The following is a 144,179-nucleotide window of genomic DNA, read 5'->3' as shown; positions in this document are numbered from 1 at the left end:
GAATTGGCTGAACATCAACCAATTCTTTTTGGTACAGTGACTCGTATATTTTTTCCATCTTCCTTTGATGTTTCCTGTGTTATTCAATATTTTGCCCATAGAGTCCTTCAATATTGCAACTTGAGACTTGATTTTTTTCTTCAGTTCTTTCAGCTTGAGGAATACTGAGTATATTCTTCTCTTTTGGTTTTCTGTCTCCATGGCTTTGCACATTTCATTATAATACTTTACTTTGTCTTCTCATGCCACCCTTTGAAATCTTCTGTTCGGCTCTTTTACTTCATCACTTCTTCCATTTGCTTTAGCTACTGGATGTTCAAGAGCAAGCTTCAGAGTCTCTTCTGACACCCATCTGTGGCAATAACCATTAGGGAGATGAAAATCAAAACCACAACGAGATACCACTTCTCTCTCACTAGGATGGCTATGATCGAATGGACAATAACACGTGTTGGTGCAGATGTGGGAAAACTGGAACTCTCATCCATTGCTGGTGGGAATAGAAAATGGTGCAGCCCCTATGAAAAACCATGTGGCGGTTCCTGAAAAAGTTAAACCGTATGACCCAGCAATCCCAATCGTAGATATACACTCAAAAGAGTTGAAAGTAGGAAGACAAACAGAAGCTGGTACAACAATGTTCACTGCAGCACTATTTACAATTGCCAAAAAGGGAAAACAACCCAGATGAATGAATAAACAAAATGTATCACATATACAACGGAATATAAATCAGCAATAAAGAGAAGTGCTGATATGCACTACAACATGAATAACCTTAAACACATTGTGCTGAGGAAAATAAGTCAGTCACAGAAGGACAAATACTGTATGATCTCACTTATATGCAATAGGCATATATAAAGAAATCAACCAGAACCGACTCTACAGCACCCAACAACAACAACAAAAAAACCCACAAAGTTTATTAGTGGTTACCAGGGGTAGGAAGAAGTGAAAAGGGGGAATCCTTGCTTAGAGGACACTGAGTTTCTGCTAAGAGTGGTGGAATAATCTGGAAAAGGACAGTCGTGATGGCTGCAAAACACGAAGAATGTAATCAATGTCACTAAATTGTACATGTAAAAATTCGAATTGACAATTTTTTTGTTCAAATTTTTTGTTATGGATAGTTTTACCCCAATTTAGAAAACTCTTTGGATCTTTCCCTTTCTGCTTCCATGAAGTTGGTCCCTCACCGCCTAATGTCTAGATCCCTGAAACAATGCTCAGGTGGGTTTCCTTGCCTAGGGCCTTTCCGGCTCTAGGCTGTCCTTCTTAAGTCAGGTTTGCTACAGGCAGCCCGAGATGGGATGTCTTTGTTCAAGTGACCCACAGACAGAGTGGTCAGAGGATAAGGGGGAAAGGGAGGCGGAACACAGCAGGGGCAAAATGCCAAAAAGATGGGGCCCCTGCCAGTGACTATCCTGAGCCTGACACCATGGGGAAGCTGTGTAGTGACAATGACAAGATATGCTTGGTTTCCTCTTGAGACAAAAGGAGCAGCCTTTGACAGTCAATAGGCCTGCGGGGGGGAGGTTTGACCTCCCAGAGGGCTCCACAGACCAAGGGCAACTATCAGGGGATGGGTGCACCTGTGGCGCAGTGGTTAAGAGCTCGGCTGCTAACTGAAAGGTCAGCAGTTCAAATTCACCTTGGAAACTGTATGGGGCAGTTCTACTCTGAGTCAGAACCCACTTGTCAGCAATGGGACTTTTTGGTTTGGTTGCACCTGTTGTGGAGGACATGGGGACAAGACACCAACAACACCTGTGTGGTTCTCAAAGCGGGTCCCCAGGCCAGCAGCATCTGCCTCACCTGGAAACTTCTTAGATACGTAAATTCTCAGGTTCCATCCACTTAAGACCTACAGAATCAGAAACATGTGGGGCAGGACCCAACAATCTACTGTAACAAGCCCCCCCGCCCCGCCAGATGATTTTGAGGCATCCCAAAGTTTGAGAACCACTGCCCTTCCCGTCCAACACAGAGCTCATGGATATTTCTTAAATCCCAGGTCAGTATCTCTCCCTTGGCCAAGAACCTGTTGTTAGGTGCCGTCAAGTGGGTTCTGACTCATAACCACCTTGTATACAACAGAACGAAACACTGCCTGGTCGTGTGCCATCCTCACAATCGTTGCTATTTGAGCCCACTGTTGCAGCCACTGGGTTAATTCTTTGAGGGTCTTCCTTTTTTTTTTGCTGACCCTCTACTTTGTCAAGTATGATGTCCTTCTCCAGCAACTGGTCCCTTCTGGCAACATGTCCAAAGTACAGGAGACAAGGTATCCCCATCCTCACTTTTAAGGAGCACTCTGGCTGTATTTCTTCCAAGACAGATTTGTTTGTTCTCTGGTAGTCCATGGTATATTCAATATTCCTTGCCAACACCGTAATTCAAGTGCATCAATTCAATTATACTGTTGTTTATTGAATCTAAGATGCTGTTGATTTTATGGTACATCACCATCGAGAAAGAATGAAATGTTACCAGTTATAATTCTAAGACAACATTAATTCCAAGATGTATCCCCATTTCAGAGGTGTCAAGAATGTGGAAAAATATGTCTTAGAATAGAGGAGACCAGAGATTTAAATGTTCACACAGGCAAATAATTAGAAGCTGCTTCTTATTTAATTACTGCCGCATCATGATTTTAGTCAGAAAACCAGAATCTGTGATCTGCTAAAAACAGCACATTCCACATTTGGTATTGCAAGATGTTGTTATAACTGGTGTAATGTGTTTTCTGTACTTGGTTCCCTGCAGTGCTCTTTTTCATGAGTAATCCATTTTGCTTGAGTATTGTCAGGGACCCTTAAAGCCAGAACAATGTTTGGGGATAATGTCCTGACTTTCCGCTCACTCAAGTGACGTCCAAGGAAGTGGTTCATTCCATCTAAGTTATCAATCTGGTGGTGTAGAGTTGTTCACAGTATACCTTTGAAACCCATTGCCGTTGAGTCAATTCTGACTCACAGTAACCACACAGGACAGGGTAGAACTGCCTCATAGGGTTTCCAAGGAGCAGCTGGTGGATTGAAACTGCTGACCTTTTGGTTAGCAGCCAGGCTCTTAAGCACTATGCCACCAGGGCTCCAGTACCTCTTTACTATCCTTTTTATGTCCATGGGATCAGTTGTAATGGTCTTTCTTCCATTTATAATATTGGTAATTTGTGTCCTCTCTCTTTTTTTCTTTGCCTGGCTAGAGGTTTATCAATTTTATTGCACTTTTCAAAGAACCAGCTTTTGGTGTCATTGATTTTCTCCATTAACTTCTTCTTTTCAATTTCATTGATTTTTACTCTAATAACTTATTATTGCCTATAATATCAAATCTAAACTCCTCAGGTTAATAATAAATACTTTCTATCAAATTAGACACTTTGTACTCCTCCAAAGACCCATCTCAGCAACTCTTTGTGGCTTTTAGTTATCATGGAATCATAGATTATTGGAAGTGAACTTAGAGATTAATCCAGCCCCTGCCTTGTTCAAATGAAACAAGAGAGGCCCCCAAATTGTCAGCATCTTAACCAAGATTACACAATGCAGACTTGGGTCTCTCTTACAAACTCTGCCAACCTTCCTCCAATCTAAGAAAGTTCTTTACACACTTAGTCACAACTTGACTGTTTCTACCTCTTCATATTAGCACTTGTTTTTGACCTCCAATGGACACACCTGCCCAAATTTTTCCCCACCTATTTCCATCACCTCCTCTAGGACACCTTTCCATGGCAGGTGTGGTATATTGATAGGTTCCATTGTGTTCTCAAAAAGATCTGCTGAATTCCTAACTCCTGTCCTTGTGAAATTGACCGTGCTTGGAAATAGGTTCTTTCTTTGAAGGGGTTATCAGTTAGTTAGGGAGGTCATGCCACAGCAGGAAGGATGCCAGCCCTTTCTGAGCGGTGTCTTATGGAAGAAGACAACTGACATGAAAACAGACTCAGGCCAGGTGAGAAACGACACGTGAAAGTGTGTCTCCAAACCGAGGAGCACAAGAGACTCCTGGGGCCATCAGAAGGGACAGAGCATGAGCCTGGCCCTGAGGATGCCCCAAATTCAGGCTCCCAACCTCAAGAACTGTAAGACATACGTTTCTGCTCCTTAAAGCAGCCACTTTGTGATGGTTTGCTGCAGCAGTCCCAGGACACTAAGATAGAGACCAACTCCGTGTATGCACCCATTTCTGTGACGACTCAAGCCCCTTCAAGGGAGGACCCATTTCAAATCTGTCTGCAACACCTCAAAGCCCCAGAGCAGTGACAAGCGTGTCAGAGGCGTTCAATGAACTTTTCCACCTTGAATAAGTGATGTTAAACTGATTGATCTCCGCAGGCTTGTTCTCGAGGACACAGTCCCCTAGCAGACCAGCCCCCAGCCCCATCTGCAGATGTTGCCCTTCATGGAGTGGCACACAGCCTGCTCAGCACCGCTGCCAAACAGAAGGCTGTCTTAGCAGAAGCAGTGGCCGCACTGTGCTCTGCAGGCCACGCATCAGAACCAGTTCCTCTGCTGAAAAAACGGCGTCTTGGAGCTGGCTTGCTGTCCTCCGTGGGCCTCCTGCCACCTGAGGGATGGTGTGGTGTCAGTACACCAGGCAGCAAACGTGCACACCAGGTGGGAACCCTCAGCACAGGATGGACTCTCCTTCATGGTGTCACCCCATCCAACTGTAGAGGCGCCACCATGTCATGCAAGGGCGGCACTGAAATGACCCCGGTGTTCAAATCCTGGAATCCGCTAATTACAGAGCTGCAGTCCGAAGGTGGGGTGAAGATGAGAAAGCACTGTGAGAAGACACTGTGCCTCCCTTTAAGGCCCTGGCTGTTGGCATCCATGGGGCCAGAGATGGAGGTTTTTCTTCCCAGGTGGAGCTCAGATTGAAGACAGGGCTTTAAAAATCCACTTGCTGTGGAGTTGACTCCCACTCCCACGTGTGTCAGAATAGAACTGTTTTTAGCAACTGATTTTTCAGAAGTAGATCTGAAAGGGTTTTCAGTGGCTGAGTTTTCAGAAATACATTGCCAGGCCTTTCTTCCAGGGCACCTCTGGGTGGACTCCAACCTCCAACCTTTCCCTTAGCAGCTCAGTGCGTTAACTCTCTGTGCCACCCAAGGGCTTCAAAACCTGTTGCCGTGGAGCTGACTCCTACTCCCAGAGGCCCCATCTGTGTCAGAGTAGAACTGAGCTCCATAAGGTTTTCAATGGCTAATTTTTCAGTAGATCACCAGGCCTTTCTTTCAAGGCTCCTCTGGGTGGACTTGAACCTCCCACCACCCAGAGTCTATCAGGCATGTCTTTAGGCAGCAGCTGAATGGCCCACGACCACCAACCAGGCAGCGGGATAAAAGACAATTCACACCTTCACACCACGGATAGATAAAGTTGAAAGTCTCCCCTTCTTGGCCAAGGCCTAGGAACTGGCTGGACAGCTGAGGTTCAGAGAGAAAGATAATACACTCAGCTCCCGCCTCACTAATAACTGGCCGCTGTCACACCAGACCTGGGCTGACTACCTCATTGATTCAGGGGATGGCTCGGCTGTCTGGTGCACGTGACGGCTAGACAGCACAGCCAGCGGCGTGGCGCGGGGGGGGGGGGGGGGGAGGGCAGCCATCGTGGCCTTTGACGTCTATTACATTTTTAAAAGCCTGCAAATGACAAAGGAATAATACCACTGACAACTCAGACACGCCTTAAACTGGCCTCTTTCCAGACGCTGAAGGCAAAGAGGAGGTGCATGGATACGCTCGGCAGTGGATCACAGGTAATGTCTGCTGGGATGTGGGTTTTGCTTTTTCTTTCTAACCCTCATGTACTCGTGCCTCACTGTGAACACACCAAGTGCAGCCTGAGCTCCAGCCACCGCGGTGCGGAGAGCGCCACACAGCGGCAGGACGTCGGGGAAGGTGTGCAGCCTGACTGAGCTCCAGCCACCGCTCCGCGGAACGCGCCACACAGCGGCAGGACGTCCGGGAAGGCGTGCAGCCTGACTGAGCTCCAGCCACCGCTCCGCGGAACGCGCCACACAGCGGCGGGACGTCGGGGAAGGCGTGCAGCCTGAACTCCAGCCACCGCTCCGCGGAACGCGCCACAGAGCGGAGGGACGTCGGGGAAGGCGTGCAGCCTGACTGAGCTCCAGCCACCGCTCCGCGGAACGCGCCACACAGCGGCGGGACGTCGGGGAAGGCGTGCAGCCTGAGGTCCAGCCACCGCTCTGCGGAACGCGCCACACAGCGGCGGGACGTCGGGGAAGGCGTGCAGCCTGACTGAGCTCCAGCCACGGCTCCGCGGAACGCGCCACACAGCGGCGGGACGTCGGGGAAGGTGTGCAGCCTGAACTCCAGCCACCGCTCTGCGGAACGCGCCACACAGCGGCGGAACGTCGGGGAAGGTGTGCAGCCTGAACTCCAGCCACCGCTCTGCGGAACGCGCCACACAGCGGCGGGACGTCGGGGAAGGTGTGCAGCCTGAACTCCAGCCACCGCTCCGCGGAACGCGCCACACAGCGGCGGGACGTCAGGGAAGGCGTGCAGCCTGACTGAGCTCCAGCCACCGCTCTGCGGAACGCGCCACACAGCGGCGGGACGTCGGGGAAGGCGTGCAGCCTGACTGAGCTCCAGCCACCGCTCTGCGGAACGCGCCACACAGCGGCGGGACGTCGGGGAAGGCGTGCAGCCTGACTGAGCTCCAGCCACCGCTCTGCGGAACGCGCCACACAGCGGCGGGACGTCGGGGAAGGCGTGCAGCCTGACTGAGCTCCAGCCACCGCTCTGCGGAACGCGCCACACAGCGGCGGGACGTCGGGGAAGGCGTGCAGCCTGACTGAGCTCCAGCCACCGCTCTGCGGAACGCGCCACACAGCGGCGGGACGTCGGGGAAGGCGTGCAGCCTGACTGAGCTCCAGCCACCGCTCTGCGGAACGCGCCACACAGCGGCGGGACGTCGGGGAAGGCGTGCAGCCTGACTGAGCTCCAGCCACCGCTCTGCGGAACGCGCCACACAGCGGCGGGACGTCGGGGAAGGCGTGCAGCCTGACTGAGCTCCAGCCACCGCTCCGCGGAACGCGCCACACAGCGGCGGGACGTCAGGGAAGGCGTGCAGCCTGACTGAGCTCCAGCCACCGCTCTGCGGAACGCGCCACACAGCGGCGGGACGTCGGGGAAGGTGTGCAGCCTGAACTCCAGCCACCGCTCCGCGGAACGCGCCACACAGCGGCGGGACGTCAGGGAAGGCGTGCAGCCTGACTGAGGTCCAGCCACCGCTCTGCGGAACGCGCCACACAGCGGCGGGACGTCGGGGAAGGTGTGCAGCCTGAACTCCAGCCACCGCTCTGCGGAACGCGCCACACAGCGGCGGAACGTCGGGGAAGGTGTGCAGCCTGAACTCCAGCCACCGCTCTGCGGAACGCGCCACACAGCGGCGGGACGTCGGGGAAGGTGTGCAGCCTGAACTCCAGCCACCGCTCCGCGGAACGCGCCACACAGCGGCGGGACGTCAGGGAAGGCGTGCAGCCTGACTGAGCTCCAGCCACCGCTCTGCGGAACGCGCCACACAGCGGCGGGACGTCGGGGAAGGCGTGCAGCCTGAGGTGCAGCCACCGCTCTGCGGAACGCGCCACACAGCGGCGGGACGTCGGGGAAGGCATGCAGCCTGACTGAGCTCCAGCCACCGCTCCGCGGAACGCGCCACACAGCGGCGGGACGTCGGGGAAGGTGTGCAGCCTGAACTCCAGCCACCGCTCCGCGGAACGTGCCACAGAGCGGTGGGACGTCGGGGAAGGTGTGCAGCCTGACTGAGCTCCAGCCACCGCTCCGCGGAACGCGCCACAGAGCGGTGGGACGTCGGGGAAGGCGTGCAGCCAGACTGAGCTCCAGCCACCGCTCCGCGGAATGCGCCACAGAGCGGTGGGACGTCGGGGAAGGCGTGCAGCCTGACTGAGCTCCAGCCACCGCTCCGCGGAACGCGCCACACAGCGGAGGGACGTCGGGGAAGGCGTGCAGCCTGAGCTCCAGCCACCGCTCCGCGGAACGCGCCACACAGCGGCGGGACGTCGGGGAAGGCGTGCAGCCTGACTGAGCTCCAGCCACCGCTCCGCGGAACGCGCCACACAGCGGCGGGACGTCGGGGAAGGCGTGCAGCCTGAACTCCAGCCACCGCTCCACGGAACGCGCCCCACAGCGGCGGGACGTCGGGGAAGGCGTGCAGCCTGACTGAGCTCCAGCCACCGCTCCGCGGAACGCGCCACACAGCGGCGGGACGTCGGGGAAGGCGTGCAGCCTGAACTCCAGCCACCGCTCCGTGGAACGCGCCACACAGCGGCGGGACGTCGGGGAAGGCGTGCAGCCTGACTGAGCTCCAGCCACCGCTCTGCGGAACGCGCCACACAGCGGCGGGACGTCGGGGAAGGCGTGCAGCCTGAGGTGCAGCCACCGCTCTGCGGAACGCGCCACACAGCGGCGGGACGTCGGGGAAGGCGTGCAGCCTGAACTCCAGCCACCGCTCCGCGGAACGCGCCACACAGCGGCGGGACGTCGGGGAAGGCGTGCAGCCTGACTGAGCTCCAGCCACCGCTCTGCAGAACGCGCCACACAGCGGCGGGACGTCGGGGAAGGCGTGCAGCCTGAGGTGCAGCCACCGCTCTGCGGAACGCGCCACACAGCGGCGGGACGTCGGGGAAGGCGTGCAGCCTGAACTCCAGCCACCGCTCTGCGGAACGCGCCACACAGCGGCGGGACGTCGGGGAAGGCGTGCAGCCTGAACTCCAGCCACCGCTCCGCGGAACGCGCCACACAGCGGCGGGACGTCGGGGAAGGCGTGCAGCCTGAGGTCCAGCCACCGCTCTGCGGAACGCGCCACACAGCGGCGGGACGTCGGGGAAGGCGTGCAGCCTGAACTCCAGCCACCGCTCCGCGGAACGCGCCACACAGCGGCGGGACGTCGGGGAAGGCGTGCAGCCTGAACTCCAGCCACCGCTCTGCGGAACGCGCCACACAGCGGCGGGACGTCGGGGAAGGCGTGCAGCCTGAACTCCAGCCACCGCTCTGCGGAACGCGCCACACAGCGGCGGGACGTCGGGGAAGGCGTGCAGCCTGAACTCCAGCCACCGCTCCGCGGAACGCGCCACACAGCGGCGGGACGTCGGGGAAGGCGTGCAGCCTGACTGAGGTCCAGCCACCGCTGTGCGGAACGCGCCACACAGCGGCGGGAGGTCAGGGAAGGCGTGCAGCCTGACTGAGGTCCAGCCACCGCTCTGCGGAACGCGCCACACAGCGGCGGGAGGTCAGGGAAGGCGTACAGCCTGACTGAGGTCCAGCCACCGCTCTGCGGAACCCGCCACACAGCGGCGGGACGCCGGGGAAGGCGTGCAGCCTGACTGAGCTCCAGCCACCGCTCCGCGGAACGCGCCACAGAGCGGTGGGACGTCGGGGAAGGCGTGCAGCCTGACTGAGCTCCAGCCACCGCTCCGTGGAATGCGCCACAGAGCGGCGGGACATCGGGGAAGGCGTGCAGCCTGACTGAGGTCCAGCCACCGCTCTGCGGAACGCGCCACACAGCGGCAGGACATCAGGTGGACGCATAATGGAGACAGATCACCCGGCAAAGTCCCTTTCCGGTGCCGGCAGGTGACGGGGTGATGGACTGACACAGACCAGAACTGAAGACGCTCCATCTCCGAAATGGCTACAAATGTACATTCGGGGCTGGGACACTTGGGAGCCGAGGGCCTCAGAGACCTGGAGCTCTGCGGTCCCAGTAGGGGTGCCGGTATTCCTCTCTGGCCAATTCCATCCCATCGGTTTATTGTTCCTCTTTTAAAGCCACTTCTTGTTTCCTGACAGCTCCAGACAGCGGCTCAGCTCGGGATTGAGTATCCATTGTGAACATGGCTCGGTGACACTGACAAAGAATTAGAGAAAAGAGAAGAAGCGTATATGCGTCTGCTGCAGGAGGGCTGTCTCCTGTGACAGCTGTGGATGTAAGGTGGATGGTGACAGACAGCCGTATGGCCCAGCACAGTTGTTCTGGAAACATCTTCTGCAAGGGAGAAGTAGGATGATTTTCAAGAATGGGTCAACCCCTATCCTCTGGGACAAGTTTTACATAAAAGCTTTTCAAGAAATTAGCATCTGATTTTACTCAACTCGTGGTTCTTGTTGTTAATTGCAGTCTAGTCAGCTCCAACTCCTGGTGACCCCAAGCACAACAGAATGAAACACTGCCCAGTCCTGTGCCATCTTCACGATCACTAGTATGTTTGAGTCCACTGTGGCAGCCACTGTGTATTTTGAGTGCTTTCCGACCTAAGGTGCTCATTTTCCAGCACTGTATCAGATAACGTTCTGTTGCGATTCATGAGGTTTTTGCTGGCTGATTTTCGGAAGCAGATTGCCAGGCCTTTCTTCCTAGTCTGTCTTAATCTGGAAGCTCTGCTGCTATTTGAAATACCAGTGGCACAGCTTTCAGCATCACAGCAACACACAAGAGACCACAGTACAACACACTAACAGATGGGCAGTGGTTTATTTACTTACATAAAAGCATTTTTAGAGCTTCAAAAGTTTCCAGGATCCACTGATTTTTCAGAGTTAGAACTAGTCCACGAGTTTGACCTCAGCATCCTTGGTCGACTTCACTGTAGATCATAAGTGTGTTCAGACTCATCCTGGCTGCCCAGGGTTTTTTGATTCTGTACTCTTTCTGGCAGGAAGTCACTGCGATGTTCACTTGTCGGGAAGTAGGATAAATGGCATCTCCCAGCATGCCGAGTCAAGGAAGCTGTAATTCGCTCCCGTTTCCCTTGAAGGTCACTAAATTTAATGCCTTAATTGAAATCCAGTGCCTTCCATAAATCTCTGAGGACTGTGATTCCCAAGAAGGCAGATAATTTGGAGGTGGGAGACGCTGACCCCTGCACACAGAGTTAGTATGTTAAACAATTATAAATTGTTTCCTTTCATCTGTCTCAGGAGTAATCTACAGCCAGACTCCGAAACATAAATCCTCCTTGCAATCAGACAGCAGGAAATGGCAACAAGGGCGGGTGGGTTCGTCCACCACTCTGATGCCCCTGAACAGCTCTGGCTGGTGAGAGGAGACTGATCTTCAGCCTCGGCTTGACTTGAATTGGTGGCCTCTATCTCTGGCGCTGGAAAAAAAAAAAGTCTCATTTATCCCCTTGGCATTACTTCTGTCCCTGAATGAGTGTGACGGATCCCACAGGCAGCCATCTCCAAGTTTTCTAGCTGAGCTGGTGTTAGAAAATGTGTGGGCATTGGAAATGCAGGAGAGTTCCTTCTTTGCTTTGTGCCCAGGAGGGAAGGTGGGGCCCAGGGACACAGCAGCCCCGCCTTCCCCTCTCCCAGTCCATGCCTTGTCTGAGATCTCAGGATGGAAAACTGGATTTAGCCCTGGACACACTGAGAAACACGGGTGTCTCTAGGTCCTCTGGAAGCAGATCGCCAGGCCTTTTTTTCACAGCCCCTCTGGGTGGATTCGAACCACCTGCCTTTCGGTTAGTAGCCAAGAGCAAACCATTGGCACCATCCAAGTCCACCTCCCTGCAATTTCTATCAGCCTGTGGGGTCGCCATGAGTTGGAATGGACTCGCAGGCAAAGGGTTTGGTCTGAAGTTGAAAAAGTTTTATTTTTAGTCACCCTCATTTCAGCCCTATTCTCACAATCTCCTAGCATGACGCTCCCGGGAGAGTCTGCACTCCCCTCAGCAAAAGGATCTGCCTCCCTGGCCAGAGCGGTAATGGGGGGCAGAGACTCACAGGAAACATGAGGCTCCAGATCTCAGAACACACACACCCTGCAGGAGCAGGAAAGAAGTTAGAGGCCCATCAGTGAAGAAGTAAGTCGGCGGACTGGAAAAAAAGTGTCAAAGCTAAGGTTACAGGATATCAGAAACCTGGGCTCAACATAAACATCCCAATAGGACCACCACCAGCTGCCATCAAGTCGACCCCAACTCATGGTGACCCTATGTGTGTCACAGTACAACTGTGCTCCACAGGGTTGTCAATGGCTGATTTTTCAGATCACCAGGCCTTTCATCCAAGGTACCTCCGGGTGGACTCCAACCTCCAACCTTTCACTTAGCAGCTAAGTGTGTTAACCATTTGCACCACCTAGGGAGTCCATCCAAAATGTAATAAAAGGTTAATAAATGAAGTCCAGCCTTGGTAGAGCAACTGTTAAGCCCTCAGCTGCTAACAAAACACTTAGTGGCTCGAACCCACTATTGGCTCCAGGAGAAAGACCTGGCAAGCTGCTCCTGTAAAGACTACAGCCTAGGAAACCTTCTGGGGCAGTTCTGCTCTGTCATATGGGGTCACTGAGTTGAAAATGGACTCAACAGCACCTAACAGCAACGGTCATACAAAGGAACAGTGCTCAGCCATCAAAACTGTAGTTTGGGACTAATGGACCACATCTACCATGGCCTCCACCAGACTGAGTTAGACTTAGATGGTGCCCGGCTACCACCACTGACTGCTCTGACAGGGATCACAATAGGGTCCCGGACAGAGCTGGAGAAAAATGTAGAACACAATTCTAACTACAAAGGAAAGACCAGACTTGCTGGCCTGACAGAGACTGGAGAAACCCTGAGAGTATGGCCCCCAGACACCCTTTCAGCTCAGTATTGAGGTCACTCCTGAGGCTCACCCTTCAGCCAAAGATTGAACAGGCCCATGGAAAACAAGGCTAAAGGGGTGCACCAGCCCTGGGGCAGGGACTGGAAGGCAGGAGGGAACAAGAAAGCTGGTAATAGAGAACCCCGGGTTGAGAAGTAAGAGTGTTGACATGTTGTACAATGTGTGTACTGTTTGATAAGAAACTAGTTTGTTCTGTAAACCGTCATCTAAAGTTCAATAAAAAATAAAAATAAAAAACTGTAGTTTGGGCAGATATTTTCCCACCCCGAGTGGCTATCCATGCTTTTGTGGAGGGATAGCCGGCTGATCTAACCGCTGAGAGCCCTGCATAAAGGACCCAAGTGGCTCTTAGTTTCCACAGACACCGACCCTCCATGGGGCAGCTCGAGGCTGGCTGGGCTGCTCAGCCCACAGGGAGGGCAGCGAATTCACAGTGGCCAGCAGATGCCTGCAGATGGCACGGCCTGGCTCCTGCAGATGCCTGATTAGAAGTGCTAAAAGGCATCGCATCTTCACATTCTGACTGCTATCAGAGACAACTTCTTTTTTTTTTTTTTCTTATAATTATTTTCTACTGCTTTGTTTGGCTTTACAGTGAGCATGCAAGAAGGAAAAAATTACACCTTTCAATGAGAAAGAACTGGATTTACATTGTATTTTTTAAAAAGAAGGCAGTGATTTCTGTTTCCAATAAACGAGTATAAGAACCAAACCTCCAGATGAAAACAACTAAAAATGCTGAATAAAGTATTAAAAATACCCCCTTAGGAGACTTCACAAGTAGACTGGATGGTAAAGAATAACCAAAGCAAAATCTACTGGAAGCTAAGACCCAGATGGGAGGGACAAGAAGCCCGAGCTGTCTGGGACCTGCCATCCACTTCCAGATGACTGTCATCTCCCTGAACAGAAGCCCAGGTGGTGGACATGGTGACAGCACACAGCTGCTAACCGAAAGACTGAAAGCTCCACTCCGCACAAAGGTGCCTCAGAGAAAGGCCTGGTGACCCGCTTCTGAAAAATCAGCCACTGCGAACCCTGTGGAGCACAGTTCTAGTCTGTACACACGGGGTCGTGAGTCAGAACTAACACCACAGCAACTGGTTTCTACAGAAACTCATACCCCTTAGGCAGCAAGGCCCCTTTCCTCTTCTCTCTCCCATCCCTAGTGGGCCCTAGCAAACATCTGTTTCTACGCACTTGCCTTTTCTAGATCTTTCACAGAAGTGGGATCACACAGAATTTGTCATCTGCTGTCTGACTTTACTCTGCTCAGCAGAAAGCTGTCAAGGTCCCTCCGTGCTGTCGCACGTATGAGGACTTCGTTTCTCTCTATGGCTGAGTAATACCCTAGTACGTGGATATGGCACATTCCGGCTACCATTTCACAGCCTCCCTCAGGCAGGACAAGGGGCAAAGGTCAGTGCCAGGCTCCCCCTGGAGTGGGGAACCTGACAGGAGACCCCACTCACAATGAGCTGGGGCAACAGGCACCACCACCTCAGGCAATGGTGATCTCTCCCCACACACCTACCAGGGCTGTGGAGGAAGTTGTCCTGGCCATTTGGAGAAGGAGAGAAAAGAAAGGAAAAAGTGTTCCTGAGACACCGTAGCCATGGGCCAACTTTTACAGCTTCAACTGGGAGGTCTGGGGACCCTCAAGTTATAAACATGACCATGCGGGTCCCAGACCAGAAATGCTTCCAGGGATTCAGCAGAGCAAATGCAAATCGTCTCTCTACATGTGCTTGTCAAATCTGACGAGGTGGATGTGGATGGAGCACCGCTCCCACTGCTGCAGGAGGACACGGATGGAGCACCGCTCACTGCTGCATGAGGATGTGGATGGAGCAACGCTCCCACTACTGCAGGAGAACGTGGATAGAGCACCGCTCCCACTGCTGCAGGAGGACATGGATGGAGCACCGCTCCCACTACTGGAGGACGTGGATGGAGCATCACTCACACTGATGCAGGAGGACGTAGATGGAGCACCGCTCACACTGATGCAGGAGGAGGTGGATGGTGCACCACTCCCACTACTGCAGGAGGACGTGGACGGAGCACCGCTCCCACTACTGAAGGAGGACGTGGATGGAGTACCGCTCCCACTACTGCAGGAGGACATAGATGGAGCACCGCTCACTGCTGCATGAGGATGTGGATGGAGCAACGCTCCCACTACTGCAGGAGAACGTGGATAGAGCACCGCTCTCACTACTGCAGGAGGACGTGGATGGAGCACCGCTCACACTACTGGAGGACGTGCATGGAGCATCACTCACACTGATGCAGGAGGACGTAGATGGAGCACCGCTCACACTACTGCAGGAGGACGTGGATGGAGCACCGCTCTCACTACTGCAGGAGGACGTGGATGGAGCACCGCTCCCACTACTGGAGGACGTGCATGGAGCATCACTCACACTGATGCAGGAGGACGTAGATGGAGCACCGCTCACACTGATGCAGGAGGAGGTGGATGGAGCACCACTCCCACTACTGAAGGAGGACGTGGATGGAGTACCGCTCCCACTACTGCAGGAGGACATAGATGGAGCACCGCTCACACTGATGCAGGAGAACGTGGATAGAGCACCGCTCTCACTACTGCAGGAGGACGTGGATGGAGCACCGCTCTCACTACTGCAGGAGGACGTGGATGGAGCACCGCTCCCACTACTGGAGGACGTGCATGGAGCATCACTCACACTGATGCAGGAGGACGTAGATGGAGCACCGCTCACACTGATGCAGGAGGAGGTGGATGGAGCACCACTCCCACTACTGAAGGAGGACGTGGATGGAGTACCGCTCCCACTACTGCAGGAGGACATAGATGGAGCACCGCTCACACTGATGCAGGAGGACGTGGACGGAGCACCGCTCTCACTACTGCAGGAGGACGTGGATGGAGCACCGCTCTCACTACTGCTGATGGATGTGGATGGAGCACCACTCCCACTACTGCTGATGGATGTGGATGGAGCACCACTCCCACTACTGAAGGAGGACGTGGACGGAGCACCGCTCTCACTACTGCAGGAGGACGTGGATGGAGCATCGCTCACACTGATGCAGGAGGACGTGGATGGAGCACGGCTCCCACTACTACAGGAGGACGTGGATGGAGCACCGGTCCCACTACTGCTGATGGATGTGGATGGAGCATCACTCCCACTACTGTAGGAGGATGTGGACGGAGCACCACTCCCACTACTGCAGGAGGGCGTGGACGGAGCACAGCTCCCACTACTGCAGGACATGCATGTTTTCCAACACAGGAACTCGCCTCCACGATTTGACTCTGCGTAAGTCTACAGACAAGCCTCGAGGGATTGCAAAGGACTGAAAGCAACCAGGGCATGTTTTCTGACCCAAAGAAGTTAAGATAAACATCAGTAACAATAAGATAACTAAGAAATTCCCCATTAAGCTTGAAAAACAAGAAGCAAGCTACTAAAGAACCCATAAGTCTAGAAATGTATAAAAGAGAACATTTATAAACAGTCTTAACTGAACAATGACAAAAATACATGACGGGGGTGGGGGATTGCTGCTGAAGTAGATCAGAGGAAAGCTTGCAACCTAGAATATAAATATTAGTAAAGAAGTTAGGTTAATCATAAACTAAGCATCTCTCTCAATAAAGTGAAAAAAAAAAAAAGAACAGTAAAATAAACCTCCAAATAAATGTAGATGGAAGGAAAACATGTAAGAGAACAGATATTAGTAAAATAGAAAACAACGATCAAAGTCAGAGACTTGTGTCCTCACGGAGGGGCCATTAAGAAGGTGAGAAAAGGCACATAGCCACAGGTCTGCAAGCAGAACAAAGAACAGCCCCAGGCAATAGCAAGACAAAAATCCAGTTTTAAAAAGCAGACAAAAGATTTGAGCACTTTCCCAAAGAAGATAGATAACTGGCCAGTAAGTACCTACGAGGTAGAAGAAGAGCCGGATTCCAAAGGAGTAAGGGAAGCTCATGGGATGACAAATTGTTATCATAACTCTGACGAGGGCCTCAATTAAAAAAAAAACTGCCGTTAAGTCAATTCTGACTCATAGTGACCTTACAGGACAGAGTAGAACTGTCTCATAGGTTTCCAAAGCTGAAATCTTTACAGAAGTAGACTGTCACATCTTTCTCCTGTGGAACAGCTGGTGAGTTTGAACAACCAACCTAACAGCCAAGCCCTTTGACCACTGCGCCACCAGGGCTCCTGAGGGTTGCATAAACCAAAACCAAACCTGTTGTTGTTTAGTCGATTATAACTCATAGCAACCCTATAGGACAGAGTAGAACTGTCCCATAGTGTTTCCAAGGAGCAGCTGGTGGATTCGAACTGCAGAACTTTTGGTTAGCAATCGAGCTTTTAAAACCAAAAAGCCAAACCAGTTGCCACTGGGTCAATTCTTACTCATGAACATACATATTGTATAACTGATCAAGTCGTACACTTTAAATCGTTGTTAGTAGTTGCAATCGAGTTAGCTCTGATTCATGGCAACCCTATGTATAACAGAACAAAACACTGCCCACTCCTGCAACATCTCATGGTCATTGGCATGTCTGAGTTCACTGCTGTGGCTATCGTATAATCCGCCTCACTGAGGGTTTCCCTAGTTTTTGATGACCCTCCACTTTACCAAACATGATGTCCTTTTCTAGCAATTGGTCTTTCTGATAACATGTCCAGAGTAAGCAGGTCGAAGACTTGCCATCCTCACTTCTAAGGAGCATTCTGATTGTATGCGTGCAGCTTATCATACTTCAATTATACCTCAAAAAAAAGTGTAAAATGTCAATTTCACACATTGTAATAGGTATCTTTTTCATATATACTTAATATCACAATAAATACAAAATAAAACTTCTAAGAATGATACCATTGATAATAACATCAAAAAATATAAAGTACTTAAGAATAAATATAACAAGAGACATACAAGATATTTTCCAAGAGAATCATAAAACTTTATTTAGAGACATCAGAAGACCTAAATGAATGAATTTACTGTGTTCATTGAATGAAGTGTTCAGTACTTTAAAGACTGTAAAGATGCCACTTCCTCAAACTGATGAGGACTGAGTGCAACCCCACTCCAAAGGCCGGCGGGTTAATATGTGTTTGCATTTGTGTGTCCGTGTGTGGAAATGGACATGCTGACTCTAAAATCTATATGAAAACACAAAGGTCCATGAGTTGCCAAGAAGAAGAACAAGGTGGGAAGGCTGAGAGGCTGGATGAACCCCTGAAACTGCTGCCCCGAGATAATCTTTAAATCTTAAACCAAAAATATCCCTGAAGTCTTCTTTAAAACAAACAGTAAGTTAGTATATCTAGTAAAGAATGTTTGCCTTCAACATCGTGCTCTTTTGAAGAACTATTTAGGTGGGGTCAAACTGACAACAGCAACTTGAAAGGTCAGATGGGAAGGTTGGGGGCAATGAGTTAATGGTGAAAAAATTGTTTGGCAAAGGAGGGTGACAATGGTCGTACAACTTGAAGAATGTAATCAATGTCACTGAATTGTACAAGTAGAGATTGTTGAATTAGTGTATGTTTTTCTGTTATACTTTCAACAACAACAATTAAAAAAAAGATTTATGATAAACCTAAGGTATTGAAGATGCACTGGTATCGGTGCAGAGACAGACATCTTGACAAATGGAACAGAAAAAAATCCCCCAAATATACATGTTTATATGGGTGTTAGATAAACGGCAGCAGTGCCACTGACGTGAGTGGGAAAAGATAGACTTTTCCATAAAGCATGCAGAAAAGAAAAAAGAAGCAATCAGATATTCACAGACACAAGATGAAATTGAACCGTTAACCCACACCACACAGAAATCAATTTCAGTTCTACTTAAATGCTAAATGCCAAAGCCAAAAGTATGAAATTTTAGACAATAGTGTATGAGAATATCTTCAACACCTTGGGGCAGAGAAGGATTTCTTCAACAGGATATAAAATATATCAATTGTAAAAAGATTGCTACATTTACTGATTTAAAATTAAGGACTTCTATTCATGATGATCTGATCTTGTAAAACAGCCTTGGAAACCCTACTGGGCAGTTCTACTCTGTCACATAGGGTCGCTATGTGTCACAATCAGTTCAATGGCACACAACAACATTCATGAAAAGAAACATAAAGGAAATAAAAAGGCAAACCAGAATAACTGAACATTTTTGCTGCATTTATAACAAAAGACTGCTATCCAAAATATATAAAGAACACCTACAAATCAATAAGAAAAAAAACCTAATTGAAGAAATCTGGGCAATAGATGCAAACAGGAACTTCAAAAAGGAAGAAAATCCAGCGTACCACAAACATATAAAAAGGTGCTCCACTTCCTTCGTAATCATATTACCTGCCCAAGTAGACAAAACTGAAAAGTCTTACAATACTAAGTGTTGATGAGGATGTGTGTGTAGCAAAGGGAATCTCACACCCTGCTGAAGGGCGTGTAAGTAGTACAAATACTTTCTAAAACGATTTGCACTATCGGAGGTGGAGGTGGAGGTGGAGGTGGAGGTGGAGGTGGAGGTGGAGGTGGAGGTGGAGGTGGAGGTGGAGGTGGAGGTGGAGGTGGAGGTGGAGGTGGAGGTGGAGGTGGAGGTGGAGGTGGAGGTGGAGGTGGAGGTGGAGGTGGAGGTGGAGGTGGAGGTGGAGGTGGAGGTGGAGGTGGAGGTGGAGGTGGAGGTGGAGGTGGAGGTGGAGGTGGAGGTGGAGGTGGAGGTGGAGGTGGAGATATACCCTGATACACAGAAACTTCTCCCTTGGACAGTGCGTTAGCTTCCTAGCGCTGCTGTAACAGATTTATTGGTCTTGCGGTTCTGGAGGCTGGGAGTCTGAGATCAGGCTGTCAGTGGTGCTGATTCCTTCTGAGGCTCTCAGGGAGAATCTGCTCCAGGCCTCTCTCCCACCTTCTGATGACAGCCGGTAATCCTTGGTGTTCTTTGGCTTGTAGGTGCATCACCACATGGCTGTCTTCCATCTGTCTTTCTCCTTGTGTCTCATTTTTTATTAGACAGCACTCATACAGGATTAGTACCCACCCTACTCTGACCTGACCTCATGTTAACCTAACCAGTAATACCTTCAAAGACCCTGTTAACAAAAAAAGTCAACTTCACATGCGTCAGGCGTTAGGACCTCAACATATCTTTTTGGGTGACACAATTCAAGCCATGTTGTTGTTGTTGTTCTGTTGTTCAGTGCCGTCTACTCAGTTCCAATTCATAGTGACCCTATCACAACAGAACAAAACACTGCCCAGTCCTGCACTATCCTTACAATTGTTGTTATACTTGACTTCATTGTCATAGCCACTGTGCCAATCAACCTCATTGAGGGTCTTCCTCTTTTCCGCTGACCCTGTCCTTTGCCAAGCATGATGTCCCTCTCCAAGGACTGATCCCTCCTGACAACACGTCCAAAGTATGTGAGACATAGTCTTGCCATCCTTGCTTCTAAGGAGCATTCTGGTTGTACTTCTTCCAAGACAGATTTGTTCTTTTTTTTTGCAGTCTATGGTGAATTCAATATTCAACAACACTACAATTTCCAAGGCATCAATTCTTCTTCAGGCTTCCTTATTCATCGTCCAGCTTTCACATACATATGAGGCGATTCAAAACACCCATGGCTTGGGTCAGGTGCACCTTAGTCTTCAAGGTGACATCTTTGCTTTCCAACACTTTAAAAAGGTCCTTTGCAGCAGATTTACCCAATGCAATGTGACTTTTGATTTCTTGACCGCTGCTTCAGTGGGTGTTGACTGTGGATCCAAGTAAAATGAAATAACTTGACAACTTCAATCTTTCCTCCGTTTATCATGATTTCGCTTATTGGTCCAGTTACGAAGATTTTTGTTTTCTTTATGTTGAGGTGCAATCCATATTGAAGGCTGTGGTCTTTGATCTTCATCAGTAAGTGCTTCAAGTCCTCTTCACTTTCAGCAACCAAGGTTGTGTCATCTGCATATTACGCGTTGTTAATGAGTCTCCTAAATCCTGATGCTCCCTTCTTCATATAGTCCAGCTGCTCGGATTATTTGCTCAGCATACAGATTGACTAGGTATGGTGAAAGGATACAACCCTGATGCACACCTTTCCTGACTTTAAACCAATCAGTATCCCCTTGTTCTATCTGAATAACTACCTCTTGATCTATGTAAAGGTTCCTCATGAGCACAATTAAGTGTTCTGGAATTCCCATTCTTCACAATGTTATCGGTCATTTGTTATGATCCACACAGTCGAATGTCTTTGCATAGTTAATAAAACACAGGTAAACATCCGTCTTGTATTCTCTGCTTTCAGCCAGGATCCATCTGACATCAGCAGTGATATCCCTGGTTCCACATCCTCTTCTGAAACCAGCCTGAATTTCTGGGATTTTGCTGTTGATATACTGCTACAGCCGTTTTTTAATGATCTTCACAAAATTTTTCTTGCATGTGATATTAATGATATTGTTCTATAATTTCCACATTCAGTTGGATCACCTTTCTTGGGAATGGACATAAATATGGATCTCTTCCAGTCAGTTGGCCAGGAAGCTGTCTTCCATATTTCTTGACATAGATGAGTGAGCACCTCCAGCGCTACATCCATTTGTTGAAACATCTCAGTTCATATTCTGTCAACTCCTGGGCCCTTGTTTTTCACCAATACCTTCAGAGCAGCTTGGACTTCTTCCTTTAGTACCATCGGTTCCTGATCATATGCTACCTCTTGAAATGGTTGAACATTGACTAATTCTTTTTGGTATAATGACTCTGTGTATTCCTTTCATCTTCTTTTGATGCTTCCTGGGTCGTTTAATATTTTCCCCATAGAATCCTTCACTATTGCAACTCGAGGCTTGAATTTTTTCCTCAGTTCTTTCAGCTTAAGAAACACCGAGCATGTTCTTCCCTTTTGGTTTTCTATCTCCAGGTCTTCGCACATGTCATTATAGTACTTTACTTTATCTTCTTGAGCCGCTCTTTGAAATCTTCTGTTCAGTTCTTTTACTTTATCATTTCTTCCTTTTGCTTTAGCTGCTTGACGTTCAAGAGCAAGTTTCAGAGTCTCCTCTGATATGCATCTTGGTCTTTTCTTTATTTCCTGTCTTTTCAATGACTTCTTGCTTTCTTTATGTATGATGTCCTTCCACAAATCATCTGGTCTTCGGTCACTAGTGTTCAATGTGTCGAATCTATTCTTGAGGTGGTCTCTAAATTCAAGTGGGATATACTCAAGGTCATACTTTGGTTCTCGTGGACTTGCTCTGATTTTCTTCAGTTTCAGCTTGAACTTGAATATTAGCAACTGATGGTCTGTTCCACAGTCGGCCCTTGGCCTTGTTCTGACTTATATTGAGCTTTTCCATCATCTCTTTCAACAGATGTAGTCAATTTGATTCCTATGTGTTCCATCTGGTGAAGTTCATGTGTATAATCATCATTTGTTAGTCAAAGAAGGTATTTGCAAAGAAGAAGTCGTTGGTCTTACAAAATTCCATCATTCGATCTCCAGCATTTTTTCTATCACCAAGGCCATATTTTCCAACTACTGATTCTTCTTCTTTGTTTCCAGCTTTCGCATTCCCATCACCAGTAATTATGAATGCATCCCAATTGCATGTTTGATCAATTTCAGACTTCAGCAGCTGATAAAAATCTTCTATTTCTTCATCTTTGGACTTAGTGGTTGGTGTGTAAATTTGAATAATAGTCGTATTAACTGGTCTTCCTTGTAGGCATATCATCCTATCACTGACAGCGTAGTACTTCAGGACAGATCTTGAAATGTTCTTTTTGACAATGAATGCAACACCATTCCTCTTCAAATTGTCATTCCCAGTATAGTAGACTACATGATTGTCTGATTGAAAATGGCCAAGACCAGTCCATTTCAGCTCACTAATGCTTAGGATATTGATGTTTATGCACTCCATTTCATTTTCAGCGATTCCCAATTTTTGTAGATTCATACTTCGTACATTCCAGATTCCGATTATTAATGGATGTTTGCAGCTGTTTCTTCTCATTTTGAGTTGTGCCACATCAGCAAATGAAGGTCCCGAAAGCTTTACTCCATCCATGTCATTAAGGTCGACTCTACTTTGAGGAGGCAGCTCTTCCCCAGTCATCTTTTGAGTGCCTTCCAACCTGGGGGGCTCATCCTCCAGCACTATATCAGACAGTGTTCTGTTGCTATTCATAAGTTTTTCACTGGCTAATTCTTTTCAGAAGCAGACTGCCAGGTCCTTCTTCCTAGTCTTAGTCTAGATGCTCAGCTGAAGCCTGTCCTCCACGGGTGACCCTGCTGGTATCTGAATACCAGTGGCATAGCTTCCAGCAACACAGCAACACACAAGCCTCACAGTATGACAAACTGACAGACAACCCATACAGGTATAAACCTAGAGAAATGTGTACCATGTACACAGCATACATATCCAAGGATCTTTTTAGCAGCCTGCTTCATGATTTCCCCAGTCTGGAAACAACCTAAATGTAGACTGGATAAGAAAATAGCAATACATTCATTTGATGGAATAGTAAATATGAAATTAAAATGCATGAATGACAGTTACACATAACATCTTTATGAAGTTTACACATGATGATATTAAGCAAAAGACTAGCCAGGCATAAAAAAATACTTTCAATATTATTCCATTTATGAGAAGTTCAAGTACAAGATAATCTATATAGTTTAGCAATGTGTTTATAGGTGGCAAAAATATAAAGAAAACCAAAGATATGATCACTAAAAATATGGGAGCAGGGGTTAGCTCCTGGGGAGCAAAAGATTTAAGGAAGAACCCGAGGAAGCATCCTGGGAGTCTGGTTAGGCTCTGTCTCCTGGCCTGTGGTTGTTCCAGGGGGTTGCATTACATATGTGTGCTCATTCAGAATCGACTCGATGGCAACAGGTTTATAGGTTGTTTGGAAACCCCGGTGGCATAATGGTTAAGTGTTAGGGCTGCTAACCAAAAGGTCAGCAGTTCGAATCCACAAGGCACTTCTCAGAAACTCAACGGGACGGTTCTACTCTGTCCTGTAGGGTTGCTATGAGTAGGAATCGATTTCAGGGCAATGGGTTTGGGTTTTGTTTTTTTTGTTTTTATAGGTGTTTGCACTTTTTGGTATGAGTCTTAGTTTCTTAGTGCTACTGTAACAGAAATATCACAGGTGGGTGGCCTCAAAAAACAGAAATTTAGTTTTTCACAAATTCAGATTTCCAGCTTTTCTCAAAACAAAACTCAGACAGCAACATGTCCTGGTGTTGGCTAAGGGGCAGCGTCCCCCTCAGAGGGACGTTCTATTTCCAGTTGGCCACAGTCCCCCGACTTTCTGCTTGCGTTGGCTCCGCCTCTCACTGCGACCCTGACTGCACTCTCGACTCCCTGTTTCTGTGTGTACGTCACCAAATCCATTGCCATTGAGTGGATTCTGACTCATGGCAACCCCACGTTACAGGGTAGAGCTGCTCCATAGGGCTTTCTTGGCTGTGACCTCTACGGAAGCAGATCACCAGGCCTTTCTTTTGCCGCACCACTGCGTGAGTTCGAACCAACAACCTTTAGGTTAGTAGCCAAGCACAGACCATTTGCATCACCCAGGGACCTCCGAAGCACAGAGAAGCTGCTAAATAAATACTTGTCCGATGAAATGGAGTGCACCATTGCAGAGAGGGGGAGGAAATAGCTTTGGTGGACAGTGGTGAAGAAAGAGCCCTTGTTTCAGAGTTTTGTCTGTGGCAGCCCTGCCCCCCCACCCACAACCTCAGGCAGAGCCGTGGAGGGCACGCGCTCTCAGAAGGGGGGGGCCGGCATGTGCACAGAATGAGACACGAGTGCATGTGCACACAGACACTAAACCCCGCTAGCCCTGCTCTCTGCAAGGCGGGACTCTCGCCCCTCTCCTACACTGAGGGTGAGAGGGCGGTGTGCACAGGGCCCCTCTCCTACACTGAGGGTGACACGGCGGTGTGCACAGGGCCCCTCTCCTACACTGAGGGTGACACGGCGGTGTGCACAGGGCCCCTCTCCTACACTGAGGGTGACACGGCGGTGTGCACAGGGCCCCTCTCCTACACTGAGGGTGACACGGCGGTGTGCACAGGGCCCCTCTCCTACACTGAGGGTGACACGGCGGTGTGCACAGGGCCCCTCTCCTACACTGAGGGTGACAGGGCGGTGTGCACAGGGCCCCTCTCCTACACTGAGGGTGACAGGGCGGTGTGCACAGGGCCCCTCTCCTACACTGAGGGTGACAGGGCGGTGTGCACAGGGCCCCTCTCCTACACTGAGGGTGACAGGGCGGTGTGCACAGGGCCCCTCTCCTACACTGAGGGTGAGAGGGCGGTGTGCACAGGGCCCCTCTCCTACACTGAGGGTGAGAGGGTGGTGTGCACAGGGAAGCTGCACTTTCCTCCACTCCCACATCACCCGGCCAGCAGCCTCAGGGGTACATCACTGGCCCCGTTCCAGGGCCGCGGGTGTGAGGGTCCTCGCCCCAGAGCTAACACACACCTAGGCGTCACGGCAAGAACCGAGCGCGTGATGATGTGACGGTGAAAATACACCCGGGCAAATGGAGCCAATCAAGTGGGAAGCCCGCCAGGGGCGTCCCCGTGGAGCCTCCAGCTCTGAATGACTACCAGATTTTAGGGGCGGCCTGGCACAGGACAGGACTGGGAGGAGCTAGCAAACCAGCAGGGGCAGAGGGCCTCCTTCCAGTCCATCCTACTTGTGAAAAACAAGCAAAGTAAAGTTAAAAATGAGGCAACGTTTCGTCTTCCTCCTCACCGTCTTACGTCTGCTGCATCCATTCACAGATAAAAGCATGGAAAAGGCTGGAGACCAAGCATTGCTGCTACTCAAAACGCGGTGGGCCCTGAGCTGACCCGAGGTGGGAGCTGCTGCCTTGAGCCTGTGGGGCCGTTGCTGTGGGGCCCCACCTCAGAAAAGCAGTCCTGGGTGCACAGGGGGTTACCAATGCTGGTGGAACCCTCCTGGGTACGAGACGACACAGGGTCCCCGCGTGATCTCACAGAGCGCCCCATTCCAGGCATGAGGACATTTACCAAGAATCCAGGGAGCTTAGCAGCATGATCCCACAGAGCGCCCCATTCCAGGCTTGAGGAGATCTACCGAGAATCCAGGGAGCTTAGCAGCATGATCTCACAGAGTGCCCCATTCCAGGCTTGAGGAGATTTACCGAGAATCCAGGGAGCTTAGCAGCATGATCTCACAGAGTGCCCCATTCCAGGCTTGAGGAGATTTACCGAGAATCCAGGGAGCTTAGCAGCATGATCTCACAGAGCGCCCCATTCCAGGCTTGAGGAGATTTACCGAGAATCCAGGGAGCTTAGCAGCATGATCTCACAGAGCGCCCCATTCCAGGCTTAAGGAGATTTACCTAGAATCCAGGGAGCTTAGCAGCGTGATCTCACAGAGCGCCCCATTCCAGGCATGAGGAGATCTACCGAGAATCCAGGGAGCTTAGCAGCATGATCTCACTGAGCGCCCCATTCCAGGCTTGAGGAGGTTTACCAAGAATCCAGGGAGCTTAGCAGTCTTGAACTTTGTCTTTTTCTTCAACTTGTTTTAAAACCATATCATCTTTTGATAAGCATGAAAACATTCATGCTCCCTGGTACAGACTGAATTGTGTCCCCAAAAAGGTATGTTGAGGTCTTCACCCCTGCACCTGTGACCATGACCTTGTTTGGAAACGGGGTCTTTGAAGATGTCATCGGTTAACACAAGGTCAGGCTGGCGTAGAAAACAGGAAGAAGGTTGCTGTGGTCTCAAGTCCAATTCATTGTGTGTCAAAGTAGAACTGTGCTCCACAGGGTATTCCTTCAGCAGCTGAGCTTTCAGAACTAGATCACCAGGCCTTTCTTCCAAAGAACCTCAAGATGCATTCAAACAGCCAAACTTCTGCTTAGCAACTGAGCGCATTAACTGTTTGCACCACCTAGACACTCCTACTGGCCTAGGGTGGTCCTAATCCCACTGAAGCGGTGTTCTTTTGAAAGATGAGAAGGAACAGGCACACACACAGAGGGAGAATGGCCACGTGAAAACGGAGGCAGAGTGATGCAGCCACATGCCAAGGGACGCCTGGGGCCACCAGAAGCTGGCAGGGGCAAGGAAGGATCCTTCCCCAGAGCCTTTGGAGGGAGAACGGCCTGCCGGCGTCTTGGTTTTGGACTTCCAGCCTCCAGAACTGTGAGAGAATCTATGTGTTGTCTTAAGCCCCCACCATGTGGCACTTTGTTTCGACTGCCCCAGGACCCTGGCGCACCCTCCTACAATCCCGCCGCAGCCCTGCTCTGTCCCACCCTCCTCAAGGCTCTTCTCACTGTGCATCCCAGCAGCCACACGCCATAGAGTGTGAAAACACAGAAGTTTTCCCCTAAATATAAAGATATTGCAACATGCAATGTGCCTTTTAGACCTAACACCACTCCCTGCTCCCCACACAAGGTCCTGAAGCAGTGTCACTGACCTGGCACCTCCTCTTGTCTTGTGCAGGAAGCAGGAAGCCCACAGAGCAGCACTGACCTGGCCCGCAGGGCCCCTTCCTCCTAGAGCTGGCATCTGAGCCCACCTCCCCTAGGGCTGTGCATGACAAACAGTGCTTCAAACATGGGTCAAGAACAAGAGCACACTGTAAATGCTTCTTGGAGGACATTTATTAGCCAGAAATCGTTTGTATGGCACCATGTTGATGTCATGTTGGGACTACAGGGCCAACATGTACACACTTGCCCTTCAGAAGCTCTGGCCGGTGGACTCCATGCTGGAAGGACACTTGAGTCTGCACTTAGCTACTGTCTGAGCTTGTTCCCTGCAACCTCCAGACAACGGGGATCAGAGAATGTGGCCTGGAGCAGGGACCAAATGGGGGTTTTCTATTCTGAAGCCTACTCCTCTGTCCCCCACAATGAAAGACAGTGGAGCCCACAGACTGAACTGCAACAAGAGGATGGAAACTTCCCCTGGGGGGTGGGAAGAGGAAAGCCTGTCCCGCTGTGACCTCAAGAGAATAAGAGGCATAAATGACCAGTACGTGAACACATACTTGGGGGCTGGGCAGTCAAGGAGCCTCTGCTGAGCCTGACAGTGAGTGGCTGATATGTGGGTAAAGCACAGTATTTCTTGCTCTTGCTGGTTGCCATCAAGCTGGCTCCAACTCATAGCGACCATATGTATAACAGAACAAAACATCCCCCGGTCCTGTGCCTTCTCCTTGACGGTATATATGAATCCACTGCTGTGGCTATCGTGTCAATCTGTCTCACTGAGGGTTTCTCCTCGTTTTGATGACCCTCTTCTGCTTTACCAACCATGATGTTCTTTTCTAGTTACTGGTCTTTCCTGATGAGTTGTCCAAAGTAAGCGAGTCAAAGTCTCACCATCCTCACTTCTAAGGAACATTCTAGTTCCATTTCTTCTAAGACTGATTTGTTTGTTCCTTTGGCAATCCACAATATTTCTGATATTCTTTGCCATTACCAGTTTGAACACATCAATTCTTCTGTCTTCCTTTTTCATTATCCAACTTCTGCATGCATATGAGGTGACTGAAAAGACCATGACTTAGGTCAGGTGTATCCTGGTCATCAAAGTGACATCTTTGCTTTTCACAACTTTAGAAAAGTCTTTTGCAGTGCTATGAATATCCACCAGTAAAAGGGACTCAGGGAGACACCTGAGACAATGGCATGTCTAAGGGAGAGAGCACACAGATGGGGTGTATTCATGCCCACTCTCCCACCCCAAAGGAAGAGGAGGCTTCAGCAGACATCACCAGTCTCTTTCTGGAAGATGAAGTAGCGTGCGCCACAGCCTCCACATCATCACTCAATTCTTGCACATCTAAAAATTAAAGCGTTAATGTAATGGTTGGATTACATGGAGAGGCTCATGCTTGCTGAACCAGAAACTGAGGAATCCCAGAAAGATGGAAGGTGGCAGAGTGCAGAGAAAAGAAGGAGACTTTATCCCAAGACACAGAGGAGGGCCCTAGAGCAAAGGAGAGAGGAGCAACAAATTGCCCCACATCCAGGGCACCATGATCACAAGGTACCCAGGGTTAGCCAGCAAGTGATGAGCTGTGGAGACTCAGCAGAGAGTGTCAGATGGCTGATCTCCACACACCGTACCCCTTCCTTGGGTCAGGGGAGCACTGCAGGAATGGCCACCTCCAGGTGAGTGAAGTTGGAGCACCAGTTGGATCAGAGAGAAGTGATGTGGAGACCCCAGTGATGTGAAGACTGTCAGAGGTGAAGAGCAGACTGTGTGTGTGGTGCAAATGGAAGCATGGAGGACAGTTAGGATGTGATTACTCTCCTCCAGGAGAGAGAGGATGGTGGCCTGGACAAGGATGTGGGTGGAGGAACGGTGAAAGGACACAGATTCAAGAGACATACAGGATGTAGAATCAACAAAGGGAAGTTGTGGATTGAATACGGTCATGCCCCACAATGCAGTGACCTGAGAATGCTTCAACTTCATTTACTCACCCTCCAAAGTCTGTGCTATTCTTCTTATGGTTTAATTATTTATATATATTAAATGTCTCGATGCACTGTTTTTGTTTTTACAGTAGACATTCTTCCTGTGTATCTAAATTTTTGTCCTTTCTGTTGAACTTCCTTCCAGCATTCCATGTTTTCATCTGGGATCAGATGTGATTCTGGAGAATTCTTAGTTTCTGTTTCTCTGAAAATGTTTTATTTCACCTTCATATGTGAAGAGTATTTTCCTGAGTAAAGATTTCTAGGTTTGCAGTTATTTTCTTTCATCACTTTGAGAAAACTACTCAATTGTATTGTGGCTCCCATTGTTTCCCATCAGAAGTCACTTGTCAGTCTTGCTGTTTCCTTTCAAGGTAATCTGACTTTTTTCAGCATCTCTCATTGCTTTTAAGATTTTCTTTTGTTTTTGGCATTCTGAAATTTTACAGTGACATGTCTAAGGCATAATTCTTTTGGGGCTCACAGTCTTTGATTTTGAGGCTTGATGTCTTTTTACTGTTTTGAAATATTCTTGGCCATCATTTCTTCAAATACTGCTTCTGCCCATTTTTTTCTCCTCTCTTTCTGGAACTACAATTACACCTGTGTCCAGTCTTTTCATTGTGTCCCGTGTATCTCTTACTTTCTTTCCTATGTATTTAGTCTTGTGGTCTCTCTGTGCACCAATCTGGATATATTCATATTCTACTGACTTGTTTCCAGTGCACTACTTCTCCCTACAGTACTCTAACAGAGTGTCATGCCCACTGAGATTGCAATTTCATGTATTTTAATTTTCCATTATAAGATGTCCATCTGATTCTTTTTTTTATAGTTTCTAGTTCTCTGCTTAAATTCTCTACCTTTTATTTCTTGAGCATACTAAATTATGGTACTTAACATCCATGTAGGGAGTCCTGGTGGCACAGTGGTTAAGAGCTCGGTTGCTAACCAAAAGGTCAGCAGTTCAAATCTACCAACTGCTTCTTAGAAACTCTATAGGGCAGTTCTACTCCATCCTATAGGTTGCTATGAGTCGGAATTCACTCCATGGCAATGGGTTAACATCCATGTAAAATAAGTCTGATTTTCTTATTGTCTATGGTTCTGTTCCTATTATTTTTTTACTATTTTGTGCCAAATCTTACCTTTTTCTCTGTTTTTTTTGTTTGTTTGTTTCATTTGTTTTTTATTGAATTGCCAAATGTTGAGTATAAAAGACTGTAGAGATAACTCAAGGCTCTGCATAAGGTAATCACCCTCCAGAACGGACTTAATTTTGCCATTGGCAGATTATCTTATTCTTGCCTAGGATGAAGCTGGTTGGAAGCTGGTTTTCAGTCTTTGTAAGGACTGTCATGTTTCCAGCTCACTCTTATTCTGGCGAAGTAGACCTTTAGAGTAGCAGCCAAAAATCTCAGGTAATTACAGGACTTTTCCCCCTTGGCAGGTCCTTCACTACCATTTTTTGACCTTCCAGCCTTGTGAGACTGCCAAAAACTGTTCAAAAGTTCAGTCTTTCTGGTGAGGCTTTTGTTTTCTGGTTGGGCATTTGCCTTGTGGGAAAAGCATCTGCAAAAGCCACGCACCTGTCTTTACTTCTCTCTCCCTCTTATTTTAGCCCCCAAATCCCCACTGCCTAGATAGCTCTATGAAGCCTTCAAACGTATGTGTGTTCCAGCTTTTCTCATTGTTCCCCGTGGATCCAAAACCAGCTAGATAGCCAAAAGCACAAAGTGGAAGAGGATGATGCTTTGTTTCTGACTTGCTTAATAGAATTGATGAAGTATCAGTCATCATTACAAAGAATTCTAGAAAAGAACCCTGTGTAGAGAAGAGTCAGCACAGCAAGGCCAAATTCTCCCTTTGAGAGTCCTGCTTACAATGTTGGCCTTGGCTGGTGCCTGGGAACTTGGATTCCCTGATCAAGAGTATCTCCGTGGCCCTAAGCTGTTTCTACAAACAACTGGTTTATGCTGTTCTCCTTCTGGACATCTGGGATTTGGGTACATGCCAGGTAGGGGGTGCCTACATGACCAGCCCCTAATAAAAGCCCTGGGCACTGAGTCTCTAATGAGCTTCCCTGGTAGAAAACATTTCACATATGTGGTCACAACTCACTGATTGGGAATTAAGTGTGTCCTGTGTGGCTCCACAAGGAGAAGACTCTGGAAGCTTGTGCCTGGTTTCCTCTGGACTTTGTCCCATGCACCCTTCTCTTTGCTGATTGTGTTTGGTATGCATCAGTGGTAATATTTTACAGTTGTGAGTACGACTATATGCTTAGTTCTGTGAGTTCTCCTAAGTAAATTACCAAAGCTCAGAGTGGTCTCAGGGACCTCCCAACACAGTCAAGTTGAGTTGGGAAAATAATGACTTCACATTTGGACAGATTAGGTTTGAGGTACTCTTTACCTTACTTGACCTGTTATTTATTCATTGTTTGACCATGTAATTGTTCAGTCCTCACCTGGCCTGTCAACAGCATTATCATTGTTCACCATCCATCCTGGGAACATCATTGGCTCTCCTTTTATAAAAAAGCTATGTCCCGGTTTACTTCTTACTTCTCTTCCTCTGACTGCCTTACAAAGCTCATGACTTTGGATTCCTGGGCCCTCTTCTCTTCTCACTCCATACTCTATATGTGGGCAGTTTCATCTACACCCACAGCTTAACATGTCTTCTCTGTGCAGAGGACTTAAATGTTTACAGCTTTGGTCCTTATCTCCCTCCTGGGCTCCAGAGTTGTATCTTCAACAACCTACTTTTCTCATGGATGTCTCAGAGTTACCCCAAATGCTGGGCCTCCCCAGCATTCTTATATAAGACAAAACTAGGAGCTGTGTCTCACAGAACCACCTCTCTCTATTTTTTTCTGGGCTCCCACGAACAGGCTTGCACCCTTGGCCTCATTAGTCTTCGCTGTTACATGGTATGTCCCTCCGTGTCCATGTGCTGTCACTTATCAGTTTCATGCAGAAGAGTTTATCGAGCATCTACTAGGAACACACTCTGCTAGGCACTAGGGATACAAAGATAATTAAGACATGGTCCCAGTCTTCAAGGGCTATAGAGTCTACTAAAGAATGGCAGACATGAAAATAAATATGAATAAGAAGGAATGGTAAATGTGATTACAGAATCAAAGGGCATCATACAAGCCTTACAAGGCGGAAGTGATCAGATCTCCCAGAAGATGGAAGAGAAGATGCTTCTTGAGCTGAATTTTGGGAGCTTGAGCTGAATTCTGTCCATAAAGATGGGGGGTTTGGAGGATGCTCACTGCAGGGAGAGGAAGGCATGTCGAAGCCACCATGCCTGTGGAATGCAACAACAGAAAATGTTACAGGAACATGCTGAGCAGATTTAAGATGCAGGGTTTTAATTTTCTTAAAACAGCCTTCATTTGAAAGCCTAAGGATCAGAAAAATCTAAGGGAATAAAAAAGAGAACATGTTTCCGGATTTTTGCCGAATGATGCAGGGTTTGAATCATTAAGGGAAAGTCTGTCTCCATCAGCTCTCACGAGAACAGCTGGTGTTACCTCCCTTTCAATAAAAGCATGAGACATGAGCCAAGTTCAATCTCTGAGACACAATAAGGGGAAGGACAGCAAAAAGGATTATCAGGGGAAATCTACAAAGAGGAGAGTATTGGGGAAAGGAAACCAATCAAAGATTCCAATAGAAGGGGTGAGGTCCCTCCCCCCAGATAATTCTTGCTGATCACAGGCAGGATGATGGATGTTACACCTGGGAGTGCCTCCATTTGACGGTGTCATTCAAAGGCTGGCCAGAGAAGAGCTGTCCTTCCAAAGCTTGGTTGGCTGCACTCACTTTGGCGTCATATTTTCCTGTAGTCAGTGCCACCATTACTACTCGCAGGAAGGTTTGGATGAAGAATCATTTTCTGGCAACACCCAAATCACGCCAGAAATCAGCCACAGCGTCCACCCTGCTGGTTCCAATCATCAGATCTTGATGCAGGTGTAAGTACCCAGCCTTGCTGGCCAAGCTGTTCCCCAGCACTCAGGCTTAGCTTAGGAGAGTGTGTTCATGCAGATTAACGGTAGCTAAAGGAGAAATTTTATCCCAGGATTTTTCTCTCTTGGCTTGTGTAAAGGCTCTACATGAAATGCTCCCCTCTGCCCAAAGACTGTCTGAACAAAGGAAGAAGAACCAATTGATAGCAGTCGTTCAGGTCAACAATTGTTGAGCACTCTCTGTAAATACGTCACTGCACAGGTTCCACTGGGCATTTTAATATTCACAAGCCGCGGCCCCTGCCTACAGCAGAGCACTGTTGTTGGTTGTCATCGAGTTGGCTCCAACTCATAGCGGTTTTATATATAACAGAACAATATGCTGCCCAGTCCTGCACCATTTTCATGATCATTGGTATGCTCCAGTCCATTGTTGGGGCAATTGTGTCAATCCATCTCACAGAGGGTTTCCCTCATTTTTGTTGACCTTCTCCTTTACGAAACATGATGTCCTTTTTAAGCAAGTGGTCTTTCCTGATGATGTGACCAAAGTAAGTGAGCAAAAGTCTTTCCATCCTCACTTCTAAGGAGCATTCTGGTTGTATTTTTTCTAAAACTGATTTGTTTGTTCTTCTGAGAGTCCAAAGCATATTCAATATTCTTCACCAACACCACACTTCAAATGCATTAATTCTTTTTCTGTCTTTCTTTTTCATTACCCACAGCAGAATACATCCTGAGAAATGGGCAATTCAGACAAAGAGTCAAAATTAGTCTACTGTTGGCAAACACAATGATCAAAGACTAAATCTCCAATATGGACGTACGCTCAAGGCAGAAAAAGAAAATCAACAGAAATAAAGTGATTACTAATAATCCTGACATATCCAAGCTGACTTCAAAAGTGCAGATTTTTATTAAATAACAAAGTTATATATATGTTCATGACTATACTAATACAATATGTAGTCTTCTTCTCCAGATCAACAAAAGCGACTTTATATGTATACATACTTTTGTTTCCAAGCTTATAAGCATTTTTTACAGTATTGTGGCCTTGAAAAAACAAGAAAAAATTTCCTGCAATTTTTCCCAAACGGTTTTTCTGAGCTCACACAGTACAGCAATAGGCCCGTTGACAGATCAATGCAATTCCCACCCAGCTGTTTAAATTTTTATTTCCTAGACTGTTACCATGAGCTGGATTGGAGGACAGAGTCCCCACAGCAATTCACGCCAACAAAGAGAGAATCATATCGTTGCCACAGGTTCTAATTCTCATCATCATTTTCCCCTTTGAGAAAGTCCATTGTTCAAGCTGGTGCAAAAATAATAATAATTTGAAAACTAAAACGTCTATTGTAATTTCTCTCTGCTTATCACTCTGGGTAGTAGAAGTGGCCTGGAATTAGACACCCAATTAGGTATTTCTAAGAGGTCCTCATGCTTTTTTCCTTCCACTGCCCTTACAATAACTTTGGGAGCTTCTATCTAAAATTGAAAGGTGGTACATGAATACAAATAAATACTGGAAAGTCCAGAAATTAAATGTCACCTGTGATTTTACCCTGGCCTCAGGCCACTACCCAAGATTAGTTAGGTAGATTAATTGAATAGTTTAATGCTGCCACAGGAGATAATCTGTTTAATTAAGACTCGGGGAATAAAACATGCAGACGGAAGATAATAATCAGACTGTCAGGTACAGCTCCATGGACTTGAAGAAACAGCGTTTCTAGTCCTAAAATTCACTGGTGCTTGTTATCATTAAGTCTTCCAATAACTCCATTCATCATTCATCTGTCAGGTAGGTTCCGGCCTGATAATTATGGCCACCATTACTACTTCCAGGAAGGTTTGGATGAAGAATCATTTTCTGGCAACACCCAAATCATGCCAGAAATCAGCCACAGCGTCCACCCTGCTGGTTCCAATCATCAGATCTTGATGCAGGTATAAGTACCCAGCCTTGCTGGCCAAGCTGTTCCCCACCACTCAGGCTTAGCTTAGGAGAGTATGTTCAAGCAGATTAATGGTAGCTAAAGGTGTGAGATGCCTCAGGGTTTAAATGGAGGTCCTGGAATCCACTAGGTACCACCTATGAGACCCAGGCCCCTACCTGCTGCATGGGCTGGCACTGCCCCCTGACAGAACTTCCTGGGCCCTGGAGCCTCTCCCCAATATCTCTCCTTCTCATGCCAGGCCATCAGGACTCCAGATGGACAATCTGGGATAGATGACACCCCTGACGCTCATGCAAGCCTGGTGTCTGGCCTGCCTTGTGGGGGGAAGTCAAGAGAAGCTGTTGGAGGAATGAGGATGTTGTTTTCTCTCTCACATTGCCCAGAACGTTCCAGATACTTCAAATACTATGAAAAATCCCATGTAAACCCAATTCTCCACAGTGACTGTGATAAAAATGAAGTACCACACGGCACAGGTAGTTGGGTAATCAAAAAACAAGGAAAACTTGTGGTCATGGAATGGCCTCCAACTCACGGCAACTCCATGTATGTCAGCGCAGAACTGTGCTCCATAGGGCTTTCGGTGACTGATTTTTCGGAAGTAGATGACCAGGCCTTTCTTCCAAGGAACCTCTGGATGATGCCAACCTTCAGCCTTTTGATTACCATGGATAACCTTGCTGGTATTTAAAATACTGGTGGCAGAGCTTCTGGCATTATAGCAACACACAAGCCACCACAGTATGACACACTGACAGACTGGTGTTGTTGTATGTTGTTGTTAGGTGCCATCGAGTCAATTCAGACTCATAATGACCCTACGTACAACAGGACAAAACACTGCACAGTCCCACACAATCCTCACGATTGTCATTATGCTTGAGCCCATGGTTGCTGCCGCTGTGTCAATCCATCTCACTGGAGGTCTTCCTCTTTTTCGCTGACCCTCTATCTTACCAAGCATGATGTCCTTCTCCAGGGACTGGTCCCTCCTGATAATATGTTCAAAGGACATGAGACGAAGTCTCACCATCCTCACTTCCAAGGAGCATTCTGGCTGTACCATCATCAAAGCAGAAATCTGCACCTGCCAATCTCCTGGCTACACCTGTAATTATGACTACTAAAGTCCATCGGTTTTTTTCTTCAGGAGTTTGGCTAGAAAATCCATCGTCTCAGAAGCTACGTGGAACGCTGCATCTATTCCCAAAAGCAGAATCTGCCTGAAGCTACAACGCCACCTCTCTCTCATTCTATTTGTAAACAGCATTGCCTTTGCCGCTGTTTTTTTTTTTTTTTTTTTTTTTTTTTATTATTAAAGAAAACCTTCCCAGATTTACCTTGCAGAAATATCTTTTATGGAAAACAGATGGAAGGAGCTAGCCTACAAATGCCAATCATAACACTGTAATGCCTTCTTAATTTTGAAAATTATGGGCTCGGCTTCCCAGGAGGGAGAACATGGTGACAACAGCTGGAGAAGACGCAGCAGAAGCAGGATATCACCCCATAGCCAAGGATGGCTGCAGAGGACCCTGAAGGACATTCCCCGTCTTGATATGCCGTGCACAGGGCTCTCACACACGTCCAATTCCAGCAGTACATTCAGGAAATGGAAGGGAGCACAGAAACCACCGATACCTGGGACACGGGTTCGCCCAACGTGTCTATGCAACCACAGGGAATGTGAAGCTTTGGAAACACCTATTTCCTTAACTTCCTCCACATTTTCCGCACGGCTCCTCAGACAACAGCCTAGAGCCACAGTCTGCAAAGGCTCCTGGTTCAAACATAATTACTCAGATATAAAACTCCCCCTGGAATGGGCATTAACACAGAGGTTTCTCTGGTATTCTCACAACTGGCCTCTCTCAAAATCCATCGTTCAAGAGGACTGAACATTTGAGCATTTTCTTATTTTTCAGAAACCAGTAGGGTTTCTCCTCAAATCCTGTTTCCTTGTCGATTGGCCCTGTTCACCTCCTCTTACTGGATATAGGAAAAGTTTTAGAAACACTTCCAACTTGCCAGCAAATTTCAAAATCGCCTGTGAATAAAACCCAATATATATGCAAAATATGCCTCTTTCTCCTATTCTTCATGCTTCTTTAATGGTGTCCTAGTCTGCTTGTGCTGCTGTGACACAACCATAATGGGCAGCTTTAAAGAACAGAATCTATTGTCTCACAGCTCTGGAGGCCAAAAGTCCAAACTGGGGTCTCGGGCGTGTCAATTCCTTCCTTGTCGGTAGTCCCGGGCACTCCTTGGCTCCTTGGCTTGTAGATGATCTCACACGGTGGCTGTCTCCTCGGTGTGTCTGTGTCTAATCTGCTCTTTCTGTAACTCAGAAGTGATCAGGTTTAGGACCCACCCCACACTGAATGGAAACCTTGGCAGTGCAGTAGTTAAGACCTACGGCTGCTAACCAAAAGGTCAGCAGTTCAAATCCACCAAGCGCTCCTTGGAAACCCTATGGGGCAGTTCTACGCTGTCTTATAGGGTCTCTATGAGTCGGAATTGACTCGAAGGCCATGGGATTTTTTTTCCTACACTGAGTGGCCTCATTACAATAACAAAAGAAAATGCCTATTTCCAAACAGAATCACAACCACAGGTACCAAACCCATTGCTGTGGAGTTAATTCCAACTCATAGCGACCCTATAGGACAGAGTATAACCACCCCATAGAGTTTCCAAAGAGCAGCTGGTGGATTCAAACTGCCTATCTTTTGGTTAGCCCCCAAGCTCTTAACTACTGCACCACCAGGGCTCCTCCACAGACACAAGGGCTGGGAATTCAACACACATTTTGGAGGACACAATTCCATCCATAACAAACAGCAAGTCACCACCGGTATTAAAACACATACATGCAATCTCCTGATCATTAAGAGGCAGATTCAAGACCTGACCTGTCCTGGTTGGCACTCTCTCTGACACACGCCCTTGATGGAGTGAGCGCTCTCCTCCTTGTGGGAGATGTAATCGCTGTCCTCGGGGGAATGGTGGGCCTCTGCTCTGAGATGCTCTCATCTCCATGAAGCCGACTTAAATGAAACAGCAGCAAGAATTTCCAAACTTCTGCCTGGAGACCTCTCAGGGTATGGGAACTCAGCATGGGTTTCCACTGAGACAGAAATGTAAACGTTGTGCTTTCTGCTTCCTCTTCTTTTCTTTAAAGGCATCTCCTTTCTCACCTCAAACAGAGCACCCACAGAAAATCAAGTCTTTCCAATTCTTATCATAGGTTTGAGAAAAGGCAGAGAAATTGATCAAAATCTTGCTGGGGAAGACACCAGAGGAGGAGGAGGACATGTAGCTGTGGCCAGCACTTCACACCACCAGAATTAGGTACGAATTAGGACCTTACAACCACCAATAAGGAAGAGCCAGGAGTGAAGCGTGTCCTTTGGACCCAGGATCCCTGTGGTGAGAACCTCCTAGACTGAGGAGATATATCTGTAACACTTGTGATGGCAAGACAGCGAGGAGCAGCGGCAGAGAAACGGTATCAGCAGAGACAGCAGAACCAGGAGGCGGTGCGGGGGGCTTCCCAGGGCACAGAGAGCAGAAATCCTTCGGGCAACAGGCTTCCTGGTGGAGAGGGGTGCCTCTGGGCACTTATTGGTGAAGCTCAAGAGCTTTGTAACACTTGCCTGAGCAGGACCAAGGCCAAGGGCCAGAGAGAGACCTGCCTGCAGACATAGCTGAGAAGTAGCTGTCCTGACCAAAGAGCTGTACCCTGCGGGTCCTGAACCTGAATCGTAACCTGTTACTTCCCTCATTGTGAGCATTGCCTGTGAGTTTTGTGTGGTCACTGCAACGAATTATCGAATCCAACAGAGAAGTAGAGTTCCGCGTGAAGGACGCAGGTGTTAGAATTGGTAAAAAAGATTGCAGAGTGGAGGCATAGCTTACCCTGCCTCATGGGAATCAGCCTGAGGCTGTTGATCTAGATTCTCCGTCCCCTGTGAAGTTAGAGGTCAGATTCTGCCCCCACACCGTTTTTACAGCTGGCATAATTAGGCTCTGCTGAAAGCCAGCTGGGGGGTCATTTTAGCCTCCATGTACAGGAACATGAGTCATTTGGGGGCTCTCTGTGAACTCATGGGTTCGGAAAACAAACACAGTGGCCTCAACATCATGTTGTTCAGCAGAGCGCAGAATGCAATGTTAAATGGTCCACCTTGAACTCCGTTCAGTGAGCTGGGTTCCTCACCATTTCTCCAGTTCACTGCAGTATTTCCTTTAGATACTCCAGCCCACACCCAGCACCGCCCCTGGGGACCAGTTCACAGAACCCATCCCAGGAGCCTCTATTGTGCTGGGGGGAATGCTTTTCCTGCAAGTGAATTTCCAGGAGCACCCCTCCTCTGCCCTCCCCAGGGGTCCGGGAAGCTTTGGCCACAAGGGACATTTTGCAGGAGAGTGAAAACAGCAGTGAGATGGCTGCCGTATCTTTTTACGACCGTAGGGCTTAAGGGGGCACCAATAAATTCAGGTATTAAGATCAAGAATACGTTAATGCCACATTTTTTTTTTTAAATAAAAAGTGCACGATTAACAAATTGTCACAATATCAAATAAAGACAGTTTGGTAGCAGTGCCAGCTGAGTCCCCTGGGAGCCTGCTGTTGGTGTTGGCTGCCATCAGGTCAGCCCCCGACGCATAGCAACCCCACTCACGACAGAGTGAACTGCTGCCTGCTCCCACACCATCCCCAGGACTGGCTGCAAACCAGATCACTGGGATCCACAGGGTTTTCATTGGCTGGTTTTCGGGAGATCACCAGGCCTTTCTTCCTGGCTCGTCTTAGTGCATGGGTGAGGAGTCGACCAGGAGCTCTTCTGGTCTGACGGTCAGTTGTGGTCAGGTGGGCAGCTCACCAGATCTTAGCGGGGCCTTCCTGGGGCTTAGGGTAAATACAACGGAATATGAGATTCAGTACCTTTTGGTCTTAACTTTCACAGTGTTAAGCAGAAATTACTATTATTTATTGAGAACAGTGGTGGTTCAGCGGTAGAATTCTCGCCTTCCATTCCAGAGACCCGAGTTCAGTTCCCAGCCACGCACCTCACGTACAACCACCACCCGTCTGTCAGAGGAGGCTCTCGTGATGCTGAACAGGTTTCAGCAGAGCTTCCAGACTAAGACAGACTAGGAAGAAGGCCTGTTGTTCTTCTTCTGAAAGCCAGTCAGTGAAAACCCTATGGATGGCAAGGGTCTGATCTGCAGCCAATCATGGGGGTGGCTCGGGGCTGGCAGATTCCGTTCCTTTATGTGTGGGGTCGCCATGAGTTGGGGCCAGCTAGAAGGCAGCTGACTACAACTGTGTACCAGGCAATGTCCTAGGTGCTGGCACAGGTTAACTCTTTCAATCTCCGTAACAACCACTTCTCACAGACAAGGAAAGTGAAGTACCAATGGGACACTTGGTTAACATGGGGGTTGGGAACCCCAGAAGAGTGGCACCAAAGTCCACATGTCTAACCAGTAGGCCCTAAGTTATAGATATTCCACGAGATTTTGATTTTTTTATAATCATTAAAAAGTCATGATTTCATCTTTAAAGGAAAGTTAAATATAAGTGCAGTCATTTGGTTGAAAATACAAGATTTGTGATCACTTAGAAATTCAAAGAGTGCTGACTTGGCTAACGAGAGAGAACATTAATTCCTTTCATTTGCTTCATGTAGAAATCACTGCAGGCGAAACACAAATTATTTAGTGTAACGGAGCCCCATCCCTAGCTATAATATGCCGTAGCTGTGTTTCTGCAACACTGCCCTGACCGACTCCGCTCAAACATTTTTCAGTTACATGACCTTAGATGTTTGAGGAAATTGAAGCAGAAATGGTCTAAATCGGGGAAAAAGAGGCTAAAAGATGAGGAGGTACAATGTCATCAAGAGTTCTGGACCAGCCTTCACTGAAAATGTAAGTTTACCCTTTATGAGAAGAATGAGTTGATTAAGAGAAAATTAATGAGGGAGAGAACGAGGGCTGTTGGATTAGGGAGGTTGAACAAAATGCATTTCAGCAAATTAACCTCTGAGGGAAGGGAAGCATGTGTGTGATAAAAGCATATAAAAATATAAAACACAGATTAAACTCTTTTTAACAAAACCATTTTAAACCTCATTTGCAAATAAATATGGAGAAGTATTCTGGGTAGGAGACATCAACAAAATTACTAGCACCATCAAATATCTGGTTTCTCATAGCGAAACAATACTATGAAAACAGAGAATGGTACAAATCTTGCTAACTTAAAGTCTCTATGATGATTTATATTTTTTTAATAAGCTCTTTTATCAGAGTTTAACATACATACAGTAAAGTTAAACATCTTATGTGTCACCCTCCTGGATTATCAAAATTAAGCCTCCTTGGAGCTATCTCCTAGGTCCTAGAGTTTCTCCTGCTCCCATAGTTTCCTAGGCTGTAATCTTCAGGGGAGTTAGATTGCTAGGTCTTTCTCCAGTGGAACGGCTGGTGGGTTCAAGCCGCCAACCTTTCGATTGGCAGCTGCGCACTTAACCACTGTGCTACCAAGGCTCTTTGCTCTCCACCATATGACTTTCAAACACGTCTCACACTTTAACTTGGAACAAATCTCATCCTCTTTCCCAGTCTCATCAGCCTCCGTGTCACCAAAAAATTTCAAATCCTTCCTCCCACTTCTTGCCACCTTAGCCCCACTGACCTTTCATTACCTACATGTAGCCTCCTTCATGACCCAACACGTGTCACAGGAGGCTTCTTCATCACCTGTGAATCAAATGTGTTCCCCCTCCCTGAGCACATCTTCTCAGTTGCCCCTCATAGCTCCCTTTGTTCTGATTGCAGCCATTTATGCAACATGTACTATATGAGTGTCACCAAGCTAACACCAGGAACAAGAGGTGACTAAGGCATGGACCCTGTCCTCCAGGAGCGTGCAATCCAGCAAGGAATAGAGACAGTAAATAATAAGTGCAATAAAGCACAACAATCATAACTATAGAAAAGCTCATGGATGTAGCACAGGGAAAAAAAAGAGAAGGCAGAAAAGACAATGGATGGAGTGTGGAGCGGAATCCTAAAGGTTATGAAGGAGGTTCCAGGAAAGGGGTGGGGAGCAGCAAGCAAGGCAAGGACCCAGGGGCAGAGGCTGGGGTGGAAACGGACCCAGAGCTGGATGGACAGGAAGTAGATCAGCAGGGCTGGGGCTCAGAAAGAGCTGGATGGACTAGGGAGAACCTGGCCGCTGAACCCCCACTCTCCATCCCTAGCCCACCATCTTCCCTGCTCAGATGCCCCTCTCTGCCTTCCAGCCTTCCCATGGGATCAAATCTCAGCTGAGCTCCCAAGAGGCTGCTGGATTATGAAATACACCCACCAAGTCTTCGCTTCTCCTCTTGCTCTAGTTCTGCGGAGAAAGGGTTAACAGTCACAAGGGGTGAATTTACACCAAAAACTACTTGGTCTTCTCTACATGTTCTCTTTTGAGTCACTTCTCAGAAGCCCAAGAGATGCTAAGTGCTCTGCTTGCTCTAAAGCTTCCCAAAATAGGAGAAGACGTCTACTGTCCTCGACCTTACAGTCTGCTGAATCGTTTAAAAATTCATCAGTTCATCATGTACTTATCAAGAACCTCATGCACAAGGCATGGAAATAGTGGGGAGAGCTGTTCACAGAAGTGACCTGGAAGGGAACCCAGTGGTGAGAGAGTAGAACACCTACCTCCCCCAAACTGGTCCCTACTTCATGAGCCCACCGTCCAATTCGTGGCATAGACATGCATCTGCGTTCCAGAAATGACCTTTGAGTTACAACCAGGACAAACGATACCATGGAAACCTCCAACGCTGATAGTGTATGATGGTGGCATGGCCTAGACGGGGTAAGGAGGGGTTTTCCCAGCCCCCCTCGAGGCAGAGCTGTTGTCAGTCACATGGTAGTGAGCTGGGACAAGAGGAATGGGGGAACACTCAGGCTGAGGGAAAGCATAAACCACACCAAGATGCTGAACGCACGATGGCAAGTTGGAGGTACTGAGCGTAGGTGAGTGTGGCCGAAATGAAGAGTTCAGAGAAGAGTATACAAAGGACAGGTTATGCAGAAGCTTGTCGGCCAGCCTGAGAATCGGAGTCTTAGGTCTTCATGTTCAGTAATGGTCAAGTACTCCCTATGGGCCAATTACCTCCTATGGACCAAGTCTCCCACCAATATTATGATGGTTAAGGTTGTGTGTCAACGTGGCTGGGGCATGATTCTCAGAGGTTTGGCAGATAGTGATGTAACTTGGCAGTTATGTAATGATGTAGTCATCCTCCATTTTGTGATCTGACATAATCATCCTTCACGATATGATCTAATGTGATCAGGCAATCAGTTGTAAGGGGATACTCCTCAGGGGTGTGGCCTGTATCCAATACACATATACGTGTGGACATTCTAGCAAAGCTCACTTGCTTGCTCTGGATCCTGCATCTGGCTTGTCATCATCTGACCTCCAGTTCTTAGGATTTGAGCCAGCAGCATACCACATTGCCTACCAATCTTGGGATTTGTTGGCCTGTACAGCTTGTGAGCCAGCAGCCTACTGTCTGACCTGCCAATCTTGGGATTCATCAGCCCCTGCAACTACATGAGTCAGGTGAAGCCTCCAGCCTGACCCACAGACTTGGGACTTCCCAGCCCCATGAGCCATTTCATTTAGGTAAACCTTTCTGTCTCTCTCCCTCTCCCTCTCTATATATGTGTGTGTGTGTGTGTATATATATATATATACGTATATACTATACGCACACACAGGTATACACACACGCTTCACCGGTTTTGGTTCTCTAGGGAACCCAGCCTAAGACAAATACCAACTGTGAACTTTGACCAGATATAACAAGCAACCACCTATGCCCCTGAGGAGATGCAACACCAGATACTGGGGCGGTCAATGGTCAGAGATGCAGCAGCCCTGGGTAGGCTCCTGGTTTTGCCTCTATTCGGAGGGAGGCTCGTCCATGCCAGGCAGCAGAGGCGAGGACTTCCACAGAAATGTGCCATCTCACTAGGAGACGGACCATGAGGGCACCAATCCCAGCAATGGGAGAGCAAGGGGGGTCTGGCAGGGGGAAGGAGAACCCCAAATACTGCAGGCAAACTCCGCCAGCTTTCTGGCTGACCCAGGACTGAGCACCCACGCCCCTGACATGGCAGAGAGAGCTGATCCAGGCTAAGCCATGCTTCACAGGGAAGTGGAGCTAGTATTTGGAGTTAAGGCATTGGGTTTACAGCTTGAATTAAATGACTACAGTGGGGTTTTGTCACTGTGTGCGTGTGTTAGGGAGAGTGGCAACCAGATTTTCATTCAAATGTCGTACTGCCTTTACTGAGTGAAGCAGATTTTGGGGGACAAGAGTGAGAGCAAGGGCCACTAAGAGACCACTAAAGTCCCCGTGGGAGCAGATGGCACCTTGGATGGGGCTGCAGGCAGGGGCACAGATCCTTGAGAGAGGGGACATGAGTCATCAGAATGAGGAAGTGATTAAACATGGGCTGAAGATGCCACAGGCACCGCTGAGGATGACTGTGAGGATTCTGACCAGAAATCTGCTGGCCCACTGCGATGTGGAGACGAAGAAGCCCAGGCTGGGGTGGCTCACATCCATGGTCAGACACACTGAGAGCCAATACATTTGAGATGCCCAAGCTGAAATGTCAAGTAGGCCCTTGAATAGCTAAGTCAGAGAAAAGGCTAGGGCCAAAGGTATAAATCTGTAAAACAAGTGGGTTTACGTGGAGTTGCGGGCATGGGTGATGCCTCCTAAGGATAGAATTCAGAGCAGGAGGAAAGAGGCACCCAGGACCCAGACTGCAGAAATCCCACAGCTTCGTGGCCAGGTGAGATGGAGATGCCTGCAGAGGTGATAGAGAAGGAAGGTAGAGAGAACCCAGGGGAATGCTCCCTCACAAGGGCAGTTTAACATCTTGGTCCACCATCCATCAGTTTGCCACACTGTGGGGGCTTGCCTGTTGCTGTAAATACCAGCAGGGTCACCCCTGGTGGAAAGGCTTCAGTAGAGTGTCTAGACTAAGACAGACTAGGAAAAAAGGGCTAGCGATCTACTTCCAAAAATCAGCCAATGAAAACTTTATGGATCACAACAGAATATTGCCCAACTCACTTGCTTTGGACATGTCAACTGGAAAGATCAATCAAGGGAGAAGGACATCGTGTTGATGACGTAGAGGGCCATCAAGGGTGAGGGAGACCCTCAGTGAGATAGATGGGCACAAAAGCCACAATGATGGACTCAGACATACCGGCAATCATGAGCATGACACAGGACCGTGCAATATTTCATTCTGTTGTACATAAGATCACTGTCTTAGTCATCTAGTGCTGTTATAAGAGAAATACCACAAGTGGACGGCTTTCACAAAGAGAAGTTTATTCTCTCACAGTCCAGAAGGCTAGAAGTCTGATTTCAGGGCACTGGCTCCAGGGGAAGGCTTTTTCTCTGTGTTGGCTCAGAGAAAGGTCCTTGTCATCCGTCTTCCCTGGGTTTCAGAGCATCTCAGGGCAGGAATCTCAGGTCCAAAGGACCCACTCTACTCCCAGGGCTGCTTTCTTGGTGGTATGAGGTCCCCATGTCTCTCTGATCATTTATCTCTTTTATATCTCAAGAGAAATTGGCTTAAGCCACTACTTAATCTTGTAGATCTCATCAGTATAATTGCCACTAATCCATCTTATTACATCATAGTGATAGGATTCACAACACATAGGGAAATCACATCATAAGATAAAATGGGAGAAAATCATACAAGGGAATCATGACCTAGTCAAGTTGATACACATATTTGGGGGAGACACAATTCAATCCATGACAATCACCATGAGTCAGAGTTAGCTCAATGGCAGCTATCTATCTAGCTATCTGACTGTCTATCATCTATCTATAGATCTAACATCATGCGACGAACACAAAACTCCTCATCTATGATAATCTCCAATTTAAATACTCACACCAGATACACACATAACTTTCCATCCCCTGTTCTAAGATGTAGCCCTGAAGTTCACCCTGGACCCTAACCTGCCTGGCCCTTAAGTAGCTCACCCCCACATCATCTAAGAGTCAGCAGTCTCACTGGATCCCCGTCTGTCCTCACTTTTTAATTATTATCTGTTACCTGTTCAGCAGACCCTCCTCCTCCCTGCGTCCCCGTCCCAGAATAATAAAGACCATCACACAGTATACCTGAAAACACAATTTTACCTTCTGATTCCTTCTCTTAAGAGTATTTGAAATCAGCAAGATTGAGGCTGTATGAAAACTGACACCTTATACAGGTAAGCAGCCACATATAAGAATCATGTTTAGTTGGCCTTGCTTTACATTATTTTTCCTATTCTTCTGACAATTCAAGTTTAAATTATTGACCTACTGAAATTGCCTGCCCTGGTTTTACAGGCTGCTGTGATCTACTTACAGCCACCAATCGGCCACGACAGAGGATTCCAAAAACAAGACAGAGCCACAGACAGAGCCAACGAACATGGGCTAAAGTCACGACCCAGAGCTGATTCCACCATTACTCCACGGACGTCCCCTCTGCAGGGACAACAGCCAGGGCCTGTCTTCTGCTACCTCGACAATTTCAAAGAGGTCCCCCAGACTCACCCTTTCAAGGGTCCACAAAATCAAAACGGTTTTCATAATATTTAAGTCACATTTTCCCACTAGTATACAGTGACGTTTCAACGCAGTATCAAAGAATATCCACAGTTTTCTGAAAAATCATTAACATGCCTCTCCCTCTCCGTCCACACATCTGGAAAACAACACAGCACATCCAGCTGAATCCAGAAGCAGGGAGGGGAGCGCAGCTGCTCCTGCAACGTGGCCATTAAAGAGGTTTGCAAAAAGTAAACACAGCCCCTCTGGCAGAATTTGTTTTGGAAAATCTCATCATTTTCATTAAAAAAATGTTAGTTATGTTGTTGTTGGGTGCTGCTGAGTCAGCCCCCGACTCATGGCGCCCCATGCACGATAGAAGGAAACACTGCCTGGTTCTGTGCTACCCCCGAGATCTGTTGCAGATCAGACCACTGTGATCCACAGGGTTTTCACTGGCTGATTTTCCGAAGTCTATCTCCAGGCCTTTCTTCCTAGGCCATTTTAGTCTGGAGACTCTGCTGAAACGTGCTCAGCATCCCAGCAACATGGGAGCTTCCACTGACAGATGGGTGGTGGCTGCTAACGAGGTGCATTGGCTGGGAACTGAACCCGGGTCTCCCACATAGCAATGACTGTGAGGATGGCGCAGGGCCAGGTAGTGTTTCGTTCTGTTGTGCACAGGGTCAGGGTCGCTATGAATTGGAACAAACTCGATGGCACTTAACAACAACAAATTTATTATTGTTTTTCATTAATTAAGAAATAGATTTTTTTAATTTCTAACATGGTAACTATCTATAGATATAACCCATACGAACAAAGGTCTTTGGGCAATGTGAGCACTTTGGGTCCCACCTCACAGGCTGTGGGCACCAAGGGGGCCAGGGGCTCTGCTTGGCATCTCCTCTGCGGTCCATGTTCACCCACCACGTTTGCACACCTCCATGCGATGCAGTGCTCCCAGGTGCCATCGAGTCAGTTCCGACTCATAGCAACCCTATGTACGTACAACAGAACCCAACACTGCCAGGTCTTGCGTCATCCTCGTAATAATTGCTATGCTTGAGCCCGCTGCTGCAGCCACCGTGTCAATCCATCTCATTGAGGTTTTTTTTTTTTTTTTTGCTGACCCTCTACTTTACTAAGCATGATGTCCTTCTCCAGATACTGGTCCCCCCCGAAAACATGTCCAAAGTACGTGAGAGATGTAGTCTCGCCATCCTTGCTTCTAAGGAGCATCCCGGTTGTACTTCTTCCGAGACAGATATGTTCATTCTTTGGCAGTCCATGGTATATTCAATATTCTTTGCCAACATCACAATTCAAAGGCATCAATTCTTCTTCGATCTTCCTTATTCATCATGCAGCTTTCGTATGCCTATGAGGTGACTGGAAACACCACCGCTTGGGTCAGGTGCACCTTAGTCTTCAAGGTGACATCTTCGATTCCAGCACTACACTGGACAACATCCGGTTGTGATCTATATGGTTTTCATTGGCTCATTTTTGGAAGCAGACTGCCAGGCCTTTCTTCATAGTATGCCTCAGCTGGAAGCTCTGCTGAAACCTGTCCACCAGGGGAAAGAGAAGAGGAGGGAGGAGTGGAAAAGTAGGCGGTGTCTTCAAGGCTCCTATACAGTGGCATGGGCAGAGGCACCTGAGAGAGGACACCGGAGGACCCCAGTGAGGCGTCCTCTGAATGGAGGGATTTGGGTTAGGGTGCAGATCTGTATAAAAGCACGGCCACCAGGCACCTGAGTCCTTGACTGCAGCTCTCTGCGCACGTGCCTGTGCTCCAGGCTGGCTGGGGAGAGCACTTCCCCGAGGCCAGCCTGGAAGAGCACGTAACCTGGCTTTCAGGTTCTTAGGAAACTTTGCTAAGGCTGCTCCTAACAGCCATAAGGGAGTTAGGATGTTCATTATTAATACCCGCACTCAAGTAAGGCACTTCACCTAGAAACGTCAAGGCAGTCTACAAACAGAGTTGCTGGACGCTGCTGTTGTTAGTTATTGATGAGTCGGTCTGGCTCACAGCAGCCTTACAGATAACAGAACAACATGCTGCCTGGTCCTGCGCTGTCTTCACGACCACTGGTACGCTTGAGTCTACTGTCGTGGCTATTTGTCAATCCTCCACGGAGGGTTTCCCTCATTTTCACTGACCCTCTACTATACCAACCAAGATGTTCTATTCTAGCAATTGGCCTTTCCTGATAATATGTCCAAAGTAAGCGAGTTGAAGTCTCACCACCCTCACTTCTAAAGGGCATTCTGGTTGTACTTCGTCCAAGTCAGATTTGTTCATTCTTCTGGCAGCCCGTGGTATATTCAATATTCTTTGCCAACACCACAGTTGAAATGCAACAGTTCTTATGTGTTCCCTTTCCATTGTCCAGCTTTCTTGTGTATTACTGGACACTGGAGACCCCTAAAGTAAAGCCAGGAGCCTTGGTTCCACAAGCCCACCTCATAGGTGAGACCACCTCACAGCAAGTATCCTCGTGTGGCTCCTCGGTGAGCGTTTTTGGCCAAGATCCTTTATACTGACTCCACCCAACAGTGACAATAGTTTCAGGCCTGCTGGATGAGATACAACATTTTTCTAAAATTTAAAACACAAATGCCAGGAAGTGGCCCCATCTGCAGCTAGCATCAGGAGAGAAGGCCATGCAGGCCGTGTGTCTTGATGAGCAAGGAGTGTGGCTGGGACGGTTGGAACACAGTTTGATCAGCCCAAGGCAGCAAGCCCAGCCTGCTCCAGGTCTTTAGAAGAAGCACGCTCCACTCGGGTGGCAAGGCTGTGACTGCACGCCAGCATCTTCCTTCTGCCGGAGCTCACAAGGGGAGCACAGGGTTTCCCTCTACCTGAAAGTGGATGTGGCTTTGATCAACACACTGTAATAAATGTGATGCACCAGGTGAGAGAAAACAAGTCCTATTTCAGAGAAAATGGCTCAGATGAAGGCGCCGCCACAGCCTTTGAAAATCGAATTCCCTGCCTTTGAGGCAGCAGCGCATCCACCGTGCAGTCCTTGCTGCGGTGTGCCTGGCCAGCCGGGCAGCAGGCGTTACTGCAACAGTCCTGCTGGACAACCTGCAGAGACAAGGTTCTAGTGGGCACCTGTCCCTCAGTATCCACGTAGGCAGGGGTGTCTGGTCTGAGACTTGCTTTCCTTCAAGACTGGCAGCAGGCCATGAGGACCAGCTAACCCGCAGCCACCTTTGACTCTAGGGAGGCCACACCATCTACAGAAAAGCCCAACTTAGGTCTCTTTACAGAACTCACCACCATTCCTCTCCAGGCTGGCCATGCTGGCACCTCTTTTCTCTGCCACCAACCCAAATTCTAGACTTCCTGAGTTCAGCCACTTGAAGACCACCTCCCTCAACACAAAGTCTTCCCCACCAGAGGTCTTGCCTTGTGCCCAGAAAACAATGATGAAGAAAACTGTGTGGAACCCTTGAGATCTCGCCGTGCCCCGTTTGGCCATGTTCTGGGATCCACACCCTCAGCTCTCCGAAGGCCAGGCCCTCATTTTCCACAGGTAAGCACCTCATGTCTACACTCACGGGTCAAACCTGTTTCTGTTTTTCGGTGCTCTGACATGCTGAGCCCAGACCTTTAGGGCTCCGGCCCACAGTCAGCCCTTGCCCTTTGCCCCATTCCCTCAGGCGCACCACAATAAATACCACTGGTCCCCCAGGATAAGCCCCCTGGAAACTTCCCCCGTTTGGTCCCACCAGACAGTCTTCTTGGGAGCTGGCACCACCCCGCCCGCAGGCACTAACCAGCCCCACACCAGCACAACAAACTGCTGGACTGACAGCCGAGGGCAGGCAGCTGCCACGTTCCACGAGCTCTCTCCTGCTCTCCCATTGCATCCAGTCATGCTCCCATGTAGTCCTGTGTGGCATGCTGCACGCCCCTCTGGGAACAGGGAGCGTAATAAGCCTAGTCACTTCTACAATGCCCCTGACTCCTGTTTCCTGCATTGCACCTGACTTACCATCCCAGGTTAAAGCAATCTCCCTAAGCAACAAGCCCAATCCTGTGTACACAGCTGTCTTAGCCATCCACTGCTGTTTTAACAGAAATACCACAAGTGAAGGGCTTCAACAAACAGAAGTTTATTCTCTCACAGTCTAGGAGGCTAGAAGTCCAAATTCAGGGTGTCAGCTCCAGGGGAAGGCTTTCTCTGTTGGCTCTGGAAGAAGGTCCTTGTCATCATTCTTCCCCAGGTAAGGAGCTTCACAGCGCAGGGACACCAGGTCCAAAGGACACACTATTCCCCTGGCTCTTGTTTCTTGGTGGTATGAGGTCCCAATGTCTCTCTGCTTGCTTCTCTCCTTTATATCTCAAAAGAGATTTGCTTAAGACAAAACCTAATCTTGTAGAGTGAGTCCTGCCTCATTAACATAACTGTTGCTAATCCTACCTCATCAACATTACAGAGACAGGATTTACAACACACAGGAAAATCACATCACTGGACAATCACAGACACTGGGAATCATGGCCTAGCCAAGCTGACAGATTTCTGGGGACACAATTAAATGCATGACAACAGCAGTGCCTACTAGATGCCTCCACAGCTTCTGGGCTTACTGTGTGCCTAAGGCCAGGACTGCAAAGGGAGACACAGCCAGGCTCTGACCCTCAGCAGTGACCCAGCACAGGGTGGAAGCGAACTGATCGGAAAGGCAGGTCTGCTCTGAGCCTCCGCACCTATGCCTTCGATAGTGAAATCGGCTGTGTTACCGAATTCCAGACACCAGGAAAAGTGGCTACTACCCCAGAAGACTAAGGCTGATCTTAACTTTTCCTCCAGCTAATTCGTCAAAAGGAGGTAGTGTGGTATTTCCTAAAGAAAACTGAATTTGCAATTGGTGGGTTCAAGTTCACAGTCCACCACTGGGGACGTAAGTTTAAAGATAGATAGTTGCTGTCAAGGGGACTCCGACTCACGGTGACCTTACAAACAGAGCAAAATGTTGCCCAGTCCTGTGTCATCCTCACAATCGATAACATGCTCAAACCCATCTCACTGAGGGTCTTCCTCACCCTCACTGACCCCATCTCTGTGGCTACTGAGCCAATCCATCTCACTGAGGGTCTCCCTCACCCTCGCTGACCCCATCACTGTGACTACTGAGCCAATCCATCTCACTGAGGGTCTCCCTCACCCTCATTGACCCTATCACTGTGGCTACTGAGCCAACCCATCTCACTGAGGGTCCCCCTCACCCTCACTGACCCTCTGCTTCATCGAACATGATGTCCTCCTCCCATAACTGATCCGTTCTGATGACGTGTCCAAAGCAAAAGCGCTGGCAATGTTCTGACGCAATCCACAAGGTTTTTATTGGCTAGCTTTCTAAAGTAGATCACCAGGCCTTTTTTCCTAGTCTGTCTTAGTCTGGAAACTCCACTGAAACCTGTCCACCATGGGTGACCCTGCTGGTATCTGAAACACCAAAGGCATAGCTTCCAGCATCTTAGCAACACACAAACCACCACAGTGTAACAAACCGACAGACAGGTGATGGACACAACTTTAGGCAAATTATTTAATTTCTTTGAGCTTCCAAACACTTACATAAACTGGAAATACAGTTTATCTAACAGGAACACCATGAAGATTCAAAGTCTGAAAATGGTCCCTCTATTCTGAAACGTTGTACCTGCATCAGGCATTGTTCTTTTCAAGTGTTCATTTTCTTGGCATCAACATAATCTTAAAAATACCCTTTTGAATCAGAAAAAGTCTATTGAATTTACCCAAAGAACCTACTCAAATCTTTGAACAAGAAGCAAAGGACTTTGTAAAAAATTCCTTCTTGAGTTAAAAAATGCTATATTTGGCGAAGTCTTTGTTTTATTTATGATAATAGATGGTGAACAGAGAGTTTTTCATGGGCTTGCTATCTTGGATCTTGCAGTTTTTCATTTCTATTCAAAGTGGAGCTAGAGGTAATAAATTAGAAGCCACAGGCCTCATTTCTGCCAGCAGCCCAAGGGACACTGGGAGTGCAGCCTGGGTTCTGAAGCAGGTGTGGCCCTCTTCTCCCTTCCAGAAGACCTACCTGCCCCCGTTTGCCTGTTCCAAGGCAAACTGCATGTCCACACCCAGGACTGTGAGGCCTTGGCTGTTTTCTGGAATGACGAAGGAGCCAAGTGTTAAATCTTTGCCTAAAGACAAGTTTCATGAGCCCTTCCTATCCAGTTCTTAGGAAGGTTGTTTTTATTAAACTAACATTAGAGAAAAAAAGTCACTCGGCTTTATTAAGCATGTTTCTTCCACGTTAGTAGACTGAGCAGTTGAAAGCGTGCTAGGAAGATCATGAAAGCAACAGAGCCATTCATCTGAAGAGAAAGAAAGATAAAATCGCTAGGAGCCAGCAGATTAAAGAACCCATTTTCTGCTTTAGATCGACATATAAACACAGCACTTAAAGAGGAGACATGAGCCCAGGAAGTCTCTTCAATGCACTCCCCTCAAATTTTAACTTTAATTAACTCTCGGAATTTCATAACAATGCACCGTCTCATTACACACAGGCTGGCTTCGGAATTCTAAGTAGGATTGTCACTGTCACCAGTTGTCCTTGCATTCCTAGTGGCAATGTCTTAAACTCTCAATGCAGATTTCATCTTAGGTTAATTAAATAGGCTAACTCTCCTGGCTGAACCATTGTTCACAATCATCTGGTCATTTCTAAGCTCCAAAACAGCCACCTGAGCAAAACAGAAATCCTCAACCTAAGTGTGTGCTGTTACTATCAACAGGAAAAATGTGAGGATGAATTACTGAGTAGGAAGTCCACAATTAGTAACACAAAGGGGTCCAGGTTTTAAAGCACCTCCCTCTCGTGGTACAGTAACCTAGTCTTAACCTCATGAAGGCCCTCAGCTCTCCACTCAGGATGAGAGGGGACTCTTCAAGTAAGAGTCACAAGGTAGAACACAACGGGACGTGTGCAGTTCTGAGAATCCCCCAACTCCAAGACTATTCCTGCTGGTAGGGTGGTGTCCTCTGCTGAAGAGAGCGAGGCGGGCCCCTCCCTCGTCACCTGCCACACCAGATGGTTCATCACCAGGAAGGCAGGCTGCGGACAGAACGTGCCACACACGTCCATGTTCATTGCCAAGAGGGCACGAAAGCTGTCGACAGCCTGTTGCTTTTGTGAAGCTGGGTGCTGTCCCAGCTCTCAGCTGCTTTGGTCCTGCTACAAGGGCCCAGCCACCCTCCTGTCGGATCAGGACACAGAAGTCCCTCTTAAGAGGCAAGACGCAAAATGGAAGAGAGCCCCAGGCTAAGCACAACAGTCCGATAGTCCAAGGAAGTTGTTGTTTTTGCTGAGGTGTCACTGAGTCAGCTCTGAGTCATGGTGAGCGTAGGGACAACAGAACAGAATGTTGTCAGGTCCTGCACCATCTTCATGGTCGTTGGTATATCTGAGTCCACTGTTGTGGGCACTGAGTCAATCCACCTCACTGAGGGTTTCCTTCATTTTCACTGAGCCGCTACCAAATATGGTGTCCTTTTCCAGCAGTTGGCTTTCCTGGTGATGTGTCCAAAGTAAGAGAGACAAACTCTTACTGGACTATGGCCCTAAGACACCCTTCTGAACTGGAACTGAAGCTATTCCAAGAGACCACCTTTGAGCCAAACCACAGGCCTGTAACATAAACAGTAACACCTGAGAGGAACTTACTCTTTAGAACAATTATACGAGACCAAAAAGGGCAACGTCTGCCCAAAAGCAAAGATGAAAAGGCAGGACCACGTAGACAACCAGGATGAAAGGAACCAGACCAAAAAAAAAAAAAAAAACAAAGAGAAGCAAAGTTTCACTATCCTCACTTCTAAAGAGCCCTCTGATTGTATTTCTTCTAAGACTGGTTTGTTCATTTTTCTGGCAGTCCCCAGTACACTCAGTATACATGCTGCTTGCTGGGCCCTCCAATTCCTACACCCCTGAAATGGAGGGGCAGAGGGACTTAGGCAGATTTGACCAATCTACATATTCCAACTGTCACACACATGACTCATTTCCCCCAATAAAGGTTTTCTCCAGTAGCCCTTCTGCTCGTTAACAAAACTCCAGTGCAGAGATTGATGGTGAAGATGGTTGAAGCCCTGTGCCCAGGGCTCTGAACACTGAACTCCTGTTGAACATCTTTAAAACACCAGCTCTGCCTGCCCCAGAGTGTGTATTTCTGTCTGAAGCACCATACGTGTTAACTAAGCACTCCTGGCATACAGAGTTAAGCTGTCTTAGTCCTCTGGGGCAGTAGTAACAAAATACTATAAAGTAAGTGGCTTATATGAATAGCAATTTATTGTCCCACAGTTCTGTAGGCTAGAAGTCTGAACTCAGGGGTCAGCAGGATCAAGCTCTCTCTGTCTACTCTAGAGGAGGATCTTTCCTGTCTCCTCCAGCTTCCGGTCTCCCCAGGAGATCCTTGACTTTTAGCTGCATCCTCACCTGGCGTCCGTCTTCCCTTGTGTGACTATCTCCCTGGCTGCTCTCCCCTTTCATAAGTCCCTCTGCCCCTCCATTTCAGGGGTGTAGGAATTGGAGGGCTCAGCAAGTCAGAAGGGATTAAGACCCGCCCTAATGAGGTATAAGAACCCTGGTGGTGCAGTGGTTGAGAGCAAGGTACGGCTGCTAACCCAAAAGGTCAGCAGTTCAAATCTACCAGTCACTCCCTGGAAACCCTATGGGGAAGTTCTGCTCTGTCCTATAGGGTCACTATGAGTCAGAATCGACTCAATAGCAAACGGTTTGGTTTTTGTCCTTTTTTTTTTTAAAAAAAAATGAAATGTGCCTGTTAACTTAGGAGATAACATCTTCAAATCAAGACCCTTTTTCCAAACAAGCTCACACTCAGAGGTACGTGTGTTAGGACTTCAACATATTTTGGAGGTACACAATCCAATCCACAACCCTAAGTAACTGTGTTGGTCACCTAGTGCTGCTAGAACAGATTACCACAAGTGGATGCCTTTAACAAACAGAAGTTTATTCTCTCACAGTCTAAGAGGCTAGAAATCTGAATTCAGGGTGCCAGCTCCAGGGGAAGGCTTTCTCTCACCGTTGTCTCTGGGGGAATGTCCTTGTCATCAGTCTTCTGCTGTACTAGGAGCTTCTCAGTGCAGAAAGTACACACTCTGCTCCTGGCCTCACTTTCTTGGTGGTATGAGGTCCCTGTGTCTCTCTGCTTGCTTCTCTCTTTTACATCTCAAAAGAGATTGACTTAAAACACAACCTAATCTTGTAGATTGAGTCCTGCCTTGTTAACATCACTGCCTCATTAACATCATAGCGGTAGGATTTACAACACACAGGAAAATCACTTCAGGTGACAAAATGGTGGACAATCACATAATGCTGGGAATCATGGCCTAGCCAAGTTGACGCACATTTTGAGGGGACATAATTCAATCCATTAACAGTAACCCACACATACCAACATTTTGCACTGTATTTGATAAAGTATTTTAAAGGGAAATTGCAGAGAGATAACAGAGTGAGCTGAGGAGTGGATTCAGCACTTGGAGTTGTACAAACAACAGAGAAACCCAGAGGGGCGAGTGTGACATTCTCTAACTCATCTGTCCTGTCCCCTCTGACAGGGTCCAAGTTTTTGAACTAAGCCACGAAAAGGATTTTTCCTCTCCTCATTTGAACACAAGATGTCAAAACAGTCAAAGGTGAAAACTTAAAGGCAGCCCCTTGCAAAGGATGAAGGCTGGGGTCTAAGTACACGAGAGATGCTCTAGAGAAGACTCATGTGATGGCCTTATAATTCAGAGAGCTTCTGTCTGGGCCACAACCAAAGTTGAGACTGTGGCCTGGGCATCACGACAAGGCAACTGATTTCACTCTATTTCAGTAACAAATGCAGCATTCCATCCAAGAAAGCCCCAAACACACTGCCCACTGCGCGAAGGGAGAACGCAGACGTTTTGCACAAGGTGAAGACGTGTTTCCTTGCGTAGAGTTGTCATCCATATTTTAAGACACATTCTCTAAGGGATCTACTTTACTTTGGAGAGAACAATATGGCTGTGCTTGGCAGCAACAGAGCTGTTCATCCGGCAGCCTCCGCTTGGGGAGCGTGTGTCTGTCTGAGGCGGTTTTCCCCGTAGAGCGCACGATGCTTTGACTCCAATTCACTGCAGCTTTGCTTTGTACCATTTGCTCATTTATCAAATATTTATCAAGGGTCCCACATAGGGCACTGGGGTAGACCCTGGTCAAAGTACAAAGACGTGTGTACATGGTTCCAGTTCACAAAAAGCTTTGATACTGAACTTGACTTAAAATCAGAATGACAACTGTGCAGGAAGGTGAAGGAGGAAGAAGCAACGAACATCACTACCCAGCAACAGTATAGGAGCCAAAAAGGGAGATGCCAGGGATCAGAGTGGTCAAAGGTAAAAACAAAAGCATCCTGAAGAAGGCGGCTGGCTAGACTATAAGCCTGAGCTGAACTTGTTTAGGCAGAGAGGAAAACACACCCTACCAATAATGGTGCATCTGAACTGAGGTGCTGGCGAAGAATACTGAAGACACCGTGGACTGCCAAAACAAAGAACAAATCAGACTTAGAAGAAATCAATACAACCGGAATGCTTCTTAGAAGCGAGAATGTCGAGACTTCAGCTCACTTACTTTGGATATGTCATCAGGAAAGACCAAACTTGCTGCCGTCGAGTCAATTTCAATTCACAGGCCAATTACTAGAAAAGGACACCATGGTTGGTAAAGTAGAGGGTCAGTAAAAATGAGAGAAACTGTCCACAAGATGGACTGAAAACAGCAGCCATAACAACGGACTCAAACATACCAACAATCATGAAGGTGGCGCAGGGCCAGGCAGTGTTTCCTTCTGCTATACATAACACGGCCATGAGTCGAGCCAACCTGACAGCAACTAACAGCAACAACAAGACAGAGAGGGTGGAGGCGAAGACCTTGAAAAGACCATTAGCTCTTCTAGGAAACAATATGGCCAGAAAGGAGGGTGGTGCCGGGAAATAATGAGAAAATTTTATCGACAAGAAAGTAGTCTGAATAGAGAAAATCAGGAATGGAGGTTGAGGAAGTTTATGTTTGGCCCTGAATGTAATGGAGGTCTTTGGAAGCTTTTGGAGAGGAGTGGACATGATCCATGGGATATTTTAGGGGATTTGAGGATAAGTCTGCCTGCAGTAAGACGACGGAATTGGAAGGGAAAGACAGAAAGCTGAATGGCCCATGGGAAAGCACTTTAAGTTGTGAAAGCAAGAGGTCATGTGGGTGTAGAGGAGGGTGGGGCAGTGGGGTAGGAAATCTCATTGTTCAGTTCATTTTCTGGAGAAACAGAAGTACAACAACCCTAGAAAAGTAGCGTTGGCAGGTGCCCCATATAACAGACTGTCCTTCACTCCTGTCACCCAGGGTTTTGTACGTTAACTGATCACCGAATAACTGCTGCAGCTCCAGCCTATTCATCATCCTCCCTGGCCCAACCCAGCCGACCTGAACGGAATGAAAGGATCTCAGAACCGGTGGGCACACTGGGCTGCAAGATCTTACCACCGTTCATCTTCTACCACTATGGAACGGTGCCTCTGTGTCCCAGGTATCCCAGCAAGGTGAGGGGAGACACCACGCCTGAGACCTGGGGTGAGCTGGTTCCCTACCCTGTCTCAGTCCCCTAGCACTGCTGTTACACAAATACAAGTGGTGGCTTTATGAACACAAATTTATTTTCTCCAAGTTCAGGAGGCTAGACGTCTGAACTTGGGGCATCGGCTCTGGGGGAAGATCCTCGTCCTTTTGAGTTTCTGAAGCCCCAGCTTTCCTCAGTTCCTTGTGATGATCCTCACATGGTGTCTGTCTCCTCCCATCTGTGCTTCTGAGGCTAACCTGCTCTTCCCATAACTCAGAAGAGACTGGTTTAGGACACACCCTACATTGATACAGCTCCAATAACAGAGCAAAGAGCACACTATTTCCAAAGCACACCACCTCCACAGGATAGAGGTTAGGGTTCCAACACATATTTCAGAGGGACACATCTTAACCCAGAACACTCTTTACAGAGTTGTATTAAAAAAAAAAACCCTATGCCGTCAAGTGGATTCGGACTCATGGCGACACTACAGGACAGAGTAGAAATGCCCTGTAGGGTTCCCATGGAGCTGCTGGTGGATATGAACAGCCAACTAGCCTTTGTGTTAGCAGCTGAGGCCTCAACCACCGTGCCACCAGGGCTCCAAAAGAGTTGTAACTGTGTTGTACAGAATGATGAATATAATTAATGTCACTAAATTGTACACTACCCCCACGTCTGTCAATTTGTCATACTATGGGGGCTGGCATATTGCTGGAAGCTATGCCACTGGTATTCAGATACCAGCAGGGTCACCCATGGAGGACAGGCTTCAGCTGAGCTTCCAGAGTAAGACAGACTAGGAAGAAGGACTCGGCAGTCTACTTCTGAAAAGCATTAGCCAGTGAAAACCTTATGAATAGCACCGGAACATTTTCTGATATAGTGCTAGAAGACGAGCTCCCCAGGTTGGGAGACACTCAAAAGATGACTGGGGAAGAGCTGCCTCCTCAGAGTAGAGTCGACCTTAATGACGTGGATGGAGTATAGCTTTCGGGACCTTCATTTGCTGATGTGGCACGACTCAAAATGAGAGGAAACAGCTGCAAACATCCATTAATAATCGGAACCTGGAATGTACAAAGTATGAATCTAGGAAAATCGGAAATCGTCAAAACTAAAATGGAATGCATAAACATCGCTATCCTAGGCATTTTTGAGCTGAAATGGACTGGTATTGGCCATGTTGAATTTGACAATCCTATGATCTACTACGCCTGGAATGACAACGTTAAGAGGACTGGTGCTGCATTCATTGTCAAAAAGAACGTTTCAAGATCTATCCTGAAGTACGCACTGACACTGACAGAATAATATCCACAGACCTACAAGGAAGACCGGTTGATATGACTGTTATCCAAATTTATGCACCAACCACTAGGGCCAAAGATGAAGAAATAGAAGATTTTTATCAGCTGCTGCAGTGTGAAATTGATCGAACATGCAATCAAGATGCATTGATAATTACTGGTGATTTTAATGCAAAAGCTGGAAACAAAGAAGGATCTGTAGTTGGAAAATTTGGCCTTCGTGACAGAAACGGTGCCAGAGATCAAATGATAGAATTTGGCAAGACCAACTACTTCTTCACTGCAAATACCTTTTTTCACCAACATAAATGGCGACTATACACATCAATCTTGCCAGATAGAATACACAGGAATCAAACTGACTACATCTGTGGAAAGAGATGATGGAAAAGCTCAATATCATCAGTCAGAACAAGTCCATCGGCCGACCGTGGAACAGACCATCAATTGCTCATATGCAAGTTCAAGCTGAAACTGGAGAAATTCAGAGCAAGTCCATGAGAGCCAAAATATGACCTTGAGTATATCCCACCTGAATTTAGAGACCATCTGAAGAAGAGATTTGATGCACTGAACACTAGTGACCGCAGATCAGACGAGTTGTGGAATGACATCAAGGACATCATACATGAAGAAAGCAAAAGGTCATTGAAAAGACAGGAAAGAAAGAAAAGACCAAGATGGATGTCAGAGGAGACTCTGAAACTTGCTCTTGAGCGTCGAGCAGCTAAAGGAAAAGGAAGAAATGATGAAGTAAGAGAACTAAACAGAAGATTTCAAAGGGCGGCTCAAGAAAACAACATAAAGTATTATAATGACATGCGCAGAGAGCTGGAGATAGAAAACCAAAAGGGAAGAACAAGCTTGGCATTTCTCAAGCTGAAAGAGCTGAAGAAAAAAATTAAAGCCTCGAGTTGCAATACTGAAGGATTCTATGGGGAAAATATTAAATGATGCAGGAAGCATCAAAAGAAGATGGAAGGAATATACGGAGTCATTATACCAAAAAGAATTAGTCCGCGTTCAAAAATCTCAAGACGTAACATATGATCAAGAAAGGATGGTACTGAAGGGAGAAGTCAGAGCTGCACTGAAGGCAATGAGGAAAAACAAGGCTCCAGGAATTGACAGAGTGTCACTTGAGATGTGTCAACAAACGGATGCGGCGCTGGAAGTGCTCACTCGTCTATGCCATGAAATATGGAAGACAGCTTCCTGGCCTGCCGGCTGGAAGAGGTCCATATTTATGCCTATTCCCAAGACAGGTGATCCAACTGAATGTGGAAATTATAGAACAATATCATTAACATCACACACAAGCAAAATTTTGCTGAAGATCGTTTAAAAGTGGCTGCAGTAGCATGTCGACAAGAAACTGCAAGAAATTCAGGCTGGTTTCAGAAGGGGACGTGGAACCAGGGATATCATTGCTGATGTTAGATGGATCCTGACTGCATCAGCTGCGTCCAAGGGTGCTGCATGTGCTATTCCATCCCTGCTCAAAGATTCGGAAAATGGCACAGAATCACAGCCAAAGACAGGGATTTAGAGAGCGTGAGAAGGTCTGGAGGTGGAGATTAAAAACCAGATACAAGGGTGAGAGTCGGGTCCCTGGGGACCAGCCGTAGGAGACGAACCCTGGGGAAAAGAGGGACCAGCCACCTCCCACTGTTCACCTTCTCCCTTGGTTTTGTACTTTACAAATCCGTTCTTAACTTTTGATGACCTGGTCCAGACCAAGACTGCAATGTGATTTCTGCTTCTAACATAATCCTGTTTCCTTATCTCAGCTGGAGAATAGGATAGCATATTAAGATAATAGATTACGTGAGACTTCACCTACAGCATACAGTAAAAGCTATTTTCCAACCTTTTCAGTCTGAGCTCAAATAAAGTTAACCGATTTAATGTGTCATTCATAAAAGTTGGTCTGTGGACCCACGGTTATTTAGGGATGGGGTTGAGGGGAAAAAGACTGAAGGGTAATTAAAGGTCGGTTTTATGTAAAAGGAGTTCGGGTTTAGCACTGTGATGTCACTGCCCCATCTACATCTCTATGATGAATGCGAGGCAGGAAAGCCAGCCCTCACGTTCTCCATCTATAGCTAATGAGCGGCTTCCAGCAGGCTGGGAGAGGAGAGGAGAGCAGTGATTACAGAAGACCAGCTGCGGGATGGTGTCAGGACTTGCAAAGGCCAATTTAAGCCCTCCCAGGTGTCAGGATTCTCACTTCTGCATCCTAGGGTTTCGCTGTTTCTTTTTTTTTTAAATTCATAACGTGATGAGGGCTGATCAGAGAGGAAACAGAAAACACTAGTGATAAGATGGTGACTTAAAGTATTACAAGAAATGGATACCACCCATCATGGTGTGAGTGTGGGGGTCAGAGAGAGTACTGGGGGCTCGGCCCACTACATCCTCTCAGCTCCCAGAGCAGGGTCTCCGGGTCATCCCTGCCTGCAGACCCCGGCCCCCCCCAGCAGGACAGCCATCTGGGGAACACCGAGAAGAAAGCAGCCTGGCCTCCCCCAGTATTCACATGCCTCCCATGCTGGGGCCGAGCCCTGAGGGCTGCTGACTCCTTTCTTCTCCCTCCTCCCTGTGAGGAGTCGGTTCCTGGCTGAAACCCAGGTGTGACTATTCAGGCCAGGTCACAGGCAGGTACACAGGCTTCACCTGCTGGCCCAGGATGCTGCCCTCCCCAGCAGACCTGGAGTGCAGCATGTACTGTGTCTCTGGGGGGGTCGCAGTCCAGGGCTCAGCCCCCCATCCTCTTCCCCATATCTGCATGCCTAGAGCAGCCTCCCACACAGAGCCTTCTTCAGGTGCCTCCGCCAAGATCTCCTGCCTCCGCCAAGATCTCCTTATCAGGGAGACGGAAGGACCTCAAAGACACTTCTCCCCACTCACACTCAGTTGTTAGTTGCCATCAACGTGATTCCGACTCATGGCCTCTCCATGTGTGCAGAGTAGAACTGTGCTCCACAGGGTTTTCAAGGCTGTGAACCTTCAGAAACAGATCACCAGACTTTTCTTCTGAGGCACCTCTGGGTAGGTTCAAATCACCAACCTTTCAGCTAGCAGTCGAGTGCTTAACTGTTTGCACCACTCACGGTCCTTCTGACTCTGACTTCTGCTCTTCCACCACTAGCCCTTCCCCCTCGAATTCCCCCGCCACCCCAGGTCCAGAAAACTGTAGGACCCTCTTGTCCCAGTCCCCTCCACAGTGACAGGAACCCCATGTCCGCTGACCCACCTGACCATCACCCAGTCATTCTTGGGAAATGTGGAATGGGGCAGCGGTGCCTTCTTCTCCGGGTCTGCTCTCTTGCTGGGCCACCGCAGTAAGTGGTTAAAGAGATTTTGGCTTATTGTCTTAATCAGCTACTTGGATTCCTGCCAGCTCATTTCGGCCCTGTAGCCCCCGACCTCCTGACTCCAGTGAGTGGCCTCCAGGACGACGGTGGGGTCTCAGCCACATCCCAGTGCACTGAGGAAAGCACCATGTGGCGGACAGAGTGGGAGGTGGAGCCGCACATTCTGCACATCACCTGCCCAGTGCCTCATCCTGACTCCAGCTCACCGCGGAACGAATCTCGCGTCCTGGGAAATCAGCCATGTTCCCGCGCCTCTGGCACCGACAGGGGCTATTTTAACAGACAGACAGCCTGGAGCTGCAGCCCCGACTCTGAGTCACTGGTTCCCTCAACTGCCACCTGCCCTGGGCTGCCACAGAAGGGATGCCACCACCCCCGGACTCTCATCCAGGGCCAAAGGTCTGTCCCAAGTCCTGATCCCCCCACATGCTGGACACCACGTGGTCTGCTTGACCTGGTCTTTTCAAGAGAGGATACAGACAAGACACAATTCACTGAATTAAGGAGCTGCTCGCTTTCAGCACCGAAGTCAGGCATTGGCAACGCCAGCTACACAAGCTAAAATAGGGGGAAAAAACTTATGTCAGACCCCACCCCAGGAGATTACAATTTAATGGGTCTGACAGGGCCCAGCACTGGCGTTTTTGCTGTGAAGTGCACCCAGGGTAAGAATGGTGAGTTAACTAGTTCAGCCCCTGGGTAGCTGTCGCTTCGCAGGAAGAGGCCCCCTAAGCGCCCTCCCCTGTGTCCCAGGACCCTTCTGATCCTACTGACAAGCCCAGCGCTGAGGGTGCATCCTGCCCACTACCACATCTGCCTCCCAAAGGGAAGAAGTGGGATTGTGAAGGAAAAGTACCGAGAAGGAAAACTGATGAAGCCTCTGCTCACAGGTCTGGCCAGACCACTGAAGCCATCCGAATGGCCAGTTTGAACAATCAGCCATTGCCTTATGCCAGAAGATTACAGTCAGAAATTCACGAAGCTTGAAGCGGTCTTGGGAGGCTGTTTGTCCAGGGCCATTCTGCACAGACGAAGAGAATGCCAACTCTGCCGACTTCCAAAGGAAGATTCCACTAGGAGCCCCACCAACAGGCTCCAGAGAATAGAGTCACCGCTGCCCAGAAATGCCTCACCATGCAGTTTCCTGCTGAGAGACAGAGAGGAGCCTGAAGCCCAAACATTAATACCAGAGAACAAGCCACCCCCAGCTACCAGAAATGTGTTTGGCCGTTGCTGTTGCTGTTAGGTGCCATCAAGTCAATTCTGACTCAGCGCGACCCCAGGGGACAGAGTAGAACTTCCCCATAGGGTTTCCTAGGCTATGGTCTTTATAGGAGCAGATTGCTGGGTCTTTTCTCCTGCTGTGTGCTGGTGGGTTTGAACAACCAACCTTTCAGTTAGCAGCTAAATATTTAACCACTGTGCCACAAGGGCTCCTACTGTTTGGCTTTTCTTATACTAATAAAATATTGTCCTATTAAAAAGTTCATCCCACAACAATGAAGCATTTCATGGCTTTTTGTGAGAACATGGCATGAGCCAATATAATACCTGATATTGGAAGTAACACCTAGAAACAACCCAAACAAACAGTCCAACTGTGTATCTAAAAAGGGATTAGTATCCAGAATACATAAAGAACTCCTCAACAAACACTCAACAATAAATAGACAGACAACCCAATTAAAAGATGGGTGAAGGACTTGAATAGATATTTCTCCAAAGAAAATATGCAAATGGCCAATAAACACATGAGAAGATGCTCAATGTTGTTAGTCACCAAGGAGATGCAGATCAAAACCACAATGAGATACTACCGCCCCAATCCTAAAAGGATGGCTGTTACCCAAACACCGAAAATTACAAGTTTTGGCAAGGATGTGGAGAAACTGGAGCCCTTACTCATTGATGGTGGGAACGTAAAATAGCGCAACCACTGTGGAGAACAGTGTGATGGATACTCAAAAAGTCAGACACGGAACTACTATATGACCCAGCAACTCCACTTCTAGGTATGGACCCAAAAAACTTGTCTATCAGTGTCCATAACAGCATTATTCACAATAGCCAAAAGGCGGAAACCACCCAAGCATCCATCAACAGATAAATGGATAAACAGAATGTGGTCTATTCACACAATGGACTATCACCCAGTCACAAAGAGAAAGGAAGCTGACCCACGCAACAACTCAGATGAACCTTTAAAACATGCTAACTGAAATTAGTCAGACACAAAAGGACAAACATTCTATAATTCCACTTACATGAAATATCTAGAAAAGGTAAATGCATAGACAGAAAAAAAAATTAGATATAACCAGAGGCTGAGGGAAGGGTAAATGGAGAGTTACTGCTTAAGGGGTCCAGAGTCTGTGTTTGGGGTGATAAAAATTTTTTTGAAATGGATAGTGGTGCTGGCTGCACAACACGTAAGTTTAATTAATGTCACTGAATTATACATTTAAAATGGTTAAAACAGCAAATTTTTGTTATATGCACTTTACCACAATAAAACTTTTTTTAAAAAACTAGCCCAACCCAAAGATTCGCAAAATCAAGCTTGCTGACCTCTTATTTTCCACCAGTGACATTCGTCTCACCGAAGAGATGAGGGGAGAAAAAGGTGAAGATGCAGGAAAGGTGCCACCATGACAGACCTGTTCTGTTTTCTGAGAGTTAATCACGTTGCCATCTATGAACAATCCACTGAGCACTGCTTTCTCGTCCTAGTAGCCAAGAAAACACACATGGACCATACTGGAAACAAAAGTTATAAACTTTTTAAAAAATTGATTCAGCCTTGAATGGTGTCAAAAGAAACTCTGACGTTCGTTGTGCTGTCGTGCTGTAGACACACAGGGGGACATGGGAGATGTTACTATGGGAGGACACGTGGGATGTTACTATGGGACAAGCGGGTGACGGGAACAGGGGCCTCCCTGTACATTTCTTTGTCTACTTCCTGTGATTCTATCATCATCCCAAAATAAAAAGTTTCTTTTTTAAGAAGCTACTCACAAACATAGGAGGCAGCTTTGGAAGGACAGAGCCTGTGGGCTACAAAAGAGCCGTAAGGATCACGGTTATTAGCAGTAATACACACAGTCGTCAGGAGGCCCAAATGGTTAAACACTTGACTACCAAACGAAAGGCTGTTGGTTAAAACCCACCCAGAGGCGCCTCAGAAGACAAACCTGGTGATCTGTTTCTGAAAGTTTGTTGTTGTTGTTGTTGTTGTTAGGTGCCATCAAGTTGGTTCCAACTCATAGCCACTCTATGTTCAACAGCATGAAACGATGCCTGGTCCTGCACCATTCTCACGATCATCGTTTTGTATAAGCCCATCGTTGCAGCCACTGTGTCAATCCACCTCAGTAAGGGTCTTCCTCTTTTTTGCTGACCCTCTACTTTACCAAGAATGATATCCTTCTTCAGGGACTCATCCCTTCTGATAACATGACCAAAGTATGTAAGACCAAGTCTTGCCATCCTTGCTTCTAAGGAGCACTCTGGCTGTATTTCTTCCAAGACAAATTTATTTTTTCTTCTGGCAGTCCATGGTATATTTAATATTCTTTGCCAACACTGTAATTCAAAGGCATCAGTTCTTCTTTGGTCTTCCTTATTCATCGTCCAGCTTTTGCATGCATATGAGGCAACTGAAAACACCACGGCTTGGGTCAGGGGGCACCTTAGTCCTCAAGGTAACACCTTTGCTCTTTTACGCTTTACAGCCTTAAAAACCATATAGAGCAGTTCTACTCTGACACGTGGCGTTGCCATGAATTGGAGGTGACCCGATGACAACCAACAGCGACAACAGACAGTAGCAGCAGACAGGAAATATTCACATTCCACAACCTTGGGGCACAGTGGACAAGGAGTGGTGTTAAAGTACAAATATGTAAACTTAAACGTACATACGCTCTGTCTCTTGTCATATTTACTGAGGGGAAGTGAGGTGGTATCGGTGATGGTGGCCCATGGTTCCCATACCCCCATCCATCCCAGGGAAGCCCCGCTGGGGACGAGGATGGTGGAATTCACTTTCAGCTCCCAGTCAATACCCAAACATGCTTCTGGGCTGCCCTGCACACCAACAGGCTTCGCTCTATCCCTCACCCTCCCCACCACCGTTTCTGCCCCTCCATGCTCTTATGTTCTCTATAATATGGAATATAGTGTTGACTGAAAACACAACAAACACAACAGTCTTGGAATAAATACAACCAGAATGTTCCTTAGAAATGAGAATGAAGAGGTTTTGACTCACTTACTTTGGACACGTCATTAAGAAAGACCAATCTCTAGAAAAGGACATTGCGTTTGGTAGAGAATCAACAAAAGCGAAGGAAATCCTCCATTAGATGGACTGACACAACTCCCACAACAATGGACTCAAACATACCCACGGTACAGAAAATGGCTCAGGACCGGCCAACGTGTCGTTCTCATACATAAGGTGACTATGAGTCCGAACCAACTCAACGGCTACTAACAACATGTTCTCTCCCACCCTTCTGTCCATCACACTCACCTCTTCCACCTCCCTCCAACAGACAGAATCGGAGCAGGAAACTTGCCTCCTACTGGGGGAGTTAGATTGTCCACCACAGCTCATCTCCATCTTGAGGAAAACACCTTTGGAGGATCCTTCTAGAAGGGGTAGTTGAGGAGAAAAACATTCTGACGACCCAGACTACCTATGTTTTGGAAAGAGGGTTGTCAGGGAGAAGACAGGATTCCTCCGGAAGGACTAAAACGAGAACCGTATGCACAACTAAGGGACAGGTCCCTACTCTCCCCCCGCACGTCTGGGAAGCGCCCTGGGGCTGACCCCACACCCACAGGAGGCACCGAGGTTCAATCCTAACCGGGCCTGCCTGCAGCCTCTGGGTGGAAGGTTCCCGACGCTGGAGCCACGGGGTGGGGGGGGGGACGGCCGCTCTGTCCTGGGGACCCGCCCGCCGTACTGAACGCGGAGCCTCCCCTCCCAGGCTGAAGAAAGCGCCTGAAGGACCCAGCGTTCAGACGCCCTCAGCGCACAGAACGCGGTGTAGGGACCGCCGGCGTAGGGGGCCGCTAACGTAGGACCCGCCGACGTAGGGACTCCCGACGTAAACCCGCCCACACAGGGGCCGCTGACGTAGGACCCGCTGGCGTACGGACTCCCGACGTAAACCCGCCCACACAGGGGCCGCTGACGTAGGACCCGCTGACGTAGGGACTCCCGACGTAAACCCGCCCACACAGGGGCCGCTGACGTAGGACCCGCTGACGTAGGGACTCCCGACGTAAACCCGCCAACACAGGGCACGCCGACGTAGGACCCGCCGACGTAGGGACTCCCGACGTAAACCCGCCAACACAGGGCACGCCGACGTAGGGACTCCCGACGTAAACCCGCCAACACAGGGGCCGCTGACGTAGGGACTCCCGACGTAAACCCGCCAACACAGGGCACGCCGACATAGGGACTCCTGACGTAAACCCGCCAACACAGGGCACACCGACGTAGGACCCGCCGACGTAGGGACTCCCGACGTAAACCCATCAACACAGGGGCCACTGACATAGGACCCACTGACGTAGGGACTCCCGAGGTAAACCCACCAACACAGGGCACAGCGACGTAGGACCTGCCGACGTAGGGACTCCTGACATAAACCCACCAACACAGGGCACAGCCACATAGGACCCGCCGACGTAGGGACTCCCGACGTAAACCCGCCAACACAGGGGCCGCTGATGTAGGACCCGCCGACGTAGGGACTCCCGACGTAAACCCGCCGACACAGGGCACGCCGACATAGGACCCGCCGACGTAGGGACTCCCGACGTAAACCCGCCGACACAGGGCACAGCGACGTAGGACCCACCGACGTAGGGACTCCCGACGTAAACCCGCCGACACAGGGCACAGCGACGTAGGACCCGCCGACGTAGGGACTCCCGACGTAAACCCGCCGACACGGCACAGCGACGTAGGACCCGCAGACGTAGGGACTCCCGACGTAAACCCGCCGACACAGGGCACAGCGACGTAGGACCCGGCGACGTAGGGACTCCCGACGTAAACCCGCCGACACAGGGCACAGCGACGTAGGACCCGGCGACGTAGGGACTGCCGATGTAAATCCGCCAACACAGGGGCTGCTGAGTAGGACCCGCCAACGTAGGGACTCCCGACGTAAACCCGCCAACACAGGGCACGCCGACGTAGGACCCGCCGACGTAGGGACTCATGACGTAAACCCGCCAACACAGGGCACAGCCACATAGGACCCGCCGACGTAGGGACTCCCGACGTAAACCCGCCAACACAGGGCACGCCGACGTAGGACCCGCCGACGTAGGGACTCCTGACATAAACCCACCAACACAGGGCACAGCCACATAGGACCCGCCGACGTAGGGACTCCCGACGTAAACCCGCCAACACAGGGGCCGCTGATGTAGGACCCGCCGACGTAGGGACTCCCGACGTAAACCCGCCAACACAGGGCACAGCGACGTAGGACCCGCAGACGTAGGGACTCCCGACGTAAACCCGCCAACACAGGGCACAGCCACATAGGACCCGCCGACGTAGGGACTCCCGACGTAAACCCACCGACACAGGGCACAGCGACGTAGGACCCGCAGACGTAGGGACTCCCGACGTAAACCCGCCGACACAGGGCACGCCCACATAGGACCCGCCGACGTAGGGACTCCCGACGTAAACCCGCCGACACAGGGCACAGCGACGTAGGACCCGGCGACGTAGGGACTCCCGACGTAAACCCGCCAACACAGGGGCCGCTGACGTAGGACCCGCCGACGTAGGGACTCCCGACGTAAACCCGCCAACACAGGGCACGCCGACGTAGGACCCGCCGACGTAGGGACTCATGACGTAAACCCGCCGACACAGGGCACGCCGACGTAGGGACTCCCGACGTAAACCCGCCGACAGAGGGCACAGCGACGTAGGACCCGCCGACGTAGGGACTCCCGACGTAAACCCGCCAACACAGGGCACGCCGACGTAGGACCCGCCGACGTAGGGACTCCCGACGTAAACCCGCCGACACAGGGCACAGCGACGTAGGACCCGCCGACGTAGGGACTCCCTACGTAAACCCGCCGACACGGCACAGCGACGTAGGACCCGCCGACGTAGGGACTCCCGACGTAAACCCGCCAACACAGGGCACAGCGACGTAGGACCCGGCGACGTAGGGACTGCCGATGTAAATCCGCCAACACAGGGGCCGCTGACGTAGGACCCGCTGAGGTAGGGACTCCCGACGTAAACCCGCCAACACAGGGCACGCCGACGTAGGACCCGCCGACGTAGGGACTCATGACGTAAACCCGCCGACACAGGGCACGCCGACGTAGGGACTCCCGACGTAAACCCGCCGACAGAGGGCACAGCGACGTAGGACCCGCCGACGTAGGGACTCCCTACGTAAACCCGCCAACACGGCACAGCGACGTAGGACCCGCCGACGTAGGGACTCCCGACGTAAACCCGCCGACACAGGGCACAGCGACGTAGGATCCGGCGACGTAGGGACTGCCGATGTAAATCCGCCAACACAGGGGCCGCTGACGTAGGACCCGCCGACGTAGGGACTCCCGACGTAAACCCGCCGACACAGGGCACAGCGACGTAGGACCCGGCGACGTAGGGACTGCCGATGTAAATCCGCCAACACAGGGGCCGCTGACGTAGGACCCGCCGACGTAGGGACTCCCGACGTAAACCCGCCAACACAGGGCACGCAGATGTAGGACCCGCCGACGTAGGGACTCATGACGTAAACCCGCCGACACAGGGCACGCCGACGTAGGGACTCCCAACGTAAACCCGCCGACAGAGGGCACAGCGACGTAGGACCCGCCGACGTAGGGACTGCCGATGTAAATCCGCCAACACAGGGGCCGCTGACGTAGGACCCGCCGACGTAGGGACTCCCGACGTAAACCCGCCAACACAGGGGATGCCGACGTAGGACCCGCCGATTTAGGGGCCAATGACGAAGGGTCCGCAGAAGTAGGACCCCCCCCGACGTAGGATCCCCCCGACGTAGGATCCCCCCCATGTAAGGCCCGCCCACGCAGGACCCGCCTACGCAGGGACCCCGACAAAGTAGGGACTCCCAATGTACGAGCCCCTCCGAGCCTGCGTTCTGGGGTGGCTGACTTGGGCTGGGACCTGCTTTCACGATGACCTCAGAGCGAGGTTTGAGGGCATAGCAACCCTTCCGCCCCCTCTGACTGTCGACCAGACACCGTTATCCAGCAGAGAGCACTTCTGGGCTGTGTGCAAGGCAGCTAGCTCTGGGCAGTTCTTAAGGGCGGTCTTTACTGAGTTGTCGGGGGTGGAATTGTGTCCCCCAAAAAGATGAGTTCCAGTCCTCACCCCTACCTATGAACGTGACCTTGTTTGGAAGCAGGGTCTTTGAAGATGTTATCAGTTAAGTGAGGTCCTACTGGAGTAGGTGGGTCCTAGCCCCTTCCAAGTGGCGTCCTATAAAAGAGAAGAGAGAGAGAGCTGGGCAGAGTAAGGACGCCATGTGACCACTGACAGCTGTAAGCCAAAAAATGTCAAGAATCTCGCCGTCCCCAGAACCAGCAGAGACACAAGGAGCAGATTGTCCCTCAGAGCCCACATCCTGAGCTCAGACTCCCGCCTTGCAGAGCTCTGATACAAAGAATTCCGATTCTTTAAAGCCACCCGCTGGTGGTATTATTTCGTAGCAACCCTGGAAAGCTCAGACACGCGGAGAGAGGCACACAGCCACTGGGGACCCCGGAGGCCATGCTCCCAACTCCCCCAATCCACAGAAGTTTGGCGAATGAGGGTGGACGACTTTCCCTGACCACCTCCAGGCAGGTCAGAATGGGGGCTGGAGACCCCTCCCACTCACAGGAAAGGGGGGATTGTTTTTGGTTTGCCTTCTTTGGTTTTAGTATAAACTAAAGCAAAAGGAATTCCCTAAAGGACGTTTCCTACGGTAGCTACCCCTCTCTCGCCCTCCCCCTCAGACATCCCTGTTTTCTTCCCAGTGTCTGTGCTAACGGTAATTTCTCTTTTGTGTTTGTTTCTTTCTTGTCTCTCCCCCTAGGATGCTAGCTGAGTGTGTGCAGAGCCTGACTCTGGCCTGCCCAGAGCCCAGAATGCTGCCTGGCACATAGCAGAGGCTCCACCAAATAAAGACCTAAACACCCACCCGGTGCGCCTCCATGCTTTTGCTTCCAGGAGGCAACATTGAAGGGTCTGTGATGGTCCATATTAAAAAATGTTCTAGCTGGTTCCCAGACAACAGGAATACAAGAGTTGTTCCTGGAAGAGAAATCATGGGAGGTAGGGAGGAGGAAAGGAAGAAAGGAAGGACTACTGAGTGGTTAAGGAAGAGGATTGTTGTTTGTTGCCATCAGGCTGGCTCTGACTCATGGTGACCCTATGGACAGTGGAACAAAACATTGCCAGGTCCTTCACCATCACTGGTATGCTCAAGTCCATTGTTGCAGTCACTGGGTATTTCTCATGCATCCAACCTAGGGGGCTTATCTTCTAGCACTGTATCAGAAAATGTTCTGTTGTGATTCATGAGGTTTTCACTGACTGATTTTCGGAAGTAAATTGCCAGGCTTTTCTTCCCAGTCTTATTCTGGAAGCTTCACTGAAAGCTGTCCACCATGGGTGACCCTGCTAGTATTTGAAATACTGGTGGCATAGCTTCCAGCATCACAGCAACGTGCAAGCCACGACATTAGGACAAACTGAGAGAAAAGGGTGGAAGGAAGAAGACACACTCGTGAATTTCTGTGATCTTGCCCTAGCGAGACCTCATCAGAAAGTTAGATTTCCTGGTCTGCCTGCCTCACATGAGGAGGGGGAATGCCGAGCCAGGTACGCCTCATCCTCGAGGACTAGTGTTTGGGGACAGTTGCGTGGGGTTAAGTGTGCAAGTGTCCCGAGACTGTTCTAGAGGACATTTGTAAGACCTTCAAAGGCAGTGTGGAAAAAATGACACCATCTGCTGTGTTGTCTGAGACTACGTCTTGAATACGGATACGATCGCTGCTATGTGCTGCCATCCTGCCCACCGTGGATGACTGATTCACGTCTGAGTGCTCTGGGGTCTGGAAATCCTGGGGTTGTTCCAGACGAGCTTCTTTTATGCTGAGCCACAGTGGGTCCCCTGCAAACATCCTCCAGGTGCTGCTTCCTCTGCTGGTGCTCACATAGCCACAGCCCCGGCACCCACCCCCCCAACCCTGAGAGCTCCTGTGCAGTTGGGGCACTGCCGAGTTGTCCCAAGATCAGCACTGCGGGGACAGGCGAGGCCTGCCACACAACGCAAAAACGACATTTAAAACAAGCCAGTGTGTCAGAGTGGCAGCTACACTGATCTGGAAACTGCTCCCCAGGACAGCCAGCCAGTGGCATGATCACTTCCCTGGGTTTTAAATCACGCTGAAGGATCACTTGGGATGCAACACTGGATAAAAAAGTATCTCAGTGAGATCACCATCAGACCTAAATGCTGAGATAGGAGCTCCTAATCCGAGTGACTCCCGCAGTGGCAGCCTTTGTTCCTTTGTCCCTCTTGCCCTCCACGGTCTGCCTCCACCACACACACAGACATATACATGTGCACACAGACCCATGCACACACACAGGTTCACACACAGACACGCACACAGGTGCACACAGCTGCACACATACAGGTGCACAGACACATGTATGCATACCCAAACATGCATGTGCACAGAGACATGCATACACATAGGCACAATACATGTATACACATGCATGCACACATATACACACGTGCACACATGTGTACACACAGGTACATGTACACAGACATGCACACATGCATGTACACACAGGTATATAGGTGCACACACATGCAGACGTACACACGTAAACACAGATGCACCATCCACACAGGCACACACACATACACACGTGTACACACTGGCACAGACACATTCACACATCAAAACACATGCATACACACAGAGACACACTGACAGACACCATCCACACCCTGAAAAGCCCCCAGAGACTCCGGCCTCTTCAGTGATGCAGTGAGGAGGAGGGACTAGGAAATTGCTACCTTGTTCTGTCACAGCTCAAGTGACAGCAGAAAAGTCCCCCCATCCTTCACATCCTTGAGATGCCAAGACCTGTTTTGCAGTTAACTTGGTGCTGAACCAGGGCCCCACAGAAAGGAGGGCAGTGCGGCAAGACTGTAAAGACAGCAGACACTTAAGACAATTTCAATGCTGGACAAAAGGTGTCTCTGAAACAATGGTCCAGCTAAGGAGGCTGCATTCCTGAGCGGTTAGGCCTGAATTTAATGGAACAGCAGGACGCCTGTGCTCCTGGTATCTACAAGGATTAGAATGCACTGTTTTCTCTGGGGTAGCTTGGGTTGGCATTACTGATTAATACAAGTTACTGTTGAAGAGGTGTGGGGGGGGGTGCATGCGTGTGTGTGCGTGTGTGTGTGTCCACAGCAAATACCTACACCACAGCACACTGCCGGAAGGAAACAGCCTTCCTCCAGAAAGAATCAGCCATCACGTTTTAGCGTCCAGCACACAGGACCTGGAAGCAGGCCCCTGAAGTGAGAAGCCGCATTGGGGATTGGGACAATTCTGCAATGATCCCTCCCACGGCTCCAGCTCTCCACATACACACTATCTGATGGGGGGTGGGGGCCACAGAGCATTATCCAGAAGCCAAAGGCCACGGGGACCTCCAGCAAATAGCACAGGTATAAAAACAAACTCAGGGAAGGCAAAAAGAGAAATTACTGCTAAAAGTGTGATGGTGCCAGCTAGTAACGCTAAGGAAATGCATAGAAGCCTATCGCTGGCTGTCCTTGTTCGTAGGATCTTAGTTCCAAATGGTGTTGAAGGGTACTTTCACCTCATCCTCACAGACACACAGAGCATGGGGGAGCATGGGGGTGAGTGAGGCTTCAAGTGAAGAATCTGTGTGCCGTCCTCATGTGAGCTGGAAGGAAAACTGGAAAGACAACTGCCAACGGAGTAAGAGAAATGGCAGCTCAAATTCGAATCTGGAGAGCACCTTGTAAATTGCACAGATATGACATTATTTACGTGCTAATTTCATGTGTCTCAGCACACCGAGGAAAATAAAACTTTAGATGACATTACAGGACCATTCTATCAATGGATGTGGGCTTGTTTCTAGAACTGTTCTAATGCTCCATCATCTTGATATAATTGAAAATATTTTGTCTGCATTTCTTCACTCACTGGGAGATGCAAGTCAGAAGGAAAACACATTTGCTAGTTTGACTAGCAGAGAATGTCTACCAGTGTCACAAGTGTTTGAGGCACATAGGCTCATTTATCTGGACGGACCCTATACTGAAGTAGTAAAAAACGTTTGGGGGTGGAAGAGTTTTGTACTTACTGAGAACAGAATGAAGAGCGTAATCTGCAATGTTCACTTCAGAAAGCAACAACGAAGTATGTATCAACAACAAAACCATGAAACTTCAAAACTTCCTTAAGTGGACGTTGCTACTGTCTCCTCAAACTCCGCTGTGTCAGCTCCATGTAAGCAGCACTGCTTTGGCAACAAAACCTGACAGATAACCAGGGGTAGCTCAGCTTCCAAAAGGCAGGACTTCTCTGCCCCGTGTGCTCACGTTGCATCACTGACTCACAGTTTCTGGGTGTCCCCTCTAAACCACGAAGGGTGAGGCGCCAACAGGATAGATTCAGTTGCAAGAAACGTGGGACTCCCCATTTACCCTGAAAAACACCCCATGCTGTCAGTCAGTAAATAGAATTACATTCCCTCAACAACAACCCTGATGCACAGTGCCTGGCTGAGCTAAAATGAAACACCCACGAAAAATGCCCGCTTACCCATCAGTATGTGCCCACTCAGGCCAAAGCCACTTCCCTATTTGCATTTTCATACAGCACAGAGCGGTACCCGGCCCTCAACCCCAGACATGTCTCCTTACACTGTGGGTGGTGTGTGTTGTCCTTGAACCCATGGAGCGACAAGGGGGAAAGAAATTACTTACTGATTTTTCTTTCTGTGGAGTGGTGCTTTTGGAATGGCTTCTGAACCAGGTCAGCAAAGCACACAGCCCAGGAAGGGACAGACATACAGATAGACGCCCTGGACCGTCCTGCTCACTCATCTGTGTAACAACCTGGACTGTCCTGCTCCCCATCCATGTGAAGCCCTGGACTGTCCTGCTCCCTGTCCCTGTGACACCCTGGAGTGTCCTGCACCCTCATCTGTATGACACCCTGGACTGTCCTCCCTGTCCCTGTGACACCCTGGACTGTCCTGCTCCCTGTCCCTGTGACACTCTGGACTGTCCTGCTCCCCTTCCATGTGACAACCCAGACTTTCCTGCTACCTCATCTGTGTGACACCCTGGACTGTCCTCCCTGTTCATGTGACACCCTGGACTGTCCTGCTCCCTCATGTGTGTAACACCCTGGACTGTCCTGCTCCCTGTCCCTGTGACACCCTGGACTGTCCTGCTCCCCTGTCCCTGTGACACCCTGGACTGTCCTGCTCCCCGTTCATATGACACCCTGGACTGTCCTGCTCCTCCATCTGTCTGTCCTCTCTTGACAGCTGCCCCTCCTAAGACTTCCCACCCAATGGGAACTGTCTCCCACCCTTTTAAGAAGACCAAGAAAACATTATTGATGTTAGAAGAGTAAAGAATGAGCAAAAATGGTATTTTCTCATCTGGGCAGTTGACTCGGCATGGGTTTGAACTTTGTTTTTTTTAAAAAAGCCAGTTGCCATGGAGTCAGAGTTTACTCATGGGGATCTCATGTGTGTCGGAGTAGAACTGTGCTCCACAGGGTTTTCCGTAGCTGATTCTTCAGTGCCAGGTCTTTCTTCTGAGGGTGACTTTGTGTGGATTTCAACCCCAGCCTTTTGGTTGAAAACTGAGCATGTTTGCCATTTGCACCTCCCAGGGACTCCCATCTATATTTACTGGTGCAAAATAATGTTTGTCATGTGAATTTAAATTTTAAAAGCAGGATTCATGATAGCATGTGTAGTAGGATCTTGTTTTGGGGAAAAAATCACAACTCTGTAGAGGTGCTTTGTGGGGGACTGACAGCATCGGTGTCGATGTCCCCCATCTGTTGGCATCTCCCACCTCTGGCCTCCCATGGGGCCCTCCACACTGGCTTTAGGCTGAACCACGTCAATGTCCCATCTGTTGGTGTCTCCAGACTCCCACGGCTCCCTTCATGCTGCCTCTAGGCTGAACCATGTCAATGTCCCCCAGCCGTTGGCATCTCCCATCTCTGGCCTCCCATGGGGCCCTCCACACTGGCTTTAGGCTGAACCATGTCAATGTCACCGTCTGTCGGTGTCTCCCATCCCCGGTCTCCCATGGGGCCCTCCACGCAAGCAGCCACAACAATCATGAAGATGGAGCAGGACTGGGCAACGTTTCCTTTTGTTCTACGTAAGGTCACTATCCGTCGGAGGCAACCCGACTGCGCCTAGCACACACGTACGCAGGCACGAGAGCAAACCCAGCTGAGACCAGCCAAGACTGGCCCATGCCAGAGATGCCCAGCTGAGCCTAGCCCAGAATGCCAACCTGAAGAATCGTGAACTGAACAGTTGGTTTTCAAGCCTCTAAGATTTGGAATTGTTTGTTATGAGGCAAAAGCTAACTGATACATTGTTATATTAAAAAAAAAAAAATAGCCTAGAAGGCTACATCCTAAATGGTTAACGGTTATTCTATGTGGTGAGCTTACAGATGACTGCTGGTTCAATCTTCTTAGCATCATTATACTGTTTATGATGTGCACGTATTACTCCCATGAGCATAAAAATAATAAACCCATTTCCATTTTGAAAACAAATTAAAAAAAAAAATTATCACTCCCTCCTCAGACTTCTGCAGTGATTACTGTTTGCACAGCAAATTCGCCGACTAGTCATGAAGTGTTTTGATGTCGTGAACTGCTGTTTGAAGCTTTGTTATTTGACCCAATGGGAGTAGAGCCCACGGCGGCAGGTACTTTTCTGTATCTTCCATAGTTATTAAACCTACGACTGGTGTATAGCATGACATCAACAAACGATTGATTTGACTTCATTTGATTTGAAGTCACGCTTTTATACTACAACCAAGGGGCAGAGTAAGGAATAGAATATCCGAGAAGAGGGGAGTATCCCCAACTGTGGCACAGCAGAAATGAGCAGGTCGCCTCAACACCAACACCAAGCATTTGGTTGGTCATTTGCACCAACCTACATCCTGGGTCGGAGTCCTTGAGTGGTGCAAACAGCTAATGTGCTCGACCGCCAAACAAAATGCTGGAGGTTCAAGTCCACCCAGGAGCACCCGGGAAGAAAGGCCTGGTGATCTGCTCCCAAAAATTAGCCATTGAAGACCCTGTTGTGCTCAGTTCTACTCTGAAACACATGAGGGCTCCACGAGTTGGGGTCAACTCCTCAGCAACTGTTTCTTGTTTGTTTGTTTGCTTCTTATGTCCTGTGTTAACATCTGGAGTTCCTGTGGAGACATCATTATTTTCTGCTTCAACTGCCCATTTCAAGCTTAACTCAGATCGATTTAAACAACATATATACATGCTGTTGTCGTTGTTACTTGCCATCGAGTTGGTCCCCGATGCATGGTGACCCCATGCACAATGGGACTAAACACTGCCCTGTCCTGCATCATCCCCATGATCAGTTGCAGACTGGACCATTGTGAGCCATAGAGTTTTCTCACTGGCTGATTTTGAAAGTAGGTCGTGAGACCTTTCATCCTGATCCACCCTAGTCTGGAAGCGCTGCTGAAACGTGTTCAGTGTCTAGCCCCCGCTGACAGGCGATGGCTGCGCATGAGGTACCTTGGCTGGGAATCAAACCTGGGTCTCCCACATGGAAGGCAAGAATTCTACCACTGAGCCACCACTGCCCCATACCGGAGAATGAACCAAATCATGGACATTTAGTCAGAAGAGCGACTGGAAGAACTACAGCCAGAGCGCTCCTTAGAAATGAGGATGGTGAGACTTTATCCCACGTACTTTGAATATGTTGTCAGGAGGCACCAGCCCCTGGAGAAGGACGTCATGCTTGATAAAGGAGAGGGCCAGTGAAAAAAGGAAGACCCTCAACAAGATGGATTGACAAAGTGGCTGCAACCATGAGCTCAAACATAGTGACGATTGTGAGAACGGCACAGGAAGGAGCAGTGTTTCATTCTGCTCTACACGGGGCCGCTGAGTCAGGAGAGACTTGACGACACCCAACAACAACAAAGCAAATAACATTGCTTACACAAATGGGTTCAAAGATGAACTCACTTTCCAGAATTTAATTTTTAGATGATATGGCCAAGAAGCCTCCCTCGTCCAAGTTCGTAGAGAAATATAAAGAAAGCAAGCATTATGCAGTTTTCTGATTTTCCTAAAAGACTCCTGGAATGGGAGTTGGAAGGAGGAGGAGCCGTGTGAGCAGGTTTAAAAGAATTCGGCTCATTTAGGTAATTGCGCAAGCAGATGGCAAATGCCGTTCACCCTGGAAGACTGCGGGATGGTTAGTCTGGAGAGAGAGGCTCGTGGAACAGTAATGATCTCTGCGTGCACAGCTGTGCTGCCCATAAAACGTCTTCCGTGAGGATCTGCAGAGTGCTCAGGGGTTCGCAGGGATGGGGGACACACTCCCGGGGAAAAGGGAAACCCGGACGGCGGCGGCCCTGATGAGAGGGAGGGGGTGCCCAAAGGGATGGGGACCCCATGGGGACTCACTGGATGTAGATCCCTCTGGATGCTCTGGTGGGCCCCAAACCAGCAGGAGGTTCGCTGGAGCATGAGTGGTGGCCCTCAAGGGATCTGAATGCCATCAAAACAAAATTATACCTCTTCAGAGACTTCTCTCTAAGCAAAGGTTTAAGGAGTTTGGCTTTATCTTCCTGAAAGAATGAAGCTTCCCCCCCCCCCCCAAAAAAAACAGCTTTCAATTGACATAAGGAAACTTTTCAACGTGTTATAAGTAGTTCGCAGAGTTAAACTGGTAAGTGATGAGCAGTGGTCTAGGGGACTGGAGAAAACATTGTTCTTTAGGGACTCCTCACTTCCCTCGTCTCCCTCTCCCCATCTCCCACCCCTGAGCAAGGTCTCCTAGCTCTGAGCAAGGTGGGGCTGTGGGTGTGATTGTGCTGGGACACGTTAGAGGTAGCGCATTGAGCACCAGCCGTGCAGTCCTGCGCCTCAGTCCTGCACCTCGCCCTGTCCCTGCCCCCAAAGAAGCAAACGCAGAGCACAGAGCCTGTGCAGGGCTTGAGGGTTCCTCCTCCTCATGGTGTCTTCTGTAGGTCAGGTCTGGTGAGCATGACGGACGGCCAACCTGGGCTCCATGGGATGCGGAGGAGCGTCTGAAGCCCAGAGAACAGAGAAGATGGAACTCCACCAGCTCTGGGGGCACCTGGAGGCCGAGTTTCCAAAGCTCAGCTGTTAAAAACACAGCATCTCCTGTTTATAGAACCAGGGGGACTATTTACTCTTACCATCTCCCCAACAGACAGCACACGGGGCAGCAGCCAGCTGATTCTACATATCAGAGCACTATGAGAACGACCACGCTCGGGGTCCCCAGTAATGCAGGGAAATGAAGTGGTGGGGCGTGGGGCTGCAGTTCCTTCTTCCACCTCCAGAGGCCTCGTATTGCTGGGGGTTAGTCGCTCATCAGGCCCACTCCTGTGCCATACACCCACAGTACAACAAAATTACCTAACCCCTACACCTGGGAACAGGGCTTTCTTTGTTACGGTAATTAGGCCCTGTCTGTGTAGCGTGTGTCTTAAACCCAATCACTTTTGAGACGTTAAAAGAGCAGATTGGGTACAGAAACAAGCCAGCACAAAAGGGGGAAAGATAGAAGCCGTGAGGAGATGGTCAAGGAAGCAAAGAACACCAGGCTAGAGACATTGAAACAAGACACACACAGAAAATCACTGAGAAAGCCTTCCCCTAGAGCAGGTACCCTGAATTCAGGCTTCTAGCTTCCTGAGCTGTAAGAAAATAAACTTCTGTTCTTTAAAGCCACTCCTTGTGGTATCTTTTACAGCAGCACTAGGTAACTAAGACAATGCTTCACATTTTAACAAGAAGCTAGTAAATGGGGGCCTTACCCCCTCCTTCTCTCCCGGCCCCAGGAAAGCATAGCCTCTGGTCCTCACCAGCAGCTTCCTCCCCCTGCTCCTGGAACCAGACGATGCCAGCACGTAGCTTTTTTTAAGCAGTTGCTAAGTGTCGCTTTTGTGGAGAAAATAAGGTGCACAGGGTAGGTCTCCCAGCGTGGCTGAAGCAAAGTGCCAAGTTCAGGATTTTTTTTTAATGTTCTCTCCATAGGGACGGGAGAAAAAAAAAAGTGTCAGAAAAATCTGTGAATCCAAGTGCTTTTTAATTGTGATGCTGACTCTGGTTCCCATCTGCTGGTTTCACGAGACCTCAGGACGCTAAGTGTACTCGTTAGCAGGTATGACCCCGCTGGCGTCTCCATGGTACCTGGGAGGGCGGAAGGGAGCAGAGCAGATTCTCTTTAAGACTTTTTTTTAAGTTCTCTTCAGCTGTCCCAGCTAAACATTGATTTCCTGTGGCGGCCCCCTGGAGGGGTGGAATGCTCCACTGATCTACAGAGAGCGTTTTTAGTGCATCAAAGAGGGACAGAAGGTGGAAATCAGAGGGGAAGACAGGAAACTTGCTTGTAGGGCAAAAGGCACATGAAATGTTAAGCTGAACTTGAGAATTTTTTCAGTGTTCTGGAAACTTGACCTATGAGGCTCAATGGGACACAAAAATCATGGGATTCACACCTGTTTACTGGCAAATTTTCCCCCGATGAATGGACACAGCTCAGGGCCTGTGCTTCTCCTTTCATGGCGGGCTTGAGGCTGCCAGTCAATCACAAGCGTCTGGGTTCAGCTGGTCCAGAAGCCATGGTGATAAGTCAAGGTCATGAGTTCACCCAAGGACCAGCTGGCAGCCTCTGCCCCAGGGTCAGAGACTGTCCCCCAGCATGGTGGAGAAATTCATGCTGTTTTCAGGAAAAAGAGGGTGGCTGGCTTAGGGGAGTCCATCACAGAACAGGGCAAAACTGCTGCAGAGACAGCTGCCACACTCCATTGGCCGGAATGCCGACCATCCATCAGCGTCCCACTCAGGCTCACCTGCCTGACCCTAACCAGACATGGTCTTCAGCAAAAAAGGATGAAAAAGGATAACTTTTCTCCGTCAGGTGAGACAGCTGGGGAGGGGGGAGGAGGGGGGCATGGTGGTTCCATGGTGGAATCCTCGCCTTCCATGTAGGAGACCAGGGTTCAATTCCTGGCCAATGACCTCAAGCACAGCCACCGCCCATCTGTCAGTGGAGGCTCGCATGTTTCTGTGACGCAGAACAGGTTTCAGCAGTGCTTCCGGACTGAGATGTACTAGAAGAAAAGTCTAGAGATCTGCTTCCAAAAACCATCAAATGAAAACTCTATGGATCACAACAGTCCCATCCCTAACTGATCATGGGGATGGGGCAGGACCAGGCAGCGTTTAGTTCCGTTGTCCATGTGGTTGCTGAGTCAGGTAGCAACACAGTTGAACGTGTAGTTGAGTGATGCAAAGGTAATCCACCTGTGCCCAAGTGGACAGCTCCTGAAGGCTATGAAGACAAAAAGGAAGGCAAGAGAAAGACCATTCTTACGAATCTGCTTCTGCTGATTGCTGGTTCCCAGTATGGCGACTCATGCAGGGCTTGTTACCTAACAGACCCTCAACGTCTATTGAATGAACGAATGTTTTCCAGGAATGGAAACAGACTCCCATGAATTAAAATCAAAGCCAGAAATGGCCTCGTAGATAATTATTCAAGGCAAAAGTTGACCTAAAGTGACTTCCCTTTTAAAATCAGGATTTCTAAATGTAAAACTATAGCCTTTCAAACACAGATAATTACATTTCTTATCAAATGTGTGGGCTCTTACATTTCTTTTTGTGAATTAAGCATAATATATGACCAGTTTAATTAAAATTGATAAGTGGTGTGGGCCAAACCGAGTGTATCTTAATTAAATCAGAACTTGCCTCACAGATGTTAAAGTTGACCCAGTTTTAATAGAGAGACACACACACAGTCGGTGGAAGCAAGATGAAGGGGAGGCCCAGGTTTTAATAGAGGAGACACACACACACAGTCTTCCGTGGCTTGGCTGAGTAATTTTGGTCAGGTGGAAGCAAGATGAAGGGGAGGCCAGGATGGGCCTTTTACTCAAGGAAGACAGTGAGTGACCTACCAGCACATTCAGGAAGTTGGGGTGACCCACCCAGTGAGCCACAAGGTGGAAATGGGGAGCTAGCGTTGTGAACAGCTAGGTCAGTCATCAGGGAAGCATGCGACGCCTGGTACAGAAGGAGGCACCTTCTCTGACTGCTCTCACATCATCGGTGGCCCCCAACAGTCCTGCCACCACTGGACTAATAGAAATGGGGACTGCGATGGTGAATCTTATGTGTCAACGTGGTGAGGCCACGGTACCCAGCTGTTTGGTCAAACACCAGTCTAGTTACTGGTAGGAAGGAGTCACATGGGATTAGATCAGCTGGCCTTAAGTAAAGCAGATCGCTCTTCACAATGTGGGTGGGCCTCATCCAAGCATTTGAAGGCCTTAAGAACAAAAGGAGAATTTCCCTGGGGAGTGTTCTGCCTCCAGACTATAAATAGACATTTTGCCAGAACTCCTTCACTCCTCATTCTTCCTGTCACCTCATATACAGATCTTGGACTTGCCAGTCCCTCACAATCACGTGAGCCAACAACTTAAAATAAATATCTATCATCTATCCATCAACCCCTCTACCTATCATCTGTCTATTTTTCTGTCTGTCTATCCATCTATCATCTATTTGTGTCCATCTGTTCATCTACCCATCCGTCTACCTCCCTATCTATCTCCCTATTTACCTACCTACCTACCTATCTGTCTACCTATCACCTGCCATCTATACCTCACTAGCTCTGTTTCCCTGGAGAACGCTGACTAAGATAGAAGCAGAGCAGCACTGAAAAAACAAACATTGGACAGTGGGGTTCTGCATGAACAAGGTTGCCAGACAAAACATGGGGCGCCCAGTTAATTTTCCATTTCAATAAACAATGAATCATTTTTTAGTATAAGTATGTCTCATGCCATATGCATCCTGTATTTTTTCTCTAAATGTGTCAATACTAGGCATGTGGACCCTATGCACCATCTGTCAGTCTGTTGCACTGTGGGGGCTTGTGTGTTGCTGTGATGCTGGATGCTATCCCACCAGTATTTCAAATACCAGCAAGGACACCCATGGTGGACAGGTTTTAGTAGAGCTTTCAAACTAAAACAGACTAGGAAGAAAGGCCTGGAAATCTACTTCCGAAAATCGATGAAAACTCTATGGATCTGATATAGTGCTAGAAGATGAGCCATCTAGGTTGGAAGGCACTCAAAATACACAGTGGCTGCAACAATAGATTGGAACACACCAATGGTCGTGAAGATGGTGCAGAACCAGGAAATGTTTTGTTCTGTTGTACATGGGATCATCATGAGCTGGAGATGACTTGACAGCAGCTAACAACAGCAACGTGCGTGAACCATCTCGGGGCTACAAGAAAAAGCTGGTCAAGGAGCACCGTGAAATTCCAATGCAGACAACATCATCTGCAGAAGAGTTGTCACTGAGGGCTGAGTGCAGTCTTCCCTGACAGACAGAATCCAGCTGTGCACCTGTTGTCAGCCTGGGAGGGGCTGCAAGTGCTGACCTGCCTGTCAACATCTGGGTCACCACTATCACCTGGCTGGGGCCCTTCTTTCTAGTGTGTCTGCTTCAGAGCATGGCTGACTCAGGGAGGTGTCAGTCACGGGCTATGCTGCTGGTCAGAAAATCGATCCAGAAATCTTGATTTCAGGTCCGTTCTGTAGGCAGAACTGTGCTTGCTGTTTACATACAAATGAAGCCTAGCTTCACCTCTGCACTCCAGGGGGCACTACCAGCAGAGCTGGAGGGACTGGAAAGTCTCTGGCTAAGCCCCTCACTGCTCAGCTGAGGAAACTGGGGCCCTCCCAGCTAGGCCTCACTGGCAGAGCTGAGACCTGTTGCTGATGTTGCTAGCTGCTATCAAGTCAGCCCCCAACTCATGGCAACCCATGCACAATTGAACAAAATGCTGCCCCGTCCTGTGCCACACCTACGATCAATTGTGGATCAGACTGTTGTGATCCATAGGGTTTCTACTGGCTGATTTTTGGAAATAGATTGCCAGGCCCTTCTCCCAAGGTGCCACTGGGTGGATTTGAACTGTGACCTTTGGTTAGTAGCTGAGCATGCTAACCATTTGTGCCACCCAGGGACTCCTGGGTGGCCCATTTAAAACCTTCCGCTTAAAGCTGCCATTCCCCCACCCTCAGCTAGAAGCAGAGCATCCAGCAGGCAAGTCTGCGACTTTAGGGGAAGGAGGGCTACAGAACCAGTCCCTGAGTCACTGCCTGGAATGCCCACATTGACCTGCTGGATGAAGACGAAGATTCCTCCACTGCGTGAAATCACCGTAGTGTAGGACTATTTGTTACAGCAGCCAGATGACCCTGAGACCTGGCCCTGGTAAAATGTAGAGTCTAGAAGGTAGACAGAGAACAAGCAAACACACAAAGACATACGATTACAACTGCATGCGTGTTCTACAAAAACAAGCCAGGTGAAGCAATGAAGAGTCACTGAGATGGAGGGGCCACCTGGAGAGGTGGGGGTGGAGCTGACAATGAGCCAACAGTAATAACAACGAGGATGGTAAGAGCAGCCGCCAAGTGTGTGCAGCACATTCCCTCTGTGCAGGCCGTTGGTTGGCTAAGCACTTCACACACGAGGCTCATTTCTGCTCACAACAGCCCTACAGGTGAGAACTGTTATCCTCCCCATTTTACAGATGAAGAGAAGGTTGCTTGGGGCCAGAGTCTATTCTGATTGGCTAAGCCTGTGCTATACCAGTTGTTAAGTCTTTTTACCATTGCCCTGGGTGGGGATCAGTGGTGGCAGGTGTGTTTCAGGTAGAGCATGGGTTCTCAAAAGGGTAACTTTGCCCCCGAGGGGTATTTGGCAGTATCTGGAGACCTTTTTTGGTGTACAACTCAGTGTGGGGGGTTGCTACTAACATCTAGTGGGTAGAGACCAGGGATGCTGCTAAACATCCTACAATGCACAAGACAGCTCCCGCTGCAGAGAATTTTCTGCCCCAAATATCAACAATGTCAAGACTGGAAGGCCCTCAGGGAAAGAAAAAGGCACATGCAGTGTCCTTGAGGTGGCAAAACACCCAGTGTGGCTGACAGCGAGCAAACCTCAGAGAAAGTGGCCCCGGGTGATGTTACCAAGGCAGGCAGGGGCTGGAGCATACGAAACACTCTTGTACGCAATGGTAAGAATTGGGATTTTATTTCAAACGTAAAGGGGAATATCATGAATTCTGTCCCCAAAAAGATATGCTGAAATCCTAACCCCTGTACCTGTGAACGTGGCCCTGTTTGGAAACACGGTTTGTGAAGATGCAACAGCTTAAGTTAACATAAGGTCACACTAGAGTAGAGCAGGTCCTCATCACACCTTATAAAAGTGGAAAAGAAGCACAAAGACACACAGACAGAAGAACTCCAAGGAATGACGGCCATCATCAGAAGCTGGGAGAGAGGCCTGAACAGTCTCTCCCAGAGACTCAGAAGGAATCGACATGGCTGACACCCTGATCTCAGACTCCCTGCCTCCAGACCTATGAGAAAATAAATATCTGTTCTTTAAAGTCGCCCTTTCTGTGGTTTTTTGTTACAGCAGCCCCAGGAAACACAGATGATACATCACCCACCGCCTGCCTTCGTCTTCAAACAGCATCCTCCTCTGTATGTCTCTGAGAAGGACACCGGTCACTGGGTTTGAGGCTATGATAGTTAAGGTTGTATGTCAACATGGCTGGGCCATGATTCTCAGTCATGTGATGATGTGATCACTTCCATGATGAGATTTGATATAATGTGATCCCCTCCATGATGGGATCTACTGTGAGTAGCCAATCAGTTGAAAGGGAGTTTTCTTGGGAATGTGGCCTGCAACAAATACAAGTGGACATTCTGGCAAGACTTATGGGCTTTTGTTCATTCTGGATCCTACAGCTGGCTCCTGTTTGTCTGACCTCCAGTTCTTGGGACTTGAGCTAGAAGCTTACCTGTGGTCTTGCCTGCTGATCTTGGGATTTGTTGGTCTTCAAAGCCTATGAACTAGAGCCCTGCTCTCTGACCTGCCGATCTTGGGTTCACCAGCCCCTTCGGCTACGTGAATCAGGAGAAGCCTCCAGTCTGGCTCATGGATTTGTAATGTTCCAGCCTCTACAACCAAGTGAGCCGTTTCCTTGATATAAATTCCTCTATATAGATATTTATACACTTTACTGGTTTTGGTTGTCTAGAGAACCCAGCCTAAGACATTTGGTACCAGCAGTGGGGTCAGAGGAGGAGGAGGCAAAGGAGGGTGCCATGGAGTCCTGTTTCTTGGAGCTGTCCTGGGAAATCAACTCCTCACTGGTGTCACTGGAGGTGGATCTCAGCTGGGCTGGCCTGGGGCTCTCTGAGGCTACCTCTGCCAGGGATTCCTGACTGTTCTCCTTCTGTTCCTTCCCATTGGTAAAGGGCTCAGGCAAGGGACCATGCAGGTGCTCCTGAGATGGGATCATGTCATGGATTGAATTGTGCCCTCAAAAATATGTCAACTTGGCTAGGCCATGATTCCCAGTATTGTGTGGTTGTCCTCCATTTTGTGATTATAATTTTATGTTAAAGAGGATTAGGGTGGGATTATAACACCCTTACTGTTATCTTACAAGAGATAAAAGGAAAGTGAACAGAGAGTGGGTACCTTATACCACCAAGAAAGCAGTACTGAGAACACAGCGCATCCTTCGGACCCAGGGTTCCTGTATGAAGAAGCGCTTAGTCCAGGGGAAGGTTGATAACAAGGACCTTCCTCCAGAGCTGAGAGAGAAAGCCTTCTCCTGGAACTGACACCCTAAATTTAGACTTCTAGCCTACTAGACTGTGAGAAAATAAATTTCTCTTTGTTAAAGCCATCCACTTGTGGTATTTCTGTTATAGCAGCACTAGATGACTAAGGCAGCATTTGGTACCAAGAATGGGGTGCTGCAGTAACAGATACCTAAAATGTGGAAGCAGTTCTGAAACTATGAATGGGAAAAGACTCAAAAGAAAGTGAGAAAAATTGTTAACACTGGAAAAGGTGCAAACGGTGAAAAACAAGAGCAGAGGACTGGCAGCAACAGAGGACTGGCAGCAGCAGAGGACCAACTGCAACAAAACCAAGAGACTAGCTCGAGATGGTGCTAGAGCCAACCCATGGGGTGAGAGAGCTCAGTGCCTTTGCACAGGAGGCTTCTTGTGGAGTGGGGTGCCTCTGAGCACTTATTGGATGAGCTAGGCTTGCTGACTCATAGAGTAAGAGAGCTGAGTACCTTCTGGCCAAAGTTCACTGGCAGAGTGGGATGCCCCCAGGCACTTATCAGTAGAGCTACAGAGCTTTAGAACACTTGCCCCAGCATGGCAGATGTAGGCGTGAGGCCAAAGAGGCTGAGAGGACAAATAACCAAGAAACAGAAGATGAAGAGACAAAGAGTACAAGAAGCCAAGCTGCCTCAGTCTCAAAAGGTATGGTCACAACCTCTCGTGTTTCTAAGGGTGGAGTCGCCACTCAGATGGTCTAAGAGAATGGGGCACCTAAAGCTGAGGGAGCAGAGTTGCCATCCCAGTGGGCCTAAAAGGTGGAGCTGGACCCCAGAGCCGAGGGGCCTCCACTCAGAATCTGGAGAATGTGGCCAATACCTAGAGCCTGGAGGGCAGGGCCATTGTGTAAACAGTCTCAGAGAATTTAGGATTATTTTCAAGCCTTGAGAGCTAATGTAATGTGTTCTAGCTAACTTGCTTGGTGCTTGTTATGCCTTCTTTCCCTCCAATTTCTCCCATTTGTAAAGGAAATGTCTAGCCTGTGCCTGTTCTGCCATTGTACTTTGAAAGCAGATAATTTGCCTCCTAGATTTCACAGAAGAAGAGAAATGTTTGGATTTTGGACTTGGAGTTGATTTAAGACTTTTGCTATGATATGATGGGGTGAATGTGTCTTACATGTAGCAAGGACATAAATTTGGGGGAGCCAAAGGGTAGACTGTAATGGATTGAATTGTGTCCCCCAAAAATATGTGTCAACTTGGTTAGGCCATGATTCCCAGTATTGTGTGGCTGTCCTCCATTTTGTGATTGCAATTTTATGTTAAAGAGGATTAGGGTGGGATTGTAACACCCTTACTAAGGTCACATCCCTGATCCAATGTAAAGGGAGTTTTCCTGGGAAGTGGCCTCCACCACCTGTTATCTTACAAGAGATAAAAGGACAGGAAAGCAAACAGAGAGTAGAGGACCTCATACCATCAAGAAAGCAGTGCCCAGAACACAGCGCATCCTTTGGACCCGGGGTTCCTGCATGGACAAGCACCCAGTCCAGGGGAAGACTGATGACAAGGACCTTCCTCCAGAGCTGACAGAGACAGAAAGCCTTCCCCTGGAGCTGACGCCCTAAATTTAGACTTCTTGCCTACTAGCTAGTGGGAAAATTAATTTCTTTGTTAAAGCCATCCACTTGTGGTATTTCTGTTATAGCAGCACTACATGACTAAGACAGATCACTCTGCACTTCTTGAAGAACTCATCAGTTTCCTTGTCCACCACCAGCAGCCTGATTTCATCGCTACTGGCCTTGATGGCAAACACCACATTGCCATGTTGCTTGCCCTCCACGAAGACCCCATTCACCTCCACTCTTACTCTGGATATGGATTTGCCTTCCCTGCACACAATGCTTCTGCCAAAACTACCATCCGTGGGCTCACAGAATGCCTTATCCACTGTCATGGTATCCCACACAGCATTGCCTTGAATTAAAGGACTTGTTTCACAGCAAATGAAGTGCAGCTGTGGGCCAGGCTTATGGAATTCACTGGTCTTACCATGTTCCCCCGTCATTCTGAAGCAACTGGCTTTACAGAACAATGGAATGGCCTTCTAAAGACACAACTATGGCACCAGCTAGGTGGCAATACCTTGCAGAGTTGGGGCAATGTTCTTCAAGAGGCTGTATATGCTCTAAACCAGCATCCAATATGTGGTGCTGTTTCTTCCATAGCCAGGATTCATGAGTCCAGGAATCAAGGGGTGGAAACGGGAGTGGCACCACTCACTATTACCCTAGTGACCCACTCACAAGATTTTTGCTTCTTGTCCCAGCCACCTTATGCTCTGTGGATCTAGAGGTCTTAGTTCCAAAGGGAGGAATGTTCCCACCTGGAGACACATCACTGATTCCATTGAACTGGAAGCTAAGAATGCCACCTGGCCACTCTGGGCTCCTAATGCCTCTGGATCAGCAAGCAAAGAAGGAAGTTACCATATTTTCTGGTGTGATTGATCCAGACTACTAAGAGGAAATCAGATTGATATTACATAATGGAGGTAAAGAAGAGTGTGTCTGGAATGCAGGAGATCCCTTAGGGAGTCTTTTAGTACTACCATGTCTTGTGATTAAAGTCAATGGAAAACTACAGCAACCCAATTCCAACATGACTACTAACGGCGCAGACCTTTCATGGATGAAGGTTTGGGCCACCTCACCGGGCAAAAAACCACAACTAGCTGAAGTGCTTGCTGAGGGCAAAGGGAGTATGGAATGGGTGGTGGAAGAAGGTAGTTCTGAATACCAGTTACAACCATGTGACCAGTTGCAGAAATGAGGAGTGTAATTGCTATGAGTGTTTCTGCCTTGTATGTGTTTCTTCACTTCTAAACTGAGATGTAAACAAGGCAAGGACATATTCAGTTGTATGTGTGTTCCCTGTATCATGTTAGGCGCAAGTATGACTATATAATTGTCTTTATTCAGAGATTATGTATGGTTTATGGAGATGTGTACATGTGCCAAGTTGACAAGGGGTGAACTGGGATTATTAAGGTTGTATGTCAACTTGGCTGGGCCATGCCTTTCAGTGGTTTTGCAGTTACGATGTAATTTGTCAGTCGAATGATAATGTGATCACTTCTATGCTGACGTTTGATATAATGTGATCACCTCCATGATGGGACCTGCTGTGAGTAGCCAATCAATTGAAAGGTAGTTTCCTTGGGAATATGGTCTATACTGAATATAAGTGGACATTCTGGCAAGGCTTGTGGGCTTTTTACTCACACTGGATCCGCAGTTGACTTTTCCTCATCTCACATATGGTTCTTGGGACTTAAGCTAGCAGCTTACCTGCTCCCTTGTCTGCTGATCTTTGGATTCATTGGTCTTTGAGGCTGTGAGCCAGAGCCCTGCTGTCTGACTTGCCAATCTTGGGTTCACCAGCCCCTTCAGCTACATGAATCAGGAGAAGCCTCCAGCCTGACTCATGGATTTGAGAAGGTCCAGCCTCCAAAACCACTCGAGCCATTTCCCTTATATAAATCTCTCTATACAGATATTTATACACTTTACTGGTTTGGGTTCTCTAGAGAACCCAGCCTAAGACAGGGGCCCACCCAGGTGATCCAAGATGATTGCCTCATCTCCAAATCTCTAACTTAATCACACCTGCCCGGACCTTTTCCAAGCTAGGTAACACTCACAGGTTCTAGGTGTTTAGCTGTGGGCAAATCTTTTGGGGAGCCACCTTTCACTTCTTTGCACGGAGGCAGAGGGAAAAGAAGCACCCCTGGCCTCCACCAGTGGGGAAGAGCTGTGGACAGTGGGCACAGGACAGAGTAGCTGGGGGCTGTGGCGTTTTGCAGATGTTAGTTCTGAGTTAATCCTTGAGAATTATAATCATCTCCTCACTGTTGCCCCGAGTTCAGTTCTCGGTGATTTGTGCTAAACCTGATTGTCCTAAAATAAATGAGCCACAACCAAGCCAGAGCAGCTGCAGCTGTTCCGGTCATTGTGTGCCCAACAACACACAGCGCTGCCCAGAGACAGCCCGAGGGGGCGGGGGTCAGTCTTCCATTGTGGCAGATGAACCGGAAGAGCCCTCTCCCTCGCGAAACATCCAGACGACTTTAAGACAAATACGTCGCCATCTGCTCCAACTCTGACCAACCTTGTGTGCATTTTCCTGAACTTCATAAAATTGGTGGGTTAATTTTCACCGAGATTTTTTCTTTAAAAGTCATTGCTTCGACAACGCACGGAATCACAGTCAAACACCACCATCCACACAACCACCCAATTTCTATTCAGATTCTTCCCCAAAGCACTCCTGGGAGTCTGTTGTTTGGACCTGGGGTGTGTTATCACAGATAGCAATGACACAGGTTCCTGGGTGGGCTGCCAAAGCCATTAGCTTGTAATCTGATTGGAAATGTTTTCAAACATGGAAACTTTGTAATTACAATAAACCTTAAAGAATGAAGTTCCAGTAACCAGTTAAGTAGTTGCTGTCAAATATTGATCCCAACTCACGGCGCATGTGCGTCAGAGTAGAACTGTGCTCCACAGAGGTTTCAGTGGCTGAGTTTTTAGAAGCAGATTGGCATACCTTTTTTTCAATGTGCCTCTGGCGACACTGATGTCAAGGGCTTGCCAGCAAGGGTAGAGGGTGAAGGATAGTTGCATCCTCATCCCCTTGTCCTGCGCGTGTCCAGGGGTTAGACAGCACCGAGCGCTGTCCACTCTCTGGCTTTTCTGGACAGAGTAGATCCTTGGGGCATCCCAGGGCATTGCAGCCTCCCCTGCCCCATTCTCCGGTTCTGGAAAATGAGAGGCCTCCAAAATCAGCACCTTCCAAGAATCCGCGGCATCCTTAGCACCCAGAGTTCCATCCTGTATCCGCAATGAGTAGAAGATTCCAGAAAATCCACTCACCTCGCCCACTCTGCCAGAGGAGGCTGGTCCATCTGAGAAATGTCTGGTGTGGTCAGCTGAGTAACGGCCCCCAAGGTGTCCATGTCCTCGTGCTGAACCCTGTCAACATGTTATGTGATAGAGCAAAAAGGACTTTGCAGATGTGGCAACTTTAAGGATCTTGAGACGGGAGATGAGCCTGGATTTCCAGGTGGGCCCAGAGGTGTAGTCACAGGGTTCTGGCATCTAAAAGGTCACAGCCAAGAAAACTCCATGGAGCACAGCACTACTCTGACACACATGGACCATGAGTCAGAGTCAACTCAATGCACCTGGTCACTGGAATCTCCTCTGCCAGAGACAACAGGTAGAAATTCAAAAGGCAGCTGCATGACAAGGGTCGTGGAATGCAGAGCTCAGCTAGAGGTCAAAGGTTCAGGTTCCAGGGTCATGGAATGCAAGGGGCTCAGGTAGGGGTCAAAGACCGAGGTTCCAGGGTCATGGAATGCAAGGGGCTCAGCTAGGGGTCAAAGACCTAGGTTCCAGGGTCATGGAACACAGGGGGCTCAGCTAGGGGTCAAAGACCTAGGTTCCAGGGTCATGGAATGCAAGGGGCTCAGCTAGGGGTCAAAGACCTAGGTTCTAGGGTCATGGAATGCAGGGGCCTCAGCTAGGGGTCAAAGGCCTAGGTTCCAGGGTCATGGAATGCAGAGGGCTCAGCTACGGGTCAAAGACCTAGGTTTCAGGGTCATGGAATGCAGGGGCTCATCTAGGGGTCAAAGGCCTAGGTTCCAGGGTCATGGAATGCAGGGGGCTCAGCTAGGGGTGAAAGACCTAGGTTCCAGGGTCATGGAACACAGGGGGCTCAGCTAGGGGTCAAAGACCTAGGTTCCAGGGTCATGGAAAGTGGGGTGGGGCTCAGCGAGGGGTCAAATGCCCTGATTCTAGCACTGGCTGTCATCATGTCCCCTCCGGAGTTACACAGGTGTCCTTTAAATGGTTTTAATTCCAGCGTTTCATCTGTAGAATCAGGACTAATTATGCCTGCTCTCCACGGGGGCTGTGAGGTCAGCTAAACTAAGTCTGTGCTAATCTTCACACTGCTGGTAACCAGCCAGGACTTGGGCACAGTCTGAGGTGGAGGCTTCTAGGACCGTTGATCCGGCGGACAGAGGGGACCCACAGTACGGAGTTCCTGACATGCACATTTGTCAGGTTAGCCAGCAATTGAGCTGAAGGCTGGAAATCAAGACTCTTTTGGAAAAAATGGAACTTAAAGTCATTGACAACGTAACTTACCCCACCAGAAAACCCTGCTTCACTCTTTTCAACATGTTCACCTGAAATAATATTTCTTCCAAGCAAAACATTGTCAAAGCCAACATGTAAAATGGATGAACGTGGCTTTCTTCGGGTGGATGTGGGGGTGGATTCCAAGGCCCGGCTGTCCGGGGTAGCTGGCCCCACCCGGCAGCTCTCAGGGAGGGCAGTGCACCTCCACTTGCAAACCACTCTTCCTGTTGGAAAGCCAATCAGTCCCATCGACTCCAGAATGTTTTTAATGAAAATTAGGACCTTTCACACAAAGAAACAGAGGCCCAGAGCTCCTGCCTCATTGGGAAAATGTCTGCACGGGATCGGAGAGTGAGTTATGGAGCAGAAGGGAACTCTGAGGACCCCATCAATCAGCCCCCTTGTTCCACATCGCCCCGGCGTGCTCACTGTGCTGTTTATGTTAAACCTCATGGTCTCTACATCTCCTCATCCTGCTTCACACCTTCTCTCCACATCCCTGGTCGACCCCACAGAAGTTAACCCCTTCTGACCTCTCCTTCTTTCAAAACCGGCTCCATGCCATCATCTACCGCCAAAATAGCTTCCTGACTCCTAAATGCACCTTCCTGTCAGTTTTCCATAATTACAGGGTTGTCATCGTTGTTACCTGCCATCAAGTCAGCCTGACTCATGGCTAGCAGAAAATAAACAAACAAACAAACAAAAAAAAACAGTTGCCATTGAGTCAATTCTGACTCAATGGCAGCCCTGTGTGTATCAGAGTAGAACTGCCTCCACAGGGTTTTCAATGGCTGATTTGTCAGGCCTTTCTTCCGAAGCACCTCTCGGTTGACTTGAGCCTCCAAACTTTCATTTAGCAGCCAAGTACACTAACTAACTGCACCACCCAGGGCTCCCACAGAGGCTAGCACATCCCAATGCAGCCCCACTGCTGATTTCAGGAGTGGAGTTTCAAGTGGTTTCTGTGGCACGCCCTGACATTTCATCACAGGCCCTGTTGCTTCTATGCCTTGGTACCCCTAAGCCCTTTTCTCATTATACCCGAGTCCTCCCCTCCCCAGGCCCCAGCTCTGCTAGCTGGGACATGGCTCCTGACGCCCACACTCCCCCTTCTCCCTGGGACAGACGGGCACTTTATGCTGTTGTAGCCGGGGAGTCAGCTCCAGCTCATAGAGGCCTTATGTATAACAGAATGAAACACTGCCTGCACATAGACACTAAACCGAACAAAAAACCTAGCTTGTTGCCATTGAGTTGATTCTGACTCATGGTGACCCTATGTGTTACAAAGTAGAACTGAACTCAGTAGGGTTTTCTTGGTTATGACCTTTATGTAGAGCATCAGTGAAAAAGAGGAAGACCATCAACATGATGGGTTGACACAATGGCTGCAACAATGGGCTCAAACACACCAACGATTGTGAGGATGGAGCAGAACTGGGCGGCGTTTCATTCTGCTGTGCATACAGTCACTATGAGTCAGAACTGACTCCACGACATCTAACAACAACAACAATCTTTACAGAATGAAGCCCCTGGGTGCCTCAAACAGTTAAATGTTTGACTACTAGCTGAAAGGTTGGTGGTTCAAATCTACCCAAAGGCACCTCAGAAGATAGAGATCTGCTTCCAAAAGTTCATGCCTTAAAAATCCTTTGGAACAGTTCTACTCTGCACACATGGGGTCACCATGAGTCAAAATTCACTCAACAATAACTAATGACAACACTCTTTACAGAAGCAGATTGCCAGGCCTTTCTTCCATGGTGCTGCTGAATGAGTTCGAACTGCCAAACTTTATGTTAGACAGACACCACAGATAGAGAAAAGGATATCACAGGCAGAATGGCCCTGACGAGAACCTTTGTCAGATGTAGTCAGAGAATAGAAAAGGCAGGTAGCCTAGTAGCTTGGCCTCCTCTCCCACCTCAGCCCCCAGGGGTTCTGCTCACATGAGCTTCCTAAGCCCTTCCCCCTCCGTCTCGCACCGTCTAAGGAGAGACACTTGGGAAAGGGTGTTTCCATACTCTGGGTTCAAATAACCAAATGTTCCAAGGAAAATTCAAAAATTCAAACACTCCAGCATTTCAAAGTCACTTTCTATTTCACATCATGAGGATGAAATATCCAAATACACTATATTTCCTCCCAGATATTTGTCCTTGGATAGGCACAGAGCTGCGGGCATGTCCGCGCACAGCAGGCGGTGTGGCCTGTGTGTCACTGACTGATAATAAACAGGGGAGAAGCATGTCTCTATAGCACCAGCATGAGGCCACCACAGGCCACGGACAGGCCTGGTACGTGAGGAACTGGAACCTGTTTCAGCACACTGAAGATGTGGTGAGTGACCATCTTATCACGTGCTCCTATGCCCTGCATTTTTCTTTTCCCTCTTGCTTGTCTCTTGGGTTCTTCTACCCACCTGTCTTGACCACTTCTGACTTCACCTTTGTCTTTTAGAATCACATAAAGATGCCTATAGCAAAATGAACATTGCATTGCTTTCCAAATTAAAATCCCAAATTGTGAAAATTCTGGATTTACTGTCACTTTTCCCAATGCGATATCTTTGTTGTATTAATCCTTTCTCCCTGAATCTCTTTGGTTTTGTCTCTGCTTTCAGTTTAAAGATGGAATGAACATGCACAACAAACGTGTGGAAATGAGCAGGCAACAGTGTCATGTTCATCATCAAAAAGAACATTTCAAGATCTATCCTGAAGTACAATGCTGTCAGTGATAGGATAATATCCATACATCTACAAGGAAGACCAATTATTACAACTATCATTTAAATTGACACACCAACCTCAAGTATGAGGAAGAAGATTTTTACCAACTTTTGCAGTCTGAAATCGACCAAACATGCAACCAAGATGCATTGATAATTTTGCTTTGGAATGTGAAAGTTGGAAACAAAGAAGGATTGGTAGTTGGAAAATATGGCCTTGGTGACAGAAATGACACCAGAGATAAAACCAAAACCCAAACCCGCTACCTTCAAGTTGATTCCGACTCATAGCTACCCTATAGGACAGAGTAGAACTGCCTCATAGTTTCTAAGGAGCACCTGGTGGATTTGAACTGCTGACCTTTTGGTTAGCAGCCATAGCACTTCACCACTACACCACCAGGGTTTCCTCACCAGAAATAGCATGATAGAATTTTGCAAGACCAATGACTTCTTCATTGCAAATACTTTTTTTCAACAACATAAACAGTGACTACACACATGAACCTCACTAGATGGAATACACAGGAATCAAATTGACTACATTTGTGGAAAGAGATGATGGAGAAGCTCAATATCATCAGTCAGAACAAGGCCAGGTATCAACTGCGGAAAGGACCATCAATTGCTCATATGCAAGTTCAAGTTGAAGAAAATTAGAAAGAGTCCACAAAAGCCAAAGTACAACCCAAGTATATCCCACCTGAATTTAGAGGCCATCTCAACAATAGATTTAATGCACTGAACACTTATGACTGAAGACCAGACAAGTTGTGGAATGACATCAAGGACATCATATGTGAAGAAAACAAGAGGTCATTAAAAAGACAGGAGAGAAAGAAAAGAACAAAATGGATGTCAGATGAGACTTTGAAACTTGCTCTTAAACACAGAGTAGCGAAAGCAAAAGAAAGTATTATAACAAAATGTGCAAAGACCTGGAGTTAGAAAACCAAAAAGGAAGAACCCACTTAGCATTTCTCAAGCTGAGAGAACTGAAGAAAAAATTCAAGCCTTGAATTGCATTAGGGTTATATCCTTTCACCATACTTCTTCAATCTGTATGCTGGGCAAATAATCCAAGAAGTGAAAGGAAGAAATGATGAAGTAAAAGAGCTGAACAGAACATTTCAAAGGGCAGCTCGAGAAGACAAAGTATTATAATGAAATGTGCAAAGACCTGGAGTTAGAAAACCAAAAAGGAAGAACCCACTTAGCATTTCTCAAGCTGAAAGAACTGAAGAAAAAATTCAAGCCTTGAGTTGCAGTATTGAAGGTTCTATGGGGAAAATATTAAACAATGCAGGAAGCATGAAAAAAAGATGAAAGGAATACACAGAGTCACTGTACCAAAAATAACTGGTCATCGTTCAACCATTTCAGGAGGTAGCATATGATCAAGAACCAATGGTACTGAAGGAAGAAGTCCAAGCTGCTCTGAAAACACTGGTGAAAAACATGGCTTCAGGAATTGACAGTAACACCAATTGAGATGTTTCAACAAAGGAATATAGCGCTTCAGGTGCTCACTGGTCTATGCCAAGAAATCTGGAAGACAGCTACCTGGCCGACAGACAGAAAGAGATCCATATTTGTGTCCATTCCAAAAAAAGGTGATTCTGCAGAACGAGGAAATTATCGAACAATATCATTAATATCACACACAAGTAAAATTTTGCTGAAGATCATTCAAAAGCGGTTACGGCAGTACATGGACAGGGAACTGCCAGAAATCCAAGCCAGATTCAGAAGAGGACATGGAACCAGGGATATCATTGCTGATGTCAGATGGATCCTGGCTGAAAGCAGAGCATACCAGAAAGATTTTTACCTGTGTTTTATTGACCATGCAAAGGCATTCAACTGTGTGGATCATAACAAATTATGGATAACGTTGTGAAGAATGAGAATTCCAGGACACTTAATTGTGCTCATGAGGAACCTTTACATAGATCAAAAGGGAAGTCGTTGGACAGGAAAAAGGGGATACTTCATGGTTTAAAGTCAGGAAAGATGTGTGTCAGGGTTGTATCCTTTCTCCATACTTCTTCATTCTGTATGCTGAGCAAATAATCTGAGAAGCTGGACTATATGAAGAAGAGTGGGGCATCAGGACTGGAGGAAGACTCATTAACAACCTGCATTATGCAAATGACAACCTTGCTTGCTGAAAGTGAAGAGGAACCATTACAAGGTTCAAAAAATAAATCAGCATAGAGTTTTAGCAATGTAGGTGTATTGATACATGTAAGCTGGGCTTGTGAAAAATGTTTTGTTGTTATAACTACAGGGATTTTTTTTTTTAAATAATAAATTTCTGCTGAAACACTGCTTAAAAAGTTCAGACAGTCATGCTGGTGTCACCCAGTCTGTCAGTGTCACCCAGTGCAATCTGCACCCCTGCACCCCCCTTGTGACTTCACTGGTCCCCTGGGTGGTTCGAACTGTTTGCACCCAACTACTACCCTAAAAATCAGAGGATTAGACCCACCCCAGGGCTCCGTGGAAGCAAGATCTGCTTCCATGAAGATTACAGCCAAGAAAATCCTACGGAGCAGTTCTACTCTGTCACGTGTGCGGCTGCCGTGAGTCAGAGTCAACTCAACAGCCACGGGTTTGACTCTGGCTTTTTTTTTTAACATGAATAAATTTATGCTTTCCAGACATAACTCCACTTTGGTGTGGAAAATAGACCGCAGGGAGCTGAGAAGAGTTTGGGAAGGCAGATTTGATTTTATTTCCATTGAATCTGCATCCACATGAGATACAACCACAGTTTGGACAAAGATGGCGGTGTGCTGGTGGAGAGGTGGATGGCTACTTAGGATTTCTAATCTGCAGGGCTAAGACTGCACAGGAGAACTCTGTGAGAAAGAGGGACAAGGATGACGCCCAGGTGTCTGGCTTAAGCAACCTGGTATTGCTTTCAACTAATGAATAATTGGTGAAAGTTTCAATTGGGAGGATCAGGATAGAGTACGGGCTTAGTTTCATTAATAAATTATTTAATAGGTTAATACTCCCAATTTCGAATAGTCTATTCTCTTAAATCCTCAACATTTCCTAGAAAATCTGACATTTTGGTAACCAAACCACATTTTCAGTTTCCCCTGGTACAAAAGGACCCCCAAGAACTTCTTGAGTCCAAAATTGGTTGTTACAGATTGAATTGTGTCCCCCAAAAGTCTGTGCCAACATGGATAGGCCATGATTCCCAGTATGGTGTGGTTATTCACCCTTTTGTGATCTGATGTGATTATCCTGGTGGAGTAGTGGTTAAGAGTTTGGCTGCTAATCAAAAGGTCAGCAGTTTGAATCCATCAGGTGCTCCTTGGAAACCCTATAGGGCAGTTCTTCTCTATTCTTTAGGGTCGCGATGAGTCCAAATCTACTGGACAGCAATGGGTTTATTTATTTATTTATTTATTTTTGGTGATTATTCTATGTCTTGTAAATTCTAACCTCTATGATGTTAATGGAAACCCTGGAGGCGTAGTATTTTTTTTTTTTAATGGTGTTAATGAGGCAGGATTAGAGGCAGTGATGTTAATGAGGCAGGACACAATTTACAGGATTAGGCTGTACTTCAGTCAATCTCTTTTGAGATATAAAAGAAAGAAGCAAGCAGAGAGGAGAGGGACCTCCTACCACCAAGAAAACAGAGGTGGGAGTGGAGCACATTCTTTGGACGGGGTCCCTGCACTGACAAGCTCCTAGACCAGGGAAGATTGATGACAAGGACCTTCCCCGGAGCTCAAAGAGAAAGATTTCCCCTGGAGCTGGTGTCCTGAATTCCGACTTTTAGCTTCCTAGACTGTGAGAGAATAAACCTGTGTTTATTAAAGCCATCCACTTGTGGTATTTCTGTTGTAGCAACACCAGACAACTAGGATAATGATCACCAAATCTTTAAGATTGAGAAGTGATATGGGTTGTAAATTTTAGCCCTATGACCATAATAAACACAAGTAAGCTGCTTTCTTTTAGGCAAAAAAAATAAAATAAAATTGGAACCCTCAACCTGGAAACTGAATCCTCTCCTGGCAAAGACTCTATCCCTCTGAGCTGATTATATCCACCTCAGCCCCTGCTGCGTTGTCTATGTTCGGCCGTGATTAAATAATGGGAAACACTTGGATGCAATGAGTCCCCTGCAAATGTCAACAGCCAAAGAGCCTTTACCCTAGGTCCCTCGCCCACATGGCAGCTTGCCCTACTATTCAGTGATATGGAGCTAATCTGGACCCACTTCCAAGAGAAACATTTTAATTCTGCTGGTTGTAACAGAAAAGGATGGTGCATACTGAAATGGTTACTAACCAATTTTCATAATCAAAATGAATTGTACTATATTGGCCAAAATGTTAGTCATGGGATTAGAATCCATCCTCCCTTGAATCGTCTAATCCTCTTAAAAATAGCTTGGAGTAATCAGGTTAGCTTCACTGCAGATTTAGTAAGCCCATCCACTTGCTGGCAATGGGTTTGGTTTTTGGTTTTTTTTATCACTCTTACAAAGGAATTTCAGAAAAAGAAAGATCAAACAGTTTCTAAAATCCTTGATGCTGATGAAACACTGGGCAAAATAAATGTCTTACAAAGCACTCCTACAATTGATTTAAGCTAAAACATCCTAATAGAGATACACTTTCCATCACAAATGGACTTGTACCATAAAGGCTTTTGCTGTGGAAACAAGTTCTGAGTGGTGGTTTTTGAATAATGTGACAGAAACTAGGAAGGACACAGAGAAGTGTCTCACCCAGAACACTGCCTTCTAGCAATTTCTAAACGGAAGCCCCTTTGCCAGTGGTATTTAAGTACGCTACTTAAGTATGAAATTGGAACACTCATCTATTGCTAGTAGAAATTTAAAATGGAGCAGCCTCTGTAGATAACACTTTGGCAGTTCCTCAAAAAGTTAAACATAGAATTACCACACGCCCACTATACCGTTCCCAGGTATTTACTCCAGAGACTTAAAAGCAGGGACTCAAAGAGAGACTTGTACACAAGTGTTCACTGCAGCATTATTCTCAATAGCCAAGAGGTGGAAATAACCCAAGCGTCCATCAACAGATGAATGAATAAATAAATTGTCCATACATACAATGGGATATTATTCAGCCATAAAGAGAAATGAAGTCCTGATACATGCTACAAGATGAACCTTGAAAACAGTATACTAATACAAATTAACCAGACACAAAAGGACAGATGTTATACGATTCCAGTTATAAGAAACACCTAGAGAGGCAAATGCATGGAGATGAAATCTTATTAGTGGTTACCAGGGGCTGGGGGGAGGAAGAAATGGATAACTGCTTGCTTAAGGAGTGCTGGTTTCTGTTGAGGGAGATGAGAAGCATTTGTAAATGGACGGTGGTGATGGTTGCCCAACGTGGGTAAATATATTTCATGTCACTGAATTGTACTCATAAAAATGGTTAAGATGGCAAATTTCTTGTTATACATATTTTACCATAATAAAAATGTTTTAACTTAATAATCAGACCTGCCTATCTTTACTCATGTTATTAATAAAAACATTACAAGGATCTGAAGATTACCGGTCTGAGAACAATGTCCTTTATCACATCTAAGTTGACTTGAATGGCATAGTCATGCACCTGGTCATGCTTCCTGATGAGAGTCCTTGCATGCAGTCCAGAGTTTTCTAAAGGCTTGTCTGAAGCTCACCACACACACAAACACAACAATCACTGTAGGGCTCACGAACTCACACTGACCACTTAACTTGAGCTGAGTCTAAGAAGCAGACTCCTCCATTGTTGTTGTTGTTGTTAGTTAGTTGCCAGTGCATTAACTCTGACTCACAGTGACCTTATGTACAACAGAACGAAACATTGCCTGGTCCTGTATAATCCTCATAATCGCCAACACATTTAAGTCCATCCTTTCAGATATTGTGCCAATCCATCTCACCAAGGGTCTCCCTCACCCTTGCTAACTCTCTTCTTCACCACACACCATGTCTTCCTCTAGCAATTGATCATTCCTGATTACATGTCCAAAACAAGTCAGACAATGATCTGTTGTGACTCATAAGGTTTTGTCTTAGGCTGGGTTCTCTAGAGAAGCAAAAGCAGTAAAGCGTATAAATATATATAGAAAATATATATAGGAAACAACTCACATGACTGTAGGGGCTGGAACGTCCCAAGTCCTTGAATCAGGATAGAGGCCTTTCCCAATTCACAGAGCTGCCGAAGCTGGTGAACCCAAGACGAGCAGGTCAGAGAGCAGGGTTCCTGCTCACAAGCTGTGAAGGTCGAGGAATCCCCAAGGTCGACAGGCAAGACTGCAAGGTTTCTCCTGATTTACGTAGCTGCAGGGGCTGGCACACCCAAGATTGGCAGGTCAGGGAACAGAACTCTGGCTTGCAGTCCGTGAAGATCAACTAATCCTAAAATGGACAGGTAAGCTGCTAGCTCAAGTCCCAAGAATTAGAGGTCAGACAAGAGACAGCTGCTGGATCCAGAACAAGCCAACAACCTTTGCAAGGTAAGCAGGAATGAAGTAGGTGGTGAAAGGCGGAGAGATGAAGACTGAGGGGGCGGTAAGCTGCCACAGGCCCCATCCCTGCTGGTACCACTCAACAGATTCCATCATGGGGGAAAGTGATCACAACATTATACAACTGCCAAAACACTGAGAATCACGGCCCAGCCAAGTTGACACACAATCTTAACCATCACAGGTTTTCATTAGCTAATTTTTGGAGGTAGACTGCCAGGCCTTTCTTTCTACTTTACCTTAGTCTGGAAGCTCCACTGAAACCTGTTCACCATGGGTGACACTGCTAGCATTTGAAATGCCAATGGCATACATAGCTTCCAGCAACACAACAATATGTAAGCCACCTCATTAAGACACAGTGACAGACTGGTGGTAGATTGACTAACTAAAATGGAAAAATTCACCCTGACCCACCCCACATAAACTGGGGGCTCCTAGGACTGCCCCTTCTCTCCCATTTACCAAGAAGTCAACCATTCCATCCAAACTGAAAGAGCTACAACCAACATAATTGCAAATCAAGAGCTTTTACACTTTTGGAGGAGGTGGAGGGAAAGTAATATGAAAATTACAAACAAAAAATGAAAACTAATACATTGCACAAAAACAACTTATTACCATAGGGTCCAAATTAATGAACGATATCAGAGTAGCCTTCTTCTTCTCTTGAAGCGGCTTATATGCGTGGTTCTTCAGACATCCCCTCCCAGGGTGACCCACCTTCTCATTCATCCTTGAAATCATGACTGGAGAAAAGTGTGTAAATATTTTGCGTTCATGACTCCATTCTCCACTCTCCTGAAGACACTCATTGAGTCACAGTCAAATGTGCAGCCACTTTGGAGCAGAAGTCGTGCAACATAACTCCTGGTGGGTTTATGAGTCAGGCTTATTGAACTAAAAATCACACGCAGAACATGACAGCCCCTCAAGCCAAATGAGAAAGGGGCGCCTAATCAAGAGTGTTGGGAGCCGGACTGCTCCAGGCAGAGGAAGCCCGCACTTAAACACAATGGGGCGAGAAGAAAGGCCATGCTGGAAGTAGCTTCCAGCACCAGCTACCCTCAGCACGCTGTGGTTATAACAACGATTTTCCTTTTAATGACAAATGATTTCTTAGCAGAGGTCTTGGTCTAATGAGACGCCATCATAAAGTAACAAAACCTCAAAAGACATAGAAATACAGAATGATAGATAGTGTTAAGTCACGGTGCCCAGTTCCCTTCACATTTCGATTACTTGGGGTAATAAGGAACAGACATAATATGGGTAATAAAAAGCCAACAATAATCTGAAAACCTAATTTTAGATCCTTTGCTGAAGCTGTTGAGAAGGGCTGCACTTGGAGTGCAGACAGAGAGCTGCAGAAGCTGCTGGAGAAGACCGGCTAGAAGCTGGTTGTGCTGGTGAAGGGCCTGGTCCTCCGCTCCTCCCAGGTGGTGGTGCTGTTGAAGGGCCTGATCCTCCACTCCTTCTAGGTGATGCTGCTGGTGAAGGGCCTAGTTCTCCACTCCTTCCAGTGATGGTGCTGGGTGAAGGGCCCAGTGTTCCACTCCTCCCAGTGATGGTGCTGGGTGAACAGCCTGGTCCTCTGCACCCCCAGGTGATAGTGCTGGTGAAGGGTCTGGTCCTCCGCTCCTCCCAGGTGGTGGTGCTGGTGAAGGACCTGGTCCTCTACTCCTTCTAGGTGATGGTACTCGTGAAGGCCTGGTCCTCCACTCCCCCTGGGTTATGGTGCTGGTGAAGGGTCTGGTCCTCCACTTCTCCCAGGTGATGGTGCTGGTGAAGGGTCTGGTCCTCTACTCCTTCTAGGTGATGGTGCTGGCAAAGGCCTGGTCCTCCACTCCCCACCAGGTGATGGTGCTGGTGAGGGCCTAGTCCTCCACACCTCCCAGGTTATGGTGCTGGTGAAGGGCCTGGTCCTCCGCACCCCCCAGGTGATAGTGCTGGTGAAGGGTCTGGTCCTCTGCTCCTCCCAGGTGGTGGTGCTGGTGAAGGGCCTGGTCCTCCACTCCCCCCAGGTTATGGTGCTGGTGAAGGGTCTGGTCCTCTGCTCCTCCCAGGTGATGGTGCTGGTGAAGGGCCTGATCCTCCACTCCCTCCAGGTGATGGTGCTGGTGAAGGGTCTGGTCCTCCGCTTCTCCCAGGTGATGGTACTGGTGAAGGGTCTGGTCCTCCGCTTCTCCCAGGTGATGGTGCTGGCGAAGGCCTGGTCCTCCACTTCTCCCAGGTGATGGTGCTGGTGAGGGCCTAGTCCTCCACACCTCCCAGGTTATGGTGCTGGTGAAGGGCCTGGTCCTCCGCACCTCCCAGGTGATAGTGCTGGTGAAGGGTCTGGTCCTCTGCTCCTCACAGGTGGTGGTGCTGGTGAAGGCCTGCTCCTCCACTCCCCCCCAGGTGATGGTGCTGGCGAAGGGCCTAGTCCTCCACACCTCCCATGTGGTGGTGCTGGTGAAGGGCCCTGTCCTACACTCCTTCCAGTACTGGAGACCTCAAAGACCATGGCTTCATCCATCCTGGAGAGGCTGTTACGTAATGAGAATGCCAGTTTCTTAAATCACAACGAAGACATCCTTGCTCACCATGGTACCACCTCCTCTGATCAGCAAACTGTCTCACTTCCAAACACTCCGCCATGGACAATGAAATTACAGACAGAAGGTTGTTTGATAAGCATGTGGTGAAGACAAGGAAAGTCAGTCGGATAGCAGAGTGGATGGTGACCTCAAGTCACAGTGATGGAGAAACAGCTTTCAGAGATCCAAGCCTTGCCTGCCACCCAGATGTTCTCCCCCTGGGATCATGGAATTCCTGCCTGGAAACGTCCTGCTCTCCAACACCCTGTTGTTGGGGCCCCAGTCAGAGTCCCTGTGTGGTGCAGTCAACGGGATCAGCTCTTCACTAAAGGTTGGAGATTCGAGTCCACCCAAGAGACACCGGGGAAGAGAGGCCTGGAGATCTGCTTCTGAAAGGTCACAGCCTTGAAAACCCTACGGAGCAGTTCTACTCTGCACAGGTGTGGTCACCATTAGTTGGAATCAACTCCACAGTTCACAGGTGCGGTCACCATTAATTGGAATCAACTCTGCAGTTCACAGGTGCGGTCACCATTAGTTGGAATCAACTTCACAGTTCACAGGTGCGGTCACCATTAGTTGGAATCAACTTCACAGTTCACAGGTGCGGTCACCATTAGTTGGAATCAACTCCACAGCAACTGGTTTATGTTGATCACCTGCCTTCTCTTAACAGGGCCTTTCTTCAGAGGAGGAAGTTTAGGACTGGCTGGGTAAGAGCTTTAGACGTGCTAAGACGGCATAATTTCCTAAGACCATGATTAGATTCTCAGTGTTTCTAAAACTCCCAAGTATCCATTTACAGGTTACTCCACAGCATCGGTCTCTTCAGAGCTTACATGCAGATTTTTTTTGGCTCAGGAGACAAGGTTTTTCAGTATTTTAAGAGGTTTTGTTTTTGTTTTCTGCCCCTATTTGCCACCACCATCAAATTCTAAAAATTACTACCTACGCACGAGCTAATGAGCAGGGAGATGCTTATTGCCAAAGACTGAAGAAAGGAAACTATTTTAAAAGGGGCATGGGGATAGTGTATACCCCAAATCTCATAATTAGTTCAGAGTAATTCAGCTCACTTATTTGAACACGTCATCAGAAAAAACCAATCACCAGAAAAGGACAACATGGTCAGCAAAAAACAAGAGATATCCTCAGTGAGATGGACGGACACAATAGCCTCAGCAATGGACCCAAACATGCCAACCATCATGAGGAGGCACAGGACCAGGCAACCGATCCTCCTGTTGTACATGGGGTTGCCATGAGTCAGCCAACTTAATGGCAACTAACAGCAATGCCAATTGATGAGTGTAGAGACGAGAGACCATGCAGACTTACTAAGTCAGGGCTTACTAGGTCTCCATCAGGAGCCTCGATGTTTCCCCGCCCCTTTATCCTTAACCCTCTGCAGTTGTTCCCTATCCCAAATCAGTCCACACACGTGTGACTATTTTCTTCCACAGCCTAGTGGTTCTGAGTATCTGTGTGTATGTCTGTGTGTTTGCCTATATCTGCATGTGTTTCTGTGTGTCTCTGTGTGTATTTTTGTACACATCTGTGTGTATTTATTTGTGTGTGTTTACAGTTCATACTGAAAAACATTGTGGGATAGAATGTACTAGGGTAGACAACTGTCACCTTTTTGGCAGTTTTGTGCAACTAATGAAAAGATGCTTTGTTAAAAATTGTAAAGTCTTAAACTTAAGAGGCAACAGCTCATGGACAGGTGGGGGAGCAGCATAAACGTTAGTACGGAGAACATCTCGTGCTCTTCAATTTCTTCAGAAAGGCCAGCTCCCTTGGAAAAAATTGGAACAACTCATTAAAGTTGAGAACCGGACTTTTGGCCCATAATTATTTTTGGAAGACCGATACTAAAAGTCACTGACTAATTGGGATAGTTGGAAGAGAAAAATCGTACAACAGGTTCCTTTCACATGTAATTAATTTGCTGTAATATTCTGCTAAGGCTTTTTATTTAATTGTATTCATTTGTAGTTCCAAACAAATGGAAAATCCTAAGGGAGAAACTCCTTTAAAAGGCAATTCTAAAAGAAATGAAAAAAAGGAGAAGGTCAAAAGTGCCATAAAATTTAAAATATTTGTTGACAACCTGTTTTTAAGATACCACAGTCACTTAAAACGCACTAAAAACACCATCTTGAACATTCTTATAAGCTAAGGACTATGTGTCCCCAACAATTGTCAACTTGACATAGGGCTTCTACATTACTGTAAGGCAGTTCCCAACTAAAAAATGAGTTGTGTTCAAAAAATTCTTTCCAAGTTAATTGTTCAGAACTCAGGCCAGCTCACAAAAAATTTAGCCCTAAATGTTCCTAAAGCATTTTGCTAATATACTGTGTTATAAATCGAACTCTATCTCCCAAAAAGATGGGTTGAAGTCCTAACCCCTGTACTGCAGGCATGGCCTTGTTTGGAAATAAGGTCTTTGTAGATGTTATCAGTTAAGTTAACCTGAGGTCACCCTGGAGTAGGGTGGGTCCTAATCCCACCTAAGTGGTGTCCGTTAAAGGAGTAGAAAAGACAGAGAGACAGAGGAAGGACGCTGTGTGACGATGCAGGCAGGTCCATCTACAAGCCGAGGATCTCCAGAAGTGACCAGAAGCCAGGAAAGAGGCATGGAGCAGCTCCCCCCTCAGACCCTCAGGAGGAAACCACATGGCCAACACCTTGATTTGGACTCCCGGCCTCCAGAACTGAGACCATAAATTTCTGTTCTTAGGAGCCCCCAAGTTGTGGTGTTTTGCTACAACAGCCCCCGGACGATGTGACGGGCTCTTTCCACAGCACCACAGAGCACATTGTCTCTCTGAGAAGTTTTCTGGGGTAAGGGTCCCCCAGCTCATGTCTCCTTCTCACCTTGGAATGGAAGTATCAGAAGGGCAGGCTGGAACCCTACCCAGCACATTGTGAACCCTTGTACCCCCACCAGCCAAACCACCCCCCCCCCAAACTGGAGAGCAGCAGTCACCTTCCCAGAGAAGGGGCCTGGGTCCCACGGCAGTGAACTCACACATGGCAGGCGTAGGGACCACAGGAGGAGGGTGGGTGGAACAGAGACCATGGCCCGCTCCTGGAGTTTCTGACTCAGAAGGGAGTGGGAATTTCTAACAAGCTCCCAGGTGAGGAGATGCAATTCAAAGGGGTCAATTCTTTTTCAGTCTTCTTTACTCACCGTCCAGCTTTTACATGCATATAAGGCGAATATTGGGAAGGCAAATGAAAACATCACGGCTTGGGCCTGGTCCACCTTAGTCTTCAAGGTGACATCTTTGCTTGTTAACACTTTAAAGAGATCTTTTGCAGGGGATTTGCCCAATGCAATGTATCTTTTGATTTCTTCACTGCTGCTTCCGTGGACATTGACTATGGATTCAAGCCCTATGTCAAGTAAATGAAACCCCTGATAACTTCAATCTTTTCTCTATTTATCATGTTGCTTTTTGGTCCAGTTGTGAGGATTTTTGTTTTCTGTATATTGAGGTGTAATCCATATTGAAGGCTGTAGTCTTTGATCTTCATCAGTAAGTGCTTCAAGTCCTCTTCACTTTCAGCAAGCGAGGTTGTGTCATCTGCATAACACAGGTGAGTCTTCCTCCAATCCTGATGCTGCAGTCTTCTTCATATAGTCCAGTTTCTCAGATTATCTGCTCAACACACAGATTGAATAGGTATGGTGAAAGGATACAGCCCTGATGCGTACCCTCCCTGATTTTAAACCATGCAGTATCCCTGTGATGGTTAAGACTGTCAACTTGGCTGGGCCATGATTCTCAGTGTTTTGGCAGTCGTATAATGTTGTGATCACTTCCCTCTTGAGATCTGATACGTGATCACTCCCATGATGGGATCTTCTGTGAGTAGCCAGTCAGTTGAAAGAGAGCTTCCTTGGGCATGTGGCCTGCATCGAATGTAAGCAGACATTCTGGTAAGGCCTGGGGGCCTTTTGCTCATGCTGGATACTGCAGTTGGCTCCTGTTCGTCTGATTTCCCGTTCTTGGAATCTGAGCTAGTAGCTTACCTTCAGTCTTGCTTGCTGATCTTGGGACTCATTAAACTTCACAACCTGTGAGCAAGAGCCCTGCTCTCTGACCTACTGATCTTGCATTCATCAGTCCCTTTGGATGTGAGTCAGAAGAAGCCGCTATCCTGACCCATGGACATGGGACATTCCAGCCTATACAACCATGTGAGGCATTTCCTTGATACAAACCTCTCTGTATATGTATTTATACACTTTACTGGTTTTGCTTCTCTAAAGAACCCAGCCTAAGACAATCCCCTTGTTCTGTTTGCATGATTGCCTCTTGATCTATGAACACATCCCCCATGAGCACAATTAAGTGTTCTGGAATTCCCATTCTCCACAATGCTATCCATAATTTGTTATGATCCACACAGTTGAATGCCTTTGCATAGTCAATAAAACACAGGTAAACATCTTTCTGGTATTCTCTGCTTTCAGCCAGGATCCATTTGACATCAGCAGTGATATCCCTTGTTCCATGTCCTTTTCTGAATCTGGCTTCAATTTCTGGCAGTTTCCTGTCGATATACTGCTACAGCTGCTTTTGAATGATCTTCAGCAAAATTTTGCTTGCGTGTGATTTTAATGATATTGTTTGGTAATTTCTGAATTTGGTGGGATCACTTTTCTTGGGAATACACACATATATGGATCTCTTCCAGTCAGTTTGCCAGGTAGCTGTCTTCTAAGTTTCTTGGCATAGACAAGTGAGCGCTTTTAGGATGGCATTGTTTGTTGAAATGTCTCAATTGGTATTCTGTCAATTCCTGTTGCTGTTAGGTACCTTCAAATTGGTTCCGACTCATAGCAACTGTATTTACAACAGAAGGAAACACTGCCCGGTCCTGTGCCGTCCTCACAATCACTGTTATCCCTAAGCCCATTGTTGCAGCCATTGTGTCAATCCATCTCATTGAGGGCCTTCCTCTCTTTTGCTGACCCTCTACCAAGCATGATATCCTTCTCCAGGGACTGAACCCTCCTGATAACATATTCAAAATATGTTAGACATAGTCTCGCCATTCTTGCTTCTGAGGAGCATTTGGGTCATACATCTTCTTCCTGGAGCCTTGTTTTTCACCAATGCCTTCAGTGCAGCTTGGACTTCTTCCTTCAGTACCATCGGTTCCTGATTATATGCTACCTCCTGAAATGGTTGAACGTCAGCTGATTCTTTTTGCTATAGTGACTCTGTGTAGTCCTTTCATCTTCTTTTGATGCTTACTGCATCGTTTAATATGTTCCCTGTAGAATCCTTCAATATTACAACTCAAGGCTGGAGTTTTTTCTTCAGTTCTTTCAGCTTGAGAAATGCAGAGTGTGTTTTTCGCTTTTGGTTTTCTATCTCCAGGTCTTTACACCTGTCATTATAATACTTTCCTTTGTCTTCTCGAGCCACCCTTTGAAATCTTCTGTTCAGCTCTTTTACTTCATCATTTTTTCTGTTTGCTTTAGCTACTGGATATTCAAGAACGAGTTTCAGAGTCTCTTCTGACATTTATTTTCGTCTTTTCGTTCCTTCCTGTCTTTTTAATGACCTCTTGCTTTCTTCATGTTACATGTCCTTGATGTCATTCCACAACTCATCTGATCTTTGGTCATTAGTGTTCAATAAGTTAAATATATTCTTGAGATGGTCTCTAAATTCAGGTGGAATGTACCCAAGGTCACACTTTAGCTTTCTTCGACTTGTTCTAATTTTCTTCAGTTTCAACTTGAATCTGCAGATGAGCAATTGATGGTCTGTTCCACAGTCAGCTCCTGGCCTTGTTCTGACCGATAATATTAAGCTTTTCCATCATCTCTTTCTACAGATGTAGTCAATTTGATTCCTGTGTATTCCATCTGGCAAGGTCTGTGTGTATTATCACCTTTTATGTTGTTAAAAAACAGTATTTGCAATGAAGAAGTTGTTGGTTTTGTAAAATTCTATCATGCTATCTTCAGCATCATTTCTATCACCAAGATCATATTTTCCAACTACCGAACCTTCTTTGTTTCCAGCTTTTGCATTCCAATCACCAGTAATTATCAACGCATCCTGATTGCATATTCAATCAATTTTAAAGATTATTGCCTAGAAAACCATATGGGGCAGTTCTACTCTGTCACATGGACTTGCTCTGAGTCAGGGGCCAGCTCAACAATAACATTCTTATGAATGCAATCCCACTTGGGAATAGGTTTGTGTTCTTTTTATGTTAATGAGGCCATATCAGTGTAGGGTGTGTCCTAAATCTAAAAACTCCTTCTGAGTTAGAAAAAGAGTAGATGAGACTCAGAAAGAAGCACAGATGGGGGAGGACAGATGCCACGTAGAGATTGCCAAGGAAGTGAAGAATGTCAGGGCTACAGAAGCTGAGACAAGGATCTTCCCTCAGAGCTGACAGACAGAGCACCTTCCCTTATTATCAGTGGACTAAATTGGGACTTCTAGCCTCTAGAACCATGAGAAAATTAATGCTCCCCACTTCTGATATTTCTGTTACAGCATGGCTAGATAATAAAGATACCATGTAACAGAGGTGTTTGGAGACAACTCATGCCCAAACCCTTCGCTCTTCCCACAGTTAAAAAGGAGTGCACAGACCTCAAAGTCCATCAAAGAATGGTGCATGTGTGACAGGGCAGGGCCTTGTTAATGGCGAGACATGTTCTGGGAAAAGAGAACTTGTCTCCAGAGGATGTACTATGGAGGCCCCAAATTCAGCAAAATGACTCAGTTATGAGTGTAAACCCTCATGAGGAGGTGTCAAAAGGTAGCATCTCCATGTGCAGGTTTCACCAGCACGTGGGCTGGGTGCCCTCCCTCCTAGGCCCCCTGCAGACACAGAACAGGGGCAGAGTGTTATGGGTTGAATTTAGTCCCCAAAAAAGATATTTTGAGGTCCCAACCCCAGTACCTGTGAACATGACCTTGTTTGGAAATAGGGTCTCTGAAGATGTTATCAGTGAGGTTAACATAAGATCACACTGGAGTAGGGTGCTGCCATGGATTGGACTGTGTCCCCCAAGAATGTCTGCCAACTTGGCTAGTCCATGATTCCTAGTATCGTGTGATTGTCCACCATTTTGTCATCTGATGTGATTTTCCTATGTGTTGTAAATCCTATCTCTATGATGCTAATGAAGTGGGATTACTGGCAGTTATGTTAATGAGGCAGGACTCAATCTACAGGATTAGGTTGTTTTAAGTCAATCTCTTTTGAGATATAAAAGAGAAAAGCAAGCAGAGAGACATGCGGACCTCATACCGCCAAGAAAAAGAGCCAGGAGAATACTGTGTCCTTTGGACCCAGGGTCCCTGCTCTGAGAAGCTCCTTGACTGGGGAAGATTGATGACAAGGACCTTCCTCCAGACACAGAAAGCCTTCCCCTGGAGCTAGCACCCTGAATTCGGACTTCTAGCCTCCTAAACTGTGAGAGAATAAATTTCTCTTTGTTAAAGCCATCCATTTGTGGTATTTCTGTTTTAGCAGTATTAGATAACTTTTTTTTTTTAGATAACTAAGATAGGTGGGTTCTGATCCTACATGGGCTCCTATAAAGGAGAAGAGACACAGAGAGACAGACAGAAGATGGCCATATGATGATGGAGGCAGAGAATGAAGTGATGCTGCCATAAGCCAAGGAACACCTGGGGCCACCAGAAGCTGGGAGAGGCCAGGAAGGATCTTCCCTCAGAGCCTTGGATGGAGCATGGCCCTGCCGGCAACTTGATTTCAGGCTTCTGGCCTTCAAACTGTAAGAAAATGAATTTCTGTTGTTTCAGCCACCCACTTTATGGTAACTTGTTACAGCATCCCTAAGAAACTAATACACAGAGTTTCTGGAAAAATCCATCGCTAAATTATTTCTCAAATTTGAACCGTGTAAGCAGAACTAATATTTTGCTATTATCCATTCCAAAAACCAAAACCATTGCCATCAAGTTGATTCTGACTCATAGTGACCCTATAGGACAGAGTAGAACTACCCCATAAGGTTTCCAAGGCTGTAATCTTTACGAAAGCAGACTGCCACATCTTTCTCCCACAGAGTAGCTGGCAACCTGTCAGTTAGCAGCCAAGTGCTTAATCACTAATCCATTGTTGTTATTAGGTGCCATCCAGTCGATTCCAATTCACAGCGACCATACCTACAACAGAACAAAACACCGCCCAGTCCTGCACCATCCACACAATTGTTGTTATGCTTGAGCCCATTTTGCAGCCTCTGTGTCAATCTATCTCATCCAGGGTTTTCCTCTTTTTCGCTGACCATCTTTCTCACCAAGCATGATGTCCTTCTCCTGGGCCTCGTCCCTCCTGAAAACATGTCCAAAATATGTGAGATGAAGTCTTGACATCCTCACTTCCAAGGAACACTGTGTCTATACTTCTTCTAAGACAGGTTTGTTCATTTTTTGGCAATCCCTGGTATATTCAATATTCTTCATCGACATCGTAATTCAAAGGCAACAATTCTTCCTCAGTTGTCCTTATTCATTTGTCCAGTTCTCACAAGCATTTGAGGCAATTGAAAATATCACGTCTTGGGTCAGGCGTACCTTAGTCCTCAAAGTAAAATCTTTGCTGTTCAACACATTAAAAAGCTCTTTTGCAGCAGATTTAACCAATGCAATACATCCTTTGATTTCTTGACTGCTGCTTTCTTGGATGTTGATTGTGGATCCAAGTAAAATGAAATCCTTGACAACCTCAACCTTTTCTCCACATATCGTTTATCATGTTGTTGCTTACTGATCCAGTTGTGAGGATTTTTGTTTTCTTTATGTTGAGATGTAATTCATACTGAAGGCTGTGGTCTTTGATTTTCATCAGTAAGTGATTCAAGTCTTCTTCACTTTCAGCAAGCAAGGTTGTGTCATCTGCATAATGAAGACTGTTAAAGAGTCTTCCTCCAAACCTGATGCCCCGTTCTTCTTCATATAGTCCAGCTTCTTGGATTATTTGCTCATCATACAGATCGAATAGGTATGGTGAAATGATACAATCCTGACGCACACCTTTCCTGATTTTAAACCAATCAGTATCCCTTGTTCTGTCCAAACAACTGCCTGTTGATCTATGTAAAGGTTCCTCATGAGCACAATTAAGTGTTCTGGAATTCCCATTCTTCGCAGTGTTATCCATAGTTTGTTATGATCCACACAGTCAAATGCCTTTGCATAGTCAATAAAACACAGGGAAACACCCTTCTGGTATTCTCTGCTTTCAGCCAGGATCCATCTGACATCAGCAATGATATCCCTGGTTCCACGTCCTCTTCTGAATCCAGCCTGAATTTCTGGCAGTTCCCTGTCGACATACTGCTGCAGCCGTTTTTGAATGATCTTCAGCAAAATTTTGCTTGTGTGTGATATTAATGATATTGTTCTATAATTTCCACATTCAGTTGGATCATCTTTCTTGGGAATAGGCATAAATATGGATCTCTTCCAGTCAGTTGGCCAGGAAGCTGTCTTCCATATTTCTTGGCATAGACGAGTGAGCTCCTCCAGCACTGCATCTGTTTGTTGAAACATCTCAATTGATATTCCATCAATTCCTGGAGCCTTGTTTTTCACCAATGCCTTCAGAGCAGCTTGGTCTTCTTCCTCCAGTACCATCAGTTCCTGATCATATACCACCTCTTGAAATGGTTGAATATCGACTAATTCTTTTTGGTATAGTAACTCTGTGTATTCCTTCCATCTTCTTTTGATGCTTCCTGTATTTTTTAATATGTTCCCCCGAAGAATCTTTCAGTATTGCAACTAAAGGCTTGAATTTTTTTCTTCATTTCTTTCAGCTTAAGAAATGCTGAGCATGTTCTTTCCTTTTGGTTTTCTATTTCCAGGCCTTTGCACATGTCATCGAAATACTTCGTCTTCTTAAGCCACCCTTTGAAATCTTCTGTTCAGCTCTTTTACTTCATTGTTTTTTCCTTTTGCTTTACCTACCTCAGGTTCAAGAGTAAGTTTGAGAGTCTCTTCTGACACTCATTTAGGTCTTTTCTTTCTCTTCTGTCTTTTTGATGACCTCTTGTTTTCTTCATGTATGATGTCCTTGACATCATTTCAGAACTTGGGTGGTCTTCGTCATTAGTGTTCAACACATCAAATCTGTTCTTGAAATGGTCTCTAAATCAGGTGGGATATACTCCAGGTTGTACTTTGGCTCTCCTGGACTTGTTCTATTTTCTTCAGTTTCAGCTTGAACTTGCGTATGAGTAATTAATGGTTTGATTCGCAGTCAGCCCCTAGCCTTGTTCTGACTGATGATATTGAGCTTTTCCATTGTCTCTTTCCACAGATGTAATCGATTTGATCCATATGTATTCCATCTGATGAGGCCCACATATATAGTCTCCATTTATGTTGTTGAAAAAACAATGAAGAATGTTGCAATGAAGAAGTCATTCATCTTGCAAAATACAATCATGCAATCTCCAGCATAGTTTCTATCACCAAGGCCATATCTTCCAACTACCGATCCTTCGTTTCCAGCTTTCCAATCACCAGTAATTATCAGTGTGTAGTGATTGCATGTTCAATCAGTTTCATACTTCACCTTTGGCCTTAGTGGTTGGTGCTTAAGTTTGAATAATAGTAGTATTAATTGGTCTTCCTTGTAGGTGTGTGGATATTATCCTATCGCTGACAGCTTTGTACTTCAGAATAGATCTTGAAATGTTGTTTTTGACAATGATTGCAATGCCATTCCTCTTCAAGTTGTCATTCCCGGTGTAGTAGACTATATGACTGTCCCATTCAAAATGACCAATACCAGTCCATTTCAGCTCACTAATGCCTAGTACATTGATGTTTATACATTCCATTTCGTTTTAGAGAATTTCCAATTTTCCTAGATTCAACTTCATACATTCCAGGTTCCAATTATAAATGGATGTTTGCAGCTGTTTCTTCTCATTTTGAGTTGCGCTACATCAGCAAATGAAGGTCTGAAAGCTTGACTCCATCCATGTCATTAAGGTTGACTCTACTTTGAGGAACCAGCTCTTCCCCAGTTGTATTTTGACTGCATTCCAACCTGAGGGGCTCATCTTCAGGCACTATATCAGACAATGTTCTGATGATATTCATAAGGTTTTCATCTAATGCTTTTCAGAAATAGACTGCCAGGTCCTTCTTCCTAGTCTGTCTTAGTCTGGAAGCTCAGCTGAAACCTGTCCACCATGGGTGACCCTGCTGGTATTTGTATACCAGTGGTATAGCTTCCAGCATCATCACAGCAACACACAAGTCCCCACAGTACGACAAACTGACAGACATGTGGGGGATATATATATACACATACATACATATATACAGTCACCAACAAAAAACACAAATATGCAAAAATTTGGCACTAAGTGGACATTGAACAGGACACTTGTTTACAATATGAGAGCTGAAACAGAACGAGCATCACCTTGTTCAACCTCAGCAAATAATGAGGGTCAATCACACATTGCACTCCAGAAGGCAGATCCAGTGTTCTTCAGTACATTCATGTGTCCACCTTCATGAAGTTACATGGACTTAGAAACCCTGTCCAAGCACCACCAAGTGAGTTGCAAGCGTGCCTTGCCAACGCCACACCATGAGCTAGCTTTAACCTGGCTGGGTGGTGTGCCTTGGCTCATGGGTCTGTACTTGAGTGGCTTCATGGACATATCTAAGTCAGAAGCACTTGTTTTCTCTGTGGTGGGGCCACAGAGTGGTCCACTGGTTGTCAGTAGGGTCCTGGCCACTCTGCCCCCTTCCCAAATGGGTCCCTGAAGCCCTCATCTCACTGCCTCTTCTCTTTTGCTCTAGTTCAACCAGGGTCTCTGGTGGTGCAAAGAATTAACATACTAACTGAAAGGTTGGAAGTTAGAGTTCACCCAGAGGCACCTCAGAAGAAAGGCCTGGTCACCTACTTTGGAAAAATCAGACACTGAAAACCATATGGAGCACAGACTTCTCTGACACACATGGGGTCACTGTGAGTCAGAATCAACTTGACAGCACTGATTCTTCCAGCTCAGCCAAGCCTGGGAAGCACGATGATATGTCGATGCCTCTTCTCGCCCTGATAGGACTCCACCTTCTTGATGCCTCTCCCTCCAGGCACGTGTGCACACACGGAATAAAGGAGATGCCATGGTAGAGAGAGTAGGAGAAAATGATCCGCAGCCTGTTTCACCCTAGAAACATCTGACTTTCCCCCTTCTGGACCTGGAGTCCCATCAGCAGGACACCATGAGCCCAGCTGCCGCTATTGCCAACCTTTGTCCGTTAAAAGGGAAAGAACAGATCAGAGGTGACTGTGTAGTAAAAACATTTCACATCTATGTCAAAAATCTAAGGGAAAGAATTAAACTTACTCCTCAAGAAGTTAAGCAAAATTACCATATGACCCAGCAATTCCAGTCCTAGGAGTATATACCCAAAAGTCTTGAGAGTAGTGACTCAAACAGATACCTGTACACCAATGTTCACAGCAACACTATTCACGATAGCCAAAAGGCGGAAACAACCCATATGTCCATCAGTAGTTGATGGATAAAAATGTGGTCTACCCATGCAGTAGAATGTTACTCAGCCATAAGGCAACCGAAGCTCTGATACACACCACAACATGAATGAATCCTGAAAACATGCTGCTGAACAAAATAAGGTAGACACAAAAGGACAAATACTGTATGATCCTACTTATATGAAACATCTAGAACAGCCAAATGCATACATATGAAAGTTTATCAGTAGTTACCATGGGTTGAGGTGAGGGGGAAATGGACAGTTACCACATAAGGGGTACTGAGTTTCTGTTTAGGGGGCAAAATACATTTGAAAATGAATAGTGCTGATGGCTGCACAACACAGTGAATGTAATTAATGTTACTGAATTTTACACCTGAAAATAGTAAAAAAAAATTTAATAAATTAGAAATTTTCAAATTAAAATTTATTTAAAACTTAAAAAATACTGACAATTCAATAAATAAATAAATACATTTTCAAGAATTAAAATTTATAAGTTTCTAGAGAATTATTTTCTTCTCTGTCTCTACAACTCAGTTCTAGCTTTTTTTCTTGCACATAATTTTCCCAGTTAATTATAAATAATAGTACAACACATAGTCTAAAATCTCAGTGCTAAAGTTTTGTGTGTCTGTTGTTTAGTAAATGCCATGGAGTTTCCTGCCACTAAAGAAACTCAGTCTCCTAAAACCAGCAGAAACAACTTGTGTGATAAACCTACTGTACCATTTGCCTTTAGAAACATTTGCTATTTGTAATCTACTATATAGAGGTGGTAAGTTTCTATTAAAACTATATCAACACCAGAGGCGGGGCCAAGATGGCAGAATAGACAGATGCTTCCAGCAAGCCCTCTTACAACAAAGACTTGAAAAAACAAGTGAAATGAGTGTATTTATGACAAGCTAGGAGCCCTGAACATCAAAGGCAAGGAAAGAAAACAAACTGAGGAGCAGAAGGAAGAAGAGATGCTTCAGAAGCAGAGAGGAGTTACTGGACCCTCAGGCACCGTTCCTGGGAGAGGCTGCAGCAGGCTGGTACTAACACTTGGCCTCAGTTTCCTCAGGGAGAAGCAGCCAGCCACACAGCCTACTCACACCTCCAGGACCAGAGAAGAACTGCGCTCTCAGCAAAGCTAAGTACTTGTGTATATTTTACCTTGCCCCCACCTCGCCCCCAAGCTGGCTTCAGCAGCTATTGATTTCCCTGGGCCCAAGATAGGCTCTGTTGAGTGCCTGGAGCCATCATCAAGGTTCTGGAGAGGGAATAAATTTGCAATTGGGGGAAAAGATTATTTTCCACCTCCACTAAAAAAAAAAAAAAATTTTTTTTTTTTTTTTTTACTAACTGGGGGAGCTCAGGATAGAAGCTGCTCCTGTCCAGGCATATATGGTCCATGGACTTTGAGCAACTTTCCCCTCTGCATGGGTCTGTGTGGGCCTATTTTAGGTGAATAGGCCCTTGTTGGCAGACTACAGCTGTTTCAGCTGTGCAGTGGAGAGGTGGGTGTTTGATGTTTGATACCGCTTTGCCTATTAAACAGGGTCCTCACCTACCCACTTCAGGGGCTTAAGTACTGGTGGTTTCACTCAGGTCACTCAGCCACCAGCAACAGGGGAGCAAGGATAACTGGTACCTACCAGTCCTTAAAACCAAAAACATTGGGTGCCCATGGTCTGTCTGCAAAACCTAGCCACCATTATGTTCTAGGGAACAGGGACATGCTTTCCTCAGAGACACTTGGGGGACAATTCTCAGCCCCCTGTCTGGTTCAGAGCATGACCCCCACTGCAACCAGATACCAGTGCCTACACTGATCATCCCTGCCCCTCTAAGACTGTAGAACACAGCCTGTACCACACACTTGATGATCAGCTACCTGGATACGTAAGCTGAATTCATACAAGAAAACTGAATGGACTCCTAGACTGATATGCCTGATAACAGCTCTAGCCATCTGGGGACAGGATGTCAGAGCTCCAAAGGTGAAAATAATCAAGGTAGCTCACTCAAGCAACACATTTGGGCATATCAAAACAAAACAAAGAGAGAAGCTACAATACACTAAGCAAACATAAAATGAGCTAATACAATAATGTATGGTTGGCTCAGAGACAACAGTCAATATCAAGTCACATAAAGAAACAGACCATGATTGCCTCAACAAGCTCTCAAAACAAAAAATCAAGGTATCTTCTAGATGAAAGTGCCTTCCTGCAATTACCAGAGGCAGAATACAAAAGATTAATATACAGAACCCTTCAAGACATCAGAAAGGAAATGAGGCAATATGCAGAACAAGCCAAGGAACATACAGATAAAGCAGTTGAAGAAATTGAAAAGGTTATTCAGGAACATAAGGAAAAGTTTAATAAGCTAGAAAAATCCGTAGACAGACAGTAATCAGAAATTCAGAAGATTAACAATAAAATTACAGAAGCAGACAACTCAGTAGAAAGTCAGAGAAGCAGAATGAACAAGTGGAAGACAGAATTTGTGAACCTGAAGATAAAGCACGTGGTACCAATATATTTAAAGAAAAATCAAATGAAAAAATTAAAAAGAATGAAGAAACCTCAAGAATCATGTGGAACTCTATCAAGAGAAATAAACTACAGCTGATTGGAGTTCCAGAACAGGGAGGGATAACAGAAAATACAGAGAGAATTGTTGAAGACATCTTGGCAGAAAGCTTCCCTGGTATCGTGAAAGATGAGAAGGTATCTATCCAAAATGCTCATCAAACACCACATAAGATAGATGTTAAAAGAAAGTCACCAAGACATATTATAATCAAACTTGCCAAAACCAAAGATAAAGAGAGAATTTTAAGGGATAAAATTCCTAGGGATAAACGAAAAGTCACCTACAAAGGACAGTCAATAAGAACAAGATTGGACTACTCAGCAGAAACCATGCAGGCTAGAAGGAAATGGGACGACTTATATAAAAAATAGAAGGAAAAAAGTTGCCAGCCAAGAATCATATATCCAGAAAAACTGTCTCTCAAATATGAACATAAAATTAGGACATTTCCAGATAAACAGAAGTTCAGAGAATTCATAAAAACCAAACCAAAACTACAAGAAATACTAAAGGGAGTTCTTTGTTTAAAAAATCAATAATATCAGATATCAACCCAAGACTAGAACACTGGGCAGAGCAATCAAATGTCAGCCCAAACAGGGAAATCACAAAAACAAATCAAGACAAAAAAAAAAAATGCTCAAAACAAGGAAACAGCTATGTTATTATGTAAAAGAAGACAACATTAAAACAACAAAGAGGGATTAAGACATGTAGTCATAGACCTTCCATATGGAGAAGAAGACAAGGTGATACAAAGAAATAAAAGTTCGGTTTAAATTTAGAAAAATAGGGGTAAATAATAAGGTAACCACAAAGGAGACAAACTTTCAAACACATCAAAATAAAGTACAAGAAAAAAAAAAGAGACTCAGCAGAAAGAAAATCAACAACAACAAATATGAGGAAAAGACAATATATAAAGATAAACTACTCAGCACAAAAAATTAAGTGGGAAAAAGAAACTGTCAACAAAACACACACACACAAAACACCAAATGATAGCACTAAATTCGTACCTATCCATAATTACACAGAATGTAAATGGGATAAATGCACCAATAAAGAGACAGAGAGTGGCAAAATGGATTAAAAAACACGCTCCATCTGTATGCTGCCTACAAGAGACACACCTTAGACTTAGAGACACAAACAAACTAAAACTCAAAGGATGGGAAAAAAATATATCAAGCAAACAACAATCAAAAAAAAGAGCAGAAGTGGCAACATTAATTTCTAACAAAATAGACTTTAAAGTTAAGTCCATCAGAAAGCATAAGGAAGGACACTATATAATGATTAAAGGGACAATACCAGGAGAATATAACCATAAGAAATATTTATGCACCCAATGACAGGGCTGCAAGATACATAAAACAAACTCTAACAGCATTGAAAAGTGAGACAGACAGCTCCACAATAATAGTAGGAGACTTCAACTCACCACTTTCAGTGAAGGACAGGACATCCAGGAAGATGCTCAATAAAGAGACGGATGATCTAAATGCCACAATCAAACAACTTGACCTCGTAGACACAAACAGAACATTCCACCCAACAGCAACCAAGTATACTTTCTTTCCAAACACACATGGAACATTCTCTAGTATAGACCACATATTAGGTCATAAAGCAAGCCTTAGCAGAATGCAAAACGTTGAAATATTACAAAGCATCTTCTCTGACCATAAGGCCATAAAAGCAGAAAGCAATAACAGAAAAAGCAGGGAAAAGGAATCGAATGCTTGGAAACTGAACAATACCCTGCTCAAAAACAACTGGGTTATAGAAGAAACCAAGGATGACATAAAGAAATTCATAGAATCCAATGAGAATGAAATCACTTCGTATCAGAACGTTTGGGACACAGCGAAAGCAGCGCTCAGAGGTCAATTGATATCAGTAAATGCACGCGTACAAAAAGAGGAAAGAGTCAAAGTCAAAGAACTATCCCTACAACTTGAATAAATAGAAAGAGAGCAACAAAAGAAACCCTCGGGCACCAGAAGAAAACAAATAATAAAAATTAGAGCTGAACTAAATGAAATAGAAAACAGAAAAACAATTGAAAGAATTAACAAGAACAAAAGCTGGTTCTTTGAAAAAAATGAGCAAAACTGATAAACCATTGGCCAAACTGGCAAAAGAAAAACAGGAAAGGAAGCAAATAACCAGAATAAGAAATGAGATGGCCGATATTACAACAGATGCAACTGAAATTAAAAGAATCATATCAGATCGCTATGAAAAATTGTACTCTAACAAATTTGAAAACCTAGAAGAAATGGATGAATTCCTAGAAACACACTACCTACCTAAACTAACACAAACAGAGGTAGAACAACTAAACAGACCCATAACAGAAGAACAGATTGAAAAGGTAATCCAAAAACTCCCAACAAAAAAAAGCCCTGGCCTGGATAGCTTCACTGCAGAGTTCTACCAAACTTTCAGAGAAGAGTTAACACCACTACTACTAAAGGTATTTCAGAGCATAGAAAAGGAAGGAATGCTCCCAAACTCATTCTATGAAGCCACCATATCCCTGATACCAAAACCAGGTAAAGACACCACAAAAAAAAATTACAGACCTATATAAACTTAGAGGTAAAAATCCTCAACAAAATTCTAGCCAATAGAATTCAACAACATATCAAAAAAAATAATTTGCCATGACCAAGTGGGATTCGTACCAGGCATGCAGAGATGGTTCAACATTAAAAAAACAATTAGTGTAATCCACCACATAAATAAAACAAAAGACAAGAATCACATGATTTTATCAATTGATGCAGAAAAGGCATTTGACAAAGCTCAACACCCATTCATGATAAAAACTCTCAGCAAGATAGGAATAGAAAGAAAATTCCTCAATATAATAAAGGACATTTATACAAAGCCAACGGCCAACATCACCCTAAACGGAGAGAGCCTAAAAACATTCCGCTTGAATCAGGAACTAGACAAGGATGCCCTTTATCACTGCTCTTATTTAACATTGTGCTATAAGTCCTAGCCAGAGCAATTAGGCTAGATAAAGAAATAAAGGGCATCCAGATTGGCAAGGAAGAAGTAAATGTATCTCTATTTGCAGATGACATGATCTTATACACGGAAAACCCTAAGGAATCCTCCGGAAAACTACTGAAACTAATAGAAGAGTTGAGCAGAGTATCGGGATACAAGATTAACATACAAAAATCAGTTGGATTCCTCTACACCAACAAAAAGAACATCGAAGAGGAAATCACCAAACCAATGCCATTTACAGTAGCCCCCAAGAAGATAAAATACTTAGGAATAAATCTTACCAGAGATGTAAGACTTATCCAAAGAAAACTACAGTACACCTCTGCAAGAAACTGAGACTGACATAAGTGGAAAAACATACCTTGCTCATGGATAGGAAGACTTAACATTATAAAAATATCTATTCTACCAAAAGCAATCTATACATTTAATGCACTTCCGATCCAAATCCCAATGACATTCTTCATTGAGATGGAGAAACAAATCACCAACTTCATATGGAAGGGAAAGAGGTCCCGGGTGAATAAGGCATTACTGAAAAAGAAGAACAATGAGGGAGGCCTTACTTTACCTGATTTTAGAACCTATTATACCGTAGTCAAAACAGCCTGGTACTGGTACAACAACAGATACGTGGACCAATGGAACAGAATTGAGAATCCAGACATAAACCCATCCACATATGAGCAGTTGATATTTGACAAAGGCCCCAAAGCAGTTAAATGGGGAAAAGACGGTCTTTTCCACAAATGGTGTTGACATAACTGGATATCCATCTGTAAAAAAACGAAACAAGACCCATACCTCACTGCATGCACAAAAACGAGCTCAAAATGGATCAAAGACTTCAATATAAAATCTAAAATGATAAAGGTCGTGGAAGAAAAATAGGGACAATGTTAGGAGCCCTAATACATGGCATAAACAGTATACAAAACATTATTAAGAATGTAGAAGAAAAACTAGATAACTGGGAGCTCCTAAAAATCAAACACCTATGCTCATCCAAAGACTTCACCAGAAGAGTAAAAAGACTACCTACAGACTGGGAAATAGTTTTTACCTTTGACATTTCCGATCAGCGCCTGATCTCTAAAGTCTACATGATAGTGCACAAACTCAACTACAAAAAGACAAATAACCCAATTAAAAAATGGGCAAAAGATATGAATAGACACTTCACTAAAGAAGACATTCAGGTAGCTAACATATACATGAGGAAATGTTCACGATCATTAGCCATTAGAGAAATGCAGATCAAAACTACAATGAGATTTCATCTCACTCCAACAAGGCTGGCATTAATCCAAAAAACACAAAATAATAAATGTTGGAGAGGCTGTGGAGAGGTTGGAATGCTTATACACTGCTGGTGGGAATGTCAAATGGTACAACCATTTTGGAAATCAATTTGGCCCTTCCTTTAAAAAGCTAGAAATTGAACTACCATATGATCCAGCAATCCCACTCCTCAGAATATATCCTAGAGAAATAAGAGTCTTTACACGAACATATATATGCACACCCATGTTTATTGCAGCACTGTTTACAATAGCAAAAACATGGAAGCAACCAAGGTGCCCATCAACGGATGAATGGATTAGTGAATTATGGTATATTCACACAATGGAATACTAGGCATCTATAAAGAACAGTGAGGAATCTGTGAAACATTTCATAACGTGCAGGAACCTGGAAGGCATTATGCTGAGTGAAATTAGTCAATTGCAAAAAGACGAATATTGTATAAGACCACTATTATAAGGACCTAAGAAACAGTTTAAACTGAGAAGAAAATATTCCTTTGTGGTTAGGAGAGGGGGGAGAGAGGGAGGGTAGGAGAGGGTTATTCGCTAATTAGATAGTAGATAAGAACTACTTTAGGTGAAGGGAAAGACAACAGACAATACAGGGGAGTTCAGCACAACTGAACTAAACCAAAAGCAAAGAAGGTTCCTGAATAAACTGAATGCTTCAAAGGCCAGTGTAGCAGGGGTGGGGGTTTGAGGACCATGGTTTCAGGGGACATCTAAGTCAATTGGCATAATAAAATCTATTAAGAAAACATTCTGCATCCCACTTTGAAGAGTGGTGTCTGGGGTCTTAAATGCTAGCAAGGAGCCATCTAAGATGCATCAATTGGTCTCAATCCACCTGGATCAAAGGAGAATGAAGAACACCAAGGACACAAGGCAATTACGAGCACAAGAGACAGAAAGGGCCACATAAATCAGAGACTACATCAGCCTGAGACCAGAAGAACTAGATGGTACCCAGCTACAACCAATGATTGCCCTGACAGGGAACACAACAGAGAACCCCTGAGGGAGCAGGAGAGCAGTGGAATGCAGATCCCAAATTCTCATAAAAAGGCCAGACTTAATGGTCTGACTGAGACTAGAAGGACCCCAGTGATCATGGCCCCCAGATTCTCTGTTGGCCCAGGACAAGAACCATTCCCGAAGGCAACGCTTCAGATATGGATTGGACTGGACAAAGGGTTGGAGAGGGATGCTGGTGAGGAGTGAGCTTCTTGGATCAGGTGGACACTTGAGACTATGTTGGCATCTCCTGCCTGGAGAGGAGATGAGAGGGTAGAGGGAGTTAGAAGCTGGTGAAATGGACATGACAAGAGAGAGTGGAGGGAGAGAGCGAGCTGTCTCATTATGGGGAGAGTAATTGGGAGCATGTACCAAGGTGTATATACGTTTTTGCGTGAGAGACTGACTTGATTAGTAAACATTCACTTAAACCATGATAAAAATTTTGAAAAGAAAAAAAGCTACAATGAGATTAAACCTCACTCCAACAAGGCTGGCATTAATCCAAAAAACACAAAATAATAAACACTGGAGAGGTTGTGGAGAGACTGGAACACTTATACACTGCTGGTGGGAATGTAAAATGGTACAGCCACCCTGGAAATCGATTTGGTGCTTCCTTAAAATGCTAGAAATAGAACTACCGTACGATACAGCAACCCCACTCCTTGGAGTATATCCTAGAGAAATAAGAGACTTTACACAAATATATGCATACCCATGTTTATTGCAGCACTGTTTACAACAGCAAAAAGATGGAAGCAACAAGGTGCCCATCAAAGAATGAATGGATAAATTATGATATATTCACACAATGGAATACTACGCATCAATAAAGAACAGAGAGGAATCTGTGAAACATTTCATAACATCGAGGGATCTGGAAGGCATTATGCTGAGTGAAATTAGTCAGTTGCAAAAGGACAAATATTGTATAAAACCACTATTATGAGAACTCAAGAAATAGTTTAAACAGAAGAGAATATTCTTTGATGGTTACGAGAGGGGGGAGGAAGGGAGGGAGGGAAAGGGGTATTCACTAATTAGATAGTAGATAAGAACTCTTTTAGATAAAAGGAAAGACGCCAACACACAGTCAGCATAACTGGACTAAACCAAAAACAAAGAAGTTTCCTGAATAAACCAAACGCTTCTAAGGCCAGCGTAGCAGGGGTGGGGTTTTGGGGATCATGGTTTCAGGGGTCATCTAAGTCAATTGGCATGATAAAATCTATTAAGATAATGTCCTGCCTCCCACTTTGGAGAGCGGTGTCTGGGGTCTTAAACACTAGCAAGCGGACATCCAAGATGCATCAATTGGTCTCAATCCACCTGGATCAAAGGAGAATGAAGAACACCAAGGATACATGGTAATTATGAGCCCAAGAGACAGAAAGGGCCACATAAACCAGAGGCTACATCAGCCTGAGACCAGAAGAACTGGATGGTGCCCAGCTACAACTGATGACTGCCTTGACAGAGAACCCCTGAGGGAGCAGGAGATCAGTGGGATGCAGACCCCAAATTCTCATAAAAAGGCCAGACTGAATGGTCTGACTGAGACTAGAAGGATCCCAGTGGTCATGGCCCCCAGACCTTCTGTTAGCCCAAGAGAGGAACCATTCCCAAAGCCAACTCTTCAGACAGGGATTGGACTGGACAATGGGACAGAAAACGATCCTGGTGAAGAAGGAGCTTCTTGGATCAAGTAGGCACTTGAGACTATGTTGGCATCTCCTATCTGGAGGGGAGATGAGAGGGCAGAGGGGGTCAGAAGCTGGTGGAATGGACAAGAAAAGAGAGAGTGGAGGGAAGGAGCGAGCTGTCTCATTTGGGGGAAAGCAATTAGGAGTATATAGAAAGGTGTATATAAATTTTTGTATGAGAGACTGACTTGATTTGTAAACCTCCACTTAAAGCACAATAAAAATTAAAAAAAAAAAAAAAGGACACCCTCCCCCCGCAAAAAAGAAAAGAATTGGTCAATGTACAAACTTTTCAGGAGGTAGCACATGATCAAGAACCAATGGTACTGAAGGAAGAAGTCCAAGCTGCACTGAAGGCATTGGTGAAAAACAAGGCTCCAGGAACTGAAGGAATACCAATCGAGATGTTTCAACAAAAAGGACGCAGCTTTGGAGGTGCTCACTCATATATTAGAAATTTGGAAGACAGCTTCCTGGCCAACCAACTGAAAGAGATCTACATTTTTGTCCCTTCCAAAGAAAGGTGATCCAACCAAATGCAGACATTATCAAATGATATCATTAATATCACACAGAAGTAAAATTTTGCTGAAGATCATTCAAAAGCAGTTGCAGTAATACATCAACAGGGAACTGCCAGAAATTCATGCCAGGTTTAGAAAAGGACACGAAACAATGGATAGCATTGCTGATGTCAGATGGACTTTGGCAGATAGCAGAGAATACCACAAAAATGTTTACCTGTGTTTTGTTGGCTATGCAAAGGCATTCGATTGTGGATCACAACAAATGGATAACATTGCACAGAACGTGAATTCCAGAACACTCAATTGTGCTCATGAGGAACCTGTACATAGATCAAGAGGCAGTCGTTCAAACAGAACAAGGGGACACGGTGTGGTTTAAAATCAAGAAAGGTGTATGTCAGGGTTGTATCATTTTAATTTTTTTTTTTTTATTCAATCTGTATGCTCAGCAGATATCTGAGAAGCTGGAATATATGAAGAAGAATGGGGCATCAGGATTGGAGGAAGACTCATTAATAACATGCGATATGCAGATGGTACAACCTTGGTTGCTGAAAGTGAAGAGGACTTGAAGCACTTACTGATGAAGATCAAAGACCACAGCCTTCAGTATTGATTACACCCCAACAAAAGAAAACAAAAATTCCCACAACTGGACCAAAAAGCAACATCATGATAAACAGAGAAAAAATTGAATTTGTATGTTGTTGCTGTTGTTAGCAGCCCTCGAGTTGGCTCTGACTCATAGAGACCCTATGCACAACAGAACGAAACACTGCCCGGTCCGGCACTATCCTGCAAATCGTTGCTATGCTTGAGCTCTTTGTTGCAGCCACCGTGTCAATGCATCTTGTTGAGGGTCTTCCTCTTTTCCACTGACCCTGTACTCTGCCAAGCATGATGGCCTTCTCCAGGGACTGATCCCTCCTGACAACATGTCCAAAGTATGTAAGACCCAGTCTGGCCATCCTTGCTTCTAAGGAGCATTCTGGTTGTACTTCTTCCAAGACAGATTTATTCATTCTTCTGGCAGTCCATGGTATATTCAATATTCTTCGCCAACACCACAATTCAAAGGTATCAACTCTTCTTCAGTCTTACTTATTCATTGTCCAGCTTTCACACGCATATGATGTGATTGGAAATACCGTGGCTTGGGTCAGGCACACCTTAGTCTTCAAGGCTACATCTTTGCTTTTCAACACTTTAAAGAGCTCCTTTGCAGCAGATTTACCCAGTGCAATGTGTCTTTTGATTGATTTCTTGACTGCTGCTTCTATGGCTGTTGATTGTGGATCCAAGTAAAATGAAATCCTTGACAACTTCAATCTTTTCTCCCCTTATCATGATGTTGCTCATTGGTCCAGTTGTGAGGATTTTTGTTTTCTTTGTGTTGAGGTGCAATCCATACTGAAGGCTGTGGTCTTTGATCTTCATTAGTAAGTGCTTCAAGTCCTCTTCACTTTCAGCAAGCAAGGTTGTGTCATCTGCATAATGCAGGCTGTTAATTAGTCTTCCTCCAAACCTGATGCCCCATTCTTCTTCATATATTCTATCTTCTCGGATTATTTACTCAGCAGACAGATTGAATAGGTATGGTGAAAGAATACAACCCCGCCGCACACCTTTCCTGACTTTAAGCTAATCAGCATCCCCTTGTTCTGTATGAACAACTGCCTCTTGATCTATGTAAAGTTTTCTCATGAGCACAATTAAGTGTTCTGGGATTCCCATTCTTTGCAATGTTATCCATAATTTGTTACGATCCACACAGTCGAATGCCTTTGCGTAGTCAATAAAACACAGGTAAACATCCTTCTGGTATTCTCTGCTTTCAGCCAGGATCCATCCTACATCAGCAATGATATCCCTGCTTCCACATCCTCTTCTGAAACCAGCCTGAATTTCTGGCAGTTCCCTGTCGACATACTGCTGCAGCCGTTTTTGAATGATCTTCAGCAAAATTTTGCTTCGTGTGATATTAATGATATTGTTCAATAATTTCTACATTTGGTGGGATTACCTTTGTTGGGAATAGGCATAAATATGGATCTCTTCCAGTCAGTTGGCCAGGAAGCTGTCTTCCATATCTCTTGGCATAGACGAGTGAGCACCTCCAGCGCTGCATCTGTTTGTTGAAACATCTCAGTTGATATTCCATCAATTCCTGGAGCCCTGTTTTTCACCAATGCCTTCAGAGCAGCTTGGACTTTTTCCTTCAGTACCATCGGTTCCTGATCATATGCCACCTCTTGAAATGGTTGAACATTGACTGATTCTTTTTGATATAATGACTCTGTCTATTCCTTCCATCTTTGGATGCTTCCTGTGTCATTTAGTATTTTCCCCATAGAATCCTTCACTATTGCAACTCAAGGCTTGAATTTTTTTCTTCAGTTCTTTCAGCTTGAGAAACACCGAGCATGTTCTTCCCTTTTGGTTTTCCATTTCCAACTCTCTGCACATGTCATTATAATACTTAGTCTTCTCGAGAGGCCCTTTGAAATCTTCTGTTCAGTTCTTTTACTTCATCAATTCTTCCTTTTGCTTTAGCTGCTCGACGTTTGAGAGCAAGTGTCAGTGTTCTCTGACATCCATCCTGGTCTTTTCTTTCTTTCCTGTCTTTTCAATGACCTCTTGCTTTCTTCATGGATGATGTCCTTGATGTCATTCCACAACTCATCCGGTCTTCAGTCACTAGTGTTCAGTGTGTCAAACCTATTCTTCAGATGGCCTCTAAATTCAGGTGGGATATCCTCAAGGTCATATTTTGGCTCTCGTGGACTTGCTCTGATTTTCTTCAGTTTCAGCTTGAACTTGCATATGAACAGTTGATGGTCTGTTCCACAGTCAGCCCCTGGCCTTGTTCTGACTGATGATATTGAGCTTTTCCATTGTCTCTTTCCACAGATGTAGTCAGTTTGATTTCTGTATGCTCCATCTGGCAAGGTCCATGTGTATAGTCGCCATTTATGTTGGTGAAAGAAGGTATTTGCAATGAAGAAGTCGTTGGTCTTGCAAAATTCTATCATTTGATCTCAGGCATTGTTTCTATCACCAAGGCCATATTTTCCATCTACTGATCCTTCTTTGTTTCCAACTTTCACCTTAAAATCACCAGTAATTATCAATGCATCTTGATTGCATGTTTGATCAATTTCAGACTGCAGTACCTGATAAAAATCTTCTATTTCTTCATCTTTGGCCCTAGTGGTTGGTGCGTATATTTGAATAATAATCGTATTAACTGGTCTTCCTTGTAGGTGTATGGATATTATCCTATCATTGACAGCACTGTACTTCAGGATAGGTCTTAAAATGTGTTTTTGATGATGAATGCAACTCCATTCCTCTTCAAGCTGTCATTCCCAGCACAGTAGACTATAAAAAAAAAAAAAAAAAAATTTAATACGATTGCCCAATTCAAAATGGCCAATACGAGTCTATTTCAGTTCACTAATGCCTAGGATATCGATGTTTTTGCATTCCATTTCATTTTTGACGATTTTTAATTTTCCTAGATTCACACTTCGTATATTCCAGGTTCTGATTATTAATGGATGTTTGCAGCTGTTTCTTCTCATTTCAAGTCGTGCCACATCAGCAAATGAAGGTCCTGAAAGTTTTACTCCATCCACGTCATTAAGGTCGACTCTACTTTGAGGAGGCAGCTCTTCCCCAGTCATCTTTTGAGTGCCTTCCAATCTGGGAGGCTCATCTTCCAGCACTATATGAGACAATGTTCTGCTGCTATTCATAAGGTTTTCACTGGCTAATGCTTTTCAGAAGTACACTGCCAGGTCCTTTTTCCTGGTCTGTCTTTGTCTGGAAGCTCAGCTGAAGCCTGTCCTCCATGGGTGACCGTGCTGGTATCTGAACACCGGTGGCGTAGCTTCCAGCATCACAACAACACACAAGTCCCCACAGTACGACAAAGTGACAGACACATGGGGGTGAAGTTGTATAGGATTTCATTTTACTTGAACCCACAATCAATGCCCATGAAAAGAGCAGTAAAGAAATCAAAAGATACATTGCATTGGGCAAATCTGCTGCAAAGGACCTTTAAAGTGTTAAAAAGCAAAGACGTCACTTCGAGGGCTAAGGTGGGCCTGACCCAAGTCGTGATATTTTCAATCACCTCATATGCATATGAAAGCTGGACAATGAGTGAGGAAGACAGAAGAAGAATTGACACCTTTGAATTGTGGTGTTAGCGAAGAATATTGAATTTACCATGGATTGCCAAAAGAATGAACAAATCTCCCTTGGAAGAAATAAAACCAGAATGCTCCTTAGAAGCAAGGGTGGTGAAACTATGTTATCAGGAGGGATCAGTTCCTGGAGAACGGCATCATGCTTGGTAAAGGAGGGTCAGTGAAAGGAAGGAAGACCCTCAACGAGATGTATTGACACAAAGGCCATAACAATGGGCTCAGGCCTAACAGTGATTGTGAGGATGGCGAGAGACCAGGCAGTGTTTGGTTCTGTTGTACATAGGGTTGCTATGAGTCAAAACCAACTCCAGGACACTTAACAACAGCAGGAGGAGAAGAAGCCCTGGTTGGGCAGTGGTTAAGCACTCGGCTGCTAACCAAAAATCAGCAGTTCAAACGCACCAGTGACTCTGCCGGAGAAGGAGGTGGCAGCCTGTTCCCATGAAGGTTACAGCCTTGGAAACCCTATGGGACAGTTCCACTTTGTCTTACAGTGCCCCTATGAGTCAGAATTGACTTGACGGCAATGGCTTAATATTTATGGGAGCAGCTCACCAGGTCTTTTTTCCAGAGTGACTGGTGGATTCAAACTGCCCAACCTTTAGGTTTACAGTCGAGTGCAAACTGCTTGTGCCACCTGGTGATCTATTGCCACAATAAAATTCTAAATTAAAAAAGGAGAAGAAGTAGAAGAGAAGGGTGGGTGGACAGGAAAAGAGAGGTGGGAAGGATAAGACAAGGGAGACCAGGGTCATGAGGAGCCTCGGCTGGGTTGATTCTGAGATCGGGAGAAGTGTCGATGTTGGCACGTTCCAGAAGACCATGAGCATTTATCATTGCTTCACTTTGGCTGCATGTTCGTAGACCATTCCATTCTCGTCTGGAGCCTCTCCTCTCTTAAACCTGGGTAGAAGCACCCTCGGTGTCTGCACTCGCATGATCTCCTGCACCCCCTGGATTATCTGGAGTTGAGCTTATTGGAATAACTCAGGGCAGAGGCTGGTCCTCCTGGGATTCTCAGACAATGAACGATAGTTAGGAGCCTGGATAGAATAGGAGGCCTAAGCCTCGCTTCTCTCCCTGCAGGTGATAAGCAGGGAAGAAAATGGACCCAAGGGTCTGGTGGCCAGGTGAGCACCAACATGTGGGCTGTCACTGAGCTGGGTGGGGCACAGCCTGGGCTGGTCTGGATGGGGCTTACCCTTCTCCAATTCTAGGCCATGAGCACACTCGGTCCTGAATGAGCAAGAGCAGGACTGGGAGGGAAGTGCTGCATTCAGAGGCAGACCTGACTGAAGGCTTAGTGGTCAGAAACAAGAAGTGGGAGGGATGGAAAACACCCACACACCTGAGCACAGGTAGGATGGGGCAGAAAGGGGGCTGTCCCGGTGTCAACAGGGTCCTGGAAGCCTGGCCCACCCACGTGTGGAAGCACAGACTGGGTTCACCCAGCTTCCATCTGGGAGTGTGCCCCTTCCTCAGCTAGGAGCCCACCAGCAGGGAGAAGAAATCTAGATGGTCCCTCACACATCCACCCATTGAGGGGAGGACAGAGATCTCTCTAGAAATCTAGACAAGAGAAATTGCTCCAGTTACATACACCATCAGTACAAACATATAAAATCTATACCCTTCAGAATTTTACATTAAAAATGAAAACTAAATTTTGATCAAAGATTCTATAGAAGAATCCTGATTAAAAGAGGGAAAAAATGCAGAACAGAATTTCAAATTCTCAGTGGACTCCCGGCTTTCTGGAACCATTGAGGATGCATGGACCCCTGAAACTCTTACCCTGACATAGTCTTTAAACTTTAAGCCTTAAACTAAAAGTATCCCTTGAAGTCTTTTGTCTTAGTCGTCTAGTGCTGCTGTAACAGAAATACCACAAGTGGATGGCTTTAACAAACAGAAACTTATTCTCTCACAGTCTAGGAGGCTAGAAGTCTGAATTCAGGATGCCAGCTCCAGGGGAAGGCTTTCTCTCTCTGTTGGTTCTGGGGAAGGTCCTGTCATCAATCTTCCCCTGGTCTAGGAGCTTCTCAGCCCAGGGACCCCCAGGTACAAAGGACATGCTCAACTCCAGGTACCTCTTTCTTGGTGGCATGAGGTCCGCCTTTTCTCTGCTCGCTTCTCTCCTTTATATCTCAAAAGAAATTGACTCAAGATACAACCTAATCCTGTAGATAAGAGTCCTGCCTCATGAACATAACTGCCTCTAATACTGCCTCATTAACATCATACAAAAAAAAAAAAACACATTGCCATTGAGTGATTCCAACTCATAGCAACCCTATAGGACAGAGTAGAATTGCACCATAGGGTTTCCAAGGAGTGGCTGGTGGATCTGAACTGCCAACCTTTTCAGTTAGCAGCTATAGCACTTAACTACTGGACCCCCAGGATTTATAACACATAGAATAATAACATCGGATCACAAAATGGTGGACAATCACACAATACAGGGAATCATGGACTAGCCATTTTTATACACATTTTGGGGGCACACAATTCAATCCATAACTTTCCACCCTTTGGCCCCCAAAAATTCATGTCCTTGCCATATGTAAAACACATTCACCCCATCATATCATAGCAAAAGTCTTAAAGCAACTCCAAGTCCAAATTCCCAAAATTCCTCTTCATCTGTGAAATCTAGAATACAAACTATCTTCTTCCAAAGTACAATGGTGGAACAGGCACTAGTCAGACATTTCCATTACAAATAGGAGAAATTGGAAGGAAAGAAGGGATAACAGGTACCAAGAAAGTCAACAGAATACATTACATTAGCCCTCAAGCCTTGAAAATAACCCTCTGTTCTCTGAGACCATTTAGGCAATGGCCCTGTCCTCCACACTCTGGGTGTTGGCCATACTCTCCAGATTCTGGGTGGAGTTTCCTCAGCCCTGGGCTTCAGCTCTGCCTTACAGGCCCACTGGAATGGCAACTCTGCTCCCTCAGTTTTGGACCCCATTCTCCTAGCCCACCTGAGTTTCGACCCTACCCAATCAGCCCCATCAGGCCCTGTTGTTCTGCTCCTTGGGCATGGCAGCCTCACCCCCTCAGCTTTGGGCGACAGAGCTGGCCCCATTCCGTTAACATTCATGAAAGGTAGCCCCACACTTTGGAACTGAGTTGTTGAAGATGTGATTCTTTGAAACCTAGGAGGCCACGGTCCTACCCTTTGAGGCTCATTGGGTCATGGCTCCACTCTTTGAGACCCCAGGGGTCGTGGCCCTGCCGATGGAGACTGAGGCAGCTCTGCTTCCTAGTTCCTTGGCTTCTCAGTCTCTCAGCCCGCCAAGCTTCTTGGGTCGGCCTGGCATCTGCCATGCTCGGGCAAGTATTCCAGAGATCTTTAGCTCCACCAATAAGTGCCTGGAGGCACCCCACTCTGCCAGTAAACCTCGACCAGAAGGCACACAGCTCTCTTGCTCCATGGGTCAGCAACCCTAGCTCCACCGATAAGTGCCCAGCGGCACCCCACTCCACCAGGAAGACTGCTATGCAAAGGCACTCAGCTCTTGTGACCCGTGGGTCAGCTCCCATGCCATCTCATGCTGGTCTCCTTATTGTGCTGCTGCTGTTTCTCTGCTGCTGCTTCTTGCAGTCTGTGCCATCTCCAGTTGTGCATCTCTCCATACGTCCTTGTGAGCCCTTACCAGAATTGTCTTTGATGTTCACAATTCTACCAACAGTCTCTTCAAGGGAATCTATGCTCTTACTATTAGGCACTTTAAAACTCTTCTAGCTTCTACCCATTGTTGTTGTTGTTAGGTATCATCCAGTAGGTTTCGACTCATAGCCACCCTATATACAACAGAGCGAACACCACCCGATCCTGCACCCTCCTCACAATTGTTGTTATGCTTGAGTCCATTGTTGCAGCCACTGTATCAATCCATCTCCTTGAGGGTCTTCCTCTTTCTCGCTGACCCTCCACTTTACCAAGCATGATGTCCTTCTCCAGGGACTGATCCTTCCTGATAACATGTCCAAAGTATGTGAGACATAGTCTCGCCATCCTTGCTTCTAAGGAGCATTCTGGTTGTACTTCTTCCAAGACAGATTTGTTCATTCTTTTGGCAGTCAGTGGTATATTCAATATTCTTTGCCAGCACCACAATTCAAAGTCGTCAATTCTTCGGTCTTCCTTATTCATTGTTCAGCTTTTACATTCATGTGAGGTGATTGAAAACACCATGGTTTGGGTTAGGTGCACCTTAAAGACGTCCTTTGCAGCAGATTTGCCCAATGCAATGCGTCTTTTGATTTCTTGACTGCTGCTTCCATGGCCATTGATTGTGGATCCACGTAAAATGAAATCCTTGACAACTTGAATCTTTTCTCCATTTATCATGATGTTGCTTATTGGCTCATTCGTGAGGATTTTTGTTTTCTTCATGTTGAGGTGTAATCCATACTGAAGGCTGTGGTCTTTGACCTTCATCAGTAAGTGCTTCAAGTCCTCTTCACTTTCAGCAAGTAGGGTTCTGTAATCTCCATATCACAAGTTTTTAATGAGTCTTCCTCCAATCCTGATGCCCCATTCTTCTTCATATATTCCAGCTTCTCAGATTATCTGCTAATCATACAGATTGAATAAGTAAGTATAGTGAAAATATACAACCCTGACACGTATCTTTCCTGAGTTTAAATCACACAGTATCCCCTTCTTCTGTTTGAACAACTGCCTCTTGATCCATGTACAGCTTCCTCATGAGCTCAATTAAGTGTTCTGGAATTCCCCTTCTTTGTAAAATTATCCATAATTTTTTATGATCCACACAATCGAACGCCTTTGCATAGTCAATAAAATACAGGTAAACATCCTTCTGGTATTCTCTGCTTTCAGCCAGGATCCAACTGACATCAGCAATGATATCCCTGGTTCCATGTCCTCTTCTAAATCTGGCTTGAATTTCTGGCAGTTTCCTGTTGATATACTGCTGCAGCTGCTTTTGAATGATCTTCAGCAGAATTTTACTTTCATGTGATATTAATGACAATGGCCGATAATCTCCACATTCGGTTGGATCACCTTTTTCGGGGAATGGGCATCTCTTTCAGCTGGTTGGCCAGATAGCTGTCTTCCAAATTTCTTGGCATAGTAATACCCATTAATTCCAAAACCACTTCCACATTGTAGGTATCTGTTAGAGCAACACTAGATAACTAAGACATCGTCTTTGAACCAAAACATAGCTTATCTTAATTAGTAAAGTACATCTGCTTTGAGCACTGTGCCCTTTTAAAGAATTATCTATGTGAGATCAAATTGACAATGGCTACTTGAAAGGTTCGGTGGGAAGCTTAGGGAGCAGTGAGTTTAAGATAACAGGTAGTGGAATTATTTGGAATAGGATGGGGGAATGGTTTTACAACTTAAAGAATGTAACCAGTGTCATTGAATTGTACTCTTAGAAATTATTGAAATGGTATATCTTTGGCTGTGTATATTTTCGACCAGATATAAGAATTTTTTAAAGAAAACATAAGATTGCACACTATTTAAATATAATATAGCTGACCTATGTAATGCATATTAAATTATTCATATTCTCAGTAAAAAAATTTTTAAATGACAGCTAATAATAAGTGGGACTTTGGGGGCTGATCATAACCTGAAGCTTCAGAAGCCGCAGGTCCTGCTCCTTGTGGGGTTTTCAGTGATGCAGCGGCCCCAGAGGGCATCTCCCCCTGTGGTTCCTTCCCAGCCCATCCAGTCTGTATCTGGGCCCCCCCAACCTGAGAGGGGGCAGTAGGGGCATCATTTGGCCTGAGTCCTTCTGAATGGCAGAAAAATGGTTAAAAGATTGTCTCCAGATGGAGGGACTGTTGTGGATTGAACTGTGTCCCTCAAAAATGTGTGTCAACTTGGCTAGGCCATGATTCCCAATATTGTGTGATTGTCCACCATTTTGTCATCTGATGTGATTTTCCTATGTATTTTAAATCCTAACCTCTACAATGTTAATGAAGCAGGAGTAGAGGCTGTTATATTAATGAGGCAGGACTCAATCTACAAGATTAGTTTGTATTTTGAGTCGGCCTCTTTTGAGATATAGAAGAGGAAAGCAAGCAGAGAAACAGAGGGACCCCATACTACCAAGAAAGCAGCATCAGGAGCAGAGCCTGTTCTTTGGACCAGGAGTCCCTGCGCTGAGAATTTCCTAGACTGCGGAAGATTGATGACAAGGACCTTCCCCCAGAGCTGACAGAGAAAGCCTTCCTCTGGTGCTGGCACCCTGAATTTGGACTTCTAGCCTCCTAGACTGTGAGAGAAAAAAACTTATCTTTGTTAAAGGCATCCACTTGTGGTATTTCTGTTATAGCAGCACTAGATAACTAGGACAGGGCCTGAGTGAGGTCTGCTTCTCAAGAATCAAGGTCCCGGGCCTTGCACTAAAGATCAGCTTTCCTGAGTGCTAAGAAGATAGGCTTTATTGGAAGTGCACAGAGCCTGGGGACTCTGCTCGGCTTTACGTAACACACCATGGTATTTGTACATTGCCTCCTTTCTTGTGACGTCCAGAAACTTTGCTGCTTCTGTTGTTGGTTGCCATCGAGTCAGCTCTGACTCACGGCAACCCCATGTACAACAGACCGAAACGCTGCCCAGTCTTGCACAATCTTCACCATCGTTGGTGTGCTCAAGTCCATTGTTGTGACCACGGTGTGTTTTGACTGCCTTCCAACTTAGGGGGCTCATCTTCCAGCACTACATTGGGTAAAATTCTGCTGTAATCCACAAAATTTTCATTGGTTAATTTTCTGAAGTAGATCACCAGGCCTATCTTCCTAGTCTGTCTTAGTCTGGAAGCTCTACTGAAACCTGTCCACCATGGGGGTCCCTGCTGGTATTTGAAATACCAGTGGCATAGCTTCCAACATCACAACAACACACAAGCCACCACAACACCCCTATAATTAGATGATCTGACTGGACTTACCTGATTCCCACATTGTATCACTTAAAGTTACCTGGTGCTCTTATTTCTTCACGCTTTTTTCTGTCCCCACATGATCCTTTTCTTTGCGAGTGGCTTCAGATCACATGTTTGAGACCCATTCTTCCTCCTTTAAATACTGACACTTCATTCCTGGGTCTCATGGAGTTCATACTGAGCAGCTAAAATGCATGGCAGATGGGAATGGAATGTTTCTGAACCATTTTTAAAGGACTTAATGAGTGGCAATCAGCTGGAACTTATGTTAGACTGATCAGTTGACGTGATAAACAGGAATACGGCAAGAGCACAGCCAGGAAGCCCTGGAGGTGTAGTGCTTAAGAGCCCAGCTGCAAAACAAAAAAGGTCAGCAGTTTGAATCCACCAGGTGCTCCTTGGAAACTCTATAGGGCAGTTCTACTCTGCCCTACAGGGTCGCTATGAATCAGAATCAACTCGACGGCAATAGGTTTGGTTTGTTTTTTTTGACAGCCAGGAAGCCCTGGCCAAGAGCAACCTAGAACTATTGACAAATCAGATAAGAAATTTAAAAAGATTTTAAATCAATACCTAGTTTGGCATATGAATAAATGTTTGATGAATGCCTTTTAACAGTTATAATTCAGCTTTGAACTACTATAAGATGTCATGAGAACCATCTGAGAGGAAATTGAAAGAAGAAAAGCCTAAAAAAAAAAAGAAATCCTCATTTTTATGGCATTCGTGCTGGAATTATTTCTAGAAGATGCTGTCTCGCAGCTATAACTCAGCCGAGGTTTTAGTCTATTGGTTTAACTGCAGCAGATTTAAAATGTCGAAGTTTTTACAGCTCAACCCCACGTAGTGGTGGTTAAAACCTCAGAGGAAATTCAATTACGGTAGAGGAGAATTTTGTTCTCTCTTCTCCTAAAGATGGACTTCATCCGGAGACCTGTAGAATGCAACAGCAACTTCCGAGTTTCCAACCCAGTGTCTCCAAGGCTGGAGTGGATTACTAATCCAGACAGGCGACAGGCCAACTCTGAATTAGTAGATGTGGAACGGGGACACGAAGAAGAATTTAATTCTTTTTTTTTTTTTAATAATTTGTTTTACTTTTTATTATTGTTTTTGTCGAGAGTGTGCGCAGCTCAACAATTTCTACACGTACAACTAACTGACATTGATTACATTCCTCAACTTGTGCATCCCCCTCCCCTTCTTTTCCGAATTGTCCCTCCCCCGTTAACATAAACTCGCAGCCCCCTAAGTTTCCTGTCTGTCTATCCCAAATAGACAGTTCTTAAAAGAGCAAAATGCTCAAGGCAAACAAAATTTACTAGTTAAGCCAAACTATTGCTTGGTTTTAAGAAGACTTCAGGGAATATTTTTGCTTTAAATTTTGAGGGTTATCTCAGGGCAATAGTTTCAGGGGTTCACCCAGCCTCCATGGCTCCAGAAAGTCTGGAGTCCATGAGAATTTGAGATTCTATTCTACATTTTCTCTCTTTTTATCAGAATTCTTCCATGGAATCTTTGATCAAAATGTTCAGTAATGGTAGCCAGGCACCGTCAGGTCTTCTGGTCTCAAGCAAAGGAAGCAGTTATTCATGGTGGCAATTAGCCACACATTCCATTTCCTCCTCCTATTCCTGACTCCCTTCTTCCTTTGTCATTCCAGGTGCATAGAGACCAATTGTTGTGCCTTAGAGAATTTAATTCTTTAAGAGATTAATTTTTGCTCAGGTAAAATACATCCTGATCCTAGAATAGTTTAGATATTTCATATGATGAAATAATCATGTAAATTCCTATAAATGCATGCGGCATGAGAAAAAAAGTCCAGAAAAAGGGCAGAAATCTTACAGAGAATAGACAAAGGCAGAGAGCTGCTCTGGGCCTCATGCAGGCTGGGATGAGCCCCAGCAGCTGTCCTCAAGGCCACCTTTAGTCCCATAGAGGAGGATAAGGGAAATTTTTTGTACATGGTGGCTTTCGTGTTGTTGTGACGTTGGAAGTTATACTGCCAGTATTTCAAATATCAGCAGGGTCCCCCATGGTAGACAGGTTTCAGCAGAGCTTCCAGACTAAAACAGACTAGGAAGAAAGGCTGGGCAACCTACCTCCAAAAAGTAGCCAATGAAAACCCTGTGGATCACAACGGGACACTGTCTGATGCAGTGCTAGGGGATGAGCCCATAGGTCGGAAAGCACTCAAAACACACAGTGGCCACAGCAATGGACTGGAGCATAACAACGACTGCGAAGATGATGCAGGACTGGGCGGTGTTTTGTTCTCTTGTTCACAAGGTCACCAACTCAACGGTGACCAACAACAACAACAAGGGCAACCAGCTAAGAGGTGGTTTGAGGCCGCCTTGTCTTCCTCTCTATACTCACTCCGGGTCTACTTCAACAGGGTCATTCTCCAAACTGTAACTTTCTCCTGGAGACAGACGGGGCAGGAGGTGTGGTGGGAGGTGCCACAGGAGGCAGAGTTCTGAGGGAAGAATTACAGAATTATTTGGAGTTCAAGTTGAGAGACGGTTTAATGTAAATATCTCATTTTATAGAAAAATGAAAATGAGATCCACAAAAATTAAGCAGCTTACCTAAGATCAAAACCCAGTGCTGTCAAGTTAATTGGAAACCCGGGTGGCATAGTGGTTAAGTGCTGCGGCTGCTAACCAAAGGGTCGGCAGTTTGAATCCGCCAGGCGATCTTTGGAAACTCTATGGGGCAGTTCTACTGTGTCCTATAGGGTTGCTATGAGTCGGGATTGACTCAACAGCACTCAGTTGGGGGACTCAAGATCAGGAGGGGCCAGTCCCTGGAGAAGGACATCATGCTTGGTAGGATAGAGGGTCAGTGAAAAAAGAAAGACCCTGGACAAGATGGATTGACACAGTGGCTGCCACTGTGGCTCAAGCAAACAAGGATCGTGAGAATGGTGCCAGACCAGGCCAGGTTTCGTTCTGTTTTACGTGAGGTCTCTATGAGTCACAACCAACTCGACGGCACCTAACAACAGCAGCAACTCAAGATCAGACAGCTCATTCATGGCAGGGCCCCTAGAGCCCATCTCCCTCTCCCAGTCTGTGGCAGCCACCCCTGCAGCAGGCACAGCACACCTTTCTCTCCCAGGTCGAGCACCCCTGACTATGACCTTCTAGGACCTCAGATGGTGGACGCCTTTGGCTGGCCGAACTGGCCAGAGTCACCAGGTCTGCAGGACAAAGGGCTCCCAGGCTAGGTCTGCACTCAGTTGAAGTGGACTTTCTCTGTAGGATTCAGCTGAGGACCAAGTTCACAGTGTCCGCCTCAGAGGCGCTGCACACAGCGCTTTATCAATACCACAGTCATGGCCAGCTGCCTGAGCGCTGGCTCTGGAGAGAAATGGGGCCCACAGCAGCCGACAGGCCGTTTCGTCCTGTGAGCCCCCGGCCCGCAGCAGGACCTGAAGCCTCTGGCGACGGGCCTGCCACCCACCGTGAGGCAGTGTTGAGTGCCTTATTTCAAAACCAAATATTTAAGGAAAGATAACAGCAAATATGAAATATACAATAGCTTTGTTTAACCCACTTACAAAGCCAACTTTCTTTCTTGGAGTTGGGATTTGGGAGAAAAAATTGCACATTAGCATTCTGTCAAGAGTCCTGATTTATTTCAAAACCTCAAGGATTCCGTGACTCTTGGCTAATTTGAGAGATTTTCTTTGATGGAATCGTTTGTTTGCTGTTTCGTTGCATTGTTGGTTTGTCTCCTGTGTGTGTGTGTGTTTAAATTCAGGCTTATAGCTTCTTATCCCCCCTATTTATTTTTATTGGTTTAGTTTCATATATACTCAAAGAGATTTGCAAAGGAAGTCAAATCCATTTTTTTCTTTTTAACGACGCTATGATTATTTTTTCAAGATTAAGTAACAGATTTTAAATGAATTTTTAAAGTGTAT

Source organism: Loxodonta africana, chromosome 2 (assembly GCF_030014295.1).
Source record: "Loxodonta africana isolate mLoxAfr1 chromosome 2, mLoxAfr1.hap2, whole genome shotgun sequence".
NCBI lineage: Eukaryota > Metazoa > Chordata > Mammalia > Proboscidea > Elephantidae > Loxodonta > Loxodonta africana.
This window is presented reverse-complemented; position numbering follows the sequence as displayed.